We start from the raw sequence: 144,179 nt of genomic DNA, 5'->3' as shown, positions 1-144,179 counted from the left end.
CCAAAAGAGTAATTAGTGCAGTGTGGATGTATTCACTTACTAAACTGTGCTTTCATCCTAAATCTTTTTGCAAAGAGACAGAATTAAACAGATATCTATGGAAACATTTGTTTCAGCACTGCAGAAGAGCGGGATATGTTAATTTTTAGTAAATGCTGCTAACACAAATCCCATTTACTTAAAGGGCCGGACAATTGGCACTGTCATTGTACTCTTGAAGCGCAAAATAAGCTGTCCGAGAACTTCCGCTGACGGCCGTTGAGTGGCTTGACGAGGACGAAACGCTGTCACTCCGCCTTTCACGTTTCGTTAGTAAGAGAATGTACAGGTACATTGCATTCTAAAGTTAGAAATTTTCACGAGTTTTTACCATTTGGTTTGGACGTTTCTTGAGGTTACGGAGAATACTAGAGATGCTGTATAGGCTCCCTACGAGAGCCAGATTTGCGCGTCTGTTTTCCACGTGTCGCCGCGCCGCCATTCACCGAGATCCCATCACGTGAGGAGCCGGATCAAGTGCCGTGCAGGAAAGTAGACGTTGCACGCGCCCCAGCGTATGATCCCCTACTTTGGAGCGCGCCGCGCGCATCGAACGCGCGGCGCCGCTATTCGCCGAGTTCGGCCACGTGAGGAGCAGGATCAACGTGCCGTGCAGGAAAGTAGACGTTGCACGCGCCCCAGCGTAGGATCCCCTACTTTGGAGCGCGCCGCGCGCATCGAACGCGCGGCGCCGCTATTCGCCGAGTTCGGCCACGTGAGGAGCAGGATCAACGTGCCGTGCAGGAAAGACGGCTGTACGGGGATGAATACGCAACTCTGGCTACCATTGGGCGCGTTCATTAGCGGCCCCGGAGTCAAGGAGTGACTGACTCCTTCCACTGGACGGCCAAAAGTCACTTCCAGTGCACCTAACTCTGGGGCTTCGGAGTCAAGCTCCGAAGCACCGAGTCCGGAGACGGGGCACGTAGAGTCAAAGGAGCTAAAGATGACGTCATTTTCTGACTAGTGACGATTTCCGGCGCTAAAAAGGGAAAAAACAAAACAAAACAAAACAGAAAAAAAAAGTTTAGGCGGGATAAGCTGCGTCGATTCTGTCCAACGTGGTACTGTCGCGGGTGTGCGGTTTGCTCTCTTTTGTTAATGAAAAGTGCTCTAGGTAAGACGAATAGGCAGCCGGCAATGGCCAGGCGGCGCCACGAGGCTACTGCATTCAGCGCCACGAGTGGAGGTGTCTCTGTTAAAGGGACAATGAAGGCCATTTCGGACATCTTTTTGGCGATTTAACTGAGTTCGAGGAACGTCTCAGTCCACGTTGCCCCGATTTCAGCCGAAACGGGCGCTTGTGTGCCGCGCAAATCAATTAAACAGTCGTGTTAATAATCGTACCGGGATCAACTGGGGCGACGCCCCGAGAGTTGCGGGAAAAGCCAGGAGAACCGGAGCTCATGTGACGGATGCGGGGCCAAGAAGCGCGACTTCGCAAGATCCGCGTCAGCGATAGGTCGAAACGAGAGGCGTTTCCTCGGTCACGGTTTGGTTCGCAGTTTTTAGGAATGCTGTTCTAATTTCTGCTTGAATAACCTTGACAAGTATAAATCGGACCGGAAATGATTACTAAACCGTAAATAAAGCAGCATAATTGTTTTTTTTTTCTATGCTACGCTGGACGCGAAACGGGCAACAAGCAACTATGGGCACACAAAATAAAATAGAAAAGAACGCGGTACTCGTAGGATTCTGCAAAATGGTAGTCATGCCAGTATTTATTCGGGCGACACTAGTTTTCACGTGTGGGTTGCTGTTCGTGTTCTTTGACGACGAAAAGAGGACGTCCGATTTAGGTGAAAATCAAAAATGGTGCTGTCTATTTTCTCCTTCTTGGGGAGCGTCCCTAGTGGAGAAACCGGGTCCAGGAACGGCCGGATCGCTGCCTCTTTCCCATCGGCACCTCCCCCGCGTGTGTGGCGGCGGAGGCCGCTTCACACGTACTTCAGTTCTGTTTGTAACTGAACGGAAGCTCGAACTCGCTCGCGAGAGCGGCACTGCCGTACATGTTAACAGATTCGACAAAACGACCGCGCCACCGCGCTGCTATAACCCACCGCGGTAACCATTCTCGATCCCCTAAATACTACCGATACCGACTATTCACACTTTACGTCAATCCCTACGTCACCTCCGTTCTCGGAGGCCCAGGAACAGTAATGGAGCTTGTCCAGTTCCGGTTTATTTACTTCTCTCGTAGGCACAGAAATACGCGTCACAAATGTCTACGAAAAATTGGGCAGAATGCTATGTTCCCAAGAAGCATAAAAACACAATTTAAAAGAGTTAAAGTCGTCTTCATTGTCCCTTTAATGGGGCGGCCTGTCTGCCCGTCAGGCCGTTGCGAACGGCGGCGACCACGATTTGAATAGTCCCCGCGTGCACCTGCGTCCTTGCGGTGCCATGCTCTGGTTCTTTTATGCGGTTTTTTAAGACCATCGGAAGTCTTGATAGGTCCAAGTGTTCAGAGAATATTCTAGAGTCTCCATTTAAAAACCAGTTTGAGTTGTCTTCACTACTTGTGGCCGCCCGATCGGTCTGTGCTTCGCTCGTCTCCCAGGAAGTTACACAACACAACGAGAAGGCAGCGAATGGGTTTATTGTACATCCCGGTCGCCCGTCTTTGAGAGCCGGCAGTCCGGACCCGCCGGCCCCAGTTGTCGGCCGTCGTTCAGAGCTCACAGTCGGAGCCCGTGTCCAGGCCTGCGGATCGTTCTTTCCACGCCAGTGCTGCGTAGGCTAGCTGTTCCGGGCTATCACAGCCAGAGTCTCGCTGCGGAACCACTCCAGGATCGTCATAGACTAGGCCGGTATGGTCAGGGTTCACCGCTTTCGCCGGCCAAACCAGCCAGAACGGATCTATTGTTCCTGCCCGGCCCCAGCCTCGAGCAGCACGCTCTTCCTCTTTCCTCGCCGGCTGGCCCCCGCTCGCGCCTCGCTCGGCCATCCAGTTCTTCTCCCGACGGCCCGCACACTAGAATAAAATGAGAACAGTGCACAAGCCTCTGCAAAATGGCGACAGGAAACAATGTGTACGTGTGAGGAGATTTACGCTTCGCATGAGCTTTTTCCAAAGAAAAACTTTTGCATCGTGTTGTCTGCGCCCCGTCACATTTGTTACCAAACTCAGCATTAAATTTGGTTGGTGAAACGAAGAAAACTTTGTGCTAAGAAATTCCATTTACGATAAGGAAAGAGAGACATTAAAGACAAACAGACAAGACAGGCTGTCTTGTCTGTTTGTCTGTTTGTCTTTAATGTCCCTCTTTCCTTATCGTAAATTAATAACCAACACGCTCAACCATCTACAAGAAATTCCACTCTGAAATTTCGCAGGTTTGGAAGGTTTTGGTTGTGACCGCGCGTGCCGAGCGGCTATGCACGCGTACAACTACGAATGCTGGAACGGGCCGACGGACTTCTCGCTTGAAGACCTGATCGCCTAATTCTCGACGTCACAGCGAAGCCACAATCGGCCCGATTGTTCCTACCGCATTTCTCTATGTGGCTGTCCAAGTGACTCGTAAAACAACTTCTATAAATATCTTATTTTTTCGACTAGTCTGCAAAACGCGTTCGTCAGACCAAGTTCGAAACCTCCCCATCTATTTTCGTTCACTTCAACAATTAATGTAAAATTCACTTACTTGATGCGTCGAACTGCAGTAATCTACTTCTGTCGCCGTGTCGCTTCCCAAGATCTCGAAGGGAAGCGGTAAAGTTTGACGCTTGAGTCACCTTCGCGACTGTGGCAGTCTTTCACGCAGCAGTAGCGACGTTTATTTTTGGGGGGAACTCCAGGATTAGGCGAGATGTTGCAGGAACCCGGTGAGGTCATAAAGACGTGAATTTGGGACTTACTTTTACGAAAAACGATTGGAAAAAGGCACACGCCGATCCAAAACACCACGTTCACACGTGGTTTCGAAATGTGTCCGCTCGCAGTCCCCGCGATCCATCCCGGCCTGGCCTACCCAGTTTCTTTATTTCGCAGCCGCTAGATGGCGCAACGTGTAGTGCCAAACTGCGTTGCCGGTTGCCTATAACGCGTTGGAATTTTTTTTCCACGTAAAGCTCTTTTCGGAAAATGCATTGGACCGTATTTTGTTTGGTTTGAATATGCTAATAAACAACGTAAACGTTCAATTGACGCCGTGTCTTGATCGCCGTTGCACGGAAACTAGGTGAATATCGACGATAGTCCTGTCCGCGCTGAACAGAGCAAGGCAGGGTATGAACCCGAATTCGGTAGCCGGTTGAACATTCACGCAGAGCATGATCCCGATTGATGTCTTGTTTGCGTAGCTAAATCGGAGTGCACGTTGGCTGACGCTCGCTTCGGCCGACAAAGCCTTGATCGCCGAGCGCGGCCGAACTTCCCGTGTCTGTACGAATACATTTTATTGGAAGTTCATTAGGAAGGGCAGAACAAACGTATGGCCGTATAAAAGTATTGCAACTGGTGGCGTACATTACAAACTCTTGCGTCGAGCTAAATAAAGCGTAATAAAAACTTCCTGACGATTTTCTGCTAAACCCAGTACTCGGCTGTGCGATCCCTGAGGAGAAACTCGGCGCGTAACTTCGGAGCCAAGGGCGAGATAAATGCCCACCGCCGATGTCTTGCCGTTTGCGAAGTGGTAGCACGCGTTTAGTGATTTCTAGGTTTTAAGTGTTTCTCAGGTGAATGGACCAGGTTCATCGTATATGTAACCCTGAAGATGCGCCTTCGAAGTACACTTTACATTTGGCGGAATTGTGATTTCCTCGAGGATTAAGTGCTCTTTCTTCTCACCCAAGGGAACAGAAAGCGATGTCGATTCCGCTAAAGTAAATTTCAGAAGATATCGCCGTTTCTCCTTGGCGGTGAAGCCTTCAATCTATGCGCTACTCACTGCGGGTCCTCAGAAACACAGAAAAACAACACCCAGCCGGAAGAAAAATACTTGGCCCGGAAGTTCCGCCCTTATTACAGACAAGCTGTATATAACTCGCATCGATCTTCTGTAATTTCTTCGTGTCGTCGTCCTCACAGGAAAAACAGCAACAAAACCTTCATCCATTTAAGCGAAAAGTGCATATTACGCGTACAACATACAGTACAGAATTCGTTTCAATAAAGACCAAGCACAAAACAAGCTTCCGCACCACATAATTGATGGCAAGGCGCTCCTGATAACAATGCGAAGGTGCACGTAGAGCTCAGTGCATACGTTTTGCCGGTAAAGATTACTGTTGCGCGTGCTGCCCATATGACTGCAGCTGGGAACGTGATGACTGACGTCATGACGTCATGACTGACGTCATATGTAAAAAGTTTTTGTTCAGTGTATTTCATTTTCTTTCTAGAATCATTTCTTATCGACCCTTTTACTGTTCATAAAGTCGAACTGCCGCTTGCGTCCCAAGCGACTTCCCGTCGCACCGTCTTTGCAGGCCTACTGTGCTTGCTTAGGCACAAGTGCTAGAGAGCACAAATGCTACACGGAGACCAAAGTTGAAGATTTACCGAGGGCCTCCGGCTGTTCAATATTACATCTTGGAAGAGGCAAGTTGGTTTAGAAAAATACTCGAAATATTTTAACACATCTCACACTCCTTCGTGCTTTTGGCGTTCACCTAGATAATCGATGGTTAAACGTTTCATCTACATTTCAAGAAACAGTGTTAAGGGGTCTTTGCTCATTCTTTTTATAAGCCAGAAGTTATCTGGGACGTCAAGCACTGGAGCACCACCTGGCGTCGTTTGCCCTAAAAAATTGTCTATAGTGCAAAGGGCAATCGTTGCAGGTGACACACGGCTTCGCTGTCTAACCACCTTCCCAGCGTGGATTGGGGTCCCAACTTTTTGTTTGTGTCTACCTCCGCACACCTTCTATACATTTCCAATATTAAATAATCTCAAAGCTCTTTTACAGCGAAGCTGTTTATGGCTATAATCTGTTTCATACTTAGCGTGCAACGCTGTCAAAGCTACTGCCGCGAGCGTGGGGCACGCTAAGACAGTTCACATCACATTGCACGCAAAGTGAACTCAAAACGTGGAGGGGTTGGAGGGACATTTTCTACATTGATTCTAGACGATGCTGAAACGCCGACACGATGTCCTCATCGAAATCGGAGTCGTCTGAGCAGTCTTGGGTAGTAACGCGTTACTAGTAACGCGTTAGAGTAATTTTGTTAATTTTTTGGTAACTTGTAACTGTAACGACTTACTTTTTTAAAATGTAACTTGTAACTGTAGTTCTATTACTTTTGTGAGGTAAGGATCAAAGTAACGAAGTTACTTTTTTCCTTAGTTTCCAGTGTTTTATAAATAATATATCACTAACGAGGGTACAATTTACATTTTCCTTGCACACGTCAAATCGTCTATTCCAACATTTCGAGTGTCAAGTTGGCCTTGCACAAACTTGTGAATACGTTCTTTCTCACGAGCCACCACCCCAATATAGCCACGTATAGATTTCATGACAACAAATCTAATTATCATTACGTACGCGCTTGTAATTTGTAACTGAATACTTAAGGCTTGTTCACACAGACCTGTTTTCTTACGTTACGTTACGATAAATCACCGGGAAATGTGTGCTTCGTATTAAGAGCGCAGCTCTTAGGCGCACGTTTCCTCCTTGAGCGGCGTCGCCGGAGGTGTTACCGCGCGTTCCATTATGGGATGTTTCCTAAAACGACGTCACACGTGACGTCAGGTCTGACGTCACGAGGCTCACGTTTGGCATAACGAGGGTCACGAGTGACGTCATGAAGGTCAAGAGTGAAGGCCCTGACAAAAGTCACAATTGACGTCACGAGGGTCACTAGGGTCACGAGTGACATCACGAGGGGGAGGCAGGGAGGGCAAGAGGAGGAGTGGAGGAGGAGGAGCGATGAGGAGGGGAAAGGGAGGATGTAGAAAGATGAGGGAGAGGAGCAGTGAAGGAGGAGGAGGGAAAGAGAAGGGGAGGGGGCAGGACGGAGGGGGCAGGAGAAGAGTAGGAAAATGGGAGGGGAGGAGAAAAAAAAAGGAGGACTGGAGTTGGAGAGGGTACGCAAAAGGAGGAAAGGATACCCCCATTGCCGTACGTTCCCCTCCTCCTCCTCAAGAACTGTGCTCTAATGCGGCATTGCATTGAATCGTAAACGTCTTTAATTTTTTGTCTGGGGATATAAAAAGCCACAAGGGCGATGTCTGGTGAGTAGGTAGCATGGGCACTTGGGTGGATGACTTTTTGGCAAAAAACTGCTGAACACTCAGTGCGGTATAGAGAGAATCACAACACGAGTTGAGGCGAGTCTGGTTTCTTAGACCATGTTAACGCGCTTGCCCAGACCGCGCTGAGTATTCAGAAGTTTGCACCAAAAAACCGCACGACCACCGTGCTCAGCCTTTAAATACACCCGACCCTGCCCTATGTAACTTGCTTCATTTGTTGCTCCAGATGAAAGAAAATTTATCAAAAGTAAAGGGCTTGCCAATAAGGAAGCGGTGAAGCAAAAAGCGACAGAAACACTGAAATACATCAAAATCGAGGAGTTTAAAGACAATTTTGAGCATTTAAAGCAACGTCTGTGCGGCGGTGAGTACTTCGGAGTCGATCGACATTTCAGCACAGAGCGCTTCAGATCCGGCTTTAAGATTGGAACACGATAGTGTTATCGGGCACTGTTTGCAAAGCTTTCTCATTATTACGTTCCTAACCCCAGCGAGGCCGTGTTCCAACTATGCACACCTAGAGAGACGGTCTGCAACATCATCGCTCGGCAGAGTCTCCCTCGTAGACTCCGAACCAAGGATTTTGTACATATGGCGAAGTAACCACCGTCAACGTTGTCTTCGTCTTCCTCTTTTCTCTAACATCGAGAAATGCTGCTGATTCGAATCCTCCGGCCAACGACAGGGGCTTTTGAGCTTTATTTCCATCGATGCCGTCAACCACCTGCAATCACACCAGGATCCCGCCGGCAACGCAGTATCATCACGTCACCGCTGGTATAAGAGAGGGACCCGCGGACACGCGCGGAGGAGCCGTTTCGGACTTACCATGCAACACAACCATCGAGTCATGTCCCAATAAATCAAAGTCATCGTATAGACCAAGCCCGGTCTGCAGCCTGACCGTCCCCCAGGCCTTAACATCAATAAACCTGCACTCGTTCCCAAGCCGTGCAAGCGTGTGTGCGTGGTCTAGTTGGTAGCGTCAAATGTCACGTGACGTCACGTGACTATAAGATGGCAGGCAAAACGCCTGCCATCTTCGAATATTGAACTGCTGTCAATTTATTAACAATAAGAGAAAAAAAGTGATGCGGGGCTCGGGAGTAGTGATCGGGGTAGTGTGCTGTTGTATTGATGTTTGTATGTGCGATACCTGTGTATGCGTTCAGTTTATGTTCACCTGATGTTTGTAGTGTGCGCAACGTGTCAACATGTGTTAGAGATTCCCGAAGAAAAGGAAACGCAATGGTGGCGTAAGGAAATAAAAATATTTTTTTGTAAAACATGAATTGTGCGGTACCTAGCGCCACCTAGCCTAGCTACGTGCGATTACTCTTCTTGATCCTGCCATCTAGTGGCAAGCGATTTAACATCCTTTTACGCTACCCTGCTTCGCCATAATTTCGTGTTACCGTGCTGAGGTAAGCCAAGAGGTTGCTTCGGATTTGCTTTTTCTTAAGAGTGGCTTTTGGTTTTGCGGGCGAATGATTTTCGCTCGTCCGTGATGTGCGGTTGACGCAACGGTTGACGAAGGAATTGTGGCTCGAGGAATAGCAAAGCTAAGACATAAAGTGCGCGAACTAGGTGCCGGTTGTCTCCGTTGAACATCGCAGTGCTGACGATGAGAAGACTGAGTGACTGCATGCTTTCGAAACGTAAGTTTCTTTACCTGCAGGGATAAAGAAACTTCGGAAATAAATACAGTTCGCGGAAAGCTCGTGTTACGTTTTTATTTCCTGCTCCTCTCGCTTCGTGCAATAGGCTTAGTGTTCTCGTTAAGCGTTATCGAGCTCGATTTGCTCGATTCGTGGCCGCCATAATGAGATGCAGTCGACGGAGGAACTTTTCCTCCCCTGCTTAAGGGTCGAAAGTTTCTCCCTTTCTGAAGGAACAAGAGCGTTCCTCCCTTTAGGGAGGGCTATACTCACCCTTTTTTCTAAGAGTGCAACTTCAAAACCAAGATCTACTACAACTTCTTCAACTACAACCTCAACGGTCGACGTCATTTCCTGTGGGGGAAAGAGCCCAGAGCAGCTATCGCTGTAAAAGGAGGCGTCGTACTTGGGACTAAAAGCGAATCAAACCGGGAGCTGGAGCTCTTCAGGTGGGCGACCGTCATGGAAAGCATGCTAAGCTCTTCAACGTCACTCACCGTCTCGTCGTCCGTCTAACATTAAATGAGGTTTTTTGTTTACGAAATCCTGGCATCGTGTTGGTCCTCCGCAGCAAGAATATTTTCTCACATGTAAAATTTAGAACAACATAAAAATTAACTTTCACTGCTTCAGTTACCAAAGTATGGCTAATATGCTTTAATTCTTAAAAACAGCCTCAGACGTTCCTGCCCGGACACGGGCGGTGTAAATAAAGTGTCTCTCTCTCTTGAACCTTCGGAAGACAGAGCCAGTCAGTAATGCAATTTTTAATAATTTTATTTCACCAGACCACAAGCGACGACGTGCAACCTCCGTCCTGCGGGCCATCGACGTCCCCCCGAAAGCCTTTATGATCTCAATGGCTGGTTTTGAAGGAAGGCGCTGGTGATCTACGAGACTTGGTTATCCGCCGCTTTGTTGCAGATCAGAAGGAATTTGACGCTCACGTGAAAACGACGAGTAGAAAGAAGAAGATCGAAACGACACGAGCGGAACGACGCGAGCGACAGACAGAAGCCGATTGGACACTTCTGTGTAATGATGTAAATACAATTGATATACTAGTGTAAATACAGATCGTGTTTTGTTTATACGTTAATTGCATGATTTAAATACGACGCCCGCACGACTCCTTCGATTCTGAAACATTATGATGCCAAAACCCGGGATCGAGAACGATTAAGGCGAGCGGATTTGCCACCTTTGTGGAACACCTGCCTGGAACGCTGTTTCCGAGAGCTGTGTGTGAGATCGTCAAACATCAAGGCAAAACGTGGGGTGAAGCGGTCCAAACACACAAAAATTATCCACGAGGCGACAGTGGGGATGGAGACAGCGGACCTGGCATCGCTGACTGCCTGGCTAGAGAGTCTGAAGGCCAATAACAGGGCACTACAAGAGTTGAACGTGGAGATAGAAGATCATGCATCGGAACAAGACATCGTCGCAGACTACACTACGGCCACGAAGTACGACGACGAGGCCATCTGAATGATGGCGATGTTGGACTGCGCGGCAGACTCACTAAGACGTAAGTAACAAAAGGTACAGGCCATCCAGATAACCACATCCGTAACATCTGCGACTGGCCCTACAGACCTGGGAAGAACTCGCACCTACATGAAAAGCGGCGTGAAGCTTCCCAAGTTATGACTTCAAACTTTCAACGGCGAGGTCAGCGCGTGGCAGAGCTTTTGGGAGCAGTTCGGTCGTGCCATCCACGAAAACGATAGCATCCCACGATCGGACAAGTTTCACTACCTGCGCAACCGTGTCACCGGACAAGCGGCGGCGTGGCATTGCTGGACTCCAGGCAACTGAGGCCTGCTACGACGATGCCATTGAAATCCTGACACTGCGCTTTGGTGATAAACGAAGGATTGAGCAAAATCATCTGGCGAAGCTCTGAGCACTGCCTCTGTTGCCTCCACGAAAGACACGAAAGGCCTCCAAAGTATGTACGATCACGTTCAGACGAACATCCGCGGTCTGAGGGTGCTCGGCGTGGGATCTGCAACGTACTGCACGATGATGTCCAATATCCTCCTCAAGGCCTTTCCGAGCGAAGTCGTAAACTATCACCGTCAGCAGGCAAGCAGCACTGCCTGCAGGTCGTCGGGAGAAGCGCAAAACAGCTCCGGACACTCTGTCGACGGTCCACTTTCCACCCGGAGCGCTTCAAGGCCGCGCTTTTTCGCCGATGCCGAAGATAAGCTCGCCGATATTCTAAGCTTTCTTCGGACTGATGTTGAGAGTAGGGAGAGAGCCGGATAGAAGAACGGCAATAGACGCAGAAGGAAAGGTCTGAAAGACCCATAATGCCAGCAGCATCTGTGCTACACACAAATATCAGAGGCCCCTGGTTCATTTGCCGGTCCACAAATTACGCAACAGAAGTATGTACTGGAGACCTCACGTTAGAGGTGAAGAAAAGGAGGCTGGCGAAAGGGAACCGCTGCTTCAGATGCAGAATCAGAGTGCACCAGGCGAGGGAGTGTCGTCGGTAGGTGACATGCGCGTCGTGCTCCAGTCGACATGCCACATCCATTTGCGACCCGAACTGGAAACCTAACCTGTGGAAATCGGACAGAGATGCCCCAGCGACAAGTGTCCAGATCACCATCGCCGGCAGTGTTGACGTCCCATTGGATTCCAAAGTGCTTCTTCAAACGTTCTGGGACTGGGCTGAGGAAGGCAACCAAAGACTTTACGTGCGAGCCATTATAGATAGTGGTATCCAACGGACGTTCATTCGTGAGGACCTTTCTCGCAAACTCGGCCTCAAAGTTCTGGGAGATATTAGCGTGCGGCTAAATACGTTCAGCCACTCCACGTCACGACCGCAACGTCTAAGCAACTAGTACAAGTACGGTTGCACAGCCAGTATGGCCAAGAAGAGTGCGTCATCGAGACCGTCGAGGTACCCTTCATCTGTAAGGACGTTGTGTAGGCACCCGTCGACTACGACTTTGTCCGCCGTATGATGAAAAACGGCTGTCGTATTGCGGACATGCTTCTCCCCCCTCTGGCCACTGCTGAAGAGGGGATTTCTCTTCTGGTCGGTTCCGACCAGCTGTGGCGAGTGAACGGTGATAAAGTGCTGCATTGCAAGGAAAGTCAGAAACTGGTAGCTATAAGCACCATTTTTGGCTGGACCATTCGAGGTCCAGTGTCAAACCACAACTCTCTCAAAGGCAGCGCCAGCAGCAAGGTATGCGTGCTAAGAACGGAATGTTCCACGAAAGAAGACGTCGGAGACATCCTGCGGCGCTTTTGGGAGCTGGAGGGCATAGACATTTCTAACCAGCCCTCCAACAAGATGAAAAACTGAAGAGTAGAACTTTTTGACTATTATCAGAACACTAAAGAACAGGCTTGACGTAAAAGCTGACAATCAACAGGTCATGATTTCCACAATTGACCAAAACTTTTGCAATTGCCAGAGCTCCGAGCGCAACCTGCACGGTTCGGAACGAATTGGAGTCCGATCGTCGAGATTGAGAAGCACAGAAGTGAACAATGCCCAACTAGAGGAAACGCAGTCCGGGAGCTCAAATCAGACAAAAGCAGCATGGTGGAGCCCTAGAAACAATCTACGACGCAGGAAAGTGAAAAAGGCCTTGTCAAGAGATCAACCTCAAAGAGTTATGAGAAATTTTCCCAGGGGAATCAGCCATGACAACAGAGAGCCGCATCGAAAAAGCCAAAGAGGGATGAAAAACCTGAAGGCTCGGGGATGTCCGGTTAACGCTAAGAAGAATGAACATAGACGCCAGGTCAGCTGCGTACAAAGACGAAGGGCTACAACCCAGCTTGGTCACAGCTCAGCCTTACGTTGTGGAAAACGTGGAAAACGTCGTATACAAGGAGATCGCGAAGGAAAGCGCGTGCAGCGAGACGGGCGGGGTGCGCTAGCCTCCTTGGCTCGTACGATTACACCTAGACAGTTTATTGGCATGCGAGGGCAAACTTGGAAATTTCAACTGCCCCCATCAGATCGACGAGAAAAAGAAGAAAGACTTCTTAAGTCATGAAACGTGTACTCTGAGATATACCAGCATCACGAAGCTCAAAAGCAAGGGAAACATGCCAAAACAAAAAACGAGTGGCGACACAAGAGTATATTAACACGCCCACCAGCAGCATGAGCTACCAGGAGTACTTCGCTCGCCACATGAAGACTTAAAGGCTGGTCAAAATAAAATATTTATGAGATCTACCAATCCAGAAGGTTGAAGCGAGAACGAGGACACGGCATCAAAGGCAAGGACAAAAGTAAGTCCAGAAATCTACAGGCATAAAACACATTGGAAGTAGAGGCCACAAAAGAGACCCCTTACGAGGAAGGTCACGTGGAAACGGAAGTTCGAGGGTGGAAACGACGGAAACAAGAAAACAGCGCACTAGCCGACGAATGCCACGACAAAAAGTTAGATAGAACAGATTTAGCTCTAGAAACTGCGAACACTACCAAATGGAGCAAGTCGCGGCGTAGAAAGGGGAGATTTTAGGAAGTGACATCGGTGAGACTGGGAACGGTGAAGCAGCTGACTTGCAAGAGAAAGACAACGACGGAGGGATTCGAGACAATGTTCACAAAAAGGCAGAGAGGCAAAAGAAGGCGAAGGAAACGAAAGCGTGGGCAACGGCGAGGCACTTGAAATAGAGAAAGATGCTGGGAAGTCAAAATATAAGAAGGCAAATAAAGTGGTGGGAATAAGCATTGACCGACCCAACAATAAAACGAAAAACCATCTAGCCAAGAAACGTGACCGACGGGACACTGTTGGAAAGACGGAGTCTACCAAGAACGGAGTCTCGAACATTGCAGAGAATCCGCCAATCAAGCTGCAGGAGCACAAGAATACGGCATCTCCTATCTTAAAGGTGGAAGTGCCACGCACTAACTCAGACCAGACAGGTCGTCTGGGACAATGGATCGTCGGCAGTTCAGAGGTGCCGAAAGCCGTTGACTGGCAGTCGAAGGAGAACGGGTGTTTAAAGACGTCGCACCTGCGGAACCTTCTCCTTCGGGAGCACAAGGAATCCAACTAGACATAGATCCCCGGTTACGGAAGCTCCGCTTGGATGAACAAGTGCACCGCGCTGCTAATTCTGATCCTCAAGGGATCAAAGATGGCGGGTTCAAACCAGAGACCGTAACCGAAGCAAAGTCGAGACCGGAGCAAAAAAACATGGCTCGTGTGGAGGATAGAAAGTATTAAAATGGTTCAGACAGACAGAGACGACCATGTGCGTTAGTGCTCGGTGCGAATGCACAACGGAGCAGCCTTGAGACGCACCGTGCAGCTCGTTTGCCCCCTGGAACTGGCGAGTGAATGAACCCAGGCCAAACTCACGCGTAAAAAGAAAGGAAGGCCGGGGGGGGGGGGGGGGGGGGGGGCGGGGGGCGGGGGGAAGGATGTTGCAGATTGGAAAGAATTTGACACTCACTTGAAAACGACGAGAAAAACGAAGGTTGAAACGACACGAGCGGAACGAGGCGAACGACAGACAGAAGCCGATCGAGACACTTCTGTGTAATGATGTAAATTCAATTGATTTATTAGTGTAAATACGGTTTGTGTTTTGTTTTTACGTTAATTGCCTCATTTCAATACGACGCCCCCACAACTTTTTCGATTCTGAAACACGCTTTCACCTACATAAAAATTAGAGCAACGCAATAGTTCTTTTTAAAGCGTTAAAGAGGCCGGTGCTTCATAAAACCGCTTCTGAAACCCCTGCATCCAAGAACTTCTTGAAAGTTTTCTTTTACTGATCGTCAAGAGCTTAGACACCTACCCAGGCAGCACACCAATGTTGGACCTACATTGGGCCAACAATGGCAAACGCTGGCTCCGGAGGTTGGTCCAACATTGGTATTTTGGCCGAGCGCAACTTCTTCCAATGTTGACCCAGCCATTGGCACCAACGTTGGGCCATCGTTCAACCAATGTTCCAGCCATCATTGGCACCGACGTTGGGACATCGTTCAACCAACCTTCCAGCTGTCATTGGCGCCAACGTTGGGCCATCGTTCAACCAATGATCCAGCCATCATTGGCACCTTTTTTAGGCCATCGTTAAACCAGTATTTCAGCCATCGTTGGCACCCACACTATGTCATTGGCTATGCCAATTTTGGCTTTCACACTAATTCAATGGCTATGCCATCATTGGTATACAAGTTCAATCATTGAATAGGCCGTTATCGGCAGTCAAGCTGATTCATTGGCATGTCCCAGTGTAAATGCCATATTTTTAATGCTGGCTATGCAATGATGCCAATGTGTTTAAATCCTGGTTATTCCAACATTGGGTTTTAAAAATCCCTGGCCTGTTTCTTATTAGCAGCCCACTGCAAGAAAAACATTCTGGGCACAAATGGCAAGGTCCTCCTATGCTTTGTCTGTGCACTATTTTATCTGGCGAGCAAATGACTAATTCAAGATCGATTAATACTTTTTTCGGAACTTTTATTGAAAGGGGCTAGGGAGGAAGCTCAGCGGGGAGCCTATGCCTGGACCTGGGGAAGGTTCTGGGGCGAGTCCTGGGGCTGGGGAGCCATTACGGCTTCCGAACGCCTCTTCCTGCAGCCTCCCCTGTCGCAAGACGCTGGCAGCCACTTCAGCACCATTTTTAAGCTGCCGATTCTTCAATTGTTAGCTTCGCACTGATGACATCTACGAAAAGATCCAAAGGTCAAAGATCAACGCTTTCAAACCCACATTTGTCTTAGTAAAGCACACTCCCAACCAGCACTTCAACAAATGTTAAGGTTTGAGTGTCCCCTAAAAAGTCCCTCGCTCACGACTTTTCAGTCCTTGCGGCGTAGCACCCGTGGTAGCCGATGATCAGGGGTCTATGACGTCAGGGCCGAGGTCCGGACGTAGTGACGAGGCAGTTGACCGATGGACGAAGCATCAGGCCCCGTACGCCGGTGCCAGCCTATGACCAGGTGTCCGCCAAGGTCTGGGCCGAAGGACGCAGCGACGAGGCAGTTGGGCGTTCGCCGAAGGCTTGAGTCAGTCCCAGAACGTCTGTGGCACGGAGTGGCAGCGGGTGTTCAACTGCGCCACGCATGCAGTCTTGTCTACCTCCGGAAGGTTGGCGCCCGGACTGCGTGAGAAGTGGGTTGTGGGTGGGGCCTCTTGACGTCTGGTCACGCCGACGGAGGTCCGGCCTGGTCGCGTCTGCACCGTCCTTCGTCAACCGCCCGAATCCCCTCTCGCGCTCCTCGCATGCCCCCACCTCGTCTTCTTCTTTCTCGTCCTCTTCGGCTGGTCGCGGGATCGCTCATCACACCAGACTAAGCCAATCAATTGCCAACGTTGGTAGGCCACTGGCTAAGACAGGCAATTGGTGGCCAGCTTAAACCAATCGATTGCCAACTTTGGTAACCCGTTGGCTCTAATACAGCTTATATTTCTGAGGGCGTTGTCACTACCGTAGTCAGTACTGCAGTTGCCGTATTTTGTACGCACTTTCAAGTCATTTTTGGGCAAGCAGGCATAATGCTCAGCTTCTTCTGTAATATGTTGCGTGATGACCTTTCTTTGCAGATTGAAATGCGCATCAGCTTTATGTCACCTCCTACCTCAAACATAGGGTGTTTGAGATGTTAATTCAACGCAATTTTTTATTCGTGAAGACATGTAATTGCTTAATCAGTCGCTGGATATTTATTTAAGTTTTTTATTTTTTAGTTAAAATTATTAGTGCTTTTTATTTATTTTCTAATTTTGTCCGGTTCAGTCTGAATTATAGGCCGCGTTTTGCGGCTCAGCAAAGCGGGTTGCCTTGAGATTTTCAAGATCACATACAGTTGACAATACACCCGTGTCCTAGGTTGGGGAGGCGGGTGGAAATTTCGGGGTTGAACCCTGCCTCCCCCCCCCCCCCCCCCTCTTTGGAAAGGTTTCCTGGCTGCGTCGCTAAATGGGCATAAGGGAAGAGGCACTATGTTTTTTGCCGTATAAACATATACACAAATCGAAGGAAGCGTGCATTTTGTATTTCGTGTGGAATTTACTAAGCATAACTACCAGTTTTGGGGAGACGCGTGTTAGTTATAGTCGGTGACAGGTGGTAGAAGCTCCTCCCATCTCTTTCCATATTTGTAGATCGAAAGATCAGGAGAAGTCGACCTCCTCCCCAGCGTTTATTTTTAACCTGTCACCGAACACGGTTTTTTCCTGCGTGGACGTTCAAACTTGCTACAGCTCGCAATGCATACAGCGTTCTAATTCAGTTCCTAACTTGCTCTGCGTGTGAAAACAGAAGAATCGTTCCCCCCGGAGGCATAGCTAGAGATTGTTCTCAGCGTGCGCGATCAGCACATTAAAAGAACTAAGCCAATTATATATATCATTGGTAAGCCACTGGCTAAGACAGGCCAGTGTTGCCCAGCCTAAGTCAATCGATTACCAATGTCGCTAATTGATTGGCCTAAGCTGGCCAGAATTGGCCTGTCTTGGCCAATCGATTACCAATGATGGCAACTCATTGGCTAACATAGACCAATGTTGGCCAGCCTAAGCCAATTGATTACCAATGTTCGCAACCATTTGGCTAAGACAGGCCAATGTTGGCCAACCTAAGCCAACCAATTGCCAACGTTGCTAAGCCGTCGGCAGAGGTTGGCCAATGTTGGCCAGTCTAAACCAATCGATTGCCAACGTTGGTAAGCCATTGCCTGATATAGGCCAATGTTGGCCAGCCTAAGCCAATCGATTACCAACGTTGGTGAGCCGTTGGTCAAGTCAGGCCAACGTTGGCCAGTATATCCCAATGTACCGCCAATATTGGTTCTGCGATGGCCACATTGACCCAATATCGGACCATTATTTGCCATTTAAATACCAATGTTGGCCCGACGTCGTGTGCTGTCTGGGTATGAGGTCATACATATTTAAGTTTGATCACGCCGAGTTCCGTAGTGGCAAGCGGATGCGTAGCGTTGCGAAGAGTGCTAGCGCCAGCTTGTACACACGGTTGAGTTGGGACACAAGCGACCGCAGTCAACAGCCAATAAGAAAACGCTATCGTCGTTAGCCGTTCATTACTATTATGCGAAATCTATCGCAACAAGGCTGGGCACCCGACGACAGCGTCGAGGTGGTTGATCTATGAGACGATGCCGCTGGCTTCCCAACATTCTGCTCTCCTTGAGCCACCGCAGCCTTAGAAAGATGCGAGTGACCCTCCTTTCCTCTCTCGCAGTTTCTGATTGGTCCAGCGTAACGCACTGCCGCCACTGCCGCGTCAATAGTTGAGCCTTGCGCGACGGCGCGCTTCGTACAGCTGGCAACCGCTTCCTGCCGCACGAACGCCGCTCCACACTCAAACACGTTCAAACGTAGATGTGAGTAAGCGCCAGATCCACTTCTTTCTTCCTACGTCAACGCAAAAGTGTCCTGTTATGAGACGTCAATATCAAACAGCCCCTAATCCGACAGATCTTTCCTAGGGTGCCAAGCACACAGTGAGACGGAGAGAGGCGACGAGAAAGATGGCAGTGGATGACAAGGTCCTGTTGTTTCTACCGGGAGCAGCTGAGATGACAGCTTGGAATCGATCATAAAAAGCTACATTTCTCTGCGTTCTGGAATGACGACATCTGACCTTTTCGCAACGGGCGGACCAGATTGTTCCTTATTCTTTGAAGCAGCATTTTTTATCGCCGAATCGTACATTTTTTTAAATGCCTCTTTTTGCTTTGCTTTTCAAATGACTTTATATTTATTGAACTGCTCTTAGTAGCGTCCTTAATATTGTTTTTGAAGAGCTTTGAGGTTGTTGCTTAAATATTTAATATATATGTTTTCCGAAGCAATGTTTCCCTTAGGGGGAGGAGTGAGTAAAAGCTTGTTTACCGCAGAACGTGAGTAAAAGCTTGTTTACCGCAGAAGGTGGTCCATCATGCATGATAAATAGTTGCTTGCACGCGTAATAAAGTTAACAATGCCAACAACGATGTCGGAGGTTTCCGAAAGAGAAATTTCTATTGAAGCAAGGTACTCACGCTAGCTGAGATGTTTGTTTGTGCTAGTTGATTGATGAGCATCTTGTTTTAAAACAGCGTGACAAAACAAGGACAAACTAAAGACCACACAGACGACAGCGCTGATATATCAAATGAGTTGGGAGTTAGCCCTGTCGTCTGTTTCGTCTTTACTTTGTTCTTGTTTTGTCGCGCTCTTTTAATCCAGAGTACTCACGCAGGCTTACTTGCTGCTGCTGCTGAATTTGTATCAATATTGCACAGTGGAAAAAAACTATTCTGCAAATGAAAACCGAATCCACTGCTCTCTGGGGCTCGTTTCAACAACGCGAGGTCAAGCCAGTAGTCTGTGTTGAATAAGATTTTCATGGGACTGGCGACGTAGAGTGTTGGGTTTGCGTTAAATAGTACTTTGGCGCGGCACTATAAACAACCATTGGAGACATTATTTTTGTTTACCATTACGGGGCGTAAAATTTGTTTAAATTATTTTGGATACAAATAAGCTTACGTGACGATTCCACGTGAATTTCTCACATCCGCTATTAAATGATAACTGGTAAAATCCATGGCCGACGTCGATTAGATTAGTAAGTCTTCATGGTAGTCCGCGCATATCGACCTGATTCGAAACTTAAAAATTCTAAAATATGGGACTCGGTATTAATTTGTTTTATACTAAGCGTGTCAAACCACTTTTACGAGCGCCTGCACTAAAAGCTTAAAATTTATTCAAAAAAAGCTACAAAAGCTTAAATTTTTTATGTTTTCAGAAGCGCAGTACTTTGAGCGTCATAAGTGCACCACGACACATCATTACTTGAATGTTACAGCTTAGGGTTCTCGTGCCTAAATTTTACGAATATGCACACAGCGATAAGACCACAGAAGACTAAAATAAAAGTAAAATGCGTATTCACTGCTCTTTTTTTTACAATTTTGGTTCCACAATACACACGATTTATGCTACAGTGATATTTTACTGCTTTATTGCAACGTCTATTCGCCAAGACCGCTTACATTCAAAGAGGTGTGAGTAGATTATTGCTCGAAGGTTTATAGAAAGACGTGATAGAGCTAGGCATCAAACCAGTATTTAAGTTTAACTGAGTTATATGCAGAATAAACATATATAGTTTATCTGCCGATGCGTTTTGAAAAGCCATGGATAGAAGCATCTAGCCATACATGAGAGTGAGCCCCATAATATATTTCAAACTTTGCCCATACGTTAAATAGTAAGACACTATGGTGATTGACAAAATATTTCTCATTAAAATTTACATGACAGGAGAAACAAGTTCCTCTCCGGAGATCTTGAACGTGAACAGTAGAGGAGAGTGGGAAGGAATGGGACGGGCGGGAGGGAGTGGGACAGTGGATATATTTCTTCACTGCAAAGCTCCACGCATTTGTCTTTCTGCTCAACAGAGGGCACCTCTGTGGCGATAGTTCCGGTTGTAATGGTTGACCTGCTCGGCGTATTGTTCCCGTTGTGAGTCGACAATTGCCTTTTCGTCACCTACGTCTAAGTAGCAGACATTCTTTTTGTTTCCTTCTTGAATCCAAAAGGCTTGGCGGAGAGCTGTAGTAAATTGACCTCGAAAATACGTGTCCATAAGGTGCTTTAGTCCACCCGTATGTTCAACCTAACGACTAAAGCGCCGTTCTCACATATGCAGCCGAGTAAGACCGGGAGAGAACAGACCAGTTTTTAAGCCTCCTGCGACGTCTTCGGACCGGATCCCCTGCAGCGGAGCTGGTCATAAGACGTCGCAAGAGGCTTAAAAACCGGTCCGGCCTCTCTCGGTCGTTCTCGGTTGCATATGTGTGAACGGCGCTTTACTGGTTGCCGCTGTAGGCATCGTACCGTGTGCGAGGCATTTTGAGAGGAATGGGACAGAGAAGTGGTGGGAGGCAAGACAGACTGTCCCATTCCTCCCTTCTGTCGAGACTGGTGCTTTGACTCGCAGCTCAATATTACGACTGTCTCCTGATACATTGCAATAATCTTCTTATTTGTTTGTTTTGAATTTAAGCGTCTAATTATTAGTTTTTGCTTTTTTACATTAGATTCTGGGAGACTTTAGTGGCTCTTTCATAACTTTTTTTTTTCAAACGGCATGCTCTTGTAATTGGAATAGTACTTTTGCATATACATGTCTGCAAGAATAATTTATAAAGAATTTTCAAAATATTGAGTTAATAAAGCAAATTTGAACTCATTATTCCTGAAATATGGCTATAAATTTACTCTAATTTGCAGTAAGACGCCAGAAAGACATAAAAAGAAACATTTCGAGAGCGATCAAGCCTCAAACAGCGTGATACCTGGAGCAGTGCGGATGGTGTGCAAGAAAGGAAAAAAATAAACAGAGAAGTGGCACGAGCTTTACAAATATAAAAATCGTCACCTGCTGGACATGTAAAGAAATACAAGTTTAGTGTGATAGTGACAGTGTCGTGTTCAAGCCCAATCTTGCTTGTGAAATGGTCTTTGCAGCAGAAAACAAAACAAACTTGAGAGACTACTTGTTTACATTAAGCAAGATGTACTATGGCCTCACACGCTTGCAGGTTCGGTCACTAGCTTCCCAGTACGCAAACGCCTTAAATAGGAAGTACCAAGCGTCATGGGGAATTAACAAATTGACTGGAAAAGAATGATTTATGGGCTTCATGGAGCACCAACTTGAGCTGTCACTTTTATCCCTTTGAAGCTACTAGTCTTGAACAAGCCACAAGATTCAACAAAAGCAATGTGGATGCTTCCCTCCGCAACCTCAAGAGTCTTTACGATCGCGAGAAGTTCACTCCTGAACGCATCCACAACTGCGATGAGACTGGAGTAGTGACATCTGCGGAGCGTTGTGTAAAGGTTACCGTGCTGTGCATTCTGACCACAAGAGGCGTCGTCGTGCCTCCGGTTTTTATCTTCCGAAGAGTTAAATATAAGGATTCATTTTTCAGCGGCGCTCCAGCGGGAAGTCTGGGTTTATCCGGTCGATAAGGATGGATGACCGGGGACCTGTTTCGACTGGCACTCTACCACATTGTGAGGCACACAATGTGCTCGAGGGATGATCGTTAGTTCCTCTTAGTTCTCGTCGATCACCAAAGTCATGTGAACATTGGTGTTATCAACAAAGGAAAAGAGAATGGTGTATTCCTGCTTACATTCCAAGCTCACTGCAGCTATCGTCTCTAGTATCTTGATGTGTCGGTGCTCGCACCATTGAAACCTTGACACAATGCGGTGTCCAGCGACTGGCTGTTAAAGACCCAGGCAAAACCATCACTATTCACAGCGTTGGAGAGATAATGGGATCTGCGTGCACATCGGCATTGACACCGAAGATCATCTTTACAGGCTTTCAGAATAAGACCGTTATTTAACCATTGAACAGCGAACCCTTCACGGATAAGGACTACTTAATGCATTCTGTGACCGACCGACCCGCGGCACCCTCCAGTGAATTCATAGTTCGAGAAACAGCTATCATCATGAGTTATGCAAGCGGTTTGCGTAAATTTCCCGCTGGGGTTCATGTGCCAACACTTTCATCGAAACAACTGAAAGCAGCAACAATCTGGGTGAAGCGAACATGTGCAGAAGCAAGCAAGCAGCATCCACACCAGCAAAGCTTACAAGCCCAATTCTTGCAAACTGCATTTGTCCTTATCCAAAGGCAGCACCACGCAAAACAGGGCAAGGGAGAAGGAACAAAAGGAGGCGCAAAGCGCTGAATGATATTCCAGAAGCACTTGTTATTGAACAAGAAACCACTGAAAAGATGAAAAAAAAAGAAGATTCAAGAAATGCAACAACTCTTCAGAGCGGAAAGAACTGCTGAGAAGTATCGTTGGCAAAAAATTCGAGAAGTGTCCAGCTCCTCAAGTGATGACGACTGTACAACAGCCATTCATCGTGATGAAACCGGAAGTGACGTGCCTTTTGCTGGCGATGGTGGTCACGAACTATCACAAATTGTTTGGCAGACTGATAAGGTCAATCTAGCGAAAGATGACTTTGTCCTTGTGAGATTTTGTACCAAAAGATCAGTCACCTTTTTCGCCCATAGAGTTGAAAGTACTGACGACTTCGATATCCTTGTAAACTTCATGCTGAGCAGGACGACAGCCGGAAGTTTCACTTTCCGCTTCAGCTAGATAAAAAGACCGTTCCGGAGACCTACATCGCGTCAAAATTTCCAGAAGCGCAGACAGTTGGAGGAATGAAACGACTGTTATTTTGCTTTATGTTTGATGTGGACCTGTCGGCATGACTAGGCCGACAGGTCCACATAAAAGATGTCTCGTCTCATCCCCTTTTAAAGGGAGAGAATTGTCTTGTTGAAAAGCATTGTTTTAACCTTCCTATTTGAGTTACCACGCCGTGCTGCTCAGAAATTGGGGAGAACTGTTAACCTTACATTTAGAACCCTTCAACTTAATTTGTTCCCATGTGTACATTAAAAAATGCAAAGAATCACAGTAGTAAATTTGTCCCATACCTTCCCACACCCCCCTATGGTCAATTTGAAGTGAAAGCGGGTGAGATGTTGTTCCATTGTGTTTAATTCGCTGTGCTAAATGTTCCGGATTCTCTTCTTTTAATGACTATAAGGTGTAATAGGAGTGTCGTGTCATCCCAGCGGCATTTGTATCGACCACCTTACAATAAAAGAAGTAACTAACCAAGCGATAATAAGTTCTATCTTCCGTTGTAAACATTAAATCACAATAAACATTTGTGCAAAAACTACTCGAGGCAGTGCGTGAAGTGCGCCGGAAAACGTGCCCACCCTTGCAACATCTGCGGTCACTGGCAGCCTGGCGTGAATAGTTCCGAGCATCAAGTTATCGCGCTGCAACTAATGAGACTTTTTCATTAGACAGTAAGAACGTCGTAGAGCCAATTACGAATAAAACAGGGGGAACAATTCATACCTAGCGTTTCCTGAGCTGTCAACAAGCTGTCAGTGACACAATGGCTACAGGAACATGTCTCCGACTGGTGCGTTTACCGCGTCCAAAAAAGTGACCTTTCAATTTTTATCTGAAGACGCAAATACAAGCACCATGCTGTCACCGACCGCGATTATGGCGGTGTCCCAGCAGGGGATGGTGCATGTTCCAGGCGCCTGTTCTGCTGCAGTATCGTTCCTGTTTGACAGTTGACGGAAGCCTCAGTAGCCAGGAGTTCGCCGCGACGACAGCGGCACTCGTGTTCGCTCGGGCTATTCGCCGGCATTTCTACGCCCAACCACTAGAATCGCGACATCCGAGATGGGATGACACTCCGACTTGTGTGCCGTGGTTTGTTGCCACTTTGGGACCACTTTTGATGTACGTGCGGTATAGGACGCTAAGACGTGTTTCGGGCGTCGTAGTAATGCTGAAGCGTCCATACGAGGAAACTGGGGGCCTAAGTCAAACAGGACTTCTGCGTCAACGTTCCACTGGGACTCATGTTCTGACTGATTGAACACGACTCCCTACCCGAACCCACAAGCAGCACTTGTGGGCAATCTTTGCCCAGTGCTGTCCTCTTTTAGGTGATGAAAGTTCGGCTCCTGCCGCCTAGGAGGTTTTGCTGTAGTTTAGGTCGTTCGTTCCCCTGCGTATCCTCAGTGCTTTTCAATGTCGCCTCCGTGATTTCCTAGAGCCCGCTTTATACACTTTTAGTCCTCGGAATTGACTACGGCGCACCAGACGGCGTTCAAAGCTTTACAAAAAATATACTGCTGACTCGTTAAAAAAAACAAAAAACATATATATATATATATATATATATATATATATATACAGAGAGAGAGAGAGAGAGATGCGGCCTCCGCGGTTTATGCTGCGGTGCATTAGCTTGCTCATTTTTTTACTGTCATAAGGTGTGACAGGACGTTAAAATGGTCATAGAGCGATTTTTCTACTTTCCCTAAATAGTACTTAGAAGTTAGAACCACTCCCTAACATTATTAATTGAATAGACTTGTCTTAATGTGTTTTTTTCTAGTAATGGCAGTCGCCAAAAAAAAAATATATAGAAATATGAGTAGAGATGCCGCGAAATTCGTGCGAGCCTGAGATTTGAAGATTCAACCAAGGGTTCGAAAGGTTTGAAAAGTTTCTTGACGTTGAACGTATTACATGAAACATTCGATAATTTTCGAACTTTCGGGTTGCTGGTGCTAAGAAATTCAAACGTCTTCGATATTCCAATTTTTCGCGGTATGAAATTTGACATTTTTGACCTTTCGAGCTCATCACGCTAAGTAATTCGTTCAATTCGAAACTTTCGTACCTGTTAATTTCAAAAAAGTTTGATAAACTTCGAACTTCTGAATAAAAGTTTGACGGCGTTCGAACCAAGTTTACTCCCATAACACCCATAGGTTAAAGGCAACAAATACAAATAATATCAGATGTCGATATGTGAAGTGGAGTTGCAATTTAACGAGAGTCTTATTTAGCTTTGCGACCTGGCGCATGAATACTACACATTTTTCTTTCAACTTACGCACAGAGCCTTTCCCACGCACAACTGCGTTTGCCTCGAGGTAACCTATGGGTTAGCAGATCCCTAATCTGCAGGCTTTAAGGTCAACCGAGGCGCTTCGCTGGGAGCATCCTTCGTAGCATGATAACCGCAATAACAAAAACGACTTGACACAACAAAAATACCAATTTAATTAAACTTCGCGCATCCTATGCGGGAGGCATCTTCAATAAAGCAAAGAGCGAAAGATAGTCGCAAGGAAAGTTCGGCTATTTGGGCATGAAGTTTGTGTACATGTCCGGAATGAGGCCAAAGTTCTTGTTGACCAGCGATGAGTCACTTCCGCCTTTGTCGTTCTGAAAGAACCGAGATTCCAGCAGCTTTCTCGGTCCCCACTTTTCTCTCCCTTGCCAAGGTCGATGCTTTAACAAAGTCAAATTGGTGGCCTGACGTCCATGCATGGCCGACAAGCTCGGATTTGAAACTGGTGGCGTTCGTGGCCTTGCCGACTTTTTGTGTCTTGGGTTTTATAGGTGTTTAAAAAAGCTGGCCTGTCTTGTTATGCTATCTTCAAGTGTTCTTTTAGTTTTTTTTTTTTTTTCGTCGCCGTCTCTCCAATGCATAGGAAGCGTCACATCCCCTGCAGTGCACCTGGTAGATTACGCCCTTTCTGTCTCTGAAGGGATGAGGTATTTTGGCTTCGAGATAACGTTGACTTTGACAAGGCATCGACCTTTGCGAGAGAGAAAACGTGGGAACCAAGAAAGGCTGCTGGAATCTTGGTTCATCCAAAATGAGAAAGGCGGAAGTGACTCAATTTTGTTCAACAAGCACCTTATCCCCCTGCCGGATGTGTACACATACTTCCTGGCTAAATAACCGAACTTTCCGTGCGTTTCTTATTTGCTCTTTGAGTTACTAAAGGTGCCTCCCGCAGGGGAGGCGAAACGTTTTATTAAATTGTTATTTTTGTTGTCTCAAGCCGTTTTTGTTGTCACAGTTATGTCTTCACCCGTATTCTGGATTAGTTTTGCGCCCTTCATAGCATTAGATGTTTCTGAACTCAGATCCCCCGATTTCGTCGAGTCAAGGTAAGGCGCGCGCGGCGCGCGACGCCGATGCTCTACAGGGTATGTTGAATCGCCGCTTTATTATCATTAGTATTGAGGCTGTGTTTTAGAGCGGACAATATCTCCATTCCTTAAACAAGAAATATTTCAGGCAGCATCAATACCGTTACCCCGAAAGCCTGGATGTTTTTTGTGCATGTGTTGTCCTGCGTATATATGTTTGTGCCAGTAGTGCATTTAGGCGACGTTTGATCGCATTGCTGCTAGTTTCAAAATAAGCAGAAAGTACGTTCACCTGACCGCCTCAGCTTTTCAATAAACCGTTCAATCACTTCAGCACTTGTTTCTTAAGTTACAACAAATAACGAGTAATACAGGTAGTAGTACCAGTACCATAGTACTGAGGAGGAAGCTTCTACCTCAAAAAAATCGAAATCCTAGATTTTTCGAACATGAATCTTAATTCGAAATGTTCGAATTTTCAAACGATCTGTCGAAAAATTCGAAATATTTTGAACTTGAACATTAAAAAACCCTGACATTTTCGAATTACTCGATTTAGAACCTCAGCGCGGTTCTGAAATTGCGAACTTTTCGACTTCGAACATTAAGGAGGTCGAAATTTTCTTAGCTTTCGATCTCGAACTTCGAGAGGTTCGCAGAATCCCAAGGTGTGAGCAGCGTTCATCACCTCTACTAGGAGCCTGAACAAGCGGCCACGGGGCCTGGTGCCTATCCTATGCCGCCAACGTTATTTATACCCACGCGCTGGGGTTTTCCAAGTAGAAAACGAGTGCAGAGCTCCAGACATTGTTAGAGTTCGATGGCTCTTATCAAAGCAGTGCTGAGATATGAGCCACTACACGAGTGTTCGCCGAGGTATTGCTTTGTTACGAGCCAAAGCCAAGTGCCCACGGATTTCTTGTAGACGGGTGGTTTCGATCGAAACAATTACCTCATCAAAATTTGCGAAGCCAAGGGTGAAATAAATAGTCTCCATTCATCTCCTTAATCACACCGCTAAAAAGAAACTTCTTAATCAATGACGGTTTGTGCGTGTATACTTTGGCCAGCCTAGGAAGAGTACGCCTCTGTAAAGTCTTGAACATTCCAAACTATTATCGTTTCATTACCCCCTTTAAGAGTCCTAAAAATGCACAACTATACGACCACCGGATCGACGCCTTCAGTAAACTTTTTTTTTCATTATTTATTATGAGAATCGACATTAGATTGCATTCGGTAAGACACCAGTCGTCCTATCATCCCGTCTCGATTGCTAACATCACTGATATTGTTTTGTTTAAACACGATATTACTAATATGTGCAATATGTAGTTAATATCTTACAGCTTTCTTCCCTCTTTAATGTACTTACCTTGAGGATATTTGAAATAAATGAATAAATGAATGCAAAAACCAGACTAACTTTTTCCTGAATGAGCTTTTAAATGGATGCTGAACCGGAATCTGGATTTCATAAAGCACGGCGACAAAAGCGTGCAACGGGATGCTACAAACATCAAAACATCACTCATTCAACGTAGTATATCAAAAGGATGACCGTATTTTTCAAAAAAAAGAGGCGCATTTGACAGATATGTTTACGTCTTGTTTCTCCGAGAAGAGTCGAGAAGTAGAGGGAACTGCCTTGCGTCTTTTCCGCCTCTTCGCCTTGAGGGGGCAAACGAAGAGAGGAAGAAACGAGATATCTCGACGTTACGCGCCTCGTCGGCCTCGTTCAAGCTCGACCTTTTTTTAGAGCGCAACTCTTAGACGCCTGTTTCCGGATTAAGCGGCGTCGGCGTAATCGCGCGGTGCATTATGGGACGCGTGACGCCACTGATGACGTTATCGTTCACGTCATCGGCATCGCCATCGCCACTGATGACATCAGTGACGTCATTGATGACGTCATCAGTGACGTCATCGGCATCCGCATCATGATCGCAACTGATGGCGTCATCAGTGACGTCACTGATGACGTCATCGGCATTTGCATCGTCATCGTCACTGATGACGTTACTGATGACGTCAGTAGTGATGACGACGTCAACAGTGACGTCGCTGGTGACGCCACTGATGACGTCATCGTCATCGTCACGTGACCTCATAGGGGTCACGTGACCCCGTGAAGTCACATGACCCAGTAACGTCCAATGATCCCCGTGGGGTCACGTGACCCTCGTGAGGCGGCAGCGACGCCGCTGGGAGGCAGGAGTAGCTGACAGGATGAGGACGTGAGGAGGAGGAAGGAGTACTCGAGAAAGGAGTACTCCAACAGTACTCGTAAGGCGATATCTCGAATCGACGGCCGTATTTTGGAAAAAAAATATGAAAGCCGTTTACAACTCCCTGTAATGCCGAATTAGAGCGCAGCTCTTGAGGAGGAGGAGGGAAGGGTACTGAGGGGAAGGTCCTAGCGGTTGTCCCTGAGGACATCCTGGGGGTGGTCCTAAACGTCGTCTCCGACGCCATCTTTGAGGCCGTCCTAGAGGTTGTCCATGAGATCGTTCTAGAGGTCGTTCATGACGTCGTCTTTGATATCGTTCTCTAGGACGCAGTCTTCGACGTCGTCTTCGTCGTCTTTCTTGAGGTTGTCCTAGACGTATGCTATCGCGATTCATATAGAGCCAACAATAGTGGTTTCTGCTGCAAATTTTGTTTGGTATATTGTGTAGAATAAAACAATAATGGAAAACGTGCACACCACGAAATTTTAATGCCAACACAAGATGCAAAAAAAAAGGAAGACCACAAATGGGTGTGATGTAGCGTCATAGGCTGAATAATATCCATTTCAGCCGCCCCAGAGATACCGTTGCGATCACATCCTCCCACAAAACTTTCAAGGTGTACTTATTATGCCATCGACCGTTAGAAACTAAGAGTCTGCAACCGGAAGTGCATGCTGAAATAATTGACTAGACGATCTTACTGGCTTAGTGCGTGCATATCTGTCGCATTTAAATGCATTCGAGCAAATGGAAAACACAGATGAGAATCCTCATGTTTTTCCTCTTTTTTTTTTTCACTGACTGTTAACATGTTACAAGCACCTTATAATGGATACCGCTGTAACAAATTAGATCGATTTACAAGCTCGCACTTTTATGTTATATATTAAAGGGTCCCTGCAATCCTATTTAACCATCTACCTTTTTTGCTGTTTTCAAGTCTCTTGTGGTTCGGGCAACTTAGCGGTTGCGGAGAGAGTGACTAAATATCAGTGCGTCATATTTTAAACGGACGACGAGGAAACTTTCTCTTCTTACGGGGGCGCCCCGTGATGTCGAACGCGCGCGGCATGTGACGAAATCGTGACGTTTTGGTCCTGGTCAGCCGGGGAGAGAGAGCTGCCCGGTCCCGAGCAGCTCTCTCTCCTTCGCCTCAGATCCCTTCCCCGTCTTCCCCTCCCAGTCACCGCGGTCCGCGGGCGCAGGAAAAGGGGGCCGAGGACCAATGACGTCATGAAGGAGGTCATTTTTTGCTTCTTTTTTGTGACTGTAATGTGATGCCTGTAACTTTTAAAATAAGACGAATTTCGAGGAAAAAGAACACTTAGTTTCTACGTTCAGTGAGCCCAAGTTCGGTGGAAATTAAAAGAAAAAAAAACGTAAAAAAGTTGTTGCACGGCCCCTTCAAGCACTTTTTAACTGAACTATGTTTACCACAGAAATTGTTCAGTAGAACAACGCGACAGTCTACAGCAGAAGGTACGCCCAAAAAAGCGATAAAATGGAGTAGTAGACTCTAGTAAAAAATAGCTAAAACCATCAATGTGGCACTTAGTTTTTGGAAAAAAGACAAAATCCCTTGATTCGAAACGAACTCTAGCCCAGCGTTAATACAATTTTCGCAAGCGTTGCGAAATTTGGATAGCAATTTCTTGAAATCGCAGTTACCATAGTTTCGAAGGTACAGCAAACGACCCTGGATATATTTTCTTGTATTGGCTTCACCTAAAATGTGTGCGACGCAGAAATAGAAACGCAGGCAGCTAAACCCATCATCTGGAAATATTAAAGAAATGCAAAACCGTTTTCTTTCTTTAGAAAAGGTCGTGAGCCCTCACACAGAAATATTTTACGTGAATCAAAGAAGCTACCCTAAAAACTGGCCACTGCTTGGTTAGTGTGCTTAGGTTTCAGAAAAAAAAAATAACTATCAGAATAGCCCTAAGTTCGAAAAAGTGTGTTAAACAAGTGACGAGAATTTTTTATTATTATTATTATTGTACGGAACAAAACTAGTCCCCCTATACCGAACTGCAGAGAGTAAGCGCGAAACGAGGAACGAAAATATTACACAAGAGGTGTGGGGAGATCGGCACCGACCTTCCCAAGTTTTCGTGTGGGCACATCAGCAACAAAGTCCTTGAGAGTTCAGCGTCGTCGATACGTGCAGTGTTCAACAAATTACACATACAGACACCAGAAACACGCACAGGCGCACACAAAAGTATTCACGACTTCAGAAAATATGGACCGAAGAATCCATGTTTCATGTGGGGAGGCACTGATGTTGGTCGACACTATTTCTAAATTCTTGTTGGGAAATGACGTGGTGAAAAGGAGCTTCTTTTTTAATGTTGCAGTGGTTGGATTTGGAGAAGGTTAGGGGTCTCGGCGTTTCAAACGTCTGGTGTCTTCATCCTCTGAGCGACTCGTGAGGTCGGTTCACTTTGCGCTCGAGTGGAGTCTGAAAACCAGAAATACACCGTTAGGTCCTATCATATGAAGGTTCATGTTTTCATTCCATTCTGCGTGTTTACTGGGAGCATATGCCCTCATCCCCTTTTACTGTGTCTTACTTTTTTGCTTTTGAGCACTGATATTACGCACGCGATGTGGTCCTACACAGCTTCTAATATGTTGTTTTGAAACACATTAGCAATATCAGTTTATTTTTTTTTTATTTGGTGGAGAATGGGTTTTAGCTCCGGCACCTTGGAGCCGATAAACAACAACACTGCGTGCATATTTAAATTCACATCACTTCCGGTAACTTATTTGTATTAAACCAAACGAACAATATGAACTTTCGCCAGGAATAATCTTTTTCTATGAATTTTTTTGTATATAGTGACACATTGGGAAATTCCAGAAAGAGGGAGCAAGTCAGACATCCATGAAAAAAAAATATTCACGTAAATTGTATACATACTTTTTAGTTGATCTTTGTGTGGTTCCGTTGACTCTCCTGCTACGCCCGTGCCTTGGCGGCGGCCAATACCGCAGTGACCGCCGAGAGAGAATTCCACATGGTGTGACGTCGTTGCAATTGACTGGCTCCCCCAACCAGGCTTCCTGCATACAGCACGTAGAGCGAAGGTATGTAAATATATTAAAATACGCCACATGGACAATTGCGACGCAATAAAAAAAATGGGACACTTTTATTAGGCCTAGCCACATCTAGAGCAGACTTGTACGTTGCGAGTTGCAAGTAACTGATTGTGAAAAAAATTACATTTTACTGTAACTTTTGAAGCTTCAAATTTATTTTTTCTGTGGTATAATACAAGTTGCAAGTAACTGATTGTGAAAAAATTACATTTTACTGTAACTTTTAAAGCTTCAAATTTATTTTTTTCTGTAGTATTGTTCACTGTATTTTAATTGCGAGTTGCAAGTAACTGATTGTGAAAAAAATTACATATTACTGTAACTTTTAAAGCTTCAAATTTATTTTTTCTGTGGTATCGTTCACTGTATTTTAATTGCGATTTTTATGTACTCGTTTGCATGTAATCAATATTATGTTTACAAAAAAACTAAAATTATTGAGTTGAGTTCTTTTACGTAAACAATCGCCCTGCCAGCCCGTGCGTCACTCGTCAATATGGAACCAACGTTGGACTCTTTTTTTTACCCCTAAATAACTAAAAAAGAGACAGCAAGATACCAGAAGGATTAGAATGTCACCGCGCTGCGACGTTTTGACTGTCGGACTGTCGCGTCGTAGAAGACTCGGAATCGGCCGTCGAAGCACTGTGCAGCCATGAACTGGTACGCACTATTAGTGCCCCCCCCCCCCTTCCCCCTCCCCGCCCCCCCCCCCCCCCCCCCCCCCCCCGACAGGACCGCTCTTCCCTCAAGCGCATCCGTCGAGAGGGTCTTCAGCGTCGCAGCACATGTCTTCGCCAGGAAATGTGTGAAGATCACTGACGAGAATTTCGAACGACAACTGCTGTTGAAACTTAACATGGTGTTCATGACAAATCGAAACAAAAGTTTACCATTTTGAACATATATATGCGTTTGTGATTTCGTAATACAAAATTTGAAAGGTAAGGTGAACAGTAATCAATTTCTTTCTGGTAGATTTCGTTCTTTTTGTGATACAGTAATTTATTATTGTAATGAGTTACACCTTTCAATGAAGTCATTTTAATTGGTTCTTTTTCTTCAGTAATGTACAAAATCGATCTAAACAGCTAGTGTGCATTTTTTTTAAAGTATTTTTTGTTTATTATTGGACGGATGTTCATCGGCATTCAGCACGTTACACGATTTACACAACTGTTACTTTCGATATATATATATATATATATATTTATTTAATGCCTGAAATAACCAGGCAGTATCTAAAATGGGCCGTAAATGTCACCGCCTGGCACGTAGCACCGTAAACTCTTCGTTAAAGGTGTTTTTCAGAGGTCGGCTTTATTTTGTAAAATTACAAAGCGTAGCTTCTTTTCTGCAAAAAATGGGGCCAAAATCTTGCTAGGGTCAACGGCGGACGTAAACGTAGAGGACCCAATCGAGTGGCTGGGCGCGTTTGGCGCTTGTTTACATATGACTCGGCATATATTTTGACTTTCGGCGGTTTCGTAATACTTTGGTACATTCGATGTAGAGTTAATTCATCTGCTTATTTACGATATAGATATAGATGGATATAGATATAGATATATTCCAATTCAGAAACAGAGCGTTAATTGAGCAACCCAGGTGAATCCAGTATCCAGAGGAGTGCTTCCTTGAACCGCGACAGAGCAGATTGTAGAATCGTTCTTTGTTTTCCCACAATATGCTACGCCAGATGCAGTACATGGATGTCAACCTGTTTCTTAAACGTAATTGGACATTAAATATCCTTTCGATTCAGTGAGAACCATGGCTTTAAACACTCCCATCCGCGGGCAAAAGTGAGATGTAACCGCCGGCATTTGAGTAGCCTAATGCCAACTCAGTGGTTATAACTTAAGGAGGTAATTCAGATAGTCAGACATATAACTATAAGGACAATTTCCAGTTTTTCCTTCTTGGGGACAAATAGCTCTTATTATTTTAATGTCTATATTTACGGGAATTCTGATTGTCTTATGTATAACCGTCGTAAACGGTTCCATGGTCTTCGAAAATGCGAATATACTTGTCGAGAGACGCAGGCATTCGTTATGTTATAAAATGAACCACCTCAAATTCCATCAAATAAGGAAATAAAAACGAAGTCGAGTGAACCAGTAGTCCAGTAATTAGTGACTTTGAAAAAAAAATTGAATATGACATCATCTTATTCGTTTCCTAGGGTTAAAAATATAAAATTATATAACGCAGGAACTAGAACAACATGTATATTATACTGAAATAACGACAGGAAATATCCGCCGATCGTTATCAGAAAATGATACAAAGAGGTCAGCTTTCACACGTACTTTGTTAAGAGAGCCAATGTAAATGTATTTGAGAATAGATAAAATAAAAAAAGAGATGGGAATTTTTTTCATTTTTTAATAGGAATTTCAGTTTCAACAATGATTCCCGTACTCCAGACTTTTCTAGGATGATCGATTTAGTAAATAATTAATGAGGTCGTGCCTCTGAGTTCCATGGGCCAGCCCAAGTGAACTTTCGAAAACTGAAAACGCTGAAAGCTCAAAAACTAAATTACGCAATCAAGGCCAGACAAAGGCAGCGAAAAACAATAACTATAGTGAACAATTCAAGTTATAACGACGTCATTGGAGCGAAAAAAATATTAAAAAAAACAACCTAACATAGAGAAGCTTTTAAAGAACGGCAGGGATGAGAAGCATCCCTTTAATAAAGCTACACGGAGGACAGAAAAAAAAATGGACGCGACGGTCCGTGCAAACGTGACATGGAATAAGAACTTCCCGTTTTAATTAGGCTCTGCTTGCCTAAGTGGACGGCAGAACAAAGAGTCGGGAAATAGCGCCAAAGAGAGCAGTGTACTCCCCCCCCCCCCCCCCCCCCCCCCGCTCCGCCATCGCAAGGAGCCTAACACCAGGGTCCAATTACAGCCGCGTCCATAGTCCGTCTTACGCTAAAACGGACCTCAGCCGTCGCTAAAAGCCATCGCAGCCAATCAGGTGGCGCTTGTTGTGCCACGTGATTTAGCGCTTCCTGTGTCGCTGCGCCTAACCACGACTGCTCACTTCGCACTCTCTCAGGGTTGGACTGGCTCCGATGGCTCGTAGCGTCCCCAGCAGTTCGTCCTCCAGTGAGACGAAGCAAAGGGCTTGGACATTCTGTCAACGCCGAAAGACTGGGTGCAGCTGTTTGCACGGCGGGTGCGTCAATACAGAATCCACGTCAGCTTCCGGGCCTTTATCGGAGCGGCGCGCGTGTGACTGGAATTAGCTTCGGGACTTTACCGAGAATTGCGGTCTTCCACCGAGGCCGAGATTGGTAGTCGTGAACTTCGGTTGTATAACTATTTGGATGGCTGACATCCGCTCTATAGCGTTCGTGTTACCAGCATACACGTTTTTCCCGTTTACAAAAATCACAGTGCACACGTGCTAAGCCACATTCTGCCCGCGCTTTTTCGCAATTAAACGGCCCATGAAACAAATTCTGGGTTGTGATAAATCATTTTAGATTGGGATTTTACTAATAGCACATCGTTCAGTGGACCGAAAGAAAAAAGATAGAAAGTCAAAAGGCTGACTTTCAGTGCGAAAATTTGAAAACACAGCGGGCTATTTCGTATCTCCTCCCCTTCGTAAGCTCTCTGCCTTTTCACTGTGATACATCCGCGATGCCAAAAGCACGACAGCGGGTCCAAACGCACGTCACACGCAACCGGACCTCACTCATTCCCTTCACCCATTAAGCTGACATTGTGGTGGAAGCTACGCACTTGCCGGACCAGTCAGCCGCCTCCCTTTCATCACCTGACCTCAATCTCTGCGCGTGGGTATGCGCGAAGGAGCGTGATCACGTGGCAATGTGGCTGGCCCAACGAGCACGTAGCTTCCACAGCACTGCCAGCTTCGGGGTGACCGAAATGAGGAAAGTAACTTTTGTCTGAATTTTGAACTACAGGCTAATTTTCTGGGGGACAATGGCTCTGTCCAGGTACACAAACCAGATTCCGAGCAAGAGGTCCTCTTTTTGTCTTCTTGAACTGTTTGGTGGAATGCGCGATTTATGAGTTCAAGAGAGAAGCTAAACAAGAAAAAGTTGAAAAGCGTTTCATGACCCCTTCAAAAAAGCCAGAATGTGCGCGTGCATACCGAACAAACACAGCAATGAAGGCGCCCTAGTACGCTTTTATGGAAAGGTCGCTTCAAATTATAATGTAGAAGTCAAGCCTTCGATTAACGAGTATTCGGGAATTTATAACCCCTCAGCATTTAATCTGCACAAAAAAAAAAGAAAAGAAGTATGAAGACGGATGTAGCCTACCCTTTTTTTAATTGTGGTTTTTAAAAACTCAAGTCGTATAAGAGTGGACAAAGTACACTTTCAGCAAATTTACAGATAGTTTTTGCTGGCACGTCTCGAGTCCAAGGTGCGATATACCCAAATATTAATTTATATTCTATAATTCTTGATTTATAAAATATAAAATCGCAGAAAACAACATGGACCAACGAGTAAGACGACACATGGCGCATAGAAAAGAGTCCGTTGTATAATAAATGTACTGCAGCGAATTGGTTAGTAGGGCCTTGCGTTATCTTACTTCTTCTTGGTCCTTGCTTTCGGTGCTTTAATAGTTTTGAAACTCTCAACAAACTAGCCAAATTAACCACTTTGCAATAATGCTCGAGCCAGGTCACCCCCAATACAAAAATATTAAACACAAATGCCCACGTGATAATCCCATTTGCGCGTTTTCCCTCGTTCGTCGAGTGGATACCGAAAATTCCACAGTTATTTCCCGCACTTGTTTTACGCTAGATATTGAAACGTCGGATTTTATACGCGGGGAGGTCACAGTATTAAATCGACAAACAGTTAGAAAACTCGAAAAGGCAATTCCGTCAGTGAAGAAATCCTTCCCATGCTCACGCCTCAGGTCGACTCCTGGCGATCAATAGCTTCTCGGCCAGCCGTAATAACTTTCGTTGCAGGATCACGGCTCTGTTCGGTGCTCTCCGGGCAATGCTCATTCTTTCCATACCAATGCATTCTCCGAGTTCTCCTCTCCTCCCGGGTGCAGATGAACGTGGCAACGCTCGAGATTGCGGGCGGAAGGGGAACAACGCCTCCAACGGAAATGCTAGTCGAGGTTATCGGGAATGCGGCTGGACGCACTTCCTACAGCCCGACCCATTATTAAAGAGACGCGGAGAGGCTCGTCTACCAAGAAGAAAATGTATCCTTTGTGGATTAGTTTAGAATTTTGGGACCGAAGCAGGAACGCAAGTGCTTTGTAATAAATTCCGCAATAAAAAAATTCCACCTTTAAGGAACCAAGAGGAGCATTAAGACGCAGCTTTCAGTACCCTTATTTCAAGTATACCCCTTTTAATCGAAAAATAGGGTGGTGGAATACCCTTCAATTTTAGGCGGTGTAAACGAATCTAAAAAAAGAGAGCTGCTTAAAAAACAGCGTCATCTACCTTACACCCGATTTAAGAAGCTTTAGGAAAGGTTGTTTTAGAACATTGATTCCAAAAAAATATCCATAGCAATAATTTTGATTTAGAAATACATCAGTTGAAATCCGAGGTAGTATGTTTTATGTGAAATATTTAACGATAACAAAGCAACGCACTTGTGCCCTTCGCAAATGCAGACGCAGTCACAGGAGAATCTTTCAAATGTTGAGTGGGTGCGGCTTTGGAGCAGTGAACAAAGCCGTGACTCTGGTCGTGTGTGTACTTCATAAAGTCTTCATTTACCGTTTCCGTCCATGTGGACTCTGAAGGAGGTGCGGGTTGCTTCTAAACAAGGTCCTCGTAAAAATATCTGGGTGATGCTCTTAACATTGCCAGTGCCCTACCTTCACGGTCGTACCAGTTTGAGCATGAAGGTGATCGCCCTGGGTGCAACATTATCAGCGCCTATAGTATCATAGGGATATCAGCTTTTGTTATGACTTCTGCTTCTTAAGGGTTAACCGTCCATAGCATACGGTTGTTTTGGGGAAAATGATAACGTATTTTTGCACGCTTTTTTTGCTTTTAGTGTGCTAGAATATTTTGGTAAGAAGTCGCCTCAAAAAGCACTGGTCATAACAAGTCGCCCAAAAAGCTATAGTCATGGCCCATGAAATATATGATTATCTTTCCATTACAAGATATAAAGTAAAGAAACAAAAACAACCAGAACAATAGAGAGTGTTCACACCAATGGTCAAGTACATAGACGAAGACGTCCTGAGTCGTGTTTATATCTTAGTCTTTGAAACTATGGCACATGCAGTACGTGAAATAAACCAACTTGACAAACAGGCTACATTAAACTAGAGTCGCTCTTTACGTCGTTTCAAAAATAATTGACAAGGAAGGAAAACATTATCGACGCGACCAAAATGAGGAGAGTTGCATGAACGATAGCTCTGCTGCGCTCCAAGTTTCAACTGACATTTTCCTATGGCATACGCTATGCAACTTTACTTAGTGCATTATTTCGATAAAGTCTAGAGAGATGATTCTGCTTAGCCTTGCAAGTTGTCATAACACGAAGATCGTATTTCTTGAAAAGCATAGACCTGCCGTGAAGGATGGCGGAGGCAAATTCTACAAGGCACTCAGCGTCGTGGCGGTAATCCCTGCGGATGTATCGCCTTTCAGAAGTGCGCCGAGTTTTTGAGTGTTCAAAATCCGTTCCTGCGTGGCTCCAAATATTCCTAAAATAAAATTCGACTCAAATATGATGTCTTCTTTTTTTTTTTTTTTTTTCTTGGGGGGGGGGGGGGGGTTGAATCCGGTGAATAACTCTTAAAAAATCGTCACTTCTTTTTAGAAATTAAAGAAAAATATCGAGAGATACAGCGTCGCTACGTTTTTTACTTATGGCGCGTTTACACTTACGGCTTCGCGAGCGGATCCGTGCAGGAGGAAAGTGGATTTTGGAGACGGGTGGCGAAATTGACTTGTCGAGGGCGGAAAATTAGGATATGGGTCCCGAACTAATCCAGATTTTCCGCCCGCGACGTGTCAATTTCGCCAACCGGCTCCAAAATCCACTTTTCGCCTGGGCAGACCCACCCGCGCATCCGCAAATGTAAACGCGCAATTGGCGTCCTTCCCATTTTGCTGAAAGCGGGATGCGGAATCTTAGCGCAATTAGGAAATAGTATACATTCACATGTTCGTAAGAACAAATGGTTAAGTTTTGACCCGTTATTAACCATCATATTCTTCATGCCTGAACCAAATTATTTACAAAATAGGCTTACTTGAGGACTCAGACATGCGGTCATACACGAAAAAATAGCCTCGCGAATCGGAGTAGCCCAGCTCCACCACAGCGTTGGCATGTGATGTTCGACTCGCGATTTGATTTTTAGACCGGGAGGAGTAAAGGGCTCCCTTAAAACTAAATAGCGTCACTCTCAATCTGATGTTCGGTTATTGGGCGCATGCGCAGTTAGGGTGCATACTTATTGAGAAACAACCCACGTGACAACGCTAAGGCTGTAGTTTCCAATTCTTGCCCAACTTTTACTCGCTCCAGACTTCTCGAGACACTGGAAGCTTTACCTTACGCTTACGCGATTAAGTCCGCTCATTAAAATTACCGCGTGCAGTTGAGGCGGTAATTCGTAAATACTGGGCCACACCACCACAAAAAGAAATCGTCATTGTTATCTAGGAACATGTTTTTTTTTTATTATTTCCTTTGTGACCTAATGTGCGCGCACTGTCGCCGATTCATTTGATGTTTTACAGCTACATAACGAGGTGTACTGTAGGCTCTCGGTTTTGTCGTGCTCTTTCTACTGTCTTCAATACGACTGAAAGCCTAGTTTTCTGCTTTGAATTTATTTGATGTTAGACTAAACTATACTTGCGCTTGTAATCCTTTTTCTTACACAATGTTGGCATCAAAGTTTTACATGTGCCACTATAGAACCGGTCACGAGGCGCGCACTCAAGTCATAATCATGACACCAAAACTACTGTTTAGTTAAATGTAATATTAATTATAATTAAGTTAATGAACTGAATACGATCATACGTGTGAGTGTCGATTCCGCAAGAGTGGAAAAAGGCGAACCGAAAAGACAAAAATCTTAAGCACGCAGGACACCTGCCTAGAGAGCTAATCTTCACAGCACACAGGCAATGCCTCCCGTAGACTATATGCCTGTCGATCGGAAGAGCCGCCCAAAGCCGTCGTGTCCTCCTCTTCCTCCAACGCCCGTGTGCGCCGCGAGACGGCGCTTCTTACGTTGTGAGGCTATAGAAAGCCGATGGTAGAGTGGGGAAAACACCTTTGGGGTGGGGGCGACGCTTTCGGCACCACCTGGCAGCTCGTATTGCAGACGCTGCCCATAAAGCATGTGACCACAAACGAGCAGTTGCAAACTCTCTGTAATACAGGCTCTCGGGAGGCTACCGCCGGGGTCACGTGGTTTATGGGCCACGTGTGCAATACGAGCTGCAAGGAAGCGACGAAAGCTTTGATCGTCTGTGAACGTCTCCGCCTTTTCCTGCTGCTTTCCTCCTCGCCACGCGAAAAGGCAGCGCATGCGCTCTTCCGACCGATCGCCGCAGGCGATTTCCGCCATTAATTTCGAAACGTTTTCCACCGGTTGGAGATGGACGCTTTCTTCAATCTTGCTCTCTATCCTGTCCCAACGACCCAACGAAGGTGGCGTTGCTTTTCCTAAAGCAGCGGGGGTAGCGCGCAACTTTTCGGGTGGTGAACCCCATTGCATTTTTTCCCCGTCCGACAGGCACGGAGAATACAGAGGCATTGGCACAGGTCGAGGCATTTCCTCGTCCTTGAGTATTGCAAAACTTCCTTCGTAGCTCGCGCTGTCCGGGAACCCTGCAGGGAAGGAAATTATCGGGCATCTTTAAATGCCAAAGTCTTACCGGGTTCAAACTCTAGTCTCCGCTGCCGCTTGAAGTTCGTCTCCGGGATAGAGAGCACGCACTCGAAGATGTGTCCGAGCCCAGCCTCAAGGGTTCGACTCTCCACGACATGCGTGAGACGGACCTGGTAGGCGCCGTCGGTCTGTGCCACGCTCGGAGACGCGCCCAGGGCCCTGGCCGCCAGCTCCCGGCCACTGCTCTGGTACAGGAAGAGCGTGGGCAGCGGGAACACGCCGTCCACCTCGCACGAGAGCTCCGTCACGGTCGGCGACAGGCGCTCGTACGAGAAGTCGAACCGCTTCGGCGGGGCTGTGTGCCGACGATTATCGTTTTTGACCAGGACCATGCATTGAAGTAAAAGGAGAGACAAATACATATATAATTTTATTTACTATTTCTAATAATGGACGTGATCGTCAAATTCTTGAAACTTATAAATGACCAGAATCAAGATGAACTTGAGCACTCAAAATATGCAATCTCATTTATGGTGACAGAAACAGTCACCCGTGATCAAGGGGCCGAGTTGGCCCCGAGACCTCGGTATCTTTGCTTTTATTAAAGTGTGGTTACAGTTCCAAGTTTAGGTTTTATGCCGCTCATAATCAGACGGATGTCTGTCAAAAAGTTTTACGTTGAAGTTTCTTTTCTGATAAACTTTTTATTCACGTGCCTCTCAGTCAAAGATTTGTGTTTAAATATGTACTCCCGTTTCGTGACATACACATAAAACGAAACAACCAACTTTTTTTTTTCATAATTTCTTTTTATTTAATGGTGCAACACAATTCGAAGGTGTATAGGTGTATTCCTCAGTTTGCTCCGATTTGTCAATTCCCATTTGTCAAGCCAATCTGAACAAACTAGACAGTAAAGTGTTTACTCAAACCGAAGAGATAGAAGAGTGCTACAAATTCTTTCTGCGAGTACCATATCATTCAGATATGCTGCTCACTGGGAAGTGCACACAGCAGAGAGTTTTAAGGCAGGTAAATCTCAGGTTTCGTCGAGTACCCGCCCCCTAAGCTGTGTTATCAGAGACTTAGTTCTCTGCCATATTGCTGTTTGCGCCATTGTCAAAAGCGTGCCGCGAAATTTGAAATTAAATAACTTTGCAAGTATATTTCTTTGGAGACAACGGAGTTTTGCATTAAGATATAGAAGAGCAGCAATTTCGGCAAACAATTTAAATCACGTTTTAATTAACTAAATAGGGCTTTCTGCAAACCCTCTTCGCGAATAATAAAACAGGCGAAACTATTGTTTTTATTATTTGGAATATACCTATTTATGAATTTGGCTTCCGGTTATTCCACTTCTTTCTAGAGCGCCGACCGAGGGACGCAGTACCTGGGAAATAAAATCAGAAAATCTATATTTGCCTCACTTCGATAGCTTTCAAAGTTATAGAAGAGGTCCCCGCCATAATTTTCCTTTCGCACATTAGCCTACTGCCAACGACTCTCGATCACGAATCCGCTCATCGACGCCAGCTGCTTTCTATGAGCCACCGCCACTCGGTGCCGCCAGAGGCCTGCCTGCGAGTGCAAGTGGCGTTAATCTGCGGGGAGGGTTGACTTGCTAGTTTCCTCGCGCAGCTGCTATATTGCCTTATTTTTATTGTCGACTTTGGGCGCATGGCTAATTCGGTGCTGACGGTCGGGAGGGATGACACCGCCCTCCGTAATGAAACGTGGGCACTAATTGCGCACGATATCGATTCGTATGCATGATTGATGGAGTTTAATTGAACGAACAAGACGACCTCGAGGTCATCCAGATTGTTCGCAATTGTGTAACGTGTCTGGTATTTGGAACCCTACCGAGAAGGCCGATTCAGTGCTTGCGTAAGCTTGGAAGTCAGAAAGCCTTCTCTTTGGAGATACTCGTGGAACGGCTTCTTAGCTCCGAAAAATAATCAAGAAACCGCGACCCGCAACGCTCCAGCGCCCCTGTCACAAATGTACCGTTTGGGGCAAAAATAAACGAATTTGAATTTGAGTTTGATAGTCAAAGAGGGCAAGTCTTCTGACGTGACAACGTCTTCCCCAAAGAAACGGAAATAAACCTCACTTTAGGCAGTTCCACGTGATCTACCTCTGGCTGTGAATTTCGAACCCCATCTGAATGAGCCACCCGTAGATTGCGGTGACATGCTGTCACTCTGAAAGTGTTTCCCGTTAATGTAAACGTGTTCGGTTTTGTACAGTCAATCAACCACACAAAAGTCTACATCTCCAATGATCCCCTATACTCGGCGACAACTTTTTTTGGCAATGCAGTCGAAGTTGAGGAGGGCCCGCGCACAGCCTTATCCAGCGCTCGAAGTGGGATAGGGAACGCGTGCCTTTCACCTCCGCTGCATTGCCAAGGAAAGCTGTGGGCGAGTGTAGGTAATATATTTTGCATTCCTTATTCTTGTGCGCGGAATTGTCTCCCGTCGCAGTTGTAAACTGTGTAGCAACACCTGGCGAGCCAAGAGAAAAGAAGAACGTGTAAGGTTCGGGCAACAGGCACGCTCACCGAGGCACGAAAAAAAACGAACATTCCAACATCAGCGACCTCAGCTCTTAACCCGGCCGCAAGCACCGTCATGTCTGGTTCATTTAAATAATGTGAATATATTAGTTGAAAGTTAATGATCCATTCAACTGTTTACAAACATGAACCGCTGCTCGAGTCCCAAGCGACTTCCGGTCGCTGCGTCTTTGCAAGCCTGTCAAGCTTGCTTACGACATTAGTGCTAGAAAGCATACATTCTACAGGGTGCGGCCGTAAAAACTTTCATATTTGGGACGCCTAGCAAAAATCGAATTTCAAACGTACATACCTGAAACTGGGCACAGGAACATCGTTTATTCCAAAGTTTTTTGCCTATTTTTTTCAGACGTCAACTCGGGAGTAGCGTAATAATAGAAAGATAACAAAAATGGCAGACGTGCATTTCCTATGGCCTATACCCGCCCGTTCGCCGTCTGCTATCTAATTCGCGACGGCGCTCCCAGGTGGCGCACTGAACGCAAAAACGCGGGAAACGCTGCACGAAAGGCTGGTGTCGAGCAAGATAATCGCGATGAAAAGTGATTTTACCGAAATATGTGAATGATTATGCCCTTTTACTTGAAATTTAGAAACTGGCGGACGCCCTCGTTTAATAAATAAATGTTCTAAAGCAGACGAACGTGTGTTTTTCTTTGTCGTCTGCTTATCCGTTGACAGCTCCGCTCCCGGTGAAAGCTCCACTTTGGAATCAAGAGTGCCGCTGCTGAGGCATCTTGATTGTTCCTATTTATTGTTTTTGTAGCACTATCTTCTGCAGTTATTATCAAAATATTTTCCGCGCCGCCCTGCGGTGCCGCAATACTCGGCAAGTGAGTGTGCCCAGGCAGTCAAGTGGTACGTGGAGCGGAACTCGGTGGCCAAAGCACAACGAAAATTTCCCACTGCATTTCATAAACGCCCGCCTTCACGCTCGACTGTTTTGAGTGGGGCGGATCGTTTTGTGAGTGGAGAAGACTTTAAAAAAGAACAATCCAATCAGTGAACGTGAGAGCCTGCTGAAAAATAAGGAGCCCATTGAAGCGGTGCTTGCTGTCTTCGAGAGCGACCCGCAATTGTCAACAAGACGAGCAGCTGTAAATAAATGATCTCGTCGCATCATGGTGTCTTCATGCTTGCATGACGATCTGTCAGAACTTGACTTGAAACAGGTAATTTCAACAATCGTTCATATATCTCGTTCAAATACCTTTCTATCGCGATTATCTCGCCCGACACCAGCCTTTCGTGCGGCGTTTCCCGCGTTTTAGCGTTCAGTGCGCCACCTGGGAGCGGCGTCGCGAACCAGATAGCAGACGGCGAACGGGCGGGTATAGGCCATAGGAAATGCACGTCTGCTATTTTTGTTATCTTTCTAATAATTCGCTACTCCAGAGTTGACGTCTGAAAAAAATAGGCAAAAAACTTTAGAATAAACGACGTTCGTGTGCCCAATTTCAGGTATGTATGTTTGAAATTCGACTTTCGCTAGGCGTGCCAAATGTGAAAGTTTTTACGGCCGCACCCTGTACATGGACAACATAGTGGGAGATTTAGCGAGGGCATTTGGCTGTACGATTTAACGACTTTGAGGAGACAAGTTAGTAATATTGGACACATTTGAACATATATTGCGCCTCTTGGTTCCTCTGGCGTACGCTTGGAGAATTGGCGGTTAAATGTTTCATCAACGTTTCAAGCACCGGTGTTAAGGTGGGCTGTGTTCATTGTTTTAAGGAATCGGAAGTTTGCTGAAACGTAAAATTCTGGAGCACCGCCTGATGGTGTGCAAAGAAAAAGGGTCTGTGCCCGTCAGTTGGTGTGCCAGGAGTGTGAAGACGTGAGGAGAACGCGACAAATCCTGCGCGCTGATAACAATGTTCCTGAGAAAAAGAACGATAAAGAGAGCGAAAGAAGAGAAAAAGAAAGCAGACGAAATGTTATGCGTGTTCGTTTGGCCGCAATAAGGTTAAGTTGCCCGAGGGCTTGGCAAATTTTTATTTTTGTATATAATGCCCGATTCCCGTCTCTTTCTGCGAAGGAAGCTAGACAATATCTAGAAAGCTTACAGGCGATGTATTGCTGTTTTTTCTTCTTCTTCATATTAAGGCATTGCCAGCGATATGCCATCGGGATCACCAACTGGAACCACCAATGTCCGCGTCTATGCCGCGCCGTTCTGACGCGGCACAGATGCATGGAGATTTTCCCTCTAGATTAATATATTAAATCTATGGTCGGCGCTCAGGGAGGCGGTCTTCCGACGCTAAGTCGTAAACTGTATAGCCGATCCCGGAGGCAGTGCAATACCCATTTATCGGCGCTGGGAAAGGCGCGAGGCCATATCGCCGCTGAAATGCTACGATATCTAATTTCCCCTATCATCGGTCTATAATCAATCGCGTGTGCCCATCAATGAGTTTCACCTCCGAAGATAAAATTTAACTAGCGTTTGCATCTGCACTTATTTCGACTGCATGTGTGATTTCTGATTGAATACTCATTTGCTGTGGCTTTACATTTGTTTTGTTTGGTTTCTTGTGTATCGTCCAGCAGTATAAGTTTACCTCATATTTAAATATTTGTTTCTTTCAATTGATTTTGTGACTAACAAATAAATGAATTCCATTTCATATTTGTGTTTTATCCCGTTAATTCCGTTCTATAAAATTTAATTCGATACACTCAATACGTGCGTTTAATTTCATAGACGCGGGACGCACACGCTGTTAAGCCTAAAACTTGCGGCCGCGTCGTATACGTATAAACTTTGGAAAGAGAATTTTCAAGTATGTTTTTAGAGTTTATTTATTCGAGGAAACGGGTGTCTCGACGAGATATTTTAGACAGGTCTGTACAAGGATCAGCGTAATTCAATCATGATTTTTCCCCGCTGTTCGTACTGATTATTTCATAATATATTCGCTATCTTTAATACCTGGCATTTGTTGAACCTTTTCTTCTTACTTTTCCAGCTTATCTCGACAGCAGCATATATGGCATGACAACGCAATCCGGTTTCGCTAAACTGTTCTCATTCTAGAACCACTTTAATTATGCGAAATATAATATCTTAAGAAACTCACATATGCATGGGCGTACCAACCGGGGGGGCAAGGGCGGCACTCACCCCCCCAGTTCTCAGAGGGGGGGGGGGGGGGGGGCAAGGCATGTGTGTTGCCCCCCCCCCCTTGAAACAGCCGCCACTGGGCAGGGCAAACATTGGCCGGCGGCGCCTAAGGGATACCAAGGGCGCCACCCCCCCCCCCCCCCGGGCGCTTGAGGGGGGGGTCTGGTTTGTCCCCCCACCCCCCACTCAAAAAAAGGTTGGTACGCCACTGCACATATGTTATTTCTTTTCAAGAGGAAAAGAAGAAAGGAATTCAATGGGTTTACCTTTCCAGAGGGCGCGATTGTTATATATATAAAAAAAAACGGCCCCTGCAAATACTTATGAAGACCTTTTCACGAGAGAAATTAAGGACACCGACATACCTATATGTAAAGGCTTTTTCAAGTAAGTTTTCTTTCTTTTCTTACAAACATGGATTTTGACGGCTTGAATCAACCTTCAGCCTATAGGAAGGGCACACAATAAAAAAGTGGCTCCACTGATGTAAACTATTTATTCAGCTAAATACACGTACTTATTTTTTTTTTACAAAATTCATAGCAAGATTCACGAGACTTATGAAATCAACAACATAGTGACTCACCGTAGACCGTCATGAGCTTGGACTCGGCATCCTGGCTTGCGAGTGAGTTTACGTGGCACGAGTAGCGCCCGCCCAGTTCCGTGGTGGGGCGCACTAGGTTCAGGGCTCGAAACTTGGTGAAGCTGTTGCCGCTGGACAGCGAGAAGTCCAGGTTCAGCCTCCCTCTGAGCTTCTGGGACACGTGTCTTTTGTCCAGTTCGGGGATCCACTGGTAGATGGGCTGTGGGTCGTCGTTGAGGAACCACTTGACCACGAGTTGCTGGTCGTCCTTGGCCACGCTGTAGACGCAGTCAAGCAGCACGGAGTCTTCGGTGCCGTTCTCTACCCACTTGGGCACAGAAAGGTGGAGAATGTGCACGCAGCACACATCTGCAACAAGAAACAATACACACCTATGTAGGGCTATGCACCTGTATCGCTAGTAGCCCCATACAAGTGGAGAATTAAAGAAAAAAAAACGGCGAATTTGTACATATACGTTTTAGGGTTTTGACGTATTTTGAGGAATTCGTGACTGATAGGCGGATGCATTTTCACCACCAATCATCCACCGATACGTCACTTACGTCACCATTTAAAATGTAAATGCAAATGTCCAGCCTAGGTGCCCAGAACTCTCTTGCCAAGGCGACGCAAGCGGACAGGACAGGGCTACCGCTGCCCATCGCGTTCTCATATTTAAAGAAATCCCAAATGTTACTGTGTATCAAACAAAAATTTTGTTTTCTGAAGTTCGAGCATTTTGTATTTGAAATAAAGGTTGTTATGGCATCTTGGTGGCATTGCAAGCACGAGTTGCTTGGGTTCTTGCGTAGCGGCGGAGAGACGCTCCATCTTGCGTTGCGTGCGCTAACTCAAGCTCTAAACCTAGCACTATCAGGCGTTAAAATTGCATACTTTATTCTAAAACTCCATAGGCCCCATTCCGCCGATTGTGTTTCCTTACTTTTTCGTTTACAGCCTTTTGTTTTTTTAAAGCATGTACTTTTAGGTCATAATACTGAAATGTTAGGCCAACTTTGTCCTCCCAGCTACCAACGTTCTCTACGCGGATTAATCTGCTTGCAGGTTTCTTGGACAATAAAATCTGTAATTGGTTCATTAAAACAACGTTAAAATAATACTTAAAAACAAAAAATGGGTTATTTGAATGACGTTTAGAACATCTGGCATGAAACCACCAACTAAGCTCATTTTCATTCTGAAAAAAAAACAAAAAAAAAACGTTGGGCTTACTAATTTTCGCGATGTTCTTCGCGATTGTTAATGGCGCAGGGGTATAATACTTTCACAATAATGTGTTGCAGGTTACGAGAGTAGAACCAGTTTTTCCCCCAAAGCCCTCCACTCTTTCCACTTTAGCAGAGTGAACGCTGCAGAGGAGGCGAGTGGAGAGAAGGAAACCAGCAATCATGGCGAGCAGACAGCTGTCTAGGAGGAATGTCTAGGAGGTGAGGAATGTTGTCGGCACGTAGTCGATGGAGTACCGAGACGAAATCAGTCTGCTTCGTAAATTATACTGTCCACGTTCTGTGTGATATCTGATGCTTTATCTCGCCAAACATTTTTTTACAGGAGCCGCCGCAGAATCGATTGGCAGGGATATATTTTTGGGGAGTATGGAAAAAGTGGTCTTATGAGTCTCATATCTGCTGTAGCCTTGTTTTTCTATTAAAAACAAGGATAATAAATATTCAGTACAAGAGGCTTACAATTAAGAATATTTCGGTATTTTAATTCAATCAGGAGTAACGAACTACTTCTCCGAATACTCGCAAGTGTGCATCGATCGGATATATTTTGTCTCGCCCACTCATTCTGTAATATTAGAACTGCTTGAATTGATTTATTAGAAACCAATCGTCTAGCTTGAATAAAACAAACCCTTGGGAAGAAACATGGTTTAATAACGAAGAGTAAGATCATCCTTGGTACCCAGCAATATGTCAACGTAAATTGTCAAGCTCTATATCCAAACAGAAAAAAATAACGTTTTTAAAAACAACTGATCTGTAAAAAAAAAAAAAAAAAGACACTAAATTGCAAAACAAAAAAAAAAATTAACAAAACCGGTTTTATTAGTATAGCGGATCCGTTATTATTTTCGGTTTAAGTATCTGCTTTACTATTGTTAATACGGCTGTTTTGACCATAATCTATATCTTGTAACTGAGAGATTGCTTACAAACGCTAGAATATTTGCCAGCAGTTGACCTGTACGTTTGCCTGTTAAACCTGAATGCGATATTTTATCATCTGCCGCAGACGCGCCGAAACGCAATCACCATGTAGCTTCCTCTTTAAACTCTGCTTCAATATATTTCCCTGGATTATTTGATCACCATTCACATTTCAATATCGAGAACCCGTCGCTCATTTAATGAGTAGTTTATTATTATCAGCATGCGATCTTTTAGACGGAATTTTATGAACAACTTCGATACAGTCGTCACGATATACTTCGAAACAAACCTGCATATTGCTCGCTATATTTGAGAGCACTGAATTGAGGACGACTCGTGTTCTTTTTATTCGACTTTTTTTGGCCTTATGCAGCTTAGTGTTGTCCTCTTCTTTCGGTGCCTGTAGGCCCGAACAATAAAGAACAAAAAAAAAAACACTACATCACGATTGTTCACACTGGATGTATTGTGCAGTATTTACAAAACAAAATGTAGACATTATTTTACAGGCAATAGAAGAGGCCAAAAAGTGAAACACCTCAATTTACCCGTGCTAATCTCAGAAAAAAAAATGGTTTCTTTAAAAATAAATGTAGACATTTAGAAGACTGAGGCAGTTGTTCGAAGTTTCACTGCAAAACATTATTTTCGACACTGCTAAGTTCTGTTGTTTTTTCTCCTTGCTTCAGTCTGAAAAGGTCGCACTTTTTATAAGATACTTTCGAAGAAATGTTGACCTTCGTTTAAGGCTGCCTTCGAGCGCAGTATTTGATTTACTTTTCAAGTAAACTCGGCGAAAACATTGCTTGGCTGAGCAAAAATGATAACTGCGACCCCATGTTTGCGCACTATGATTTTGCGTCTACGGTAGCCCCAACCTCAGTTCTGTGAGATAGCACGGTTTGTTAGATGACGAGATGAAACTAAAAACAGCATGACTACAGATTTTGCGGTCCGTCACTTTATGTCTCATGGCCCAACCCCTTCTGGTGAGAGTTTGTCTAACCCTGCTTAGTCTGCTTTCTGTTTTCTGTTACCAAGGGCTGAAGATTACGCATCCAAGTTCTTGCGACCTTATGAAAAAAAAATTGAATGAAAAAAGTATCGGGAACTCACGTAACGTCCAATGCAATGTGAAGTAGAGTACGATTTAAACAAGAAAAAGAAAGTAGTACTTAGAATTTCTTATACACGCGAGGTCAACCCTGACGCAATGGCTCCTGGAAAATATTCGCCTGACACCTGTAAAAATTTAGGCTGCCTGTCATGGCTACGATCTCGGTTAGAAGATTGACTGCAAACCAAAAACCGGGAGCTTTCAGTAAATTTCTTCGTTCTAATTTTTTTATTATTTTTTTTTCTTAAGCATACAAAGAAACTTTTCGGTTTACCTATCAATTCGTAAAATCCAACTCACAAAAATGGAAGCAGCGAGCCCAAGAAACTTCGGCTGTGCCGAAGACGCAGCCGATAGGACGATAGCACTGCCAACAGGCCTGTATTTTAGATGATTGCTTACAAAGATGTCTCTTTGTTTTCGTGTCATATTATATAAAATGCAAGTACAAGGGATAGCATAACGGATATCTTTAAAGAACACTCATTTGTCACAAGTTATCGTATCAATTAAACTCTGGGTAGACCGACGCGAATGTGTCCGCGGCCTTCATAAAATGCAGACAACTTATTACTCGTATTTTTACATTAGATTGATAATTGGAGTTTTTTCCACTGCAGTTGTGAGACATAGGCTTCGGTCTACTCCACCCTGGAGACCAGCAGAAGAGATGTTTTCGACGTAAACGATCGAGACGGTGCGTCATACATTTACAAGAAAAGTTACTGTGAGTGTTTTTGCTCTCAACTATTTATAACAACCGAAAGAACTGGGTACAAAATACAAGCAGCCTAAATGCTGCAATAACTTTGCTCCACTTACAAATGTTTGAAAAAAAAACAAAAACATTACGACCAATTTTAAAAGCGGTTTTGTTCATTACGAAAATATGGCTATGGTATATATTTTAAGTCAAATCCAAATAGCCACCCAACACGTATGTTTGATCTCAAATGAAACCACACAGCTAGTAGTTCTAGGCGCAAGCTTAGATAATTGCATTTGCACATAATTATTTTGTTAGTTCGGCATGGCGGATTTTGTTTGTTTTTGAATTTGCAGGGAACTACGTGGGGTGATTTTTTTATTTTATTTATTTCAGTTCTTGCTGTCTATCGTTTCGAGGCGAAAGCTGGAGAAAATACGTCCTAATGGAAAATGTTTGTATGGTGTTCTCGGCAAGGATTTGTTTTGTAATAAAGTTTAATTCAATTCAATGTATCACCGAAAAAGGATCACCTTTGCCAATTAATATATTTTGTCTTAATCAGAAAATAACTTAAGTCGAAATATTTTGTTCAACAATAATGCGAAGTGGTTGTGTTATAAGCTTTGGCCCAACCGGCGTATTCATAAAAGTTGCGCCCTTGAAATACAATCTTTACTGAGCGATGCAACATGTCCTGTCTTGCGAGCGATGTACAGACTTTGGAGATGTTATAAACTGGGTTTATTGGTTCTTCACTAGGAAGCGAGCGTCTTGTTTTTATTACCGTAGGATATATTTCTTATAAAAAATGAGAGGAATTTTGAAAAAAGGGGTGGGGATTACATTGAATGAAAAACGTAGTCGCCATTGATTCCTGTACGAGTTTAAATGTGCCAGAAAAACCCTACAATTTCATAGTTAATAGCAAAACCAGACGGCTCGCCTTTAATTCCAGTGTCCACATCAGGTAGACTTGTTTCGATATAATGCCTGCGACTGTACACAGTGCGACACTGTTAATTTCTTAACACTGAAAAGCTTTCATCAACACTACTAGAGTTGTGCAATATGTGTTCATTTGTACTCTGACCTAAGCAGTACATTATGATGCCCTCCAATATCCTTTCGAAGTGAACTGTAAAACAGCAAAGCCGTCATGTCGGGGCCGAAAATACTCAAAGGATGCGTATAAATTCCAGATTCACCCCCTACGTCTCCCTTAAAGACAAAGAAGCTTAGTGTTTGATATTTGTCACCACCCAAGAAAAGCATTATGGGAACGACGTGGCGACAGATGGTACTTCAGAGATGTTTGTACGATACGTAAGATAGTTCTGGCATCACATTGAAAATCATTTGGGCATTACAAATGTCTAAAGTTTCAAACTATTTGGGCACAATAAGTAGATAATGACAATAAGAATGTACGTTTTGATATATCCGTAAAATAGTACGACGTACGTTCCAAAAGAAACCCCGATATACTTGGTTTACGCTCGTCTCGGACTACGAGCAATTTTTCCAAGCATTCACTCAATGGCCGCCAGAACCTACATAAATTATTGTCTTGACACGTTCAAAATGACAAAAAAAAAAAAAAAGAACGGCGATCATTCTGACGATATATGCTATTTCTTTCGAATTCTTTATGAGTTCAAGTTTTGCTCTTCGAACGCTTCCTATAATTCAGAAAGCATCCACACACCATGCACGAATGCAAACCGATAAAAATAAAAAAAAAGCAAGCACGGGACCTGTATACGTCAGGGGTCACTGAACTACGAAATGGATGCAACACAGTTGTAGAAGACGCCGTATTTCCCGACCGCGTAAACGATCCCTCCATTAAGGAAAATGTCGGACCACGCGCCTGACAATTCGCAATCAGCAGTTCCCCTTCCTCGCTAAACGACTTCTCCGCCCATCACCTCCATCTCGGCAGCAGATGAGAGCCTCATGCTCCCTTTTGATTTCACGGTGGACCGCAGCAGACGCTACGAGCCATCCCAGCCAATCCAGCGTTGCGTACGTATCACGTGACAACGCGCCCCTCGCGTCGCAACGCGCCTTCAGAAGATCGCGTGACGCTCACACAGTGTTGGATTGGCTCCAATGACTCGTAGCGTCTGCTGTCATCTAAGGAAAAATGAACGGAGTGTAGTTACTATAACCCGTTCACCCTTCAGCTGAAACGTCAGCCAATGCCACAAGCACGAAGGTCGCTGCTTTGAAACGTTCTACCGTAGACCAAGCACTTGCGCTAGAAATGCAAGTCTCAAGACCAGGAGCGCGGACTAGCTCGCGCTTGTAGCTTTGGCTGCAGTCTCAGCTTAAAGGGCAACTCCGGCCGAAACTCAAAATGAAATAATTTACTGGTATCGCTGTAGTGACACAAACTACGACCCAGCCAAAATATTACGTCCGTGGGACTCCGCATTCTCAACTAATGGCGATAATAAAAATGCGACCCGCCGCGAGCCACGGCTCCTTAACGGGCGGAGCGGGTTGCCGATCGCTAAAGCAACAATGGGCCGTGACGTCAGTATCGTTCTCATTTTTTGCTCCGGTCCGTGCGTTGCGCGGAGTGCGCTTCTTTGAGCCGCTACCACCGCTACTTCGGCTTGTGATTGGAGTGTTCAGCCGTTGCTTTTATCTGTAGCCCGTACAGCTTCGGTATAGCCTTTTGTTTATTTGCTTGTGAGGACTCTAAGACTCGTTTTAGCGAGCAACTCGGTGCGCCCAAGACTGCCCAGCTGTTCCTCGAAAGATGCCGAGTGCAACTTGTAGCGCTGTGGGCTGCTCAGCCAAACCGCTGCGCAACACGGAGGTGCTTTTTCACAAGTTTCCAACGGACCGGAAATTGTAGACGGTGTGGGTGAACGCTGTGCGACGAGTGGACTTTGGTCTTTGGCTTTTACGTGCCCGAGAAAAAAAGAACAAAAAGACAGACGTATACAGCCCAGCACACATGTGTTCGGGAGCCGCAGCCCGCGCCGGAGAGCCTCAAAGCTTCGTGTCTGGGACTGACCCGCAGCGCGGAAGCGAGAGGGCCCCCAGTACTGTACGTCACTGGCAGCGCGGCGTATAGCAACGCCGCTCCATCCACGGAGCCCCGGTGAAAATTTAGGCCTAGCGACGAGTACGGAAGACCGCGCACACGGCGACAGCCGCCGAGTACGGCACCGAACGAGTTCACTCGTTTTCCAGTCTCTAGCTCTTTGGTGTACAAGCGACGAGTTCGGCAGAGCGCACGCACGGCGGCGGCCGCCGAGTACGGCACCGTACGAATTCACGCGTTTTCCAGTCGTTAGCTTTTGGGTACGCACTAACTCTTGCTCCATATGCTGGATAACAACCACGTATACAGAATTAAAACAAAATCAGCTTACCTCCTATCTTCAGACGGCTAGCGCAACAGAGGTAGGTGCCGCTCGGCCTGCGCACTCGTTGAACGAGAACGATCCTGACGTCACGTTCTCATAGCGACTGATTCGCAGTGTTGCCAAGGCCTCGAGCGGCTAGTTTCTGTTTTGTTGGCCACGCCCCAAACAAAACTTTGAGGCGCCGATATCTGAAACTACGCACAATAACGAGAAAAAAATTACACCTTGCAATTCAGGGACGCTGACTGCACTAAAAACAGTCATAATCCCAAAATCTAAATTATGGACTGGAGTTGCCCTTCAGAGGTGAACGGAGTATAGCTGGTTCCAACGTCGCTTGCAAGAAAATCAGGTGAGCTGTAGACAACTTGATTAGATTAGCTGAGTTACGAAACTGCTCATAGACGCTGCTAGTACGAGCAAATCCCCACCCCCTTACTCACCACGGCTCGCTGGTGAGATCGCACTATTGTCTGCACTCTGCGTCAACTATGTTGTGCTACATTGTCAAAGCTAGCGTAGCTTCCACTGTGCAGCAGTCACGCACTAATACGAGAGTACGTGGCTTTGCCTTTTGTGCCTCGTGTGCATGAGCTGGACAACTAGCTTTGACAGGGTTGCAGCACTGTGGAAGTTAAGCTAGCTTTGACAACGTAGTGCAAAATAGTTAACGCCAAATATAAGTCCTCACTGATTTGTTTTCTTTTTTTTGTGGGAATGGCCATTTCGGTTTTATAATAACGTAAACCGCTTACCTTTATGGCTGCATATACAGCCTAGTTTTATCTCAAACACCGCTCGCCTGTGTCGCCTCGCCGTTTTTTATCATGTTTTTTTATATAAAGTCGCATTCTCATGCTTTCTTTCTAATCGGAGGCTAATATTAATGAGGATACAACAGTGATGTGCCATATTCCTGGTTATAAACGCTTTTTGTTCACAAGAACAACAGGTAGGGGAGGGGGAATATGTGTTTACATTAAGAACAGCTGGCGCATTTCTCATATTATAATAACGATGGTGTATTTTGATCACGTGGGTCTGCACATTATCCGCCAAAATATTTCTGTGTATCCTGATAGAAATATATCGTCCCCTGGCAAACCACGTGAATATGTTTCTCGGCGAAATAGAATTGGTTGCGACAAGTCTCCACCATTTTTACTGTCGCACAATTCTGAAGCACCGCTCCGCTGGGAAATGCATCGGGGGAAATATGGGTCGAAAATGATTTGACGCCTCGCTCTTTTGCAACGTGAAAGACAAACGGCGAAGAGGTGTGCTCGTTGCCATGACATCGGAACCTCTCTAGCTACGCCACCTCCCATTGGTTTCTTCCTTCTCCAGCAAGAAACGGCGAGCCCCCAGCCGCGCGCAGGCCGGTTGCTTGGACGGCGCAGGTCGGCAAACCGCTGAGGCCAAAACTGGTTTTAAGCGGCAGCCCACGGCAGCCGACGGCGCGCGGCAAGCCTCCGTGACGCTAGTGTGGCCGGTCCTTTTGATTGCTGCGCGCGCATCACCGTGCTGCCCTCTCATTTTACGCTACAAAATCAGTCACGGACCTTTTTGATCACACCTCGTAATTGCGGTTGAACGCCCATTTAAAGAGTTTTCTTATTTCTCGACGCGGTTTCAGAAACTCAGTGAATTTAGCCGTTTTGATTAGTTTCTATTCCGCCTGCTTTTATCAGAAACAATGCTACTTTCTGCTTGCGCACATAATTGAATTGTTTTTTCGTTGTTATACTGGGGGGGGGGGGGGGGAGCCGAAATAACTAATGTATAATTCTTTAGGTATGTATTTGCTGCATTGGGGTGAAGAGGGGGGTACTATGTAAACCTTTGACAAAATAATTCACGAAGAAAGGTGTGCCTGCAAGAAAGTATAAATTGATATGTATTTCAGTTTCTACTTCACGTAATTATACATACCCGCCGCAATAACCATTAGCGGATATATTTTGTGTTTAAAACTTACCTGTTTGTCTTTACTGCGACCAAAAACGCTTCCATCTGCCTATTGTAACGAAGAATATAAATTCACAGGTAGACGGTTGAAACAAGAAGTTCAACAATTGTATCCACTTTGTAAGTACACCTCCATTTTATGCCTATGAGACGAGTCTGAAGAATAACAAGTTCTTAAAGCACAAGCCCCTACAATTTTAACAACCCAGACACTAAGGAGGAAAAGCATTTTGCAGTAGGTGACACGCGTGTTATTCCCTTGAAAAGTTTTATTTATAACTCCCCGGTTTATGTTAACTTGCCTTGGAGCAGCGTTCCTCTTGAGCGATTCTCGAAAGGTTTCCTAATAGGATGCAAATCTCTGCCGTGCTTGGCAGTTTTTGATGTAAATCTGGTGTCGTTTCATCAGGTTTTAAAAGAATTTCGTTAGTCCTCATACCCAAGAGCTGGAGTAATGTAGATATGGAAGATAAACGTTAAGGAGACTATACCCTAAATAATAGTGATTTCCGAATACTTGATTTTTAGAGGCGCAGGACAAAGACCGGCAAGGAATGCTTCTTCATGTATGAACACAACGAAGCACTGGGTTTCGTTTTTCCTTTTTTTTTTTAATTTGTGAAATCTTGATAAGGTAAACATTTTCTTCACAGTTGGTTTCGTGGGGGGTTTAAATATTGCCTTCACTCGCATGTATGCAATCTTCATTCAACCATGCTTAATGGGGCTGAAAGAAACTTTACAATTTAAGGACTTAATGACAAGCTATATAAGAGAGGCGTTCAATATTGTTACATCACGTGGCGTACGGCATAAAGCAAAAAAAAAAAACAACAAATATTGATACTTTACTGCATTTATTTTTAGTTAACTGTCTTGAGCATGTTGAGTCAAAAAAGATTATTTTTGTTGAAAATAAAATTGCGATATTGTGACTGAAATCTTGCCGGTACTTTTTGACGTTTATGATCGGATTTCGACATCTAGAAAATAATTATTATTGTAACCTGTCTTATTGTCTGGCGGTGCTGTCCTGTGTCCTGGCACCGCCAGAACTTGAACAGAGTGGAGCTTTCAGATGTGACAGCTATATTTCCTTTCTCAGGACAAGTGGAGAGGGTGAATACCACAATATATATATATATATATATATATATAGAGAGAGAGAGAGAGAGAGAGAGATGGATCCTTCTCCTCCTCCTACTCCAGAGACGAGGAGAGGGATGAGACGAGGGGAGGAGGAGGAGCAGAGGAGAGGATACGGAGGAGGGTCATATCCTCCTCTCTGTACCCTCCCCTCCTCGTCCTCAAGAGCTGCGCTCTAATTCGGTGCTGCAGGGGATTGTAAAAATATTTCATCTTTTTTTTTTTTTTTACTTTGAGTTTTACTTTTTTTGCATTAATTTTTATACCAAGGTTACAGTACAAAAATATTGTGTTCATTTCAATAGACCACAGTCGTTGCGAGAAGCCTCCAGTATAGTTCCTGTATAGGCTCCCTAGGAGAGCCAGAAGCACGTTCATCCCCGTAGAACCGCCTTTCCTGCACGATATGTTGATCCTGTGACTCACGTGACTGAATTCGGCGATAGCGGTGCCACGGGCTCGAGAAGCGCGGCGTGCCCAAAAGAAGGGGTGAGGTGAGGTGAGGTAGACTTTATTGGGTCCTAGACTGTTAGATCCCCGCGTCAACCGAGTCTCTCTTAGGGAGAGACCCTTGACGAAGCGATGCCCTCGGTCGTCAGACGAGACGCGATGTTCCCGGCGGCGTCCGAGGCCAGCTGGACTAGAATTTTCTGAGTCGTGGGGTCAGGATCCCGCAGGAAGGATTCCCAGGCGCCTGGTTCGAACGCCGGGGCGCTTGCAGCGTCTACTTTCCTGCACGTCATTTGATCCGGCTCCGCACATGATCGGATCTCAGTGAATAGCGGCGCGGCGGCACGTGGAAAAAAGACGTGCAACTCTGGCTCCCGGAGGGAGTCAATGCAGGAACTATAGCCTCCATCAGAGCTTATATTGGGAGAGTTTAGCCAATGAGTGAAGCAGAGGCCGCTGCCAGTGCCTAATATTTACCCCGCGGTTAGAGATTAAACTAAAAGTGTGACGCAGAGTCAACCGATCAGCAGAGCGCGACGTCACAATATTGCAAACGACATTTATGGCGTGAAATAGAAGCGTTCGATCTCGGTGTCTCGGTGACAGTGGGGTCAATAGCAACTCAGCTGGAATTACCGCAGCAACGCAGTTTCATCTGGTTTAGAGCGCACGTTCGTTTATTCTACCGCTGAATAAGGGCGTGACGAAAACCTCACATGCGTCCAGTTTTTAGTCACCAAGAGTTACACCTTTTTACTCTAGCGTAGCTAGAATGGCCTAAATTAGTCAAGTCGCATTTTTAGAGCTCACGACAACCGTTGGGCGCTGTTTCGTGGCCTATGGTTGGCCACGATGTGCTCGCCTGTTCAAACCAATAAATGGCCACACTCTCCCACAACACACGGCTCTGACCTCCATAAGGTGGTAGCGCCATCTATCAACAAGTGCGCCAAACGAGACCCGCCACTTGACTGGACCGTCTACGTCGTTGTCCACCGTTGACCATGGCGATTTTCTTGGCCCGGTTTTTTACCGAGAGGGAGCTACGCTTTGTAATATTATGAAGAAAAATAATGACCTGTGAAATACACCTTTGACGACAACATTAAGTAGAGTAGCTACGCCCATGCACCGAATTTTAGAGCCCATTTTGAATGGAGCCTGCTTATATCAGACACCATGTATATAAATATCAGAGAAGAAAAAGAAACAAGTTGCAAAATAAGGAACGGTAAAAACCGAGAAATACACTGCGCAGAAAGGCAAAGAAATGAACAAGGGAAAGAAAGAAGTAAATGAGGCGCTTATATGTATGGAATTGAAATTCCCAAAAAACAATATCACGTTAAAAAAAAAAAAAAACACTTACACCTTTAATTGCCGCCTGTAAGAATTAAAAAAGAAAACTATTTCGCTGACATTTTTGTTATGTTTATATCAGAATAAAAATATCCAAAATTCACCTGCCTTAGTTTGCATATATATTTCCTTTGTTTATGTCTCAACTTTCCAGAACTCTTTTTTTTGTCTTTATTACTTTATTTCCTTTGTTTTCTATTTCATCATTATTTGTCAGTTTTCAGTTTGCGTCTGTTTGTCTTTGGTTCCTACATTTTGTCTAATCCTCCGTGCACCGTTTTGAAGAGGCAGAGGAAAGATTTTTGGATTCACAATAGTCTGCCGGTTTTTTCCCCCTAATTTGTACAAATAGCGGGAGAAGTAAAAACAAAAAAACACGTCAGCATGAAGTTTGACGAGTCCTGCGACCTATAAGCAGTTGGTGAGCGAACACTTTGTACAATAAATGACAAAAAAAGACGACCATAAGAAATATGTAGTTACACAGTAATTGAGCAAGGGATACAGAAGGAATTATTACTACTCTACTCAAACAACAACAAACATGATTCGATTATGTTCAAATGTTTCACAAGAATATGAAACGTAAATATTTTGAAGGAATTGTGCCTAGGTATAAGTTACTCATTTTTAGGCGACTTAAATGTCGAGAATATAAATGCCGAAGCATTTGCTGCCCATAGTTAGATCTACATCTGAGGACCCTCCAAAATTCATTGGGGCGGTTAAGGTAAATGTGATTAATCTGGTCTAAAGCTGCAAATTCGGTTAAAGTGAGAGTTTTCTTTTTTTCAATTTGGCCAGGTAGTTGCGCGAACTGGTTCATGTCAGCAGTATAGACTGAAGTAAACGAAGCAATTTTTATTGCATGCGATAATTTTTATTTAAAAACAAATAACCAATTGAAAGTCAGGATACCTCTCGGGCCCCGACTCGCACCATCGTTTGAGTGAGGTGCCCAGTGTCGTCATTCGGAGTACCCCGTGCGGGTCTACCTTCAAGGTCCCCAGCCCTGTCCTCATAATTGTAGCATGTTCGAGGTACAATTTGGCTACGATGTTACAGCACAGGCTTAGCATCGATGAACGTAGCAGCGAGCGATCAAGACAATAGACGGCTTGGCACGGATAAGACGTGCAGGGTAGGGGCAGAGAGAAAATAGTCTTGTTGACGTCCGACAGTTGTGTAGTGTGACGAAAACTTGTTCAGTCCGAATGGCGACGCACCGTAGTTCCGATCACCGCCACACGCGCCAGCAGATTAAAAAAAAGATTTATATATATATCGTGTTGTCGTTGCAATTATGCAGCGACATTTCAGTATTTCTGGGGAAGGTGGCGTGTTGTCTCTCAAGAAGATAAGAGCAGGAAGAGAAAGGAGAAAGGTTAACCAAGGCGGGCGGCCTGTCTCGGTTCTTTACTCCGAGTTGGGAAGGGGATGGGGAGGTGAAAGGAGGAGGAAAGAAAATAGGAAAGGATACATAACTATCTACCTAACTCCCACGTTAATACTAAGCGCAGAATCCTGCGCGTGCGTTATAATGAGATTGGTCATATTGAAAATGGCACAAAACAAAAAAAAAACATTGAAAATACGTTGTTTCCATGACACAAACGTTCGTCCAAAGTACAGTAGCGCTATGCACTAGCACACAGTTCAGTTGGTCACATGTACCCTTAGCGAAATTATATAACTGTTATTCTTGTACGCGAACGCAAATGATAGCTGAAATAACACATTTTTACAAACAGAACTCCAGGTGACTTGCGGACGAAGCCCTAGAAGAGCGTTTGCGTTGTCCTTTCAAAGTGGAGATGTCCAGGCCCCTTGTATGTTGAACATTGTAAAAAGTATGTCGTCCATAGTTGTGGCAGAGTGTTCTTTAAAAGTTCCATCATTGTACAGGAAGAAGCACATTCACATAACATATGGCATACAGGTTCCGCACAATCACACCCTGGATAGTTTGTAGTCTGCGCAGAAATTCTGGCGTGTGAGATACACCCAGGCGTAATAGGCGTATAACAGCTTCAGTTCGCTTGAGTAGGTTACGCGAGAGGCGACAGGTGAGATCTGGATCGAAAAAAATGTAGAAGGTAATGGCGTGCAGCACTCGTACAAATACGTTTTGTTGCCTTTCAGGCATGGAGATTTATGAGCGAAGTAACGTCGAAGTAACGTGGTATGCAGAACCATTATTGATAGAAGGCTTACAACAAATACACAGAAATGAAACGATTAGTTAATTAAAAGGGTAAACAAACACTCCGCAGCTAGTACGCGAACAATGAAGTAAATATTGCAAACTTTAGCGGCTATGATCTAAAATGCCTCACCGTTCCCTAGAATTTAAGGGACCTCGAAGGAGGCGCACCACAGTTACACCTCAGCCACTTGGCACATCGTGAAAGTAAACTTGAAATGTCTCACGTAACCGCAAGAAGTGTGAATTATGGTGTCACCGAAAGACACATTTTTCCTTAAAGGCCGACGACCAGACTCGAGATTCTGCAAGGCAGAAGATCCTCCTCTCCATGGGGGAGGAGGAGACAGGCAATGGTGGACAAGGTAAAAGGGGGAGCGGAGGAAGCGAGAGAAAGTAAAAAGCGCGAAATGAACGTCGGCCTTTAAGTCAAGGCGTGATGAACAGGTTTGTCAAGATGAAATCGTATTTCCATAAACTTTAAGTCACGTAAGATGACAATATGTATGTTTAATCTGTAAGATGACAATATGCCTGTCTAATAAAGCGGCTGAACACAGTTAAAACCGCAATATTTTAGTAACTACATCGTTAACCGGTTCTTCAACACGCGCTTACCCAATTAGTGCGGAAGAAGCAAAAATATACAGGAGGAGAAACTGGAAACGGGGAACCGAAAATGCTTCCCCGACCTTCGAAGCCGGACGCGCGCATCAGCGGAATTAATGGCACAGGGAGCGGGGGGCGGGCACGGTCGAACCCCAAAGGCGAGGACGTAATGGCTCTGGACGTCCCGTGGCGTGTTTGCGGACTGCGAGATCCTCGCAGCGGCGGCAGCAGATATCGATACCCGAGGGCACTTGCCCTGTCGACCCTCGAGCTGATATTGGCTGGAGCGCTAATTTCATTACTGGGTCAGGTTAGCCGCGGCTCGTTTGGACCGAAGAACACACTACGTAAACCCGCCGGGGATCCTCGTGGTAAAATGGGACAAAAAAACGCTCCAGGTATGCAGAAAAAAAAGAGCCTTATTTAAATTGAAGATACTTTTTGAAAGAGACACGAAATTATCCTGACTTCTTTTTTTAGTTTTGTTTAAAATTAGAGACGAAAGAATTTTTTCGTCTAGTTTAAATGACTTATTTATTAAGGATTGCGCTGGTGAACTGGTAAATTGACGGTGTATACGATAAATTTAATCATGACTTTCTGCATCTTTACGTGATATTCATGCTTAGTTATAATATTTCGTTTATGCCTTCCTTAACCCTATTAAACACATAAAACTATATATCCAATCACATGCCCTCCAATGTGGTACTCTATTAACGATGCCCCTATAATTTAGAAGCGCTAATGTATATTGCAGCAAATTATATTTTGGTCCCTAGCGACTGGACATTTTGCGACTACCAGTTTAGGAAAGACTGCGCACGGATGTCCATACATAAGAAAGTGTTGGCCATTGTGGGGAAAATACCCAATTTTCCCGGAGTTTAACTTTACATTTTATGACAGGCGAACCTCACTCTACAATCCATTTTACAAACACGCATGGAAAACTTCCTTCTGCTCAGTAGACCTGCTTCGTAAACTTTCTGTGAGGCTTAACACCTCCCTTTACGTGCTCGTGCACTTAAAGGGCGGAAACCATAAAACATCGCGGTTTTGGCTTCCTGTTTAGACACTTCCATTCACTAACATTGCTAGAGTCATTGATGGCAGCTATCTGAACAAGTGGAAAACTAATACCAGTGATTCTGTTCGTAATAGGTTTTAGCTCCCGCCACCTAGTCTGCCGCAAAAAAACAAATTCAATTTAGAATTTAGAGCGCGACAATGCTACGCTATGCTTTCAGCCTTGTCGCGCCCCACATTCCCGCTTCTGCTCCTCTCGTCCCCGAGGGCTCAAAGGAGTGCTCATCGGCGTTCAATTGCACATTGATGCTTTCGCGTACACAACTCATAAAAAGTGCTTAGGTGTATTTGTTTTTTTTTCTTCTTTTTTTACTTTTTCTTGAAGAGCTCAATGATTTATATTTTCACCCTATGCTAACGATCGCGTGGTTGCACCTCTACAGTAAATTTCAGCGCGATACGTTGAGAAACTGATTTTAGCAGGCCGTCTAAAGTGCTATAGAAGCGATATTCCACATGCTATAGAAGGACACAGAACGAGCGCTGTCCTTCAACTGATACGTTGCATGTTAAGAACAAACAAGAGCGGTAAACAACTCAGTCAAGGTCTATCAGCGCGTGTCCCCCCAAGGAAGGCAATCTTCTTCCACTGCAAATGAACCGGTGTCTGGCTGACGCATCGGTCCTCCCCACCTTGTCTGATGGCGTAGGCTTCTATAATTTCACCGGAATTCTGATTCCCTCCGCTTCCAATGATGCTGACGTTATCAAAGTCAGGACGACGCTCATAATCTGAAAGGTGTAGAGGAAAGTGACCCCCCTCCCTCTGTTGATTGCGGCTGTATAATACGAGAGCGCACGACGTCAGAGCGTCGACGGGAGAGCGCCGCGACAGCAGAGCGCCTGACAGCCGAGCGCCGCCACACCAGAGCGCACGACAGGTGAGTGCCGCGACATGAGAGCGCGTCATTAGAGCGTGTGTCGTTAGAGCGAGCGTCACGAGTGCGCATCTGCGCGCCTTGTGACTGGTCGATAGTGGGGCCTTGAAATACATGTTTTCACGGGGCTCAAATTCTGACACCAGAGGAAGTCGCATTTCGAACGCTTCATGTCATTTAATTGGCCGAGTACGCAGACCTGCGCGAAGCGCAAACTTCAAATCAAGAAGCAAGATACAGAGTTTCGGAGACTTAGCTGTTTATTGATTAGGGTTTCATAGTGTAGATTAAAAGAAACATTCAAGGACTGAATGACCGTGACACACCACACAGGTAGTCTAGCATGCACCTTTGGTCGTACATGGAGGAAATAACGCTGCGGCAATGAGCTTTTTTCACGGGATTAAACATTTTATTTTTTTACTGAGAGTAAGGCTAGAGAGGTCTACCGCGCGCGTAGGCAAGAGCCGCGCGTTCCACGTGCCCAATAAGCACGTTTAATACTGGCAAACGTTGGGAAGTCGCCGACCTTGGAATGTGCTAGAACTCAGTTCGTTCGTTTCTATGAGTATTGACAAAACAAGAGCCTGCACTCGCATATTGTGTGCCATGCTGGATGTGGCGTAACATATAACTCAATGTATCGCAATTATTAAAGAAGGAGATTTGATACTTAAACGTTCTACCATGGGAGAGGCTCCTCTGTAACTGCAGCTGTTGTTCAACGCTCTCGTGGCGCGAGCTCTAATGAAACGCGCTCTTGTGTCGAACGGAATCTTGTACACAACACCATGAGCCAACGTTATTAAACCACTCAGTTGGGAAACTGCCGTTGAGACTGCTCTGAAAAAGTGTCCCCGATCCGTCCTCGAGCACTGAGCTAATGGCGAACACAACGCCGCCGTTTCTCTCGCAGCGGCCACTCGAGGAACTGCGCGTGACGCCTATTTTGGCTATCATCGGCCATTTTGGCGCCGAAACAGATACAGCAGAAGAGGTTACAGGGGTGCCACCCCCGACTCCACAGCGGACGCGCCGCGTCTCACTGCCGAAGCGAAAATGCACCTAGGTCGGGACGCGCTACCTGAAAGCACCGCTGAGCCATGGTTGTATAAAAACATTATTAATTGTGCCGCAAAACCTTGCAAGCTAAAGATTTTAAAAACACCACGCGCCCTCCATTTTGTACTAAACTCCAAGAAATTTCACACAAAAAGACTCTTTTTAGTACGCAAAAACATGATTTCTAAAAGCACAAGGTGACCACAGTACAGACAAATGATAAAGAGTGGCGCTGTTGTCGTATTTAGTTCGGTCTCAGTGGACGCCAGCGGCCCAGGTTTCGACGGCGAGTTTCCGAACATAGTATTTTAGTAACGTTGCCATGAGCACGGTCCGTATACTTTTTAATGCGTTAGTATTAATTAGAACACTCCTTTTGACGAAAACCTGGCAGTGTCTTTCGTTTTTCATCGCTGGGGACAGAGAAAAAAGAAGGGGAAGGAGGTGACGCGTGCGACGCTCCATTGGTCCGAAGCGCTGACGTCAGCACGTGTCAGCCTCTCCCTCTCTCCCCGGCGCTGACAAATTGACAGACATCGCCGGGTTTTTATCAAAACGAGCGTTTTCGTTTTCGTCAAAGGAGTGTCCCAGGCACGGAGCCAGAAAGGGGGAAGGGCCGTGGCTCGGTGGAAAGCGGGCGTGCTCGGTTGCCGCTCTGCCGTCGACGGATGTTCTTTGCTCTGAGTTACCGTAGTAGCGGTGCGTGGGTGTGTGTAAGGGGTATTCACACGAGGGAGAAATCCCGGGGATTTCTCCCCGGCACGCGCATCCCACGACGAAAACGTCAGGCTTTGCGATGTCCAAAAGCCTCGCGTTTTCATCTCGTGATGCGCGCGTGCCGGGGAGAAATCCCCGGGATTTCTCCCTCGTGTGAATACCCCTTAAAACGATGGATGCGGTTCCCTCCACGAGTGATATGGATACAGTTCCTTTCCCGACTGGTATAAATGTGGTTCTTTCCACGATTGATATTTATGACCGTAACCAAGGGCGTCGACGAACTCTGACAGGCAAAGAACAACAAGGAAATGAAACAAAAAATAAAGAAAGTTTCATTGGTGGATTCTTAGAGAAGGCGTTAGCATGACCCTTTGGAAATGCCACAAACGTCCTCTTTTGGGAGACGCAAACACAGACCGAGAAACTTGGCCAAAAAGAAGCAGCAAAATCAGAGGAAGCAAAAGAAAGTCAGAAGAGAAGAGTGAGGGGTCAACGTTAGCAATCCCTAAAGCGGGACGTGTGTGGCGTTTCTCAAAGGTCACGCTAACGCAACCCCTAAGAATCCTCCAATGGGCCATGCTGTAATGTTTCTGTTTTACTGTACACTTGGGCTTATTTCTACCCTTGTTTGCAAATCTGGGTCACAATTGTGCAAATTTTGATGGCGCCAAAAACACCATAAGCACATCATACCAAACGGCTGTTTTTTTTTTTTTAATATTGTGTGAGACCATTTGAATTTATGGAAAAACCGGTGTTTTCCCCTTAAGCCTTTCTTAGCGTACTTGGAGTCCCTCCTTTAACTTCTTGAGTAAGGATTCTAGTGAAGGTAATACAATACTCGTTGGAAATTTCACCGCTTGTAGCCTTTCCACCTACATGCTGAAGCTTTCAGAAACCAGATGTCGGCACGCCTTGTCTAGAGTGGCACTGAGGCATGAAAAAGTCTTCTTTTAACCAGCTTCAAGTGTGACGAGTCATACGGAAGGAGGTCCTTTTTTGACCGTGGATGGTAGGACCTACAAACGTGTCCGCAATCGAATTTCAACTTTAAATCCAGACATCGTAGGTCACACCTATCGCGAAGTGTATAGGTAAACCTGAGCCCTCCTGAATATTGAGCGAGGACATTAACAACGACCTTAAAACACTCTCCTTCGATGTACTTCAAAACCTATTCATCAAAACAAGGAAATCGTCGACATAGCGGAACACTTGGCGAACACGCTCACACTGATGTTGTCGGATATGGCAAGGTCATATTTGACCAAAAAGATGTCACATAAAATAATGGCCACAGAGGATCGACCTATGCGAAATTAATCCCTTTACTTAGAAGCCTACGCCATCCAAAAAGAAGGCGCTGACAGTTTTTCCAGCCAAACATCGGTTCATTTGTTTTGGAAGGCGATGGGCTTCACATGCGTTGTTGATACACCACAACTGAGTTTTCTACCGCTGTTGTTTGTGCTTCGTTTCGTAAAGCGATCACTTAAACGTCGGCACTTGTCCTGTGCCCTATTTCTTTGTGTCATCAACTTTTACGTGCTGTGTTTTTTTTTTAGGATTGTTAAACGATGTAATAGAGTACTACGCAAACATTTATTGCGGCCACAAGGACAACCATAAGAAAAAGAACAGTTCTGCAGGCACCCGTAGAACTGTTTACTCAGTTTCACCGTTAGTACCAGCGAAGGGGAAGCTACAAGAGCGACCTCGATAATTTAGGCGAACCTGTAATGCACTCGTGCTCCTGCAGTGAAAGCGTCGTTCAAGACAAACACGCTTGTGTTTGTAGCATCAGCCTCGCTCTCATTTATGGTGAAACTTAAAATAGCTCTTCGGCGACGCTGCTGACGCCCAACGGCAGCTTGGCTCCCTCTTGTTGCGCCTTGAACCGGTTCACCTCCTCCACAAAGAAAGAACGACAAGAAATCCCAGCGACGACCGCAACAGCACGCCAGATTCACCACCCATCGCCTTGGCTGCCGTTGTGGCGGATGTCGTTCGTTTTCCCAAAGCCCACAACACTCGTTGGAAAATCTTTCAAAACGTCCGAAGCAACTAATAGCTTCAGAAACTTGTACAGTTAAGCAGAAATATTTATTCATGTTACGAATATCACGAGAATCTAAATTATTAGGCATCATAGCTCTAACTAGCAAGTGTTATGAATCCTAATAGCTCGGCCGCGATTGTCACTCAGTGGCCACTCTTTACGAGAGAGTACATATTACTGTGCTGCATTGAGGTGTACGAATATTTGTTCTTCAAATCAAATAATGAAGCGTCATCCATAGCCTTCAAATTGGAAACGACACAACGTACCAGCTCTCTTTACAAAGCTGAAGCGGCGAATGTCTCTCGGGTATAAAGCAGTATCGCACATCTCTACGAACGCGACGATGCTCACCTTAAATACTGAACTAGGGGAATACACCTCAATCAGCGAAAATCTAACGGTCTTGGCTGGTCAGCATTTGAGTGGTTGAAACGGCTGGATGTGGCGCAACGTAGGGGTATTAAGGCCCGTTCACACACTTGCAACCGAGTAAGACCGACTGAAGGAATACCGTTTTTTAAGCCTCCTGCTACGGCTTGGGACCGGATGCGCAGCTGCGGAGCTGTGCTAAGCCATCGCATGAGGCTTAATAACCGGTCTTGTCTCAACCGGTCCTACTTGGTTGCAACTGTCTGAACGGACATTTACGCTTTGAATTGTGATAAGGAAGAACGTTTCTTTCGTGCCCGTCAGCAGGAGTGAGGCATGCGCGAATGTACACTTCTACGCGAAGTATACCACAGTATCGTTTTCGGAAGGCACAGTCAAGAATTAGATGTCGCGACGCATCTGAGGGCATATAATGGTGGAGAAAATATGCACCATTCCTTCAAAATATGAAAACGTAATTTCGTCGCAACCGTGTAAAATGGACACTTCGAACAAAGATCTGTACGAAAAATGTGCAAATACATGCACGTTTTTTTCGGGGGGTTGTATTCGGAGTTGCACCTGGTCCAACAGCTTATCACATGACAAACGTATACTGTGCACAACTTGGAAGTGACTGCCGCGGTCTACCGTCGAGGGCAACCCCTGGGCCTGTCGAGACAGGCGTGTCGCTGTATCGGCGAACCCGCGGTGTCTCGGTGTGCCGGTTGCAGTCTTCTCCCTCGGCACGAAGGCTATACCAAATACTTTACTAGGGGGAATACATTCCACTCCTCTCAAATACGATAGCCTCGGCGCGGACAGGTTTTCTGGGCTTGGCGAGAGCCATCTGTCGTCGGGGAGGTCCCGGCTATCGATGATATTGATGACTACATACCAAATTCATTGTTGTGGAAATGCGCGAGACACGTGCCGCGCGCCACTTCTAAACATGGCGTCTAAAGCCTAGCTCAGTTACTGCTCAGTGGTGCGCTAAATACAGTGCTGCGCTGTGCCGCCATGATCTTCGCAAGAGCCGCACGTTCCACGTGCCTCGTGCATCGACGCACCTTGCGCTACTTTTGAAACATGAAGGGGCTTTAACTGGAATCGGAGACGACACCGCCGCGAACATCCACGTGCACTTGCGCGTGGACTGACGCGGACCTCCACTCCGTCAGGGCTGGATTCGGCGCTGCAGGCGTTCTGTCTAATGCAAATGAGCAGAGTGGAATGTATTCCCCCTAGTGAAGTATTTGGCTATACAGGACCGCGGAGAGAGTTCGATGTGCACGCGTTCTCTGGCACGAGAGCTGCCGACACAGCTAAGGGAGGGTCTAACGTTCTAACTTCGTGTCACTAAAAGTCCGACTGCAGACGACGCTACAGCTCGATGGAGCCAGCCAAGCGGCGTCGAAAGTGCGTCGTCACGGAGGTCATTTTCTCTGCGGTTTTTTTTTTAATTTTTATTTCTTTTTATTACCGACTAAAGCAATCACTCGCGCAGTAAATATGGTGTGAATCGGCGCTTTTTTTTTTTCGCGCGTGATTGGTTTAGCCGGTCTTAAATCAATATTCCACGCCTCGTGAATTGGTTTAACCCCTAAACGCGTCATGTGAATTGGTTTACCCCCTAAACGCGTCCACACGACCTCGACTGTTTAATTGATTTGCGCGGCACACAAGCACCGGTTTCGGCTGAAGTTTGGGAACGTGGCCTGTGACGTGCCTGGAACCCAGTTCAATCGCCAGAAAAATATCCGAAATTACCTTCATTGTCCCTTTAAACATGAAATGTGGCTTTTGAGAATACGTAGAGACTGCTGTTTCTTTATATCAAATACAGATTACAAAAAAAAAAAAAAGAAGGAAAATCCGAGAAAGCTACACGAATGCGATCTGCGCGAGTGAGTCATGCGGCCAGTCGTACATTACGTTTCGAGAGAATGAAAATAATAGACAGCCAGGTAACGAAAATGTACTACTCACTTTTTCTTTCAATATGACATTTCAGGGCGCATGTTTATATTGAAGAAATGGACGCCACGCATTCTAAAATCCAGCCGGGTTTTTTTAACCGAGCACCCGCAATTGGATTTATTTATTATCAAATTTTGATCTATGCATCGTTTCAGCTTAAGTCCAGACGCAGCCGTCACCACGAGGTAATAGGACCAACCAAGCAGTGTGAAAAGCGCAGGTCACTAGGCCTTTTTTGTTTATGATCGGTTCAGCAATAATAGAAGAGGTACAGAAACATGACAAACACCACGACGGCGCGCTTCTGACACTATCTGATTGGTCCCATCACCTCGTAGGGTCGGTTCATAGCCTCCTATATGCTGACAAAGCCTGTCAGATCGCCACGAGAAGCGGCCGCCGAAATGGAAAAGGTGGAGCGGCAGACAACGGATGGGAGGAGAGCCACGGGACTGGCGCCCCGCCGCGGCGGGACGCCGAAGCCCACATCTCCCGGGCCAACAAGTGTGTTTCAGATCCTCGCAGCTGCAAAAGCTGTGCGCTGACGTCCAGGTTTCCCGAGAAATGGCTCTTTGTTTCTCTTTGCTAGCAGATTTTCGGGCTCCAAATCCGCGACCGGGCACTCTATGGCTCCGTCAACGAACTGCGAGGCTTTGTGAGTATAGAGGAGGCTATTGCCGGCTGCCTCTGAACGTAAGGGGACACAAAAGTATAAAAATTTGTCGATTCCGTAACCAAATGCGCGGTGCCCGTCGGAAAGACAACACTGGTTTGACGCCGGAGGGTCACGTGCTTATGATGAAGTTTGCGTCACTTTTGGATCAAAGCGCACCGGAGTTGTTTGTAGTTGATGCTCCGTGGCTAGTGAACTAAAGCAGTAACGTATCGCATTAGTCGATAACTTATCCCTTTCGTCGACAACTTATCGCGTCGTTTCAGGACGAAATGAGCTTACGGCGTATTAGAGACGATGGTGATAAAATACATACACATCGAGAAACAGCTGACGCCAGTCACAGGCTCAGCACCTGCCACTTTTAAACAACAAATGAAAACTCTCGCACAGATCGATTGAGCGGGATTCAAGCTGTGGCCAAGTGAACATTCACGCCATCGATTTAATATATAAAATGACGAGATTATTTTATGTTGTTCAAGAGGCCGTGATATTGACTCCAGTTTTTTGTGGATGAAAGGGTACGTTGAAAACTACAATTTGTCCAAGGCATCACCGTTAAAGCAGTAATTAAAGCAGCGATGCCACTTAAATGACTGAGTCATTTTATACGAGTGGCTATCAAATCACAAAGAAGCATCCACATGGTGCGTCCATCGTCTGTGGTCGTTTCCTCTTATCCACCCACGCGATGTACTCGTCACGACATTTCACAGTTAATGGGGGCCTGGGTCAACAATAACTTCATGTTCGAAGCACTCGGACAGAAATGAACAGCAGATATGACGGTGCTATCAGCAAAGTGGCCACTTTAGAGTGGCGTATTGATTGCAGTACCGTGCAGTAAGAGAAACTACCTTCTTTTATGATATTGTAGATGAACTCCTATCTGCTATTGATTCCGCAGACACAAAACTTTAGAGTCTAGTTTATTGGATTTCCCTCTTGTTCAATACGGAAGTTAGGTCACTCCGGCGACGAGGTCGCTTTGTTTACCGTCGCCATCAAAACCGTTAGCGAACTGGTTTCGTTTTCAGGCGTGGATATTGATTAATGCCGGCTTTCTATAGATGTGATTAAATCTTTTACAACTTGCTTCTCTTTCCATTTTTTTTCTTCAAATACGCGTACGTGAGTGTGACATGCGTAAAGTGTAAAAAAAGGCTAAATGTTCGAGCGACAAAATCGAGAAAAGTTTATTTGAATATAAGTATTCTTATCAGAAAATCTTACTAGAGTTTCATTGTGACGGAATGGTTTGTTGCTGAGAGTTTGCAAAGAATCGTACCTGGAGTGGGGTTCTTACGTGTTTCTTCACAAACCCATACCTAAACATACAAAAACAAAATTGAAAAATAAAATTATACATTTTATAAATAAACTATGTAAGTTTTAGTGTTCTAACTCATCCCGAATTAGTAACTAGCAATTGTGAACATGCATACAATTTTACAGCAGAGCATTATCGTTTTTATTAATAAAAAGTTACACGCAGTTTTGTTAAATTTTCATGCGACGATGGCAGGAAGCGAGATTTGTCCCTGTAAATGTAGGGCTCCGCTGAACGCCATTTTCTTACATAATTTGTAATTGTTCGGTTTAACTGGTCCGCTTCACTACTGGCAGGTTCGGTGGAACCTGCCAGCGTCGGTTTTCATTATCAAAACGTTTCAAAAATGGGGGACAAGGTGAGAATATTTATCACTTCTAAAACTTAGATAGCTCATTGAAGCTTCCAGTGGCATAGTCTAGTAAATCGTATCGTTCTATAATGTGCTCTTACTAAATGCCACACAAAAGAAGTGGTTGACTTTTAGTAGACGCATTCGGCAAATGTTCAGTCGCATGACAAGAAATCCATGGGCCAGATAAAATAATAGGGACACTGGAAGGAAACCTTTGAACTGGTATGTGCAGAGCTAAAACAATGCCTTTCTTTTTCGGTGGAAAGAACAGCGTACTAGATTTCGTTATTGTATTATAATGCTGTGGCATTTTTTTTTTTTTGCTTTTTTTAAGTTTGACTGCGCTGGTTTTTGGTCTTAGAACGTTCGTAAGGCCGGCAATACCCCAGATTATAGGATTGGTTTAGGTGGGTACGAAGAGTTTCCAAACATGCTTATGATTTTTATTTATTTATTTATTTTTTGAGGGGGCAGGCGGATTTAAGTTATTCCGAAAAGTTATTCCGAAAATGTTTGGAGAATTTATATCTCGGGAACACATCAGATTTTAATATAACCTTGGCTGGAAAGATATTACGTGTGTGAAAAAGTCAATATCGTTTGTAAGTTTGTTAATACATTTTCGGTGGAGTGTGAAATGGAGTCTCTTATTCAGCAAACGAACAAACAATATTAATGAAATCGCAATAAAAAAAGTGTCGCGCTATTTTTTTTTTTTTTTTTTGAGGGGAGGGGGGGGGGGGGGGGAGACGAACGAAGGTGAGCTGTGTGGTGTACATATTTTGATAAACAACTTCAAAGTCAACAAGTATAGTTTTTTTTGTTTTTTTTTTTTTGTTCTGAAATGGGGCAGTAATGTGTGGTTTTAAACTTTCTTTTGGAAACTTAAGGCGCCTTCATGTTTTTCACGTTCTAATTTTCTTAAATTAAGCTAGTCATTTCTTAGATGTGATTTTTCGTCTCTTAAGACTCGACTTGGCCTGACTAAAAAATATGTATACTCCGAGCACAGTTAAAAATATATTGAGAGTACAAATTCGGATTTCTTGTTAGAGTAACCGATCTCCACGTGCGACTAACTGGGAATTGCCAAAAGAGCTAGAACAAATAACACACAAGGTTTTAACCCCTTGCCTCCTATTGACGAGTGTCACTCGTGCCACCGCTTACGGACCATAAAGGCCGGTGCTTGTTTTGCGCGCTCTCTGGCAGATGGCCAAACCACCCCTGTTGCTCCATTTTCCTCGGGCAGTGTTCTCCTTTGTTTTGCTGTTTGACGGAGAAAAAACGCTCCATTTAACAAAAAAAAAGAAAGAGCAGTCGCTTGTGATCGTTCATGCTAAAACAACATGGCTTTCGCACGGAGGTCCACTTTAGCCGACAAAGAGATACAAAACCTTCTTTTTGAATGGGATTAATGATCAGGCATATGTAATGACGAATCCTTCAGCCTTCCTGATTTTTAGGAATCAGACGATAGTATGATGGGCAGTGACAGGAGTGATGTTAATGATGTGAATCTTGCAAATCTTCCATGAACTTCGGCGTCTCCACGTCAGTTGGTCTTAGACAAGAAGGCCTGGCTTAGAGCAAGATATGACACCTGGAAGTCAAGAAACTATTTTTATCTTATTTTAACGGAAATTTCCTGTTTAAAATAAATTTTGGATGTTTGTTTCTTAGAGAAAACAATGAGTAGACAAAGGGTTAACACTAATGTCACTAGTGGTCCTGTTGTTGCTGTTTGATTTTTTTTTTCATTTTGTTGTCTCAATGATATATGTCAGAATTTCCATCCATGTTGTCATTTTTTGGACCAAGAATTCGTGCCGTAAATTACAGCTTTTCATTGGACTGCCTGTGTTCTAAATATTTTGATTTTCGACGCCCTTCGACATCCCAATTTATTGATTTTTTCTTTTCATTTCCGACAACGTAGCTGTCTGCCGGTCCCGTTCTTACCATATGATTACGCATACAAAATATCCAGAGAAGGGAAAACTATGTACAGAGCGTGCTCATGAATTAACAAATTACATTCACGTTCGTTACCAATTTATGGTTGAGAAAATCTCTCCAATACTTCAGCAATATTTGTATTCCTCGTAAGGGGAATACAATCCTCTCGTATAACCTAAGCTGGCCCTGGCGTCTCGTTTCATCACGCCTACAGGTTGACATGTCCGGAAAGTTCACTCTAAAAATGTTCACGCAGAGCAAGCGTGAGGCAAAGCGATTTTTTAAACGCTTGTTCTAGCCGTCGTGTTTTTCTACGCTTAAAATTCACGCTTCCTAAGCGTAAGCTGTGCGATGGTTTAATGCTTGGCAGGCTGAGGGGGCCCTTGTGTTTACACGCTTATCACGGCGTGCGTTTTCCCCACGCTTAGATAATGACACCTTCTAGGCGTGTGAAATGCGCGTCGCGGTGGGAACCTCTGGCCGTGAGCATGGGGCTTTTTCGCATTAAGTATATCGTCCCAATAATCTTAGTTATTGGGACGATATACTAAATGCGAGAAAGCCCAATGCCCGCGGTCAGAGGTTTCAACTACGACGCACATTTCACACGCCAAGAAGGCGATATCGACAAAGCGTGGAGAAAACGCACGCCGTAATAAGCGTATAAACCAGACTTGTACTGTACGCATTACAAGTAATCAAATTACTTGTAATCGATTACTTTTTTGAGTAATTTTGTAATCAGTTGATTACTTTTATTAGGCAGTAATCACAAGAGTAATCTGATTACTTTTTGAATTTTTGAAGTAATAAAATTACTTGTAACCGTTACAATTTGTCCACGGGACACGCCCCCCCCCCCCCCCCCCCCCCCCCGGGCACACGACTTTTTTTTCTATGAAATGAAAAAAATGCTTTTTTTTTCGAACGGAAAAAAGATTTTTGCGGAGATGTAGGAAACGAGGTCAATCTCTTTCTATGTATAGTTTCTGCGAAATGTCCGTTTTTTTGTGTTTTTTTTTTTTTTGAGCTGGGACTGGGAGTGGGAAGCCCTAGGGAGGCCACAGTGTGTGACAAAGGCCATTCAGGGCGAAGTTTGAGGAAGCAGAATGTAGCTTTGTGAGTCCTTCATTCAAAATAGCCCCCTCACGCACACACACAAAAATAATAATAATAAAAAAATCCTGCTTAGGGTACCTACTGGCAGCCCGTAGGAGAACCGAAGAATGCCTAAAGCGGATGCAAAATATAACAAAGGCAGTTGAAATATTTCCCCTAAGTGGTCTTTGTGACAAGCAATGTTTCGAGTTGAGAAGTGGTCAGGGCGATCTCTTCCGCTAATGGATACTACACATGATCCGTTTCAAACCCTAGCGCTGCTGCTGTTTTGTATAACATGCGAGTTCATCCACATGTGACTAATAAAATGAGCGATGAAAACTTTGAGCGACAACCATTGCTTTAAGCTTAACAAGATCTAGAACCCCCTCCACCCCCCCCCCCTCCCCACACACACACACACTGGCGAACGCCCAAATCATTAAACGTCTTCAAACGAATTCTATGCTTGTGTCCGCATTGTGAAGGTGCAACGACCACGAAGAGGGAGCCAGCTTTTCTTCTTCAATACTTGTGCAAATGTGAAATATAGGCTGGAAGTAGTTCATTGCTATGAGCGCTAAAGATGTGTCTTCACACAATAAAGTAATCGGAAAAGTAACGATTACTTGTTTAAGTAATGTCCAATTACTTTTGCCGTCGAGTAATCAAGTATTCTAATCGAATACATTTTAGCCAAGAGTAATAGTAATTGTATTCGATTACTTTTATTTAGTAACGTGTACAAGACTGGTATAAACACTAGGGCGCGTATGCATCCTATCGCTATCTGATATCTTTATCGGAGCTCAAAACAGATCTGCTAAATTTCTCTAGTGACTTCACCGGGTGAATTGAGTAGTTTAAGGAAGCCAAATGTGCTGCTTCATGAATAATTACGCACATATACGAATAGCAGTTCTGAATCAAAAGAACGTTTCCCGCGATGCGTCGCGTAGATAATTCATGTTACGCCTGGTACAGTGAGCTGATCAGCTGCGAGCTCTTCATAACTGTGGAACGTCTGTGAAGATTCGAGGAAATGTATCCTTGGTGTCTAAAAACCCAAAGAGAGAAAGAGAGACTTCAATAGGCTCCAGGTCTACCAAAAGGAACAGTGCAAAAGGAACTGGATAGAGCAGGGCAAACACATTTTAGCTTAAGGGCTAAACTCTTTAACAAAAAAAAAATGTTTTCCTTTGTACAAATAAACCAAACGAAAACAGGTTTCTCACCCAAATATTGTAGTCGTCTATGAATATCTGGCGAATGGCCGCAGTGAAGACACGAGCCAAATGGAAAGCCATTTTTTTAGCTGGCATTCAGCTCCATCTCACGCAGAAATTCGGGGCACTCGCACTCGTCGTGTTTGCAGCGACCTCGCGGCACTTCACGCACGTCACGTGCTGCGAACATGACACACTGTATCCGAAATCACACGCCGTCTCCCGCTAAGCCTCGCCAGTCGCAACAAAGTCAAGCCACAAACAAAGCGTGTCGGGAACTGACTGAGCGAGCCAGCGAGCCACGGCAACAGCGCAACGACTTTCCCGCTTTTCCCGCAAACGAAAACAACAAAAAATGAAAGCCGCTTACAACTCCCTGTAACGCCGAATTAGAGCGCAGCTCTTGAGGAGGAGGAGGGAAGGGCACTGGGGGGGGGGTTAAACTAACCAGGGGGGGTCACGTTACCTTGGGTGTCACGTGACCCCCAATGCCGATGATGTCATCACTGACGTCACTGATGACGTCATCAGTGACGATGACGATGCGGGTACCGATGACGCCATTAGTGACGTCACTGATGACTTCACCAGTGATGATGACGATGACGATGCGAATGTCGGTGACGTCATCAGTGACGTCGCTGATGACGTCATCAGTGATGATGACGATGACGATGCGGATGCCGGTGACGACATCAGTGACGTCACTGATGACGTCATCAGTGATGATGACGATGACAATGCGGATGTCGGTGACGTCATCAGTGATGATGACGATGACGATGTGGATGCCGGTGACGTCATCAGTGATGATGACGATGACGATGTGGATGCCGGTGACGTCATCAGTGATGATGACGATGACGATGTGGATGCCGGTGACGTCATCAGTGATGATGACGATGACGATGCGGATGCCGGTGACGTCATCAGTGATGATGACGATGACGATGTGGATGCCGGTGACGTCATCAGTGATGATGACGATGACGATGTGGATGCCGGTGACGTCATCAGTGATGATGACGATGACGATGCGGATGCCGGTGACGTCATCAGTGATGACGATGACGATGTGGATGCCGGTGACGTCATCAGTGATGATGACGATGACGATGTGGATGCCGGTGACGTCATCAGTGATGATGACGATGACGATGTGGATGCCGGTGACGTCATCAGTGACGATGACGTCATCGGGGGGTCACGCGACATCGGCGGGGGTCACGTGACCTCGAGGAGGGGGCCACGTGACTTCGGGGGGGTCACGTGACCCCCACGAGGTCACGTGACCTTGGTGGGGGGCTCGCGCGGTGCATTATGGGACATTTCCCATGATGCACCGCGCGGTTACGCCGACGCCGACGACGACGGCGACGCCGACGCCGACGGCGACGCCGCTCAAGCCGGAAACGGGCCCCTAAGAGCTGCGCTCTAAAATTGCCGGCGTCCTTCGTGCTTCCAGAAACAAAGCTCACAACCATAGGCGTAGACTACGAAGAAGCATCGGGGCTCGTGCCTCCCCTGGTGAGATACGGTGAAAGGGGGGGGGGGGGAGGCGGGGGGGGGGGGGGCAGAGCCTCCTTCTCCCCCCCTTCCCCCGGGCCAGGATCCTTACCGAGAATTTTTCAGATTTGTGCTCGCCGGCGCATGCGCCGTGGTACCGGCAATGAACGCACGGCTACGCTTGCACGGTAATAACATTGACACACGGCGACGGACACATGGCGATGTACATACGCTCTAAAATGTGCCCCTCAAATAAAAATAAGCTACTGATAATTGACGGTGTAAAAAAAATGCGCGGAATAGCAAAAAAAGAACTACTTACCCTGCCCCCCCCCCCGGGGGGGGGAGGGGGGGGGGGGGGGAGGCGGCCCGGGAAGACGGAAAGTCTACGCCGCTGCTCACAATAACAAAAAATCAACAGAAAAGCAGGTGCACGCGCATCCTCGGGAGGGTCAATTCATTCGGATATATATTAGCGTGACGCGTGACGCCGAAAACCTTAGCGTCTGTTTTGCGGTCGTCTCGCTAACGTTGTTGATCACGTCCGTAAAAAAGGCCGAGCGGCATTCTTCGAACTGCTCTAACAATTGGACGAAAAACAAAAAAAACGCTTATTCTTGATCACGTAGTGCTCAAAAAGTCATTCCTGTCGTATTGACGGCGGTTCCACGCTTGAAACTCGCGGTTAGCGTGAGGTTCAGCGTGTTAATTTTAAGAGTGTTGTTTTCTCTGAAACCCTCTTCCAGGCGGCCGGGAGAGCTTTTGTGAAGCTTTTTGAGACTGCTGTATGGCTTCTCTGTTTCAGCTGAGCAATTGGTTTGCCTCGTCTGTTGATTGCACGTGCGAGTATATGTCCGGGCATGGCCTCGTCTATACTTACAGAGCCTGGCCATTCGATGACGGAGCCATAGAGTGCCCGGTCGCAGATTTGGAGCGCGAGGATCTGGTAGCACAGAGCGTTCCTCGGGGAGTCTGCTATTCAGCGCATCACACGCGGCACCGAAGCCGCGAGTGATGCCGTACGTCTCCGCACTGCCATCATAAGCAACGTCAGTGCTCGGAGGCCTTGAAAAATAATTTTACTGTCTTGAAACACGCAAGAAGAGCAACAGAATTGTAACACGTCTGCGGAAATAAGCATCAGTGATCAGGTTATTGCATGCACAGTTCCAAAGACGCTCATATTGGCCGAAGAACGCTTTGCTCCATAGCGATCTTGGTGCGACGTGTTTTAACGACCCCTTTCGGAGCTTCGAAGCTTTGAAAGGGTCCAAAATGGCGATCACCATGGCAACCGACAGAGATGAGACAATCTCCTTGAGAGGTTTTGTCGTCTGCACGTTGGCATTTGTTTGCGTCCGGCTAGCAGGTGGGAAGGCAATGGCGCTATTTTCCCAGATCCTGTGACTTTAGGCAAGGCGAGACACTGGATGCGCGTGCCAATACTTTTGGTAAGCGCCGACATGGGACACCAGCCAGAGTCCGATTCCGCTGCAGCTAAGCTGCGGAACCACTCGTTCTTGCAGCCGCTAAGGTCGGCGCTCAAGTCGCCGTTACGATGAGTGGGACGTTGTCGCAGCACAGAGCACGGAATACGCGAAGCATGAAAACGGATAAACTTCTGTTGCTGGTGCGCCACGTCGAAGGAATTCGCTTATGGGGGCCGGGAAAGCCAGCCGTTCCCTCTGCACTCGCTCCTAGGACGGAGAACGGCCTTGACGCGGCGGCGCCATTTTGAAAATGTCTGCAACACTAACGACCTGAGCGAAGGCGCGGGTTTTCCCGGTGTTGTTCAGTGCTGAAGGGAGGGTGTTATGTCCATTGATGTTCAGCGGTGAGCGGAGAGGGGGACGTAGAACCTTCACTCTTCGAGCGGCGCGGCCACGTTGAGCGCGGCCAATGAGAACACCCGACTTCTTTCTTCTCGCGCCATAAAAAAACACATAAAGTTTTTTTTTGTTTTTTTTTTATTTTTGTTTGGACGGCAGACGTAAGCGAACGCCGACTTTGATACCCTTGCAAAATATCAACCATAAAGATCTCGCTTTAAGACATTACAATCGCAGTCATATAGAGTGAAACGTCGTCCTCATGCCATTTGCTGGCGATTTCAATTAAAGATGTGTGTGGTCTCAGGGGTGAAGATACTGGAAAACAATTGCACTGGTTATTTTTGCGAATGACATCCATTTGTCGTACAATGCGTACTTTATGAGTGGCTCGCAGACACAGGCACCAGTCCTTCACTCGCAGTGTAATACTTGTGTGAGGGTTGTTGGACTTCAAGTTCAAGTAGCCGTTTGTATACCGCTGCCAAAATTAGAACGGTTAGTGCTTGTAGAATAGATTTGCTGTCCGAACTCCTCGCCTCCTTTGAACGCCGCACTCCTCCGAGAGTAATCGTCACCCCATGGGTGATGATGACTCTCAAGGAAAGAAATAAATACACATTTCCTTTAAGCAGATTACAAATGCACGTGGTGTATTCTTAAAACCCACGTGTCGAAAAGCGCAACTACCGCATTTATCAAAGCCAGCTTTGAAGTGCATGCGTGTGCTCGCGGCGTATTTATTTATAGCGCGCAACTAAATTGAGTCACTTTTTCTTCTACAAGCAACGCAAGCGACATAATGACGCTCTTTTTATAAACTTTTTTTCGCCCATATTTCAGCGTCGTCCTTTGCCGTGGTTGCGAGTTTCTGTAGCAACCAAGCATTAAGTGTCCTGCGCACTCTTTGAAAAACAGTTCTAAGAAAGTTTCTAAAGATATCTTAAAGAACTATTTTTGCTGAAAACCTGCAACTTCCTTTGTAACTCCGTATGTTTCTTTTGAGGCAGGCCAGCGGCAGACTTCCGCGGCACCGGGCGTGCTTCCTGATGTGAGATATCCACGCTTGACAAGAGCGTGGGTTTTCGCCGGTGCGTGGTCGTCGATCATTTCCTTTCCAGGCTGTACCCACGCTCACACTGTTGCAATCAATTAATCAATCGATTTAGGCTAAAAATTGTGGCGTCGGCTCACCGTGCAAACTTGTCGAATAAGGGTTTTAGTCTAGAAAAAAAAAAGAAACTGTGACACGAGCGTCTACGCACTGTTACAGGGATGCAGTGTTGGCGGTAACGCGTTACAAGTAACGGCGTTACCGGTAACGCGTTACTTTTTTTGGTAACGTAGTAACGTACTCGTTACTTTTCCAAAGGAGTAACGGGTAACGTACTTACGTTACTTATTTCGAGTAACGTGTAACGAAATTACGCTACGTTACTTCCTAAAACATAAAAAAAAATTATTTTTTTTTTTAAGTTTTAGGAAGTAAAGTAACGTAACGTAACGTTAATAACTTCCTTAGTCAAAAAATGCCGCTGTCCTCCACTTTTCTTTGACGTCGGTGCTCGTCAGATTTGACGTCACACGCCACCTGCCACTGGTTTTCTCCCGCGGCTCGTTGACCTCGCTACCGCTGTCGCCTCAGCTGGAAGGCCAAAGAGGTCCGGCATTGGGTGGATTTGGGAGATTCCTGCGTCGAAGCCTGCGTTTCGCTTCCCGCTGGGAAAGAGAATTACACCTTCGTGTCATTCCCTTTCCTGTTTTCCATTTTATAAATCAGCTTCATATATACTCCCGCGTCTTTTCTTGTAACTATTCGGGTGAAACCCTAAAAAAGAGAGGGTAATTAAGTTTCCGCGTGGTCATATTTTAGCTATGGCGCTTACGCACATATCAAACGTCGAAACAGCAAATGTTTAAGTTCGTGAATAAAAAGTAACGCAACAGTAACGTGCGTTACTTTTTATCAGTAACGGTAACGGTAACGCGTTCCTTTTATTTTGAGGTAACGTAGGTCGGTAACGCGTTACATTTATTTGCAAGTAACGAGTAACGTATTTAGTTACTTTTTTTCGGTAACGCATACAACACTGCAGGGATGTAAAATATGCGTGCCCTTTTTTTGTCGCTTTGTCCCAGGATATATAAAGACGCGGCTGTACCGTGGGCCGGAAACGAGCGGCCAGGCAAAATTTTATGTAAATATATTTCGTAAACATGGCCACATTAGCTCGTACAACTTTTTGTTTATGAAAAAAAGACTGGGGACTTTTTTCAACAAAGAAAAAAAAAACAGTGGCCAAGTTTAAAATTTATAAATGCAAGCCCCGCAATTTTTTTTTTTTTTTTCGGGAATGTACGCATTCGGTATAATACGAGATCGAGGTGTCGTCTTTCAGTGCTAAGATCCCGAAATAGAGCTGCCTGATCGAACGTCAACGCGAAGTGTCAGCCTGGAGATAATTAAAATCAGTACGCACAGACTTAAAATAAAGCAGGTGTTTCGCAGGTGACACGTTTATGCCTTTTTCTTCAGCGATGTTTTACTGAATATCGTGTGTCAGCAGTCACATGGAGATTTCTGTTGTCCACCAGGGGCCCTAATCTGGACACGTGACGTTAAAGTCGGCGAGAAATTCGGCGGCTCTGATTGGCCGGCGCCAAGGTCAAGTGCGGAGTTGGCCAATCACGGCCGTCAGATCTCTCGCCGACTTTTTCGCCAAGTCTCCAGATTAGGTCCCCAGCTGTGTAGTAATATGATCATATAAGCCCAAAACGGGGAGACGTTTCCTGCGTGATATAAAACCACGTGCTCGCTGCAACTTATAGCAAGCTCATTCTTTTCTTTCGATATTCCACAACATACGCATTCACAGCTTCCACATGGGAACACCCGTGGTAATAAGAAATGTAGCTGCTCTAAAATCCTAAAGGCGGACGTAGGCAAACCGTTATTTTTTTTTTCAGCTACTGTAATGAAAGTGCAAGGTATGCGGTGAGCCAGTCGTCTGCTTCTTGCTCAGCAGTTGATGTGACGTCAGAAAGACGCCGAGCTATGATTGGCTTTGACTGATATGATAATGGTAGACCTCAATGCTACATGACTCGAGGTCTACCCACAATTTTATAAATCAGCCAATAAGAGCTCCGCGTTCTAAGATCCTCGCAGTCCCTTTGCAAGAAGCAGACGATATTGTTCTCCGGGCTCCGCATATCGTAGGTTTTTGTACGCAGCTCGGCGCCCTCGAAGCATATTCGCCTCCAGCTTTGTTTTGCATAGGCTGTCAGACAACATACGACGTGCCAGTGCACAATCATACACTTTTACATCGAGTCCAAGCAATGTCGACCGTACGATCCGATGGCGCCAGTCAAGCAGCGTCAAAAGTGCATTGTCACACGGCGCTTGCCGTCTTTGTGGATTTGCTACACTCTAAAAAAAAACCGTGAGTCTGCTTTCCCGCACAACACTGGAAAAGCCAATCACCGCAACTTACGGAGGCAGCTCAGCGAATGACGATGCTGAAACATATGTTTAGACCAAAAAACGCAGTCTGAGTTGTGACATTAAGCAATGCAAGCGTGGCGGTTTGCATTGCTTAATGTCACAACTCAGACTGCGTTTTTTGGTTAAACATATGTTTCCGCATTGTCATTCGCTGAGCTGCCTCCGTAAGTTGCGCTAATTGGCTCTCCAAGTGTTATGCGTGAAAGTAGACGCACAGACTTTTTTTAGAGTGCACCACTAAAACCAATGACGCACAATAAAAAAAAAATAACACACAGAAAGGATGGTGGCCCATTCACTGTGCGCGATTGGTCTAGTCGGTGATACCAACTCGAAAAGACGACAGGCGTCATGACGATGCATTTTCAACGCCGCTCGATTGGCTCCGTCGTACTGTGGCGTCGGCTCCATTCGGACTTTGTGAAACGGAGTACACCTGCGTGAGGTTACAAAAAAATAGCTCTACGGCCAGAAACTTCGTCTTCTTGGACAGAAACTCAGTGGCGTCAGGTCGCCGAGATATGATTGGAGAACGTAGTCCATAGACGTGAACGCTTTTCGCCTTTGTGTCTACCCACTGTATTGTCCAATCAGAGAGAACAGGTTAGTGTGCTCCTGTCTCAGAGGATGAGGGGGCTATGTTCGACAAATTTTTCGTTTCTCCTAAAAGGAAACAGAAGTGACAGAAGTGACGATACCGCGTCTGATTGGCTAGAGGCTCAAATGATGAAAGAGGGAACTTTCGTCATTTGAGACTATAACCAATCAGACGCGATATCATCACTTCATTCACTTTCGTTTCTTTTTAGGAGAAACGAAACATTTGTCGAAAATAGCCACCCTGATATCAGACGTTAAAGCGTCTATCTTCTGTGTAGCCTGCTAGAACTTGCGATGTCCGCCTGGCCTTACGAGCGAAGGCTGAGCCTTAGCGGGAAGTTAAATAAAATGACTCAAAGGGTGTTGTTGTTGTTGTTGTTGTTGTTGTTGTTATTATTGTTGTCGTTGTTCTTCTTCTTTGGTGGGCTAGCAATTACTAGACGTGGTGCTAGTATATTGGAACTCGCGTCCGAGTTGTTGCTTGCTACCTTTTGAGGAAAGTAGCGCCTGCTGGGGCGGAACTACATAGCACACGTGATCCCTCCCTCTCATCTTTTAGCGCCTCCTTTCTCTCTTGCACTGAGACGCGCCTCACTTGTACATGCCTCGCCCTCTCATGCACGGAGCGACGCGTGTCGTTTCGACTTGCTGGCAGGTCGAAACGACTGGTATTGAATGGACAATGTGCCTGCGGGCTTTGCTGCTGAGTGAGAACGTTCCCTCTAGGATAATTCCATGTCCTTCACACAATCTCATTAAGGTCACCATTGACAAATGCCGATTAGTTTGTTTGATGGTGGTGACGTCACTATGCATGGGATATGTAATTGGCCATTTTGAACTGACTCGAACGGCAATACATGGAATGCCTGAGGGGAACCACTATGTTGAGAAACTATGACGGTAGGGGTGTTCGGGTCTATCCAAGTAGACAGAACTTCGAATCGCCGATCTGAAGCAAATTTTAATAAATGCCTCTTGTTTATTGTGATAGATTGTTCTCTTACGACTCGTTCACACAGCTGCGTTTGAGTGCGACTGCAGCCACTTGTGCCTCGTAAAAGACTGCTTGCGTCCAACTGTTGCCATGGCGACACTTACGACGAGCCAATGGGGAGGCGCTGTGCTGCACGACGTAACGCAGTCAGTGCAACTGTGTGAAGGAGCCTTTACTGTCTTGATCAGTGCAGAGTTTTTTGACATGATGAAACTTAACGTACAAAGACTGCTTGGTTTCTGAAGCATCGCTCACGATGGGGCTCCCACCAGCTGAATCATGTTTAGTTGATGTAAGTTCGCCGAACCCGGGATGCCTGCGTTCGAAGAGTGAGTAGAGACAACGACAGCTAGCTTTGCCTGTACCCCCTAATTCCAACTATCTCGGTGCTCCGACGCAACCGCGCTCTCGTCTCCTCCTCTCCCACCGTTTCTGCCCGTACAGGCCACACCACTAAGAAGAGTGGGGAGAAGGTAAAGTTGTTCTTCTTCTCACCCTGGCGCGTCGTCTGCTCGGTAAACTGGGCAGTGCAAAACGTCCGGCTGCAAACACTGTTTAAAATCGTGTTATTTCGGCATTTTTAGGCTTAAATGCGCGTATTTAAATGTGAAAGATATTGTAATGTCACATGTCGTGCAAAGAAGCAAGAAAAGTGAAGATAACTTTGTAAATAGTGTAGACTTCCTGTCGAGTGCGTCGGTAAGGGAATGCGTTTCTAGCAACTTTCGCTACACAAAGTTCGTAGTGATTTTGGCTTTTAGCAGCTATAAGTCGGAACTCTATATTAGGGCGACGCGGGTCCTTAAATTATTTTTTTATTGATTAAATTATTGTTTAAATTGTCCCGCAGATATAGATTTAACTGGGATTTCATATCTGGAATTATATTTCAAGAACAAAAGTTACGGCAAAATATATAATACTAATTTGGTTATTTCTTACAGGTCTCTATACTATTTTTCTCAATAAAATTTTTTTTACAATATGCAGTGAGTGGCAAGGGTCCACATACATCCCAAATATATAACCGTATTTGTAAAACCAATATTTTTTTTTACCGTAGATAAATAGCAGATTTGAAAGCTAACAAAAACAGCGAGTAATTCGACAACATTTTAGAAAATTATACGTTTAATCTATTGACTCTATGAAAAAAGCGAGAGCTTTAAAATTAAGAGTTGTTACTGGGAAGAACAATACCAAGTTCATTGGTATTTATTTACGCAAACATTATAAAAAGTTCTTAAGCCAATTCCACATTATAAAAAGGCAAAGCTGAGAAAATTGCATCTGATGTTCATTTTAAGTTATAACTTTTACTGCTAAATATATAGCAAAAAAAAAGAAAGAAATCTTTAGAATGCAGTCAGATTATTGCACAATATAAATATGCAATGTTTTCTGAAAATTGTTAATGTCAATGTTTTCAAAACTTCAGTAGAACAATGGCAAAAAAAAGTACAAAAGATTACTTCAGATTTATTTGGCTGCTAGCGTTGGTTCACGTGAGCGCTGGTCAGTAGTCCTGGGTCATGTTGGGCTTCTGCCTCTTGGCAATCTTCTTCATCTTTTCACTCTCCGTGTAAGCCTTGTCGGCCTTGCTGAGTATCTGCTTGTTATTCTCAAGGCTCCTGCGTGTCAAACAAATCCCAGTGCTGTAGCCGAGCTGCTCTGTTGCAGCCTTGCTGGTCTTCGCGATATCATGGGTGAAGCCAGAGACTGCTTCAGCGAAAGCCAATTCCACAGCCAGCAGAGAGTCGTGCATGTTTTTGGAGCTTTGGTCCCAGATCACCGAGTTTGGGCTCTCAATGGAGTTATGTGTCATGCCATCACTACAGCGCTCCTGTAAGGCCTGGTCGTCCAGCCTCTGAAAGACCGGCTCCAGTGATGTGCGAATGAAGCCTGGCAGAGGGTTTTTGTATCTTGGTGGCTCCTCTTGCTTGGCCAAGGCGCGGATGTAGAAGGGCCAGGAATTGTCACCTTGAAGACAGTGGCTGTGGTTCGGGGCTTCGTCTGTAACCGCCATGTGCATGCAACGAAGTTGCCTACCCCACCTTTCTTATCCCTAGGACGTCCTGCCTATGGGTCCTCTATGCGTGTCCATAGTAGTTTGCGATTTAATCTTGTCCTGGGGCAGCTTACCCTTTCTTCCAAAAGACTCCCCTTATGCCTCTTCCTTCTCTACCAAGGTGCGAAGAGCTTCCCCCATTAGCATGTGCACAAGGTTCAGGTAGTCATTCGTCTCGATCTGGAGGCAGCCATAAATGCCGTCCTGCATCAAAACATCGAAGAGCAACGTTGGAAAGGATTGTCGTGTAACGTAGCCCATTTTTCTCCAGAGACCTCCGGAACAGGATCAGGCCTGCCTCGGCTTCCATTCGTCCAGCGTTGGAGTTGATGTTCTTGAGGCACCTGGGGTTCAAAACCCAGTCACCATAGCTCTCGTCAGCTGGGTGAGGGTCGCCTTAGCAGCCACGGCAGCACCTGGAGAGGACAACGTGGCACAGCGCCAGGTCAGAGTACCAGCTCAAGTATTTACCTCACTCCAATGATTCAGTTGTGACCACGAGTCTTCCACGTTTCATCAAAGATGATGTCCAAGTTTCCATCGGGATTGAGAGAGTTCTGATACAGGACCTTCACCCCCTCCACACTTGCTGTTTCTGTGGTTTGTGGTGCTCCCTGTAAAGCTTGCACCATGGCGTCCATGTGTCCCCTGAAGGTTTTGTGGTGAAGCTCCCGGAAGGAGAGGTTCAGGGTGGCACAGAAGTCTTCGAGGGCAGTGTCTCTCTTTCCAATGCTCTCTATTCCCTTCATTGCTCTCGTGTCGATCTCAAAGGGCGTGATCTTGGGTGCTCCGCGGCGACCCTTGGCGACGAAAAGTGGCACTCGATGAAAGCGCAGCTTAAGCACGTAACCACTAGCTTCACCTCTAGGCAATACTGTCTCTCGTTGCACTTTGAAAGCTCAACAGTGGCCATCCCGCATTTGCTGCATGTTGTGGACGCGAAGAGCTTGCGCAACACTTTCATATACATAATAAAATACTCTGTGCCGCGATCGTCGTCTTCGCTCGCCAAGCTGAAGTCGAGAAGCTCAAACTTTCGCGAAGTCGCCGACTTCTCCGCCAACGAATACTTTTTGTCCTCTGCAGATACTTTGCGTTTATCAGAGCAATGGGCGCTCGAGCTTGATCCGGCCGCGTTCACCAGCGCTAAAGTGCCTTGCGACGTCGCTGATGTGCCTTGCGGCGTCGATGAAGCGCCTTGCGGCGTCGTTAAAGTGCCTTGTGGCATTGCTAAGGTGCCTTGCGGTGTCGCCGATGATGTTTGTGCAGCCACGTTCAAAAGCGGTAAAACGACTTGCGGTACTACCGAAATTGACACTGTCGTTTTTAACGACGCTGTGCTCTTCTTATTCTTGGCACGTCTACGTTTACTGTGCACATTCTGCGTGCTAACTTTCAAACGGGCGACCCTCGTCATCAAAATGAGCCAAACTAAATAGAGCACAGACGCGAAGCAGGTAAATATACACAAAATGAAAAGTTGAAAAGCAAAGCGAGTCAGAGACCAGATATTTACACAACGAGTAAAAACACCAAGGGGCACGAAGAACACTAGAAAGCACTAAGAAACCTCAAAGCAAACGAGAGGTATATCAAAATCGGTACTGGAGAAGAGCAAAGACTGCGTGCGTCTCGGACGGTGTAGCGAATGAAAGAAGACGACGTGGAGTAGGCTGGACGGCAGGCGGTGGAAGTCAGTAGAGGATACGCACACAAAGGCCAATCGGAAAGCGGCGCTTCCAAGGAGCGCGCTTTGAACAATCAGCGTCTTTCGAAATCTGCTCACGCTCTTCCGAAAAGCATCGATGACGTCATCTTGATGCCGACGCCACTTCGAAGCGTGCCGAAACGAAGTACGGGAACCCAGATTTCAAACGATTTCAAGATGGCGGCGGACGAACATTTTAACACATTTTTTTTTTTGTAAATATTGAGGGACAGATTAGAATATTCCTATTTTCAGACAGTGTCCTGTGGACCATAAAGACTTCAAAGTTGTGATTTCTGAAAATGTAATTTTTAGCGATATTTTTACTATATTAAGTTGCGCGTCGTACCTTAACAAATATTATAAAAAATAAAACGTGTTCACCGAGTATAAAACAACAATTTTTTTTTTCATACTATAATTTTGCGTTGATATCGTTGCCTGTTAAGCCTTGGATATGATGATGGTAGAGGTCTTATATTATCGTACATGTTTGTAGTGGACAGTTTATAACCTAAATAGCTTTTCGTGATGTTTACGCGGAGGTGGTACCTGAGAAGCAACTAATGGACGCGCAATGTGCCACCTAGAACATAACAACGGTAGTAAGGCCGCAGCATATGTTGTGTAAAGTTTGTTTCTAGTTGTTTATAAAAACATAGAAGTAAAGCAGTTAGCTTCGTAGTAACGGCGCTACCTGAACTGACAAAATTTAATAACATATGGCTGGGAACACATAAGATGAACCGCTCTGGGTTTTATTCTTTCTAACTTCAGAGTAAGAAACATTGTACGTTTGAAGGGCGTTTCCCAAAAACCAAGCAAAGCCTTTTCTAACTCAAAACTTTTCCATCAGAATCCTATTTTCTGCTGCCACAATAGACGAAGCAGTTGAGGGTCGTACTGTCGGTGTTCCGGCGGTCGCGCCCATGTCGGTCGTGGGCGCGGCCATTTATTCCTGCCGCGCTACGGCCCCACGTTGGGCACCAGTGCAGGAATCCCTCTGCTGCTACCCGTCTCGAGGAGGGACATAGCGCACCAGTTCAAGAACACGTAGACATTTACTGCCCGTTAGCGCCCACGCCGCGATCCCAGGAGCCCCTCCGCACACACGCTGCGACGGCCCATTAACGGCGGTGGAGAGCCGCTCGCGTGGCCACTTACCCTTAGCCCCCTCGCGGTGCAAATGGCCACTCCGACTTGGCAGAGCAGCAAGCTGGGCAAACGCTTTGGATCCCGAGATTGCCTACGCACTCCTACGCGAGGTGCACGTCGAAGACGGTTTGGAAGACACAGCAAGGTAGGCAACGATCCACGGCAACTTGCTGCTCTCGACGCGCGAATGCTTCTCGGGGTGGCGCGAGCGGACCCGACCGGTCGACCGTCCGCGTCGTATTTTCATATTTAAACGAGTTTAAAATGTTTTTCTGAACCCAAACCTTGTTTGTTTGTTTTTTTTTCTTCTTAATATACAGCATTCTGTGTGTGCAATAAAAATTATTACTGTCTCTCACTGGCGTTGCAGGGGCTCGCGATGCTTGGACTTCGCATCGCGACGGAGAAACGCTATCCTAAAGCTCTCTTGCTTAACGTGTGCTTACTCAAGTGCTAAATTTGGCGCCAACTTGCGCTAAAAGTAAGTACGTTATTCTATAACTAGTAATTAAAAAAGTAGTACGGAAACACCATTTAGTTCAATCTTCGCGTCAATAATTTATTAAATTCTAACATGTTTTCATGTAAATAGTGCCTGAGCTTACTCCACTGAAGAGAGGCGCGTATACCTTGTTTTCGTTTAATAGTGTATTTGCTTGGGAAATATCATTTGAATAGGAAGCGAGGTTCGGGGGAAAAAGATATGACGAAAATTCGCCCATATAGAAGGCGGAAATCGAGAAACTCCTCAGTGTTAATAATTAATCTCAAGAGCTCTGCGCAGCTGAGGCAAAGCCGGGAGGACATAGTATCGTAAAGGGTTTTTGTCCCACGAGTGCTCGTGCGAATGAATAATGTTTTCTGTACCGAACATTTCAGCGCACGACTTTTGACGTAGTGTACAATCGAACGGATGCTCCTATTTCATCGTCGGTCCATCTAGAATTAAAGACTATATATATATTTTTTCGGTCTACAAGGCACTCATGACTGAGAGAGGAAATAAAAAATATAAAATGAGGAAATCAAGCACTCATCGCTACATGAAACACGAGACCCCAGAGCTGGTCGACTTAATGCAATATTGGAAACCACGGAATCGGATGTGCATATTATTCATATAAAAGCGCATATTTATCCTGGCACCGTAACTGTCCATCATCCATCTTTCGGTTTATTATCAAGTCTATTTTCGTCACCATCACCGGTCCAATGTGCTGGGGCAACGGACGGACATGCGCACCACGAGCGCTGTAACGCGCCTCCCGCTCGAAAGCATGTCATGTTCGCTCGTGACTACATGAAACGGGAACATGTGTTTTTATTACGGCACCTCTCGAACCGTGATTTGAAGGAAACTGTGGATTCAGACCTCTACAACACGCACTCCTTATTATGTGTTGCACAGCTACAACATATTGGATTTTCGGCTTCGTGCTTCGATCCCGCATTCCCTTGGACATAAATATTCCCAGAAGAAACGCAAACGAACGCGCATGCGCGAATATCCTGAAGATAGGGCCGGAATGACCTATACGCAAAAAACGGATCGTAAACACGAAGTCCGCAACCTCGAGTATAGCGTTTACGTCGGTGCATCAAAGGAGGCTCGGCGACGCCCGATCCCCGGTTCTGGCAAGGGTGCGCTCCCCCGGATCCCTCGAGTGTGTCAGAGAACTCTGCATTCCGTTTCACCTTTCGATAGACCGCAGCAGACGCTACGCGCTACCCCGGCCAATCCAGCGCTGCGAACCAGTCACGTGACAAGGCGTCTCGTGCCTCTCTGCGCCCCCTTACGAAGGTCACGTGACACTCCCACGGCCATCGGATTCACTTGGAGGGCTCGTAGCAACCTCTAGGGTCCGTCGTTAGCAGGAACGGAGCTTTGAGGAGGCGACGCCCGGGGCCATGGCGACGCTCCAACGAACTCGGCAGCGGCGCCGTTCATGTGAGACATCCCCCTCATCCCCAGGAGGAGCGCGGGAAGCGCGGGAAAGAGATAGTCTGCCTCGTGTTCCCCAAAAAAGGAAAGCTAGCCTTCCGGAATGATCTGCGGTCCGAGTCGATTACCGGCGAGCCCCGAGGACCAGTCGGACACGACGCTGCTTCTTCGGCTCCGCTTTTTTTTTTCTTCCAGTTCTGCAGAATTTGTCATGTACTGCAGAAATCCAAGGACACCGTTGCCAAAGGAAGAATGGGCTGAGCGAACATTGTACCTATCTAGTTTTTTTTGGCAAAGGAGCTTCAGTGATGGGACAAGAGGCTCGACGCTTTCCTTTTGAACGCCTAGATGAGGCCATTCCTATGCGAGGCTCGGCGTCCGGTTTCGGTCTTTGTTCCTTCTCTATTCCTCTCCGGTAATGGAGCGGAATACGAAAGCAAGGAAAGGGGTCTCCAAGATTAGAACAGCAATGAAATCGATGAGGCGTGTCACGAAGGAAAGACTTTCAGTTTGGCGAAACGCACTCGGGAACAGAATTTATTCGGTTTTGCATCCCCCTTTTTACCGTGTCTTATTGTGAATTGAATAAGCTATTGGTCATGGTAGAACGTGACCTTCTGTTTTTAAATTTCCGTTTCTTAACTGCATGGTACCGCTGAAGATACGTCTTCAACGCTAAAAATAAGTAAAAATCATTGGATGGTGTTATTGATTATCATATTACGTAATAATCGGGAGAGTGTATCTAAATACAACATTCGACGCTCTTTTCTGACGTGGGCAATAATATTCCTCGTGCACAGTAATGGTACGAATTGCTAGCCCGCAAATCCTCAAAATTTCCCTTGAATTTTTTTTAATAATTATGACAATGACATCGTTTAGCCACAATTCTAACCTTAAAGAAAACCTATGGTTAATTTTTATCTTTTTCTGATAAACAATAAAAATGCAATCTATTGTATATCATATTGTACGCGTTTGCATGTCACAATTCTTCGGTCAGTTGTGACGTTAAGTTCAAGTGGAATTGTGTGGCGTTTCCGAGATGTTCACACTTCACGAAAACATACCCGAAGGTTAACTGGTATATCGCGTTACCGCCATTGCAGCTGGCCCCGAAGAATGCGCGTCGATGCGTCTGCAACGTTCCAGATCTTGTTGGACAGGTGTGAATATGTTTTATGTAGGTCTTTGCCTGGGCAGTACTTTACCTCGGGACCAGAGATTACTTTTTTTTTTAGGTTTTTATTTTTATACATGCTTCATAAATATTAATATACTGTAATTGTGCGTTTGTGCAACTTCATTTTGTATGAAAATTACAGTTTAACTCTTATGTGATGCATTTTTTTCAACTAAAAAAAAAGCTGACAAGAAAGGACCACAAAATGTATCAACGCTGGTCAATCATAAGCGAATCTGGAGAATGTGAAGCACGGCGACGTCAAAAATGCATATAGCCTCGACCACTTTGCTCGCTTTTTGCACCCGTGAGAGTTGTCGGACTCATTTGACAGTAGCATAATGGGGTTAATGTGCGGTGTAGCTGATATTTCAGTTGCCTGTCGAAAGATCCCCACACGGCGCAATGTAATTCTTAGTAATCCGCTGAGTTGTGCGAAATGTATTTCTTTTTCTTTTTTGGTACGTACATAACCATTTTTTTTTATTTTAGCTTTCATTGACAAAAAAATGAAGATTCATTACGTGATCATGGAAATGTTACTGTCAGCTTTGACTCTAGTCATTTCCTTCTCAGCCTACGTCCTCCATCCCTTTTACCAATTATCGTATCCTTGATATAGAAACGGGAATGCAAATGCTATAGCTTCTGAAGTGATTATGCCAGCAAGTCTAACATTTCTTTGTTTTTGTTTCGAAGATCGAACTCCGATATTTTTATCAGATGTTCGCCTCTCTAACAAACTTGTTTCCGTGGAAAAATCACGAAATATTTTTGCTGCTTTCAGTCACATGTACTTGCCATTCACGAAGTGTGAAAACACAATTTGTTAATAAATAAAATCCAAAGTGCTTTTTAATATTTTCAATAGCTTAAATTACCTATATTGAGAAAAGCAAGGAAGAAAAAAAAAACTGCGTTTATTTCTTTTATATATTTTAAACACAAGAGGACTACGAAACTTTAAGACGTGCTTTTTTGTGTTCTGAAGGGAGCTGATAGGATTCGAACGACTTTAACAACTAACGAAACTATAATCCTAAATACAAACTTTAGTTCTGGTGTCGCTGCACTTTACAAATTACCAAGGCAATACATCAATAAACGGCCAGCAAAGCCCCGCTCCTTGGCATGAGGGACTCATACTCATTTTTCACTCTAAGTTGGAGAGTCGGAAATTCAATATATGGCTTGCACTGACGTCAATACGCCCCTCTTGCTGACCCTAGTCCGCCTTTTTTTTTTTGGTGAACAGAAGCGCTTTGTTAACGCAAGAAACGCTACACTACTCCGACTCGGTTACCACGCCCCCACCTCCACCTTCTCCAGTAGTCATCCGTAGGCCAGAGCTCCTAAAAAAAAAGGCCCTTGTGGTGAATTTTCTACGTTATCTAGTGAAGGCGGAAAGCAAATTGGACATGAAGGCTTCGTCGGCATATTGCTGTGTCTCGTGTCCTCCCGTATCGCCCACAAATCCCAGCCGAAGGTTGAAGCAGCGTGTCCAATCTGTACCAGTGCTGTACCGTTTCCTCATAAACAGGAACGAAAGCTCGTCCCTCGTTTTTTCTCTACTGTAGAACAAATTGCCGTTATAAGTTCGAGTGGCCCAAGAGGAAGGCATTCACGTTACATTTTCAAGATCGTAACCTGTCATTACATTAAGGTTATGTTTGCGTATTTTAATAAAATATTCTGCCGAATATTCCGTATATAAAATAAAGCGAGCGAGTGAAATGAATCGCTTCTAGCTACGTGTCTTTTCGCCACGATCACGTTTGTTCCAGGTCTTTGTTTTCGACCATCTCTAGGACACTTTCCCATCCCTTGAAGACGGGGATTGAAACAGCCGATAATAAAACACCCAAATTCCTTCTAAATTCGGGAAACATTGCAGATATATAGACAAAAAAGGAAGGTCGGTCCTCCTGCCGCTCCCTCAAAAACGGCCCTAGTTCACGTAGCAACTACTCCGACGCAAAATGAAATGGACACGTTTCTTCGTCCCTCCTCCAAGGAACGCGGACCAGGAATTTCGTCCGTTCGAACGACGTTCCGTACAACACTGACCTGTGCCTCAGGCGAACGTCCGGTTAGTGACGCAGGGAATCCAATATAACGGACTCGCCCTCCAGGAGGTGTTGCCATAGTTGGTCTACTTTCCGAGTTTGTGGATGAGGATGTATAGGCCTGTTCGGCTGGAAAGGGGGAAGCGCTGCGGTGATACTATTGCCACCGCACCTTGGCGGAAAATCGCCCCAATGCGGCGTTGACGTTTCCCGTGATCATGCTGAAAGTGGTCATGGCAAGCGGCACGTTGCGTTGATATTGCAGCTCCCTCCCGGTTGAGAGACATTGTCTTTTAGGAAGGCGAATCTTCGCAAAGGAAAGACTCGCTTGTGTGCGACGTTTCCAGGGTTGAGGGGCCACTTCCGGGAAAATAATTGAAACCCTGAAAAAACTATCTTCTTCTTGTGAAGTGCGTCTCGCAAGTGCAAGACAGAGTCGTCTACTACATCTGCCTGGAAATAAAAGTGGTGTTTCTGCGTGGTTTCGCACGCTCCATGAAGTCGATGCGGGCGAACGCAGATGAGGATGCTATACTGTCTGAATTGTCTTTGTCGCGAACAGGGGCTCTAAACTTGTCGAACAGAAAGTTGGGAACAAATTTCACGGAGCGCAACGATTGGACTATCTGGACAATGACTTCACCCTTTCGTCGCCGGCCTCCAATCGGCGCGCTGAGCGAACATTCGATTTCAACTTTGTGTTTGACGAGTTTAGGACCCCAGCTGCGCAGCCGCACGCGGCTCTTGAACTCCGGCAAGCGCTCTTCCAAAGCCAGGGTTACTCGGGTTTGTAAGCATGACACAGCTGTTTGAATTTACATGAACGCTGTCATGATCTGCACATCCAGGCAGCATCAATGTGGCAAGCCGTCCAAGAAACAAAGGCGGGATGTAAACATCACCACCGCTACACTGGAAAGGGTACGTTGCGGCGTTTGAAGGATTGAATATGCGCCCGATTTCTGATTCGCCACTTGTGTTTGAGCTCATGTGCCGCTGCCTTCTAAACAAGATTAATATTGGTCCAGGTACGTGCGGCAATACTCCACTCAAACATTCGAGTAAAATTAGCCACTGCCGTTTGGCTGGCATATATAAAACTAGCAAACACCCAAAAGTGGCAATTTGTTTTTCATTATGCCTGACAGTCAGCACACAATGTGAGCAACAACGCTTTGTCTCATGCTAGCTATTTTTTTTTTCTTTTGCCAAAGAAATATTTTCTATATTAAAGGAACGATGAAATAATTACCCACTTCTTCCACTTTAGCTTTAACCCTCATCTCAAAAGCGATATCAGGAATTACGCATTGGTGATGTACAAATTTGGCACCGGTGTCGATGGCTTCAGACTTCCACCGTGTATCTTCAGCACAGCATAGAACTTGTCATTCGCAAGTGATGAAAAGTGCCTTCACGGTACTTACTGGGCACGAACGCGAGCCCGAATATTCGTCGCCGGATTGGTTGTTGACACGCGCATACTTTTGAGTGACGTAGTGCTCGTGACCAAGGCGTGAGCTGGGATTGGCTGACGTGCTTTGGGGGCCGCGGATGTGTCACAGTGAAAAGGCGGAGAGCTCTTGAAGAAAACGAGGTACGAGGTAGTCTGCTACATTTTCAAATTTTTGTAGCGAAGAACAGGCTTTGCACTTTCTACCCTCTTTCTGGTGACCTAGTAAACAATATGCGTTTAGCGAAAATCTCAATCTAAAATCATCCATCCCAACCAGTGTTGGACAAAATACTCGATCAAAGTATTTAAGCTAAGTTACTAAATACAGATACAAAATGTATTTAAAATACTACTCAAATTACTTTCACTATAAAGTATCTTGAGTAGAGTACAAATACTTAGAAATGTAATTCAGTTACTTTTGAAGATACTTCCACATTGCGTCAGTCGTATCGACGTCAGCGATACAACTGTGCAAATCTTGGTTACCAGAACGGTTTATTAGCACGCAACAACACAAAACGGAAAAAGAAAAGAAAAAGTATCCTGGGGCTATTTTCTACAGTACAGCTGTAAGGAGCAGGACATTGTCACGAATGAAAAATGACGAGGCAGCGAATAACTGAAGAAACTAAAAGTGTAATGAGGCGAACTTGTGGCAGAAACAAAGTAGGAAAGGGTAGCGTCGCAGGCGTCAATGACGGCGAAACAGCAGGATCGAGCGCTGGGACGAACTGACTGCGGACCGCAACTTGGAGCATCTTTTGTGCACTTGTGGGTTTCTGCAACATTCGGTGTAGAAAACTCCGCGCGTACAACATTCGTAACTCAATCGGACGACAAGGCTCTCAAACTTACGAGCATGTCAAGTTGAAAGAATAAATAAAAGAGGAGTCCGCTTCCTGGTATCGAACCCGGAGCCTCCGCGCGAGAACATCCGCGCGACAGCCAAGCACGTTACAAAACATTTCTGGGACAACAAGAAGGAGGTCACTTTAGCTATTGGGGAGGAGATCGGACCGTGGCGCCTCAAGTGGTCAACATTAGAGCTACATGGATGGGGACAACAAATACAATGACTAAGCGCTCGACTGACTTAGCCGAACGCGGCGTCAGTGTTCGGCTGGAGTTCGTGTTTTCCGGTAAGGGGGAGGAGGGGCTCCCTTGTTACAACTCCGGCTTGGGAGAACAATGCATCATGCACGGTGCCCAGCTCAGCACAAAAGCCCAAGAGGGTCAGGCTCGCATCCTCTGACGACTGCTTTTGGGAGAGATCCGGCACTTCACGTCACTTCAATAATTGTTGGTATTTTTACATTACACTGTGCCCCGCGCTCTATTAAAATAAATGACATGAACATGCCCACAAGGCCTTTGGGCCTGTGCACAGGCCTTGTGTGGGGTAAACACCAAGGTGTGTGGGCAACACACGGGTCAGTGCGCCTCGCCAATAGTGACATCGCTTAATATCACGTTCTGCGGTAAACCTGAGACGCATCGTTTAACTACAATCTATATTATTTATATGGGGTGATCACTATAAACGTTTTTGGGATACGGATATGAGCGAATGGATAACAAAAAGAGCCCACATAATAACCACGGCAGTGATCGCATCTTCTTCTATTAGGTTGCGTTCAAAAAGGCACTTAACGTTGCGAGACGCTTTGTTGCCATTTTGAGAGGTTGCCCAGCTCTTAGTTCGTTTCCTGTTCTGTGCTCTGCTTATCAATTTTCGCTTACCGACACTGTTCGCGAGAGCAATGACTGAAGAGAAAAAGAAAAGAAACTCAAGAAAACCTCGACGTTTGCCCTAGTGGGGTCAAATATACAAAAAGCAAAACAAAAATGACTTTCTTCATGTGTCCACTTCTCATTTTCTTCTATTTGTTATTTTCTTGACACTCAGGTCTGCATTGTTGTCGTAGGTCATTTCCCGGTCTGCGTGGCGACTGGGAGCATCTCGCTCAGGCCGATTGTCGCATTAAGGCCGAGAGGGGCGAAAGGGCTGGGGGTGGCTTTGAGGCAGCATAGGGCATAGCGGCCGAGAACTGCATTAAGGCCGATAGTCTCTAAATGGGCTTGTGTGGCCGCCTTCTCGGGGGTCGCGTTGTGGTTGACGACTTTAGTTGCCACCAAATAAGATAGATGGCGACATATTGAGCATGGCGGATGAAATTAACATATTTTCAGTCTCGCCAATCGCCGTTGTCTCTTCGCAACTTACAATGATTGGCGCTCCGAATACTGTAAACTTCTTAATCATCGAGCGGACCTAATTTTTGCCAAACGCCTACGATTCGCGAAAGATAGGTCCCGCCCGAACAATTCCGTAAAACTGCAGACACATTGGAATCTAACAAGGCGGTAAGTTGGGCGAGTTCGTTGAACATCGTCAAACGTGAAAACGGCGCAAAAATTTGACAAAGGACCAGTGAAAGAAGTGCACGGACAAAGCGCTGACTCTCAACTAAAGTTTAAATTTCAAGTGAACCAGAAAATAAACACAGGGAGCAGAGAGGAAAGAACTAATCAAGACACAAAAATACAACCCAACCGACAAAGTTCCTACTACGTCATCACCCTCACACCCGAGTGCCATTCTCTTTGATATAAAGTCTGAAAATGTATCTCCAACCAAATATTGAAAAGCAACCCGACGTTTCAAAACCAACACGGTTTCTTCTTCAGGTGTGACTGAAGGCACGCGGACACAGCAGCAGCTCCCAACCTCTTCGTCTTCAAAAAAGAAAAGAAAAGAAAGAAAGAGAAAAGGAAAAATTAAAAAGGAGAAGTTAGGAAATTGAAAAAAATTGTAAAATAACTTGTTAGTTATGAAGATGGTCGTCTCTTCAGCTTTTCTGTCAAGTCACGGAGGCCATGCGCGTACACAGAGGGCAGAGCGCCCAGCGACTTCTTTAGGGTTCCTGGCGTGTGCTGGATTTGCCACGATTCCAAGAAAAGTCTTCTTCGAAAATGGGGCTCTGTGTCCACCACGTGCACGTTCGCGAAGTCAATGCGATGGTCTAGAGTATCGCAATGTTCGGCGATGGCGCTGCGCTCACTGCCGAACTTCCGCACGTCGTTCTTCTGTTGGCGGATACGCTCGGGAAAGTTCTTCGTCTCGCCGATGTAGGTTGCGGGGCACTCTGCGCAAGGAATGGTGTAAACCACGCCCTGTGCTTTTTCCTTTGGTAGACGGTCTTTCGGTCTTGGCATAAACCTTCCCAGTGTGGACGCGGGCTTGTGGGGCACCAGAATTCCTTCCTTTCCCAGTACTCGTGCGAGCGCTTCGCTGGTTTCCTTTACGTAGGGAACGCTTATACGCGCGACTCGATGGGGCTGTCGTTCTTCTACTGGCATCTGGTTTTGTCTGGCGAGACCTTGGCGTCAGGCGATGCGCTCAATAAAGCTACTAGAGTAGCCATTTTTCTTTAGGTTTTCAATTATAGTTTTCTTCTCCTTCTTTCTATCGGTTTCCGACGAGCAGATAGTCGTTGCCCTACGGAACAGGGTCGAAACCACTGAGGCCTTATGACTCGTTGGATGGTTGGAGTCAAAATCGAGGTAGCGTCCGGTGTGTGTTGGTTTTCGGTACACCGCAAACGTCAGATCTTGTCCTCGTCGGTTCACCAGCACATCAAGGAACGGCAAGGTGCCATCCGTCTCATATTCCACGGTAAATTTAATGGCCGGCTCGATAGAGTTGAGGTGTGCCAAAAATTAGTCACGTCCCGTTCCTTGAGAATGCAGAAACAATCATCTACATAGCGCATGAATACTTTGGGGCTGTTGGGGAAAGACCTCAGCGCTTTTTGCTCGATAGACTCCATCGTGACCCAAGCAGCACATTACGACCGGCTCAAGCTTGAGCCAGACTGGGTTACCGGGGAAGTTTCACTGGGCCTAGATTGTTTTGTCCCATGGCGCTAGGCAGCCCCATCCTGGTATGCCAGTCTGGCGACCACCGGCAGTTCCCTGTGTAGCCATGGACTGGCTCACCGCTGGAATTATGGCCTGTGCCAGGTGGGAAGCTCAGTGGTACCCCAACCTTGGCTCTTTATTGTATATACAGCATGGGCCAGGTTAGCGACCGGGTGGTCAGCCAGGCTTGGCTAGACAATAGAAATTCACCATGCAGTTAAACTAGTTTAACTGGTGATATGACAACACACGTCGTAAAGTAATAAAAATCAATTTATTTCCAGAAAGAAATACATACTGCAGCCTGCAAAAATAAAAAAAATTGTCATGATATTATTCATGTGTCCCAGGCGATTGGCGAGATTCTCCACATCTTCTGGAGTGTCGGGGTTCCGGTGGTGGCTAACATAGTACCTCAGGGCACCTGAAATAAGAATAAACAACAGTAATTAGAACCATGGCAGATTTATTTGCACCCGTTTGTTCTAAAACGATATGTAACTAATGCCACGAATAAAAAATATGCACCATCATAAACAGAATGAGAGGGAATATGGAGGCGTGTGCCAATCGTACATGTGGTGCCAGTCTCGCGGCAATTAAGTATAAACCGCATGTAAGCGATTTGACGAGCGAAAAGACGAGCGACGACGATCCGCTTCACTGTCGTTCGGTCACTCGCGCGACGCGGCAAACCGCATTAAAGCGACGGGAGCAAGCGACCAAGGCAATGAGCGACGATTTCTAGGAATTCAAAAACCGAGCTACGCGACAAGAGACCGTGGGAAATCTCCGCCAGCTCGTCGCTGACTCTCGTCGCTTACATGCGGTTCAGCCTTTACGCAAAGCAACAGTGGCTAACCACTGTAGCAGAGGATCTCTGAAGCTGAATGTATACACTGGCGGTTGTATTAAAAAGTTCAGTTTCACATGCACCTGATTATGAAAATGAATCCAAACGGTCGAGCCTGCTTACCTGGCTCGCTGGCGCAGAGACAGAGACTGCCATTGCCCACGCTGCAAACAGGACGGAGCGCATTCCGAACACGCCGTTCTGGGATGCAGCCATTTCGCCCACGAGCGATTGGAACTCAGGCGGAGGACGTCATCAGGCACAGGAACCATCGGCAGGGGCAACACTCAATGCACCAGCAAACTATCTTATACAAACACAGCAACTTGTTACTTCCCCAAGCAGAACAGCACTGCGCGAACAAAGACCCAAATTCGCGCCAGTAACGCCAAATCCGGTTCTTTTTTTTTTTTTTTGCTTTTTTTGGTTTTCGGTATTGCGCCGCCGCCGACTGAAAACTGGCGCTTCGAGCGGACGCGAGGGCCGCGCTGATTGGCCCGCGTGCTCCCTCTCCTGGCACGTGAGCAGCTCTCCTCTCTCAAGGCATCCGCGCTGCGCGCGGGTACACTGCATCATTGCCGGTTCCGGGCACTGGCGCATTCCGTGTTGCCAACCGTAGGGTAATTACCCCACTTGTAGGGTATTTTAGGCATTTATGGTATATTGTAGGGCTGTAGGGCCGTCCGGCCATTTCCCCGCCAAAAGTAGGGTAATGTCAGACGTTGCTTCTTCAACGGCGAGCATAACAAAAAAAAAAAAAAGAAAGCTGCCGCGCAAGTTTTGCATATTTTTACAACCCGTGTGCTGCCACACCACAACATCATGCAAAACGAAAGAATCCAAGTTGCAAGACGTGCTAATTGAGAGCCCCACACACCAAGTTGGAGTATGTAGGCTCCCTACGTTGGAGAGGATTGGAGAGTTGGAGCAAGTGGGAGAGGTGGGAGGGGGTGGAGTTGCGTGGGAGAGGTGGAGGAGGTGGAGTTGCGTGGGAGGAGGTGGAGTTGCGCTCAGGAAGTTTGGAGCCAGAAGAGGTATCTTTCCAGTGGAAATGGTCCCGCCAATTTTTTTTCTGATGACTGGTCCATCCGGCGGTCCTTGTTATACCTGCGAAACACGTGGCACCGCGGGCGGAACCATCCCGAGCCCACCAGGACGGGTCCATATCGCTTGAGCGAATGATGTTTTAGCGAACAGCGACATTTGAGCGAATCGACGTTGTAGCGAAGAACGGGGGCCGCGCTGCGCTTACGCCGTTTCGCGGCGACAGTCTGCGGCAGCTCATTACAAAAATGCTAACCCATTTGGCCCACCCGAAAACGCCGCTTCGCGGCGTCCGACCTTTCGCTAATGTGTCATTCGGTGAAACGTGGGCGTTCGCTAAAACGTCATTTGATCAAGTGGGTGCATCCCGGGGACTGGAGGCATTAACTTGAGCGAACGACGTTTTAGCGAACGAAGCCGAAACAATGACGTTTCATCGAATGACATTTTAGCGAATACGGAGGGGTCGCCGGTTTCCTATCCTACCCTGGTGTAAAAGCCTAGTTTGTCCAAATAGTACCTTAGTTTGACGAATCCCTAGGCGGTACACCCAAAGAAGCTAATATACCGTTCGGATTAGCCTCCTTTTGTAATGAGCCGCCTTGTCTGACGCCGCGAGTGCTGGTTCCGCGTAGCCCAGTTTTTAATTTCACGACAAATCGACTAAACATGTTGGTTGGGGATGTCTGTGCGCTCGCTACATCACTGTTGTGCTGATGCTACACAGCGCACATGCAAGATGCAAGCAATGTCAACATGGTGTTCTAGAATAACGCAGGTATGCGCGTGTATGCGTGCCCTGTCGCTTTGTACTGTATTAATATTACCCTGTATCATCATAATCCATGCAACAGTATTATTTGAACAAAGATTTGCCTCGTAGGGTAAAACGTAGGGTAATAAGAAATATTCGTAGGGTAATGTAGGGTTTTCTGGACGCTGCCGTGGGGTATTTTCGAAAAATAGGTTGGCAACACTGATTCCAGGCGCTTGATTCATCTGGGGGTGCGGGAGTTTTCCCGCGCTTTTCCAACATCACGTGGGAGGCTCCCCCCTTGGGCACTTCAGCTGGAAGCGGCTTCTCCGTGCAAGCCAGGGTAGATAAAGGCCGGGGTAAAAAGCGGGAAAGTTATAGAGTTCGAGTTCGACCAATTTCGATAGTTTGATTTCCAATTTGTCCGGTACCATTCCACTACAACCAGCTCATTTCGGGTTTGGCCTGTTCATGTCCAAGCTGTTTTCAAATAGTTTTTTTTTTTTTTTTTTCAAAGAGGTAAACGTGTTCTTTTTTATGTCTAGCTAAAACAGACTTCTTGCACTGAAACGTGGCTTTCTAGTGCGAGGGCTCGTGCCACAAAGCACCAAAAATATGTTAACAGAACGCTCATACGAATGTAAAAAAAAAAAGTAAAAAAGTTGAACGAATTATAGAGTAACAGTGGCTTTCAGCGGGCATTCTGGGTCCAATGAAATACGAGCTTGAGCAAAGGAACACTGCATAGCGGCAATTCCCTGCCATTCCTTGTCTCACCCTATCTTCGATCTGGCAACATGCCCGAACACTGGCTGTTGCTTGTATTGAGTGGACCAGGGAATTCCTATGAACCACCATAGAACCTCAAAGCTTGGCAGCCGCATTGCTACCTTGGCCATCTCTGACCGAGGAAAGTAAATAGACAGCCAGGCTACATCAAATACTGGCAGCGGCCTGTTTACCCTGGCCATCAATGACCAAGGAAATTGATTGGTCAACCAGGAAAGACGTTCCCTGGTAGTTCCGTGGCTTTCTGGTGCAAGGAAAGACTGTGAAACGCCAGGCTGGCATACAGACGTAAATGGCTGGGCAGTCGTGGCCAAGCTATCACAGCTAAGTGCCAATCCTGGCCCCAGCTATACCAAGCAAGTGTGCTACCTGGGGAGGTTCGCCATTGTGACCGAGAAGGCAGCACCCATTGCAGTGCCACTGACCTGTTTGAAAAGCTCCCCTTTGAAGGTGAAGTATGTGCTGCCGAGACAAATCTCGAATAGACGGCACAGCTCCTCCACAGTGAGGTTGGTTCTTGTGGTCAAGGAGCTGTCTTTTTCGAGGACTTCGCGGGCTGCAGCCACTGCAAGGGGAACTGGGATACATGTGAAGAGGGACACCATGTCGAAAGACACCATGGTGTCACCGTCGCTGAGATGTATCTGCGAGGCGCGTTCCACGAAGTGACCAGCATTTTTTACATGGGTCGACGTGTTTCCGACGAGGGGAGCCAAGTCCGGTGAAGATATTTGGATAACGCCCGAAGCGGTGAGGTTGTAAAGTCCACAATAGGTCGTAGAGGCACGTTGGGTTTGTGGATCTTTGGAAGGCCATAAAACCTGGAGCAGAGCCATTCCTGCAAATAAGTCGCAAGTAAAGTCTCTTTGGCTCAGGGTATTACCTGAAAATCTCTGCCAGGATTTTGTTCAAGTTCCTCTGAACCTGTGCCGTCGGATCTTTCTTGAGCTTTACATAAGCATGGGTGCCAAGAAGATCCTGCACCTTTTCCTCGTATACCTCCCGGTCCAGGACGACGGTCGACTTCCCTTTGTCAGCCGGCAGAATGCCTCTACGACCTATTGTGGACTTTAAAACCTCATCACTTCGGGCGCTATCCAATTATCTTCACCGGACTTTGGCTCCCCTCGTCGGAAACGCGTCGACCCATGTAGAAAATGCTGGTCACTTTGTGGAACGCGCCTCACAAATACATCTGAGCGACGGTGACACCATGGTGTCTTTCGACGTGGTGTCCCTCTTCACAAGTGTCCCAGTTCCCCTTGCAGTTGCTGCAGCCCGCGAAGCCATCGAAAAAGACAGCTCCTTGACCACAAGAACCAACCTCACTGTGGAGGAGCTGTGCCGTCTGCTGGAGTTTTGTCTCGGCAGCACATACTTCACCTTCAAAGGGGAGCTTTTCAAACACGCCAGTGGCACTGCAATGGGTGCGGCAATCTCGGTCACAACGGCGAACCTTACGATGGAGACAATCGAGCAAAAAGCGCTGAGGTCTTTCCCCAACAGCCCCAAAGTATTCATGCGCTATGTAGATGATTGTTTCTGCATTCTCAAGGAACGGGACGTGACTAATTTTTGGCACACCTCAACTCTATCAAGCCGGCCATTAAATTTACCGTGGAATATGAGACGGATGGCACCTTGCCGTTCCTTGATGTGCTGGTGAACCGACGAGGACAAGATCTGACGTTTGCGGTGTACCGAAAACCAACACACACCGGACGCTACCTCGATTTTGACTCCATTCATCCAACGAGTCATAAGGCCTCAGTGGTTTCGAGCCTGCTCCGTAGGGCAACGACTATCTGCTCGTCGGAAACCCAAAGAAAGAAGGAGAACAAGACCATAATTGAAGACCTAAAGAAAAATGGCTACTCTAGTAGCTTTATTGAGCGCATTGCCCGACGCCAAGGTCTCGCCAGACAAAACCAGATGCCAGTAGAAGAACGACAGCCCCATCGAGTCGCGCGCATAAGCGTTCCCTACGTAAAGGGAACCAGCGAAGCGCACGCACGAGTACTGGGAAAGGAAGGAATTCTGGAGCCCCACAAGCCCGCGTTCACACTGGGAAGGTTTATGCCAAGACCGAAAGAAAGTCTACCAAAGGAAAAAGCAGAGGGCGTGGTGCCCCGCAACCTACATCGGCGAGACGAAGAACTTTCCCGAGCGTATCCGCCAACACAAGTACGACGTGCGGAAGTTTGACAGTGAGCGCAGCGCCATAGCCGAACATTGCGATACCCTAGACCATCCCATTGATTTCGCGAACGCGCACGTGGTGGACACAGAGCCCCATTTTCGAAGACTTTTCTTGGAATCGTGGCAAATCCAGAACACGCCAGGAAGCCTAAACAGGTCGCTGGGCGCTCTGCCCTCTGTGCACGCGCACGGCCTCCGTGACTTGACGGAAAAGCTGAAGAGACGACCATCTTCATAACTAACAAGTTATTTTACAATTTTTTTCAATTTCATAAAATTCTCCTTTTTAATTTTTCCTTTTTTCTTTCTTTCTTTTTTGAAGACGAAGAGGTTGGGAGCTGCTGCTGTGTCCGCGTGCCTTCAGTCACCCCTGAAGAAGAAACCGTGTTGGTATTGAAACGTCGGGTTGCTTTTCAACTTTTGGTTGGAGATACCCATTTTTGAACTTTAACTCTCACCCAACCAGGCAGATATCTGTCGAACGTGTTTACTTTCAAGTCTTTGATAAAAAGCACTTCATCATCCGCCAAATGCACCGACGGTGCGCTCACTCATTCCCCTTCCCCACAAATGTTGTCGGTTGGGTTGTATTTTTGTTTCTTGATTGGTTCTTTTCTCTCTGCTCCCTGCGTTTAATTTGTGGTTCGCTTGAAAATTAAACTTTAATTGATAGTCAGCGCTTTGTTCGTGCACTTCTTTCACTCGTCCTTTGTCAAATTGTTTCCGTTGTATTCTCGTTTGAAGGCATTAGAATCTATACTGACACCTTACCGCGTCGCGAAAATTAGATCCCGCAAGTTATATAAAAACTCCAGATTTGACCTAGTAGCAAAAAATAAGTCGTTTACAGTATTCTGCGGGAGAGTAGACTTGCGACATTTTTAAGACTGTATCTCTCGGAGACTGCAAATACTGCGGTTTTGGGTTTGTTTACACCCCTTCACGGCCGGCACCAGTCGGTACGCCGACCTCGCCTATCCGAATTTTTTATTTATTTATTTGCTTTTCTCCGCTTTATCATTTCTTATTGGTTTGATCAGTAGTTCCTTCATATGCATATTTGGATTATGTACACACGCGCAGACGTATTTAAAAAAATAATGCTATGCATTTAGGGCGCCTTTTTGGTATAACATTACTATATTTTAGTCATCGGCTTTTCAAGAGCTCAATGAAACATTTATTGTGTCTTCTGAATTTTCAGCACTTTAACTAAATTATTTATGTCTCCGATTCTACCGGGCGACTGCGAAAACGATGAGTGAGGTTGATATTGAAATTTTATTTTCATTCTTTTTATAGAGAAACGTTGAAAATATGCAAAACACATGGGCCGTTAGAATTTCAGAACAAGACAATTAACTCACCGTCGGAGTGTATTCTTGCCTTTAAAAGTGTCACGTGCTTCGTTCCGTCTCTCTGGTTGGCTCGCAAGGGCCTTCGTCCTTTACTAAAAAACGTTGACACGGAGTGTAGTACAAAAGAAAAGCTAGTCGAAACGGTCAAAGCGCTACATGTTTAATTAATCGTAAAGGATGAAGCAATAAAGCCGAAAACGCAGTATTTGCCGTCACTGAGAGATACAATGTGCAATGACAAATAAAAGAAATGTGTGGCGCCATCTATCTTACTCTGTGGCAACTACAGTCATTCACTATAACCCCCCCCCCCCCCCCCCCAAGAGGCGGCCACACCAGCCCATTCAGAGACTATCGGCCATTATGCTCTATTCGGCCTCAAAGCCACTTCCGGCTTTTCCGCTCCTCTCGGCCATAATGCGACTATCGGCCAAAATGACAGTGACCCCCAAATAAATCTTCAAACAAAAGGTATGGTTTTAGGGAAGTAAAGATGCCATCCTGAGTCGCAACGGGTCACTGTCATTTCGGCGGGTGGGGGGGGGGGGGGGGGGGGGGACCCTACGGAAACAAAAGGCACCTTTGGGAGGCGAGGGGAGAAGCCTTCATTGTACGAACTTCGCTGTGAAATATTTGTCACAATCGGCACAAAAGCGATGTTTGCACGAGCTCAATTTAAGTCATCGTACCTTATCGGAGCTAGCAAGAGGATTTTGTTGCTCGAAAGAATGTTTACGTTTGCTCGTGCCACGCCCACGCCACTTCATACCGAAAAACTCGAAAAATGGCGGACTGACAAAAATGTATTTGAGATAATGAATACAAGATACTCGGATTTGTAATTAAAATAAAGTATCAAATTCTGGAACAAAGCTATTTGCAAGATACCAAGGTACATGAAAAAGTATTTGAAGTACAGTATCTTGAGTAGAGTATTTGAGATAAGCACAAGTCTGATACCAACCCAGATTAAATTCATGACACCTTTAAGCATCAGGCAATATCGTTGGCGAGTAGGTTAGGTAGGCTTTCGATTCATTGTTCTAATAGGGTTACATCACATTTAGGTTTTTGTCGGCAGCTACTGGGATCCACCAAAAATATTAACGTTGCAATTAGGCGTATGTGCACGTCTGACTGGTGCGAAAATATAAGGAAACAATCACTCACCCTACGCACAGCTAATTTATGCTTCTCGCCCTGGCGAAAAATGTTAAAAGTCCAAGACTTGTTTTGGTCCAATCACATGTGTTCATAGAAGATCATATAAGAGCATATAAGATCCTTATACGAACATCTAAAAAGAATATAAGATGTTATAAGAAATTTCTTATCAGTTTCCTATAATTTCTTACCTATTCTTGTATGGTTCTTATATGTGATTATATTATCTTATTCAATCATATGCGTTTATTGGACCAAGAAATTTGGCATAAAAATAAGATATTTCATTAGGGCGGCGATATTTCTTAAATAACCTCCCGGGAAACGTATAAAACTTCCCGCAGACATTTCCCTTCGCACTTTTGGTGCATTTGTGGCAGTTGACTACACGAAAATTTCTAGTGCCCTATACTTCACCCAAAGCGCGAGTCGGACACAAGAAACCGTGCCAGTCTCCCGCGTCGTTCGCTCCGCCAAATGCACGCCGAACTAGTATGGGCGCGCATCGCCAGCCTGAGGAGTGGCGCTGCGTATGAGCGCTGATACTTCAGTTACGCCGATAGCACAGGGTTCACGGATCATCAGCCCACGCGAGGCAGGCAGGCCTTTTTTCCACTTCCTTTGTGCCTTTCGGTGCCAACTTTGTTTTCAGTTTCGGGTTGCTTTCGTTTCCCCCGATTGTATGGTGGTGTCTGCTTTCGCGGGTCTGCTTTCACGAAGGTGATAACTCTTTGTCGCCCTTCGACGCAGCGCCTTAGAGTGATGGATGAGCTGGATATTACACGGGCCACGAGATGCGCGCGGGCGGATTCGGCTGAGAGATGAGGCCGTGGGTGCGGGCCATTTACCATCACTCGATGGGGATTTGGCGAAGAGCTTACTCCGGAAGACAGTGGAGAAGGGATCGCTGGGCCGCCCCCTAAGCCACTTCACAAATTAGACGGGCTCGCTCATCAAAGGAACTGATTGAAAACTCGCAGTCGCAGCGTGTTAGGAATTTCGAAAGAGCTCGAGATTAAGAGGTTGAGCAGCTCTCCTCTACAAGGAAAGTTCAAGTGGGAACTTATGTAATCTTCTAACTTGAATAGCTGTTTTCTAATCCCCCCTCCCCTCTCCCCACTCAAAAGAAAGTGTATATGTATATATATATATAAATAATTTATGTCAATTTTAAAATACCTTAATGAGTTTTAATAAGTGCTCCAGTTTATAAAGAGTTCTCTTATAAGACCTAATGAAATAAATTTAAAAAAAAACATTGTTCATACAACATAGGCGAAAAGCCCTAGCCTAGGGAGAACGAGAATCCCAAATATCTCAATGCGTTCTTCAATAATACATTGCTTAATACGTTCCCCAATACCTTGCTGACCCGTAGCTGATACCTTACTCAATATTATGGCCCCAAATCTTCTAGTTGACAGACGCGTTACTTATTAAGAAAAACTACAATACGTTCATCCATGTAAAAAATGGGTAATAGAGCGGAAATAATATTGCTAAATGCGTCTCACCGCCTTTATCACCCGATTAATATATATGCTCAAACTATTTTGAAAATGCAGCCCATAAAAAAAAAGATTGTTGTATATTTCGACCAGCCTTACTATACGCTATCGCTGCGTGCTTTCGCGTTGTTTTGCTTGATTAAGACATATCCTATTGAATGAATCGATTCATGTTTATTGTGCGCCCAAAGAGCGGGTATGCGTTTGAAAGGTCCTATGCTAAAAGCAACCTTGTTTTTCAATTGAGTATCTAGTGGTGATGCCCAGACGAGCGGATCAACAATCTCCGATTAGGTAGGGTCAAGACAGCTCCAACCCAGTTAATGCTATATTTGATCTAAGAAAACACTTTTGCGCTTTATTACTGCATGCTTTTAGGTTACTGATCACCGAATGTCCACTTCTATTCTGGAATCATTTTGGTCGTACATAGTATAATAAGTGGTTACTTGGGATCATACACTGGTAAGGTGAGCAGGCGAAATATACGCCTGCGCATAAGATACTGAAACGTTCATCGAATGTGTATTCAAGTAAATTCTTCAAAAGCAAGTATTAGCTGATGAAAATTTTAGGCATGGCTTGCTTTCTGCGCAAAAAAAAAATAATAATAAAGAAAGAAACTGGCCAAGGTCAACGGCGGAAGGATTCGCAGGCGACAGATTTAATGATGCTTGTAACGTGTGTCGCCATCTCCCGATAAGCGCGGGAAGCTTATGACGCACTCCGTTGTCTGCTCGCTGCGTCTCATGAAAGATGCATGGTCCAACGCCCTACTACCGCGAACCCGGTCGTCTGTGAATTCATACGCCATTGACCCTGGCACGTTTGTTCATCTGAAATTTCACAAAAAGGGGGGGAAGTGTCCGAGTGGGCTAACGCGTCTCAGCTCGAAAGATTGCGCTGTGAACCTCCTGGGTTCGTTCCCCACCGCCTGCACTCGTAAGTTTGCGATAAGAGTGTAAAGTAAGCGTTATAGCGTGTCGCATTTGTGTGTGACCTGTGTTGAATGCATTGTGTGTCAATTGTGTGCTAAAAATGTGGATGTGTATATGCATATGTATCTACTTGTGGATGTGGAAGAATTGAAATACACTATAAAGTAATCGGCTTCCTTTTTTTTGGTGTACGTTAATTTTACGGTGACTAGCGCCACGCTGATTACTCATTTCCAGTTTCAATTTTATTGCGTCTGCCACCTGGTGGAAAGTGGCATAACCCCACACTTTTGTTTCACCGGAAATCACGTGACTAGTTGTGTTTCCGGCCTTCATAATGTGGATGGTTTGGCCGGTCTTCCGTGGAAGGTAGCGCTAGTTCCTAGCTAGACTGTAGTAAAATGCATGAATTCTACTTTAAGTCTAGTAACAGTTACTAGCTTCTTGACCTAGTAACCATTACTAGCTTGACCGTTACTACCTGAGGTTACTAGGTACATACTAACATATGTGACATGCGGATACTAGCTCTTACCTAGTAAATACTACTAGCTCTTTCTTAAGATTGTACATTTCATGCGAGAACGTAGAACGAACAATATGCGAGCCGTCGGTGGCGACCGAAGAAAGCTGTGGTGTGGTGCTTATATGCACCACACCACAGCGGGTGTTGGCGGCTTCGTTTACGAAACCGCCAACACCCGGCAGAACGAACTGGCTCTCCGAAGACCACAGTACGCGGACCGTTGCGACGTTGAAATTCCCATCCTTCTATGAGTCGGAACTCGTGCACTAAATGCTGGCGGCGTTTCGACGTGAATCAGCATAGCGACCGCAGTGATTTCGGCATGATTTTTATTTGCCTTCCTATGCACGCTTAGGCTGAGCCGTTATCTCGAGCGTGCACCTCTGCATTCGGTGCACAGTCCTGGTCCGCATACCAGTGAACACATTTCTTGCTTTTCTTTTTTTTTCGACTGGTGTTATACCAGCGGATTATAAGAAAATAGCAAGTCCGCTCAAACTTCCTAATTTATACCTGCCGCCATACATGTATCACCATGAATTTGCTAACCAGGCCGTATAGCAGCAATCACCTACTCCGAACTTCATAGCCGGAGCAAGCGAAGTTGTGAACTGGCCACTATCTAAGTAGTGCTACAGGGCGTGCTATTTCACAATTGTATATAGTGCAGTCAGCAGACAACGGAACTGGCTTATCAGCCTGACTCAGTAGAATGCGCTTCTTTGTACAACAATTCAAGCGGAGAAAACACTGAGCAAAAGCCACGCACTGCCGCTCATGCATTTGTCAGCACGACAGACGTTTGTAAGTTGGATTTATATTCGCCATCATGGGACGGCTATTCAAAATGACATAGGCGTGCTGAGTTTAAAGTAGTTTGAGCTTTCATGTGAAGTTGAAGCTTCAGAGAACATAGGTTTGAACCTTCAGTGAATATGCGCACCCAAATATTTGGAAATGGTTCCAGTACCGATTTAATTAAGGAACGAGATCATGGGTGTGATTTCCAAAAAGAACAGCAGCCCCGCGTGCCGTTCAGTGGGAGCTGTCTTCAGGGTCATCAGAAAACAAAGATGTACTATTACTGTGAGTTAAGCTGAAGTTGAGCTAGTTGTGTTTTGTCCCTATCGTTCTAGCTGACCATTTACCTGAGTTAAGCTGGTTGGCACAAGTTCACAGAAGGTGGAAAAACTGCTTCAACTCAAAGACACTTACACAGCGACAGGACAAACAAAATAGCTGACTATACACGATTATTTACTATCTTCACCTTTTTCAACCCAGGCCTAGTCTTCACCATCAGCATATCGATCATTACAAGTTGCTGAGATTAAATAATTTCGTTAACATTTCAAAAACTTAGAGAAACAAGAGAAGTATCTCATAAAAAAAAAGAAATTAAAAGAAGATTGAAAATAAATTATAAGAGTACAAAACTAAGCCCATATCAATCGTACACGTCCACCACTAGTCACCGGGATACCGCACATCCCAGATACTGGGAAGCGTTATCGAATCAGTGTTTGTACAATTCTCTTGCCAAAGCTCACCGTAGATATTGTTTTTTTCTTTGTCATGAAGCGTAATTCAGGGACAACTAACACAGTCCTCTGCATTTTCGTCAACAGCTAAAGCCTCGAGCATTAGCTATTGAGTGTGTTACTTTCTGTTCCTTGCAAGAAGGCTGACGTTAGTAAGGGTCGCGCTACACTTACAAGTCCTGCAGTGGGTTGAAAGGTGCGCTGCTAGTGTGCTCTTTACAACCGCTGCCTTCTCTCGAGTTCTATCGTTAATACATCGGTCTGGTTGGCCGATATAGCGCTCGCCGCAAGATACAGGAACGCAGTAGACCACTCCAGTTTCGCACTGGGTACATCATGTCTTTTGAACACACACACGCACACACACACGTGCACACGCACACACACAGATACTGCTAGTTAAACAACTGCACAGTTTTGTGCACCGGTAATCGTGCAAACTAGGACATAAAAATATATTGAGACCTACAAATTACGAATATGAGAAAGAAGACAGGGAAGGGGGTACAACGACCTGTTTGATACTTAATTTGTACTTTTCGAAAACTGCCGCCTGTTACAGACGCATGTACTGACTTTACTACACTGAAACCTCACTCTCCAAAGTTTTGACTAGTGAGAGCAACGACCGAAGTCATAATCTCTTTTAAACTGCGTTCAAGCATAACGCGCAAGTGAATATGTTTAATAAAAAATGTCGAGAGGACAATGACTCGCAAGCTTACCGGGGCACAGCCGAAGCACCGCACACCAGAGGAGGAGGACGCAGTATCCGACACAAGACGCCGCCGACATCACGAGACGCACGCCCTTCGTTCAAAACTCAGAGGCATCGTGTGAGCGAAATCATCCGAAGTATGTTTCAGCGGGTTGAGATAGAAAGACCGCAGCCAATTTCGCATGACGCACAGTTCGTAATCCTTGTCGAAAGCGATGCGCCTTTCGGCATCGTCCCGGCGCTGCCGTCCCTAAGCCAACGCGGCATGCAGCACGTTCGCGAGTCCGATCGCAGGGAGCAGTTCGCGGTGCCTTCCGACGAGCACACTAGGACGTTTCCACGCCCTGTGCCCACTTTATCGAGTGTGCGAACCCCGTGAGGAGTCTGCTGTCCCTAGACGTCCCCCGTCTTCCCTAGATCGGGCCCTGGTGGTCCCTACGGGCAGCTTTTTTGCGCTGGGAAGAATTTCGTGGGAGCCTGGCGTCCTCCCGTGGCCAGAAAGGGCGGCACGAACTGGTTGCATTTTTCGGCTGCCTTGCATAGTCTTAAAATGCCCCTCCGATTAATATTTTTTTTTGTTTAAATTTGGGACTGCGACTGTTTTTAGTTAAAGCAGTGTCCCTGCATTACAAGGTATTTTGTTTTCTTAATATTTAACGTTGTGGTTTAACGATTGGTTTCGGGCGTCTTTGGCAAAACAAAAACTATCTGCTGTAGGGATGGCAGCACTGATCATCAGCCGTACGGACGCTACGTAGCGTCACCATGGCGCTACGGTATGCGGTTCAACCAACCAATCAACCGCAGCTACGACGCGACGTCACGTCACAAGGGTGAGGCGACAAGAGTTTCTTAACTAAAAGCTAACCTGCTTTCCGCCTGCTAAAGAGCAGCTGGTCGCATCTTTCAACGGGCTTTAGTGGAGCACGTGGCTTCACTTTGACGTAATATTTTGTCTGTGATCGTGTTTCGCGAAACTAAAGCGATACCAGTCATTTATTGTGGTTTCGTTTTCAACCGTATTTGCCCTCTAAGCGAAATAGAAAAGAGCGAGCAAAGGTTAGTGTGTCCGTTCTTGGTGTGCTAGAATGGTTTTGATAGCATGTCTCTCTGTCTAAAGTATTTACTGGATGCCTATAATTTTTCGTAAACTGGAGTTTGACGTATGGCCAAATATATGTCACTAAATATCCGGCATGGGAGAAAAATGAAAGGGCAGCCTTTAGATAAAAACGAACTCTGAGAGTGTCCTCGAATCGAGGAGTGTATTAAAGTTAATTTAACGCTCGCCGAAAATTTTCCGCGCTTCGTTGGCATGTAATCTATTTGCAATGCAGGGAGTACCCATTCCTTTCATGAATTTAACCAGAATATTAGTATTTGCTTCAAACAGTGGGATTGTGACTTGATTTTATATACTTCATTTAAAGTTATGCCTTGTGGGAAAATTTGGGTAACATTTACGGCCACTGACTAACGTTAATTGGCAGAAATTAATAACAAATATTTCATTGAAAATACAAAACAACATTTTTACTTCAACACCGAAAGGATTATATTTGGTATAGAACACGATTTTTCTCTGAACAAATTTCTTATACGCAAGAAAACAAAACAACACAAATCAAACGAAAGCATAACAGGCAGCACTCAACACATGCAGGTATAGGAATAAAGTCGACAAAATGCTATCACAAGACAATGCAGTATAAAAAAAATCAACAGGGAAAGCGCAGAAAGAGCATTAAAAAGCAGCTACGTCTTTGCGACGTTTTCTCTTTATAGGAGGGTGTGTTTAAATTTGAGAACACGGGATACTGTTGGTCTTTGAATGCAGCCTCAGTGCAAAGAAGGGACGTGTTATATTAATTACAATTTATGGGTGATCTCATGATCAACATTTACTGAATCCTTTCACCACCCCAGGTGGAATACGTTATTCGCAATACTTGTTTGCTAGGTGTGACTTTATTATGATCTATTAAAACTAATCAGTAGGAATAAATTGATATACCTCGGGTCACCTTTCGCTCTGCGAGACAGAGAAAAAATCCGCGGGCAATAAAACAAAAACAAGAATGTACAACAAGTAAAACCCGCCACTAAGTGTGAAAGTGCCGCTTCCGCCACATGAGGGCAATAGATAGGGAGGAGGTGGCTTAAGCACTAAGTGAGGAAAAAACGACTCTTTAAATTAATCCTTCATTACGAAGGCTCATTTTGTTTGCATTTAAACCAAACTTTTGACGCTTTATACGATATTTAAATAGAACCGGTCCAACCAGGCAATAGACGCCCGACATCGCGTTAATCTACTTACAATGTGTAACTTTCTTAATAAATAATAAATGTAAGAATAACTAGAAGCCGCGATTACTTATAATTGGCAATGAATTCCCACTTTGTCATGGCTGTCTTATTGCGCAGCTTGATCGGCATCCAGACAGCCGAAGCTGAGATTGAGAGAGCATTAAAAGTATATAAACTGCCTTGCAACTGATTTCCAAACTGGGCAGTGAGAACGTGAGAAACTAATTGATAGGGTTTATGGAGTACGGACTGGTACGCTCTGGTACGGTCTGGTACATCACGTGTCGTTTATACGGAACCCCCTTAATATGAGTACCCACTCCCGCTATATAGCCAATATTTTTTTTTAGACAAACTGGAAACATGCATGCATATTCGTCTCGTAATTATGAACGACTCATGTAACAGACGCTTTGGGAGAGGGGGAGAGAGGGGGAGGGGGTTACCCGAGGTATTTATATTAACAAAACATACCATAACGATTGCACAGTTTATGGGATTAGCGTTTTCCTTGGTGTGACATCTGACGGCGTTAACCTTCAACATTACCACGATCCGGACGGATGTTTAGACCTCAGCTTCATTTTTCGCAGACGTTTTAAATGTAATAACTGTAGGAGATTCTCGACTTTCGAACCCCCAACAAGACATGTCATCACCATGTCCCTGAGTAGGAAAGCGCCACTTTTTTGACTCCACGGAAAAGGAGGAGCCTCCGACACGGCCCATTTTTCAAGATTTGCACAAAGAGAACCAAAGATTGGTGGAATGCCCTATTCTCATCCGCGCGATGTGTACTAACTGTAACAACTTTTTGAAGGCGGTGCCAGTCTTTATTTTGCAGTGTCGCAACAAGCTAAACACTAAGTAGATCAAAACTACTTCACTAAGTGCGGACAAAGAATGACAGAAACGTCTACATCTAAGGAAGTTAATAGCAAATGATTCCCGATTACTATGAAGTTCGCAGCGTGAACCGCGCGGAGTGTCAATGATCTTTGCTTGACTCAGCTGATTTTCTGATTTCACGGGGTAATCTATTTTACACAATACGATTTTATTGGGCATTCTTCCAAAACAATTATCATCAGTAACATGAAAACAATTCGCGTTCAGCTTACTTCCCGTCATTATCCTCTTCCATCGCGTCTCTTCCCCATCGCCTTATCGCGCGCATGCGCGGATCGCGGAACGAGGGGCTCACTGGGTGAGCCCCAGTCCTCACGATTCCGCTCAAGAAAAAGAGCAAACTGAAGAGGAGATAGCTTAACAGTTTTAAAAACAGCAGCGACATGCTGAGCCTGATCATGCTCAACGTGCAAAACAACTCAAGAGGAGAGAACCGGACGTTTGAATACAGAGAAGCAAGCTTTCGTAGATGTCAAGCAATGCTCCCGCATTTTTACTTAACCTGCAGCGAAGCACTGCAGAAACCCAACCCCTTTTATCGTTCGTTCATTGGCTTAGATAGGTTAGACATCAAATCAAAACGTGTTACTTCATTGATCAGCCTGACAGTAAGAACAATGAATGAAACAGGGTTAATATTGTCGCGGCTGGTGCAAGATCCACAAATGGAAATTTAAAAAAAAAAGGTTTAATCGGCAAACTCTTGCCAGAGAAAAAAAAAAGAAAAAAAAAAAAAGAAGGAGCGGCGAGAAAGCAGCAGCGAGTGTCGAGGTGCCGTTGTAACATCTAACTAGCGCGACAGTGAGTCAGCAAGCCATGCTGGCCTCTTTTTCTATGACCCTTAACATCTCGAGCATTCGGCCATGAATGTTCGAACGTCGATCACTAAAGGTAAGAGAAAACACAAATCTTCAAGAAATACGAAGGGGAAATTATTAAAAGTAATGTCCGTTGCCTCTCTGCCATGTACGCGGCATTTTTAAACTGATAAAACAAGTTATGTTGAGTTCCGGTATCGAACAGTATGCGATTTCTTGTGCACTCTAAAACTCAAAACCGAAGGTAATTCATTTAGACACTGCGGCACCGATGTAGGTTCTATAAATATTACTAAAACAATCTCGCGCATAATTACAATTTAATTGTTTAAGAATAAAGTAGTTAGCTAGGAGTAGGTACCGTAGTGTAATATGTCATATCTTACCCGTTATTATTGAAGTGTGTTGAGAAAAGTATAACAAGATATTGCCATCTTGGCTCTGAACGTAGATTGACGGGACACAAAAAACTCGGGCATCTCTATCGGTGAATCTATTGTTTTATGAGTTTCTTCACAAACATAGATATCACGTCATACTATCTGGTAGAAAAAATAAATAAAACTACGTGTCGTGTAAAACAATATTCAAGCGTTCCCGAAAACCGATCTCAATCATAACTAATGACGGCAGAATGATAGCACCAAAAACTAACTTCATTTCGACGCTCGCTGCAAAAACAAATGAAAATAAAGAAAGACGTTCCAATGCTTTCTTTGAGCATCCCAACGAACTTGGTTTTTGTGAAATTCGACAGTCAGTCAAGCGGACAGGCCACCCACTGCGGCGACTCCTCACAATCGATGGCTCCCTTAGCGAAGACAAAGGAGATAACACCTAAAATAAAAACTAAGCATATAGAAATGGCGATGAAACTTTAAAAAATAATTGACGTGCTCCGTCTTTTATTTTATTAATTCCTCTACAAAAAAAAAAAGCACTAGAGAAGAACTGTCAATATGAAAGGCTGGTATAACGAATACTCAAATATAGAGAGGCACAAGCGAACCTTTCGCAGTAAAACAAACCGGAAAAATGGCACCTGCGGCAGCTCAAACTATTATTGAATATGCACTGAACGGTTAGTTTTACAGCGTGAAATTTCAAGGTGTAGTTCTCCTCCTTTAAGAAGTTAGGGCAAATAACTTATCAAAGTCAAGGTTGAGTTCGCAGATGACCGAGTTAGCGACGCTATTTACTTCCGGCGCCATCTTCCGATAGTCGAAGCGAGAAGTCGTTGTCTACTCACTACTCCTGCCAGGAGATGGCGCCACAAGTAAAGAGCGTCGCTTACTCGGGCGCCTGCAAATGCACGGAACATTGCCTTTGCGGAGTTTTTTGCTCTAAATTTTTTTACGGAAAGAGAACTATGTCTGAAATGTTTATACGATAAAAATGACCCGTTTTGTGCACATTAGGCGAAAGTTCGAGCTTTCTTTGTGCTGGCGGCGATTTTTGCGGCTGGTTTTACAGCGGAAAGTTCGCTTGGAGCGCAGCTAATATAAGGACCCAGGTGCCTGTCAGACCGCACCGAAGTGTCGGAAGAAAAAAAACACCTTTAGTCAAGACGAAAGTGATATAAACGTTTTAACGGTGTAGTGGAAAAACGACAATATCGAGAGAGATTTAAGCTATGAGTTTCAGGGAGGCCACAGGAAAATCCAGTAGCAAGGTGACAAAAAAGCCCTTGGGGAAAGAGGGAAGTGTCCGACGTTTAAATAAAAATATGAATCACTTAAAAAAAAAAAAAAAAAGAAAACAGGAGGAAAACGCCAATGTGTGCGCAACTAGATAGGAGGATAGGAACGGTGGGAAAAATTTATTACAACAACCGAAACAAAAATCAGATGCTTTGAAACATAAGGAAATGGCAAAAAATGATAAAGGACAAAGCATGGAAAGAAATTCGGTAAAAAAAAAAGGGAACTCAAATAACAAGTACAATCTACAATCAAACAAGAAAGATAAAAAGTGAGCGAGGGATACTGGATAGGTTTTTAAATAAAACTAATACCACAGATTCCGCGCACGTAGAAGTAAACGAGTGATACTGAAGGATTTCAGTAGATCATGTGGAACGTCAATGCTTTCTGCTGGAAAATATTTATTGCTGCTTTAGAGTAACCATCTACCTGCTTGATAGAGCACGTAATCCATGTGGAGAAACTGTGCCTCCTATTCAACAATCGGAAGACAACCTCGGCTTTTGGAGCGGGCCAAAGGCCGGCCTCCTCATAAGAGAACGACAAAACAGGCGGCCTCTAGTAAGACAGGCGAATTCTTAGTGGCCGTGTGCTGTTCTCTGTCGAGCCTTAAGAAACAAGGCGCGTTCCCTTTTTTTGATATTGAAGCAAACAAAAAGACAGATCTTTTTTTTTTTTTTCTTTGATAACAAGACTTTAATTAATATTCCCAAGCTGAGGATCGCACGGCGGAGTTGAAAAAAACGCGTCACGCTGTCGTGGAACGATGTCGATTTGATCATTGCATGATCTAACCAAGACTACATTGTTCACCCCATACCTTTTTTTAATAATGTTAGATGGCATGCAGTCGTGCTTCTGGGCGAAACAGTGATATGTAATTTTCAGATCACATAGGGGGAGCAAACATTCAATAATGCTAGTACCGACCAACTCCCTTACCTCAGATAATGAAAACGTAAAACCTTCGAATCCATCTGACAATACTGAAAAACAGAACACGCTAGTAATAGTTCGAAGTTGATAACAAATAATAAGCACGCAATATTGTCCAATGTTTGAAGTGTGAACCGCTTGAAAAACACCTTCACCGATGAGTTTAAAACAGAGAAACAAACACATTCATTTCTGCTTTTTGGAAGCCGGGGCTGCGCAGTCTGGAACGTCTAAGATTATTATCGCAACATAGGGCTACAGCGCTATAGTAGAGAATGATACTATACATTCACAATGAACTTTCACTGACCAGGCCGCCGCCCGTCTACAGAGTATGGCTTCTGTCCGAATCCGACGATTTTTGGTGGAGCGAGATTTGCCACAATATGGCCCGTGTCTGGGTTCGCCGCTTCACCAAAACGACAAGTGAAACAAATTCGCGTTTATCCCTACAGCATAGTGGCAGAAGCGCGCTGCAGAAAAGGTGATCCCAATGCGCGCCGAAATGACCAGTGGAATTAGCCGTAATTTCGTACGCACTGCTGCCGATGTGTGGCAGGCTACTGCATCATACGCAACATAGCACCGGATAAACACCAAGTCTCAAACATTGCTTAAGAGATAAAAAAAAATACGCAACGGTTTAAATGCTCTGTAAGTTGACCGAGTAAAATAATATTCCTTGTGTCGAGCGACACACTTCTCCGAAATACCAGCTTTCCTAAAACTAAGCGAAACTAAGCAGCCCTGGCGTTTTGTTGAGAGTGAGAACGTTTGTCTGCCCTTTGTCCCAGAGCGGCTCAATCCAAGGAAGCGCAAGTCTATTTTACGTAGAGAACTGTAATGAAAAATCGATCGATTGCCACCGCCAATCAAATTGTTGGCAGTGCTCATTATACTCGTACTCTCAGCACAATGAAGCACCAGTGTCCAGAAGATATGTTAATTCGTCATCCCAGCCTCTCTGAACATGTCGCCATGGTATGCTATTACGCAAACGATGGCAGTTGTATGACACATTAAACCAGCGTACGAAAATGTATAAATCTTTGCGTATTTCTCAATTAGCCCAGGCACTTGAAACCTATTAGAAAAAACTTTCACCCAACACTTGCCACCTGGGGCACGCATGGACCCCCAGTATAAGCTACTTATGACTTGAGGAGAAATAAGTTCGATTAAACCTGTAATACACCATTTATTTTCTGCATATTATTTTGTAGAGCTGGTGGTATGACCTACTTTTCATAAGAAAATATATACTGTCGCACAATGTTTAAAGCGGCAGATTTGTAGGCTTAACCACGCGCAAGGTCACGTAAACAAGGTCCCGAAACGCCCGCGGCTGAAGCGATGGTGGCTGAAGCGCTCGTGGTTGAAGCGTATATGGTTGATGCGACGGTGGCTGATGCACCCGTGGCTCATGCTCCCTTGGCTGAAGTGGTGGTCGCGTAAGCTGTTAATTAAGCGTCGGTCACGTAAGCGCCAGTCGTGTAAGCTCGTAAGCGCCGGTAGTTGAAGCTGACATCACCCGGCGTCCTTGACGTCGCCCTCGACGTCATCCTCGACGTCGTCCTTCAGATCGTCCTAGAATTCGTCCTAGACGTTGCCTCTGACGTTGTTCTTTAAAGCGTCGTTCTCGACGCCTTCGAAGACGCCTCGAAGTCTTACTAGACGCCGTCCTTGAAGTCGTTCTACTCTCTAAAAGAAAAAGGTTTCACAGCACACCCTTTTGTCCCCAAATTTCAATTCGACGTACAGCACACTATAGTCGAACAGACGGCCTCAAATTCTACAAAGGACTTGATAACAGTGCGATATAACTCTTTCAATATCTCAAATAGGTATTAAAGAATACAGAAAGAAAACACTGACGTTTTGCAATAAGACCAAAAAAATACTGATTTTTGTTTTAGTTGGTAACACATACATTAGCTATTTTAATAAGTTCTACTACACGGCTATCAAGCCTCTCGTGAAAGTCAGTACCGTCAGATCGCCGTCAGTGCGCTGTACGTCGAACTGAAGTTTTGGGGTGTATTATATGAGACAGAGGGTGTAGAATACACCCTTTTTTCTGAGAGGGCAGAGTTGGTCCTAGAGGTCATCCTAGACGTCGTTTTTGACGTCATCCTCTAGGACGTCGTCGTTGACAATTTCCTGTGCTAACTGTTTTCACTCATAATATTTATGTAAACATTTTATCGGGTTTGGTCGAATGAACAAAGCTGCAACTCATTTTTTTAATGTTATTTGTGTTAAGGTGTTAAGGGAGGAGCAGCAACGGATATGCGCCAACCACTTTAATAGTTTCACACATCGCGGACTAAAGGCGCTTGCAAGCAGGGCATCTCACCGCCCCTATTGGCGATTCTAGCGAAATGGACGCCGCGTAGCGGCAACGCCGAGACGCTTAAAAGAGGTGGTCGTCTCGAATCTGTCGTCTGCTACCGCTGCTTCGTTCTCGTAGGCAGCATAAAAACAAACATCGTTTCCAGTAGTTATTTTTATGCTTCCGCCGTGTCATTCCTGCGCATTGACTAGAAGGTTTCTACCGTCGAAAAATCACTTTGCTCTCATATGTAACACGGATTTTACGTTGCGGTGCAAGAAATTTATGGTGGTCCGTGAGCTTTACGACGAAAACGACCTAATTTCGTCCGCCATTTTTCCTGACAAGCGCGCCCCCTTTAGTTCGCTGGAGTCGCAAATATCTTTGCTGGTGCAGTCAACTACACTATGCCACTCTGTTAAGGCGATCACGATTTGGGTGCGTTTCTGCATTTAACACAAACGGGATATTTGTGGACACCGAACTTAAGAACTGAAGTGGCTGCCCTCAGAGTACTTTTCGTCGTACTGGTTATTATTAATATGGCAATTTTTCAGCTCAAAGAATAAAAAAAAATTAGACTTTTACAATTTTCTGTAACGCCAAATTATAGCACAGCTCTTGATGAGGAGAAGGAAAGGGTACGGAGTGCAGGGTATGCCCGTCTTCCTTCCCCGCAATAATTTTGCGGGAAAATTTTACCGACGTGATGTCCCACGTGTCGTCACACGTGACGTCAGGAGGGTAAATTTAGCGGGAATATTGCCGCGCGCGCAACCGGCCAAGTAGGCAGCGCGCGCGTGGCGAGCCAGAGTCAGTCTCGCCCCTGCGCTCGATCCTGCGGTTTCGCCGACATCGACGCCCGCGACGCTCTGCTGTTTCCTTCTGTTTCCTTTTGTTTTGGGCACAAGTTTGCCCCATTAAACGCTCAGATTCTTCAGTTATCTTTGCCTCATCAATCGTCATTCGTGATATTTTGGTCGAGGTGCGGGGTACCGCATGCCCATGCAGCGTTCCCCTCCAAGGGCCCGCAGTGCAAGTCCGATTCCCGGCTCCGTGAGAAGACCACTCAACGCGAAACCTGAAACTCGGACCAGCCGCCGCACCAAGGGAGAGGATAATGTATACGGTTTGCTGCTGGACAAGCCCAAGCCGAAGAAGACGACGATGGCCAACCAGTCGCAAGCTCCCGCTGCTTCTCCCTACATCCCCGTCGCACCGCGGACGGCTGCCCCCTTCTACGGTGAACTCTACGAAGACGTCGAAGACTGGATTGACCAGTATGATTGCGTTGTTTGCCACAATGGATGGACCGACGAGCAGCGCCTGCACGACATCTACTTTTCGCTTGAGTGGACCGCCAAGCACTGGTACGAGAACCATGAGTCCTCTTTGAGGCGTGGGACATTTTCAAACCCGATCTGAAGGCTAAATTTGTCAACCATCACCGCCGATAGAGAGTCGAGGACCTACTGCGAACCAGGACCCAGGGCCCCAATGAGAGCGTCACCGGCTTCGTAGAGGACGTTCTGCGCCTGAGCGCCCGCGCCGACCCTCGGGCTACAGAAGAGAAGCTACGAATCCTCATGCGCGGGGTGAGAGACGACATCTTCCGAGGCCTCGTCCGCAACCCGCCGGCAACCGTCGACGCCTTCGTCACCGAGGCGACAAACATCGAGCGCGCCCTCCAAGCGCGCGCTTCCCACTACCGGTGGCAGCCAAGCGTCACTGCAACCGCGCTGCTTAGCGGCGAAAACGCTCCTGGTACGGACATGCGCGAAATTATCCGGGAGGTCGTCCGGGAGGAACTGCGAAGGTTGCTGCCAACCACCATCCGTCCGCCAACCCTTTCCATCGCCGAGGCTGTCCGAGAAGAAGTGCATCGGGCGCTCCAACCAGAGGTTACCGTCACCACGGTGGCACCGGAGGAACCGTCGTTGAGCTACGCCGCCATGGCCCGACGGCCGCCGCAAGCTTCCCACCAGGCCACGGCGCCACCCCGACGAGACCCTCCGATGCCGCAGTCCCGACGCCAGAAAGATCAGCCGCACGTTCACCCAGAGTGACCTGCGCCGAGGAAGACAGACGTCTGGAGGACGGCCGACCGACGCCCGCTGTGTTACCACTGCGGGGAGGCTGACCATGTGTACCGCCGATGCACATACCGACGACTCGGGCTGCGCGGATTCCACCCAAACGACCCGCGCCCGCGGTATGGTGAACGCCCTCGGGAGATCGACGAGTACCTGCGACGACCTCAGTCCCCCGAGCCTGCGTCCCGCCGAGAGTTCCGATCCCCTTCGCCGCGACGTCCAGCTTCGCCGATGCACCGACCCCGACGTGAAAGCCTGTCGCTCCTCGCTCCTCGCCGGGGAAACTAGGCACGGCAACCCCTGGAGGTAGAGTTGCCGAGGACGACCGACGTAAAGAGCCTCAAAGAACGACGGAGCGCTCCCACTCTCCCAACACTACTCATCACAACGACGCTCCTGCATCGGTGTCCAACAACCTAAACGTTGTTATCGACGACCTCGACGCATCGGCACTCCTGGACACCGAAGCAGACTACTCAGTCTTGAGTGGGAGGCTCTCCCGCCGCCTTCGAAAGGTCATGACGCCGTGGGATGGACCTCAAATACGAACCGCCGGAGGGCACCTCATCACACCAGTCGGGAGATGCACTGCTCGCGTTGAGATCCACGATGAGACGTGCCCTGTGGAGTTCGTCGTTCTGCAAGACTGCTCGAGGGACCTCATCCTCGGAATGGACTTTTTTTGCGAGTATGGCGCCGTCATCGACCTCGCGGCAAACCAGTTGACGCTGCGAAAGCCTGTCCTGCCGCCGGCGGTGACCAACACGACGTCAACCGCTATCCGAGATATCGCCGACCATGTGAACCTACCGCCGCGGTCGAGTGTTTTCGTCACCGTTATAACCGACACAGCCATGCACGGTGAAGCTCTTCTGGAAGGCAGCGTCCAACTGCTCCTCCAAAAAGGAATTGGTGTCGCACAAGGCGTAACGGATCTCCAAGAAGGACGTACAACTGTTCTTGTGACCAACTTTCGAGAGGAGTCGCAGCACCTAACGAAGGGTACCACCGTGGGCCACGTCGAGGAGCTTCAGGCGCCAGCCGTGGTCACCGCAATCTCCGAAGAAACCTCGTCGCCACAGCAGAAGAGCACGACGCCGCCGCCGCTCGACATCGACCCAGAGCTCCCAGCTCCGAAGCGTCGGCAACTGGTTGATCTCTTTGCCGAATACAGTGACTGTTTGGCCACGACATCGAAAGTGCACCAAACACCAATGGCGAAACATCGCATTATTACCGACGACGACGCACTCCCTGTCCACAAGTCGCCGTATCGAGTCTCCTTAAAGGAAAGGAAAGTGATTCAAGATCAAGTCCAGGAGATGCTCAACGACGACATCATTCAACCCTCAAGAAGTCCATGGGCGTCCCCGGTCGTGCTTGCAAAGAAGAAGGACGGAACCCTGCGGTTCTGCGTGGACTATCGTCGACTGAACGCTGTGACGAAGAAGGACGTTTATCCGCTCCCCCACATCGACGATACGTTATACCGACTGCGCCACTCTCGATATTTTTCGTCAATGGACCTGAAGAGTGGTTACTGGCAGATTGAAGTCGACGAACGTGACCGGGAGAAAACTGCCTTCGTCACTCCCGACGGACTGTACGACTTCAAAGTAATGCCGTTCGGACTTTGTACAGCACCAGCCCCATTCCAGCGCGTCATGGACACCGTGCTGGCAGGTCTGAAATGGCAGAGCTGGCTCGTCTCCCTGGACGATGCCGTAGTATTCTCACGAGATTTCGACGAACACCTCAGACGACTTCGAGCCGTGCTTCAAGCCATCAGGACCGCCGGTCTGTCACTCAAGCCAACAAATTGTCGGTTCGCCTATGGGGAACTAAAGTTCCTTGGCCACGTCGTGAACAACCAAGGTTTTCTACCTGACCCCAAGAAGACCGGCGCCGTAGCTGCATTTACGCCACCGGCTGACAAGAAGGCCGTGAGAAGATTTCTCGGACTCTGTGCCTACTACAGGCGCTTTGTTCGAGACTTCGCCAAGCTGTCCGCTCCGCTGAGACACCTCACGAAGGACGCTGTAAAGTTCGAGTGAACAGAAGAACACCAAAGGTCATTCGACGAGCTCAAACGAAGACTCCAGACGCCCCCGATTCGTGGCCATTTCGATCAGTCTGCTGAAGCCGAGATCCACACCGATGCCAGTAACACCGGACTGGGTGCGATACTAGTTCAAATGCAGGACGCCGCAGAGCGAGTCATCGAATACGCAAGTCGGACGCTGTCTAACGCGGAGCTGAACTATTCAACTACTGAAAAGGAGTGCCTCGCTGTCATTTGGGCAATAACAAAGTTTCGCTCATATTTATATGGAAGTCCTTTTCCCGTGGTCACAAACCACCACTCGCTCTGCTGGCTGGCGTATCTGAAGGACCCCTCCGGACGCCTCGCCCGGTGGAGCCTACGACTGCAGGAGTTCGACATGACCGTGGTGTACAAATCCGGCCGGAAGCATAATGACGCCGACTGCTTGTCAAAGGCCCCAGTCGAGGCCGGTCCTTCCTGCACCAAAGAGGACGACGATGAGTGCTTCCTCGGCGCTCTGGATGTCAGCGACATGGCACCACTCCAACGAGACGACCCTGAGCTGCGAGCACTTATCGAGCACCTAGAGGGACAAGGAATCGCCGTTCCCTGCGGTTTTGTACGAACACTGCCAACCTGCGTGGCTGTTGGCTGTTGTTGGTCCATTCCAGTCTTCGAGAAGAAATTTTCAAGCCTGCCACGATGACCCGACGGCGGGACACCTTGACTACAGCAGAACTCTTGCCAGGATACGCGAAAAATACTACTGGCCCAAGCTCGCGAAGAGAGTGCACCACTACACCCGATCTTGCCACGAGTGTCAACGACGAAAAAAACCACCGACGAGACCGGCAAGACTTCTTCAGCCTATTGCGCCGCCATCTGCTCCATTCCAGCAAATCGGAACGGACTTGCTTGGGCCATTTGAACCATCGACGCAAGGAAACCGATGGATAATCGTCGCAACCGATTATCTCACACGGTACGCCGAGACAAAAGTCCTTCCATCAGGAACGGCTGTTGAAGTCGCCAAGTCTTTCATCGAGTCTATTGTCCTCCGGAACGGCGCCCCCGAAGTCTTGATCCCAGACCGTGGATCCTCGTTCATGGCCCCGCTGACACAGGAAGTCCTTCGTCTCAGCCACACCAGCCATCGTCGCACCAGGGCGTAACACCCGCAGATCAACGGACTGAAGGAAAGACTCAACAAGACCATCGCCGACATGATCTTCATGTACGTCAACGGGAGCACAAGGCATGGGACGAGGTGTTGCCGTTCGTCACATTTGCCTACAACACGGCCGTGCAAGAGACCACCGGGGTTACTCCCTTTCAACTGGTTCATGGTCGCAAAGTAACGACAATGCTAGACGCAATGTTACCCCACGAACGGGTTGTCGACGGGAGCGACGATTCCCAGTTGGTTACCCAACGGGCAGAAGAAGTCCGTCAGCTCTCCAGACTCCGGATTAAAGCCCAACAACGTGTCGACACTGGCCGCTACAACCTTCGTCGTCGGGACGTCCACTTCCAGCCCGGAGACAGGGTGTGGGTGTGGACACCGATCCGCCGCCGTGGTCTCAGCGAGAAGCTCCTGAAGCGCTACTTTGGACCCTACAAAGTGCTTCGTCGACTCGGGGATCTGAACTACGAGGTGATGCGCGACGGAACAAGGACTTCATCACGCCGCCCTCCACGACCAGAGGTCGTCCACGTCGTGCGCATGAAGCTGTACTACGCTCGATAGGACAGTGGACCTTATGTATTCCAAATGACTCTTTAGTTTACCGTTCTTTTTGTTTGCTTTGTTTTGTTTTGTGCTGCATCGGGGCGATGCACTTTTTAAAGGGGGGAGTAATGTCGCGCGCGCAGCTGGCGAAGTAGGCAGCCCACGCGTGGCCTAATGGTTATCGCGCTTGTCTCCCACGCGGAAAGCCAGGGTTCGATTCCTGGGAGCGACGTTTCTTTTGTTTATTCCTGCAATTTAATGTTCTGGAAAATTCTAGAATCATGTTTGGCTTGTTCCAGGCGCGAATGTTCTACGCGTCGAGCCTTCTATGCCGATTATTCCACAAGCCCACGCGTGTACAAAAGGGGCTTCGCGTGGCGAGCGAGAGTCAGTCTCGCCCCTGCGCTCGATCCTGTGGTTTCGCCGGCATCGACGCCCGCGACGCTCTGCTGTTTCTTCCGGTTTCCTTTTCTTTTGGGCACAAGTTCGCCCCATTAAACGTTTAGTTTCTTCAGTTGTCTTTGCCTCATCAATCGTCCTTCGCGACAATATTTTTCCACCATATTTAGCGGAAAAATTTCCCCGCTACATATAGAGGGAATATTGGCAATATTAGATGCGTGCGACGTCACGTGACGTCACACGTGACGTCATACGTCAAGTGTTTCCTATATTAATGTCACACATGACATCACGTGTAACTTCACGAGGGTAACCCTTGTGCCCCTCATGAGGGTAACCCTTGTCAGGTTAACTGTCGTGATCCTTGTGAGGGTAGCCCTCGTGACCCTCGTGCCCCCTGTGAGGGTAACCGTTGTGACCCTCGTGAGTGTAACCCTCGTGAGGCTAACCCTCGTTACGCTCGTGAGGGTAACCTTCGTGAACCTCATGAGGGTAACCCTTTTCAGGTTAACTGTCGGGACCCTCATGAGGGTAACCCTCGTAACCCTCGTGACCCTCGTGAGGGTGACCGTTGTGACCCTCGTGAATGTAATCCTCGTGACCCTTGTGAGGGTAACCATCCCTACCCTCATGAACCTCGTGAGGGAAACCCTCGTAACACCTCGTGAGGGTAACCCCCGTGACCCTCATGAGAGTAACCCTCGTGACACTCGTGAGGGTAACCCTCCTAACCATCACCAGGGGTAGCCCTTGTGACGTGACACGTGACGTCACGTGTCACGTCATTATGCGAAACGTCCCATAGTACAACGTACAGTTGCGCCGGCCGCGACAGCGACGGCGCTCAATCCGGAAACGGGCGCCTAAGAGCTGCTCTCTAAAATACGTTTAGAAATCTCTGTAATGCGAAAGTAGAGCGCTGCTCCTGAAAAGGAGGGGCGGGTATGTCCTCCACCTCCTTCGCACCCTCCCCTCCTATTTTCCCGCTAAAGTTAGCGGGTTAAGTTTCCCCACTAAATTTAGCGGCGAAATTAACGTCACGTGACCTCAACACCAATTCAGCCTACCCGCTAGATTTAGCGTGGAAACTGACGTCTAATAAAGAAACGCGCGTGGTTACGCCGACGCCGACGGCGACGCCGCTCAACCCAGGAGTGGGCGACTAAGAGCTGCGCTCTAAAAATGAAAAACGTTCACAAATCTCTGTAACGCGAAATTATAGCGCAGCTCTTGAGGAGAAGGCGGGGAGGGTACGGAGTGTATTGTATGTTCATCCTCCTCCTCCGTACTCTCTCGACCTTCTCTTGCGCTCTACCTCTCCGCCTCCTCCTCTCCTCCACCCGTCCTCCTCCCCCTCCTCCTCTACTTAATTTTTTCCTCCGCATCCTCCTCCCCTCCTCCTTTCCCCCACTCCTTCTCCTCCTCCATACCCTCCCCTCCTCGCAGTTTCCCAGCAAAATTTAGCCGAAAAGGAAAAATTGATCCGACGTGACCTCAACACCAATTCAGTTTACCCGCTAAATTTCTTGGGGAAAATGATGCAACATGACTTGGTGTCACGCCACCTATGAACAAGTTCAGTTTCTCCGCTAGAGTTCGCGGGAAAATTGCCGTCACTTGACCTCCAACGTCAATTCGATTCCCGCTTCAATTTAGCGGGGAATTTAGTAGGAGGAGCAGAGCAGGAGGGGAATAGGGGGAGAGGAGGAGGGGAGGGTACGGAGGAGGAGAGGCATACCCTCCCCTCCTCCTCAAGAGCTGCGCACTAACTTCGCACCTTCAAACACTATTGGTCAATAATGGTTGATAATAAGATACTTTATTATAAACGCGTTTGTTCCTGCAAAAAATATAGAATTAGGCACTGACCAGTTTTAAAATATATACACGTGTGAAAGTGTACAATCATAGGCAAACAGGCTTCTCCTATTTTTTGTTTTTATCATTTGTAATCTCTCTATGCTACTCCAATACAATTTTCCAGTCAATAATATTCACCTTGGTTCTTCAACTTATTAAATATTAGGAGAGTGTACGGTTTTGTAAAATGGTTTACAGAATAGCATGTCACAGTAATAATACTAAAACCTAACTCTAATTTGGATTTTCCACATCTTCTCGGTAACTTTTGCAACAATATTGGGAACCGTTTTCTCAAGCAGCGCGTTATTTTGTATTTTTTTTTTCCTTTTTGCTGAAAGCTTTTGTACACACTGTTAAGTTCGGATTTAGAACAACCAACCCTCATTCGCCTCACCGCGCTGGAGAATTGATGTGTTGTACATTTGTCTTTTGTTGTATAATTTTCATGAAACGTCGCATAATTAGAAATATCAATCAGGTAGTAGCCTGCTCTTATGTGCCATTTCAAACAATTCAATTCAATTTTCAAGTTACGGTATTATCTTTCTTTTGAAGTTGGCGACTCGGGAACAGACGCCTCAGTTTTTCATTTTCGTGCTGATGTTCCCTTTCGCTTTTTTTTCTAACCAGGAGCTTTGATGACGCCTTCACATTTTCGCGGGCGAGAAGGCGCAGTGAATAGTAAATTTCATGTACAGATCGCTATCTAGCGCAGCTCGCTATTTAGCGCAGCTTGACTATACAAAGAAAACTCAATATGCTAATAATATTATGCAAACTCTCGCGGTGGGCTTAAAAGGCGAAGGTATATATCCAGGCTGAGAGAAGGAGTATTCACTCAAAGCTAATCTGAGGTTTAGAATATAAAAGGATCACTTTGAAGAAATTATTCTATAGGTATACTGCCGCCAGCGCAAGTTGAACCGAAAAAAGGCTAATTGCATGAGGTAAACACCAGACCAGCAAAAAGGAGAAAAACGTACACGACTTTGCACTTCGCCCCGTTAGCTTGGAAGCGAACTTCTACTGCTATTATCGGAAAGCTTTGACGGCTAGGTGAGCACCTGCGTTTAGCACACTCATGCGTGCCAGAAACCGTGGGACGAGACCTTTTGGGGAGTTTGACCTTTCTCCATTCAATCTCGGCGGTGTAGTTGTTCTGTTTTTTTGTGCAATACCGCGCTCAAGTGCCTCCATCACTTTTTCCCCTGCAACTGAAATTTTCTTACCAGCATATGAGTTTTGAAATTCAAGATAGTGCGCGTGTGTAAAAGCAGCAGTAGCTTTCCAGGGAGGTGCGACTGGGCTCGTAATGACTAGTCAATTGAGGGGTATTTCGTGAGATGTGGAGACTTCACAATAACACGCTCTTATTCGACCAGCTCGGAAGCTCTTGTGATTCGCCTTTTGATTTCAGTACTATGGTCCTTACACTGGTTAATATAAAAAATATTATTGAATTGTTTTATATAAATCAAAAGTGGGTAACGGATCAGGCCGGCTTGCTGCTTATCATCGTACTTGGGAAGCACACGGACGAAAGATTGAAGATTAATAGTGGAGCACACACGGAGAGAAAATGTCTGAGGCTCTTTGTTTCTGTGTTTTATTGTCTCGCGCTTTAATAACATAACAATTATATATACGTCTAGATATATTTTTATTTTGTTCCGAAATATTTATGTATCGTTCAGGGTCAAAGTAACAGAATTGGCGCATAACAGCACACAATATGGAGACCGCGCCTAGGAGTACCTAAAAGTTCTAGAACCCCTCCAGGCATATCGCTACGAGCGCAACCAAGTCAGCTGTATGTTTGCCTTTCACAAAAATAGGGTTTATTTTATGGCAGTGAGCTAAAGCTTTGTCCTCCGATAGCAATTTTAGAATGTCCCACGGCCTGATTGCGGTGTTGAACTGTATTCTGGTGTAGCAAAATCTTGACTCTTGAGGGGATATGAAAGAAGCGCTGTAGACTGGAGGCGGTTTGTCTTGCGCCATGTTCTTTGGCAGAATTTCGATCCTGACTCTTGGGAAACTATCGTCTTCGCCCACAACTAACAAATTGTACTGTCTTTATAAACGTTTTTAAGCACATTAATATTTATTTTTATTTTGTTTTTATCAACATGGTTATTCATTGCGCAATATTATATCGTAAAAGTCATGGGCGCTAAAAGATAACTCTAATAATACACGGGAATAGAAAACTGCTTATTTTTATCAAGGTTTAGCACATATAAAACAATCGACTCAATTACAAAAAAAAAGAGAATCCGAAATATTGATTGTAATAAGCTTCAGAAGTGAAATTGAATGGTTTTATTAAATGCTTTTGTAACCAAACTTGAGCGGAGTTGACCTCTAAGATTATTCAAGTGCTTTGCGAGTCTCCTTTTGAAGTCCTAATTGGGTGGTAGATTATTAAAGTTCAATATTAAGATTAATTACACATATGTCACAAGTTGTACTTGAGATTGCCGATGTTATAATGGCAAACAATAAAGCGTAAGATTTGCTGCATACTTGAGTTGATACATTATGGAATGATGGAGAAAAGTATCGAGCTAAGCACAATAAATTTAGGATCTTCTCTTTATTTTGCTAGTTGAAATAATGGTTAGCACTGAAATTGATAAAGTATGTGATCTTAAGTTGACCATAGTGGCGGAAGTTTTAAAACAGCAAACTTTTATGCGTTATTGGTACAAGTCACCTTGTCCTTTCTTCTCTGTGAAAAACGACAAGTCGGCTTCACCTTTAAGTTCACAGCATTGTACAACTTCGCTTTCCGACGTCCACTACAAAGATTATAACATTAGAAACCTTTCCAGATCGAACCGTCGCGCTATACTACAACAACAGCAACATACGCTCGAACTTCAAAGAGCAGTTCTCAATTTAGTCTTCCGCCCCCTCCCATTCCCCTCCCCCCCCCCCCCCCGCCCCCTCCAGCCGGTGCACTCAGCTAACTTCCACTTACATTTGGAGATGACGCACATAAACGCCCAAAAGAAAGTAAAAAATCAACCAAGTTAAAAATAGGCATCTCTTGCAAAGTGTTCAGTTTCATCTCCCGATATAGGGAGCGTATTTGTCATTGAGCCAGCAGAAGTGGAAAGTTGCCACCTCTATTTGTCTTCAAACGACAGTCAGGATCTATCGACAGAGCCCACACGTTCATGAAGACCCCAGGCGTACGGTGTCGAGAACCGGGGGTTCAAGTTTAAGGCTTCGATCGCGCACAGCTTGTAGCGCCTAAATTCTGGCTGCTCGAAAAAAAACAAAAAAAAAACATAGACCCCAACGATTCAGCTAGTGGGCCGCATCATTGGAAATCGAAAGCGTAGCCTCGCAAAAAGTGAGTTCGAGCTCGTCGACGGTAAAGTGGTAGACTGCTACTTGCCGCCCCTTACGTTCGTAGGGACAAAAATATAAAAACATTCGCATTACTCTATGGATATATTTATTGACATATTAATATGCACATTAGCATCTCATGAAGCCATCGGAAAGATTATCAGTTCCATTTTTTTCTTGCAATTTGTATCACGCGTGGAAATTATTTTTTTCCTTAACATTTTTTTTAATTATTTTTAATGTGGAACGTCACTGGCTACTTACTCAACATTTTGTGAAGCCCAAAATGTGAAGCGAGCGCGAAGCTTGACGCTGATTGGTTCACGGGGGCAGAGGAGGAACGAAGGAAGTTCGACGCTGAATGCCTAACGGGGGAGGTCCCGTAGCTATAGAGGTGGGTGAGGATTTCGACCACCTGCACACCGGTGGAGGTGCACAGGTGGTCAAACTGGCTAGAGGTGGGTGAGAGGAGGTGTTTACGTGATTGATGAAGGCCGCACTGACGGAGGAGTGATTGGCGGTATCGTGTCGATCTAGCAACCACTGTAAGTGCTATTGGACGCATTAAGTTATCTCATAAAAAACGCCGCGAAAATACGTGTTTAGCTGCACAGAATCTCAGTTTTTAACAAATTGAGCACTTTTGTGAGACACCTGAGGTTGTCCACGAGAGACTAATCTCACACTGCACTGAGTAATATCAACGTGATTGGCTATAAGGTGTAACCGCTGAGTGATGAAGCCCAAAAATATCACGCATGCACCAAGATTGCCTAGTAATTTGTCATTATATTTTTTTTATATTTTGTAGAACTATTACACCACCATCACCGATTCCCTTCAGGCGTATTGTTCGCCGTTGAGATTCATCGAGTTCCTCAATATTTGGCCAAACTAAATCAATGCAGTCATCGTTTTTTTTTTCTTTTTTGGTGCTGCGTTTATTCCTGATCAAATTTAAACACGATATCCGGTCGATTCACGTCACCTTGCGGACGCCTTAGGATGAAAAACGCGACTTTAAAATTAACACGCTCCACACAAAGGGCCTCCATTCGCGACATAAGCCTGTTAATTGTTCGCGATAAATGAGGTACATACACCCTAATGCTGCAAAAAAGAAGCGTAGAACAGGCAGACATGCAACTGCGACGGGAATTTATTACTGCCCTCCTCGATTAATCTTCCGGATCAAGCCAATAATCACGGTGGCAGCGTATTTTTGCTTGTTCATCAGAACCTTCATAGCATTCCTTTAGATATTACCGGCGTGTCTTGTGAAATGTTGTGGTCTAAGATTTTCCTCTCCCGAGATTAATATTTAAATGTTAGTTCCTTTTATATGCCCCCATCGAGCACTGCTCAGCCACATATCTCATTGCATAATGCACTTTCTGTCGTTGCTCCGGTTCATGTTGTTCTGGGTGGTGATTTTAATCTACCAGGTGCTTCTTGGTGAGGTCACCTGCTTGGTGAGGTCACCTGAGGCCATACCCACGATTACGGCTATGGCCTCAACGGCCATAGCCGTAGTCGCCCCTGAAGAAGAGGCCGAATTGGCCTTGAAACGTTGGGTCCCTACAGAAGGGCTTGGTTGGTGTTCGAATTTTTCTTAATATTAATTACTCCCAACCAGACAGATCTCTGTCAAATGTTTACTTTTAAATAATTTATCGTCGCTCAACGCTACGTTTATGGACATTATAAATAACTTTGATTTGCGTCAGTTCGTTACTGAACCCACAAGTGTTTGTGCTAGTCGTTCAAGTGTTTTGGATATCATTAATTCTTTGAAATGGATTCCCATCGATAACCTTAGTTTCAGTAGTTCCAAGAATAAGTGATTACGAGGCAGTTGTAGCCTCTCCGAAATCTTTGAAACTGTCCAGGTACCGACGTGCACCCATAAAGACATACATGTTCAATAAAGAGGATTATTGAAGTATGAGTTTTGATCTCACTGATTTTTTGTCTGCTTTTGAAGTGCATAGTATATACACTGATGTTAATACCTCATGGAATATCTTTAAAACAATACACTGGAATTGGTAGATATTTACGTTCCAAGCAAGAGGGTCAGCGCGAAGCATAAGGAAGAAAATCCTTGGATGAGTTCGGAAATCAGAGTCAATAAATAAGAATAAACGTGTTTTCGCACGATATAAAAAAAAGAAACGATTCACTGATCTTGAACGAGCTAATAGATCTTCAAAAAGATCTCAAAACAAGAATATAAAAGAAAATTCAGAATTGGAATATCTTCTTTCCCTTTATAAAAAAAAAAACAAAACAAAAAAACTTAAGGATTGTTCCAAAGAGCTCTGGTAGTACGTACGTAAAATCGCGACGTAAGCATGTGGCTGGCGCCCCCGCTCTTCCGGTCGATGATTATCTTGTGACAGATCGCGTTAAGAGAGCCACTTTCAATTGATACTTCAGGTCTGTTATCAATTTTTGCACCTACATCGCTACCTTCGACTTTAGATGAAGTTGGCAGTAAAATGAACACTCTTACTTTCGATCACAATGGCATAAGAAAATTACTAGGCAATGTAAAATTGGGAAGAGCACCTAAACCGGATGGAATTCCAAATATCTAAAGAAATCATTTGTCTATATCATAGCGTCCTACTTATAAATACTATTCATAAAGTCGCTAGAAGGTGGACGCCTGCCTGATAGTCGGAAAATCGGAAATGTAGTTGCAATACATAAGAACGGTAAAAAAGTAATGTAACTAGAGGCCCATTTCCCTAACAAGTGACTGCTGTAAAATAATGGAGCACATAATTTATTCCAACCTTCTAAGTCATTTAAATAGCAATCACTTTTTTTTTCTCAGTTCAACACGGTTTCCGAGCAGGGCTATCATGTAACACGCAACTACTAGAATTTTATCATGACCTTGCTAGTGCATTGGATAAACCTTGTCAAACTGATTGTACCTTTCTTGTTTTAAGGAAAGCTCTTGATCTGGTTAATCACCTTCTTTTACTGCATACACTACGTAGTCTAAACATCGAACTATATATTTTGCAGTAGATAGCCAATTATCTCCACGGTGGTAATCAGCCAAAGTCAACTTCGAAGTCAAAATTGGTGGTTTAACGTGCCAAACCAGCGACGGGCACCTGGCACGCCCCAGCGGAGGACTGAGGATTAATTTCGACCACCTGGGGATCTTTTGACGTGCGACCGAAAGCCCGGTTACACGGCGCCCCCTCCGCAATAAGCCTCCGTCAGATTGCGGGCACCACGGCCAGGATTCGAACCCGCCGCATGGGGATCCGGAGGCCAGCGCTCTCGCCTCGGAGCCACCGAGGCGGCTGTGGGAAACAGCGTGTCATCATAAGTGGAGTTCATTAATCATATGTAGAAGTAACTTCCGGTCTTCCACAATGCTCTGTCTTACGCCCTCTTCTTTTTCTCATAATTTTAATGATATCACGCATGGAATTACACAGAGTATCACGTTGTATGCTGACGACTGCGTTTTATACAGGGAACTGTCCGCCGATGACAACGTTCAAATCCTGCAGGGTGATTTAAATAAGATAACAGAGTGGTATGATAAATGGAAAATGTATCTTAATGTATCCAAGCGTTTCCATGCTCAATTTACAAGAAAACGTAAAACTGTCTCTGCCGTTCTTAAACTAAACAATCATCCTTTAGAACTTAGTACTGAGGCAACATATCTCGGGGTTCGCTTAACCGCTGATTTAAGATAAAATAATCACGTGAAGCAATTGTGCTCTAATGCTAGCAGCATGCTGCTTTTTTGCGTCGGAGTTTCAGAAAAGTTTTAGCCCATTTCAAAGAAACCTTCTAATACTATAACGCACTCCAAATTACGGACTGTGCCTATAATATTTGGGACCCACACACCCAAAAGAGTATAAACCAAATCGACAGAATTCAGAATCAGGCTGCGAGATAAGTTCTGAATAACTGTGATTTTCACAAGAGTGTTTCTCAAATAAAGCTTCAGCTCGCTTGAAAACCTTAAAAACTAGGACGAAAGTGTCTTCGTCTCCAGTTTATTCATAATCTATATTATGGTAGCATCGGGATAGATGAATCAAGATAACTATTAGCACCTTATTTCATTTCTCTTCGGACTGGTAATAAGAAGGTCCGAGGAGTTTTCGCGCGTGGTGACGTTTTAAAATACTCATTTTTCTTCCAACATTTAGGAACTAGGAATAAAAAGAATATCAGATAATTATTCACACGTATGGACGTTCTAAAATAATTATTTTCTTCCCAACATTTAGTGAATGGAACGGGCTGCCCGACTCACCCGTAGAGCTTCCTAACGTTCCATCATTTTTGAATAAAATCATGTTATTGCAGTCTGTTTTGACGGATTGCATTGTTCGGCCCGTGCTTGCTGTTGATCGTGCCCTCATATTGTTGTAGTATATATTGGCATGTTTCCCCTGTATTTGTCATTTTTTTGTTTATTCCGCTATATGTCCATTTTCGCATAATTATTTCCGTCTCCCCAACTGTAATGCCGACCTTGCGATGTAGGTACCAAATAAACAAATAAAATCGATAGCCAGCCTCTCGTATGTTTATTTATATCTTGTTTACCCGGAATGGACAATCAGCGTTGATGCACGACCACAGCGGGAAGCGGAAACGTAACACCCTATAGTGACAGTCCTACTACAGTGCAATAATCGATGGCGCCGTGGAACGAGGCGTCTGAACGCGTTTCTTGGTCTCGCTCGCCTTGCGGCTGTCGAACGTGCAGTGCGCTTTTTTTTTGTTTTTGTTTTTCTGCGGGCAAAGATATATCATTGTCGTTCACTTGCCGTCGAAACCCTCCCCTTTTTTCTTTTTGAAAAGTTTCTTACGTTGTGACTTGGGTGTCGTATATTTTATACAAGAATGAATGTTCAGTGTTTTTTATACCTCTTAGTTATCTAATTACACGCCGCCCATAATTCATGTGGATGCCCATGGGTGATATCGCAATCAGTGGCAACTCAAGAAGGGCTGGGCGTGTAATATTTAAAGCTTCTGGCTTCCTCGTCCGTTCTTTGGCGTTTCATTGGCTAATGCGAGGATCTTATGAGCTCTGAAATTATCATAACAAGGCCCTCGCACCTCGTCACACCCTGTATCGTCAAGAACTCTGCGCGTCTATAAAAAGCACGCGCTAAGTCTCTGACACGTTAAGAAAGGCTCGGAGATGCTTAATAATATGTTATCGCCTTAGGTTCCTGATTTGTGGTTCGTTAGTTTAGCGTTGTAAACGGCAAATTCTAAAATCTGGTAGGCGGCGAAGTGATTTTAGACCAGTGTCTGCTCTGTTTCATGGTCACCGCCACGTTTGTTATGCTGACGCCATGACACTACGCTCTTTGCAAGACTCCGTTTCCTTTAGAAACTTTCGCTTATATCGTTACGCAAAACAACGTCAGAAATGCATTGTCACGAAGCTCCAAGAACAACACCGATGTCAAGGACGCTGTAAAAAGCAAAACATCTTGTTATATGCGCAGCCCCTCTTTTCACAAGGGCCTGTGCAGGAGGGATTATTATTTCTCATTTTTATCGCATGGGGTTTTGATTCCGGACATTGGTCCATTGGATGCTCGGGAGTCGGTCTACGCTTCTTAATTCATCGGTGGTCGAAAGCTCCCGGCACAATTTGTTTTTGAAGAATGCGTGCAATGCACTGTATTGTGTCTACACCTTTTCCACACGGGCGCAGCAATCTTGAATGTCGTCACTTCTAACATTGTTTTGATCTCTCCACCCCACTGGAAGGTATTTACAAGATATCCGTGATTGTCGCACTCTTGTTTTGCCTCACCTCTATTTTCTCGCATATTCCAGGCTGAACGTTTTTATTCGTTTTCCGCCCCGCATACCAGATATGGAACCCACATGACTGTGAACGACAGGAAAGAGAAAACTTCCGTACCTATGTGACTCTTTTTTGGAATCACTTCATAGACACCAGCCTGGTTGCATGCCACAATGCGAACATCGCCCATGGTTTTGCTTTATTTTTACCTTAAAGCGATAGATTCAAGGAGCTCGTGTCGCAGAACAGTCGGCGTCGGTGGGACGGGAAAATCCAGGATTGGTCGATGGGGTCATGGCGTCCCAGCCACATGACCTCGCGCGGGAATTTCAAACGAAGCAGAACACTCACGTGAAACGTGACGTCACGCGTGGAATTGAAGTGATCAAACAGAACATGCATTGCTAAGTAAAGGCCGTTGCATGTCTAAAATGATTTCACTTTATGATGTCATTCATCTGCCTTAAAGAACATATTTATAGTATTTCAGGCGGAGGCGGGATCCAAACCCAAGACCACACACGCTTCAGACTAGGCCGCGCAGACACGCTTGCACGCTTTGGGAATTTTGGGAACAAGAGGGGGTTTATATGTTTAGCGGTCGCGTAAAAGGCAAAACTTAAGCGTCCACCTGTATTTTTTTCATATCTAAAATTAAAATTGTTGTATTTTCACTCCGTGCTTTTTTTTAAGTATACATACATATATATATATATATATATATATATATATATATATATATATTGATTTTTGCCGGGTAGCGGATACTGCTTGTACTAGGTACAGATATTCGCGAATGAACCTCAGCCACAGCTATATACAGTGGAGCTGACATCCTTGGGAAACAGCTCGCGTGACGTTTAGTTGGAGGTACGTATCGATGTCACTTCACAGTTTCGTCACGCTATTAGAACACCGCGTCTTGCCTCTGGGTGCTGCCAGATGTATCTTAATTTTATAGCGTTCCAGATCCTTCGCATATATGCAGACGTCCGTCCAGCTCGGCGCTCCCTGTCTGCTCCAGCGCGGCGCCGTCTTCTCGCTAATTCTTGCCAGATTCAGTTGACGTAGAATTCATTATGCGTCAATTCAAGCTTTTCTTTTTTATTTATCGGGTACGTGCTCCTTCTAGATTTAATGAGAAAATTGAATTGGTGCGTAACTTGTACATCAATGCACGTTTTCCCGCTGACTCGAAGCGCCAAGGGCGGACTTACGCAATTCCACGCTTTGGAAGGTCCTAGAAATGCAATCGCACACAGCATAAATCAAGATCATAGTGAGGGAAACCTTAAGACTAGGGAGAAGTTTTGTCCATAGTCTTAAGTTGTTTTTTTTTTGTTTGTCTTCTCACTATGATCGTTCACCAGCTCGCCCTTAATTCACAAATCAAGAATCTGCTCCGGCTTGCATCGCGCTATCCACCCCCCCCCCCCCTTCCACCGCCTAAACCCCTCCCCCAAACCTATAATATACATTCCATATACTTCATTCTCGCTAACCAACTACCGAAACAACAAACAATGTATCCCCCTGGCTCATTTGTATCGTCTAATGAACAAGCAACATCAGGAGCCAGACACAACGTAGGAGTTCAGCACGCCGTTGTGCGACTATATCTCGCCACGTAAATTAACAAACCACTCGGATGTTTTCTATGTTTGCCAGGCCATGTGGGGAACTTGCGAGCGTAAGTAATGGCTTTCCTTCCGGGAATTTCGCCCGCTCCGCGCTCCTCTTTCCTCATCCCCCCTCCGGAAAACTGCGCGCGTACCCACACGAGCAACGCGACCGTAATCGTGCGAGCAAATAGACAGGGGAGTGCGTCGACTGGGCTTCCGCACAAAACAAAGCATGGGTCGGTCGTTCCCTACCAGGAGGGTTTCGAGAGTACATCCAATACATTTGCCCCTGATGGCTCGGTTTCCACGTCCCCGAAAACTAAAACATTGAAGCGGGAGGCAAAAGCACCCGGCAATGATTCCCCCGGAGAGGGGGCAAAGGGCCATACATTTTCGTGAACGAAAAGCGGATTCTTGCTTCTGCAGGCATTTCTTGGTAAATTAAATCTTGAATGTAATATAGAAGCGCAATCATTTATTTTTAGCGATGATTATGTTTTATTTAGTTTATATCTTTTAGTGAAAGAACCACGGCCGGTTGGAAAAGAGCAAAATTTGGTGCTGAGATTTTCAGCTCCCCTCTTTGTATCAACTGACCAACACGAGGGATGTGTGTAAAGAATGTGAAAAAAAGAGCTTCGAATTCCTCGTGTGTGTGTTTTTTACATTATAGTTGATACGACGAGACCATTGAATGTTTTCATCATTTCTTAGGCAAAAAAAGAAAAAGAGCCATGCAAAACTTTTCATTACACCCCTGCGATAACCCATGGTTCTAAGCGCGTCGTGGCTTTATTTAACCTTTGAGAAGATTTTAACAACGTCTTCCTTATTACATAAATGTATTATGCATGCGGGGACAGCACCATGGGCGGTGAAATTTTTGTATTAATATTATATTAGACATTTTTCAAGAACGACCGTTCCTAGGGTGTTTCTTAATCTATCGCCTCACTTTATGTTATTTTTCAATATATGTTACTGGGTAATGTGAACAGTCGTTTGCAATTCGACCGGCACTAAAAACATTTAAGTGGGGACAATCGCGTGTCACCATGCACAAAATGGCAATTTTTATGATAGAACCTTAAGAAGAGATGTGTGAGGTTTTGCCGCTAAGTTTAAACTCCTAGTTAAGAGGACAACGTAACGTCCAATGATAAAAGAAATGGAAGCTCCGCTTTCTTGATGAACACACGCGCTTTGTTAGTGAAGCAGGCAGAGGGATCTAAACCGCGAAGTTTCAAAACTAAAGACTAATAAACAATCACTATTATCTAGTTGAAAGTAAAAAAAAATCATAGATTCAAAATTGTTTCTACCGCGTTGTAAACACTTAGACCAAACTGCTTTTATTGTCGGACAGAAGGAGGAGGTGTGGCGAAATTTCGCTTCTCCCACCGACACCAGAATGCACCGACACTTCACGTATCGTTGCCAATATTCCAACGGCATTCTTCCAAAGCTAACAGCAGCGCCACAGCTGCACTCCGCACGGTATCGTCGTTTCCGAGCCGCTCTCCCGTCCCCCCTCTCATTTTGGCCGACACACTCTTACTATACTTCGTTTCAGCTTCTGTCCGAGCGCAGCCAAAGGCTGATGGACGGTTCGCAACTTTGAGAAGAGCATTCCTACGCACCACAAAGTAGTTCACAAAAGTAATTTCTTTTAAAATAACTGTTTTGTGCGTAAAAACTACACAATGTTCCAGATGTGTACTGCTGAGAATTATTTTCAACTAAAGGAATCAAATCTCTGAAGTTTATGTTTCCATTAATATATGTAAATGCATGTGGTTTGGTGAAAACATGTATATCCGCTGGCAACACGGCTGCAGCGCTCGTTTTTTCTTTGCGATTTCGTACCCGTAATCGCCGAATCATGCGCTTCGCTTATTTCCTCACCGAGCCACTTCAAAACACCCTTTCGCAAAGGCACGTTTGGGCGTCAGGCGCAAGAAGTCGGG

General features: G+C 45.7%; 1 protein-coding gene across 1 annotated transcript; it reads right to left on the bottom strand.

The window, feature by feature from the left end:
* Positions 1–29,186: 29,186 nt before the first annotated feature.
* On the bottom strand, positions 29,187–114,620 carry LOC121835595. Its single transcript, XM_042290037.1, has 5 exons — positions 114,275–114,620; positions 46,997–47,365; positions 40,743–41,051; positions 31,655–31,797; positions 29,187–31,189 (listed from the first exon to the last, which is right to left on the bottom strand). The coding sequence occupies exons 1-4, from the start codon at positions 114,342–114,344 to the stop codon at positions 31,694–31,696; spliced, it is 852 nt and encodes a 283-aa protein (XP_042145971.1). The 5' UTR covers positions 114,345–114,620; the 3' UTR covers positions 29,187–31,189; positions 31,655–31,693.
* Positions 114,621–144,179: the final 29,559 nt, after the last annotated feature.

Source organism: Ixodes scapularis, unplaced genomic scaffold (assembly GCF_016920785.2).
Source record: "Ixodes scapularis isolate PalLabHiFi unplaced genomic scaffold, ASM1692078v2 PGA_scaffold0__279_contigs__length_252992795, whole genome shotgun sequence".
NCBI lineage: Eukaryota > Metazoa > Arthropoda > Arachnida > Ixodida > Ixodidae > Ixodes > Ixodes scapularis.
This window is presented reverse-complemented; position numbering and strand designations above follow the sequence as displayed.

Coding starts and splice junctions, on each gene's coding strand:
- LOC121835595 (XM_042290037.1), bottom strand. CDS start 114,344: ATGTCGGCGGCGTCTTGTGTCGGATACTGCGTCCTCCTCCTCTGGTGT. Junction 47,366..114,274: donor GGTGCTTCGGCTGTGCCCCG/GTAAGCTTGCGA, acceptor TTCTTGTTGCAG/ATGTGTGCTGCGTGCACATT. Junction 31,798..40,742: donor GAGACTAGAGTTTGAACCCG/GTAAGACTTTGG, acceptor TGCTGTATGCAG/GAAGCCTGGTTGGGGGAGCC.